Source organism: Andrena cerasifolii, chromosome 2 (genome assembly GCF_050908995.1).
Source record: "Andrena cerasifolii isolate SP2316 chromosome 2, iyAndCera1_principal, whole genome shotgun sequence".
Taxonomy (NCBI): domain Eukaryota; kingdom Metazoa; phylum Arthropoda; class Insecta; order Hymenoptera; family Andrenidae; genus Andrena; species Andrena cerasifolii.
In genome coordinates this window covers 18354794-18489470 of record NC_135119.1, presented here as the reverse complement: position 1 = coordinate 18489470, position 134677 = coordinate 18354794, and the positions used below count along the sequence as shown (strand labels likewise).

At 35.9% G+C, this 134677-nt stretch overlaps 21 protein-coding genes and 1 long non-coding RNA gene across 48 annotated transcripts in view; 11 read left to right on the top strand and 11 right to left on the bottom strand.

The window, feature by feature from the left end:
* Unc-45 (unc-45 myosin chaperone) overlaps nucleotides 1–3391 on the top strand; it is a 4359-nt gene extending 968 nt beyond the window's left edge. For both annotated transcript variants that reach the window (XM_076830395.1, XM_076830396.1), the window contains exons 2-5: nucleotides 1–17; nucleotides 114–443; nucleotides 518–958; nucleotides 1069–3391. The exon at nucleotides 1–17 is cut by the window's left edge and continues 423 nt beyond it. In XM_076830395.1, the coding sequence (XP_076686510.1) occupies nucleotides 1–17; nucleotides 114–443; nucleotides 518–958; nucleotides 1069–2694 (2414 nt within the window). In that variant the 3' untranslated portion in view covers nucleotides 2695–3391. The remainder of the gene's footprint in view (nucleotides 18–113; nucleotides 444–517; nucleotides 959–1068) is intronic.
* On the bottom strand, nucleotides 3058–5332 carry LOC143378581 (cell division cycle 7-related protein kinase). 3 transcript variants are annotated; one of them, XM_076830398.1, is made up of 8 exons: nucleotides 5070–5331; nucleotides 4772–4979; nucleotides 4598–4691; nucleotides 4377–4519; nucleotides 4181–4295; nucleotides 3603–3933; nucleotides 3376–3491; nucleotides 3058–3266 (listed from the first exon to the last, which is right to left on the bottom strand). In XM_076830398.1, exons 1-8 carry the CDS (start codon nucleotides 5107–5109, stop codon nucleotides 3144–3146), a joined length of 1170 nt encoding a protein of 389 aa, XP_076686513.1. In that variant the 5' UTR covers nucleotides 5110–5331; the 3' UTR covers nucleotides 3058–3143. The 3 variants fall into 3 exon arrangements, with proteins under 3 accessions (XP_076686513.1, XP_076686512.1, XP_076686514.1); XM_076830397.1 differs by having other exon boundaries at nucleotides 4772–4985; nucleotides 5070–5328; XM_076830399.1 differs by lacking the exon at nucleotides 3376–3491 and having other exon boundaries at nucleotides 4772–4985; nucleotides 5070–5332.
* Nucleotides 5333–6133: 801 nt separating this feature from the next.
* Nucleotides 6134–7582, top strand: LOC143366187 (mitochondrial import inner membrane translocase subunit Tim22). 3 transcript variants are annotated; one of them, XM_076807031.1, is made up of 5 exons: nucleotides 6134–6261; nucleotides 6463–6830; nucleotides 6904–7088; nucleotides 7172–7244; nucleotides 7311–7582. In XM_076807031.1, exons 2-5 carry the CDS (start codon nucleotides 6587–6589, stop codon nucleotides 7394–7396), a joined length of 588 nt encoding a protein of 195 aa, XP_076663146.1. In that variant the 5' UTR covers nucleotides 6134–6261; nucleotides 6463–6586; the 3' UTR covers nucleotides 7397–7582. The 3 variants fall into 3 exon arrangements, with proteins under 3 accessions (XP_076663146.1, XP_076663144.1, XP_076663145.1); XM_076807029.1 differs by having other exon boundaries at nucleotides 6340–6830; XM_076807030.1 differs by having other exon boundaries at nucleotides 6146–6339.
* A 1869-nt stretch (nucleotides 7583–9451) lies between these two features.
* Nucleotides 9452–12332, bottom strand: Septin1 (Septin 1). Of its 2 annotated transcripts, XR_013084685.1 has the most exons (7): nucleotides 11945–12332; nucleotides 11600–11792; nucleotides 10638–10896; nucleotides 10190–10555; nucleotides 10010–10114; nucleotides 9749–9937; nucleotides 9452–9579 (listed from the first exon to the last, which is right to left on the bottom strand). XR_013084685.1 is itself a non-coding variant. In XM_076807026.1 (6 exons), exons 1-6 carry the CDS (start codon nucleotides 11966–11968, stop codon nucleotides 9805–9807), a joined length of 1080 nt encoding a protein of 359 aa, XP_076663141.1. In that variant the 5' UTR covers nucleotides 11969–12332; the 3' UTR covers nucleotides 9457–9804. The 2 variants fall into 2 exon arrangements, 1 of the variants encoding a protein (XP_076663141.1); XM_076807026.1 differs by having other exon boundaries at nucleotides 9457–9937.
* Nucleotides 12333–12769: 437 nt separating this feature from the next.
* Eif4h1 (eukaryotic translation initiation factor 4H1) lies at nucleotides 12770–15912 on the bottom strand. 2 transcript variants are annotated; one of them, XM_076807028.1, is made up of 5 exons: nucleotides 15606–15912; nucleotides 14777–14946; nucleotides 14439–14680; nucleotides 14058–14285; nucleotides 12770–13975 (listed from the first exon to the last, which is right to left on the bottom strand). In XM_076807028.1, exons 1-5 carry the CDS (start codon nucleotides 15639–15641, stop codon nucleotides 13833–13835), a joined length of 819 nt encoding a protein of 272 aa, XP_076663143.1. In that variant the 5' UTR covers nucleotides 15642–15912; the 3' UTR covers nucleotides 12770–13832. The 2 variants fall into 2 exon arrangements, with proteins under 2 accessions (XP_076663143.1, XP_076663142.1); XM_076807027.1 differs by having other exon boundaries at nucleotides 14058–14288; nucleotides 15606–15910.
* A 248-nt stretch (nucleotides 15913–16160) lies between these two features.
* Mybbp1a (MYB binding protein 1a) lies at nucleotides 16161–20877 on the top strand. Its single transcript, XM_076807024.1, has 10 exons — nucleotides 16161–16380; nucleotides 16493–16690; nucleotides 16765–17163; nucleotides 17242–17828; nucleotides 17918–18030; nucleotides 18125–18648; nucleotides 18716–19366; nucleotides 19442–19690; nucleotides 19785–20212; nucleotides 20290–20877. The coding sequence occupies exons 1-10, from the start codon at nucleotides 16204–16206 to the stop codon at nucleotides 20708–20710; spliced, it is 3747 nt and encodes a 1248-aa protein (XP_076663139.1). The 5' UTR covers nucleotides 16161–16203; the 3' UTR covers nucleotides 20711–20877.
* Nucleotides 20878–21023: 146 nt separating this feature from the next.
* Nucleotides 21024–24918, top strand: Noc1 (Nucleolar complex protein 1). Its single transcript, XM_076807025.1, has 5 exons — nucleotides 21024–21176; nucleotides 21981–23093; nucleotides 23164–23779; nucleotides 23871–24284; nucleotides 24361–24918. Exons 2-5 carry the CDS (start codon nucleotides 21981–21983, stop codon nucleotides 24888–24890), a joined length of 2673 nt encoding a protein of 890 aa, XP_076663140.1. The 5' UTR covers nucleotides 21024–21176; the 3' UTR covers nucleotides 24891–24918.
* A 267-nt stretch (nucleotides 24919–25185) lies between these two features.
* On the bottom strand, nucleotides 25186–27197 carry LOC143366188 (chromobox protein homolog 5). Its single transcript, XM_076807033.1, has 4 exons — nucleotides 27050–27197; nucleotides 26535–26646; nucleotides 26227–26461; nucleotides 25186–26167 (listed from the first exon to the last, which is right to left on the bottom strand). The coding sequence occupies exons 2-4, from the start codon at nucleotides 26628–26630 to the stop codon at nucleotides 25941–25943; spliced, it is 558 nt and encodes a 185-aa protein (XP_076663148.1). The 5' UTR covers nucleotides 26631–26646; nucleotides 27050–27197; the 3' UTR covers nucleotides 25186–25940.
* A 1018-nt stretch (nucleotides 27198–28215) lies between these two features.
* Nucleotides 28216–35036, top strand: LOC143366259 (uncharacterized). 3 transcript variants are annotated; one of them, XM_076807166.1, is made up of 10 exons: nucleotides 28216–28372; nucleotides 30028–30134; nucleotides 30298–30517; nucleotides 30741–31040; nucleotides 31444–31640; nucleotides 31888–32043; nucleotides 32632–32920; nucleotides 32988–33116; nucleotides 33190–33433; nucleotides 34978–35036. In XM_076807166.1, exons 2-10 carry the CDS (start codon nucleotides 30064–30066, stop codon nucleotides 35019–35021), a joined length of 1650 nt encoding a protein of 549 aa, XP_076663281.1. In that variant the 5' UTR covers nucleotides 28216–28372; nucleotides 30028–30063; the 3' UTR covers nucleotides 35022–35036. The 3 variants fall into 3 exon arrangements, with proteins under 3 accessions (XP_076663281.1, XP_076663282.1, XP_076663280.1); XM_076807167.1 differs by lacking the exon at nucleotides 34978–35036 and adding an exon at nucleotides 33545–34916; XM_076807165.1 differs by lacking the exon at nucleotides 34978–35036 and having other exon boundaries at nucleotides 33190–34916.
* Nucleotides 29536–30300, bottom strand: LOC143366263 (uncharacterized). Its single transcript, XR_013084709.1, has 2 exons — nucleotides 29829–30300; nucleotides 29536–29646 (listed from the first exon to the last, which is right to left on the bottom strand). It is a non-coding gene; the product is annotated as an uncharacterized LOC143366263 (long non-coding RNA).
* Nucleotides 35037–37260: 2224 nt separating the features above from the next.
* LOC143366262 (UPF0047 protein YjbQ) lies at nucleotides 37261–43245 on the bottom strand. 4 transcript variants are annotated; one of them, XM_076807174.1, is made up of 4 exons: nucleotides 42920–43245; nucleotides 42463–42838; nucleotides 40515–40651; nucleotides 37261–39486 (listed from the first exon to the last, which is right to left on the bottom strand). In XM_076807174.1, exons 2-4 carry the CDS (start codon nucleotides 42620–42622, stop codon nucleotides 39271–39273), a joined length of 513 nt encoding a protein of 170 aa, XP_076663289.1. In that variant the 5' UTR covers nucleotides 42623–42838; nucleotides 42920–43245; the 3' UTR covers nucleotides 37261–39270. The 4 variants fall into 4 exon arrangements, with proteins under 4 accessions (XP_076663289.1, XP_076663288.1, XP_076663287.1 ...); XM_076807173.1 differs by having other exon boundaries at nucleotides 42924–43245; XM_076807172.1 differs by having other exon boundaries at nucleotides 42938–43245.
* A 444-nt stretch (nucleotides 43246–43689) lies between these two features.
* Nucleotides 43690–47507, bottom strand: Rabggta (Rab geranylgeranyltransferase subunit alpha). 3 transcript variants are annotated; one of them, XM_076807168.1, is made up of 8 exons: nucleotides 47389–47507; nucleotides 47153–47308; nucleotides 46813–46923; nucleotides 46552–46670; nucleotides 46173–46360; nucleotides 45897–46088; nucleotides 45190–45765; nucleotides 43690–44216 (listed from the first exon to the last, which is right to left on the bottom strand). In XM_076807168.1, the coding sequence occupies exons 2-8, from the start codon at nucleotides 47153–47155 to the stop codon at nucleotides 43777–43779; spliced, it is 1629 nt and encodes a 542-aa protein (XP_076663283.1). In that variant the 5' UTR covers nucleotides 47156–47308; nucleotides 47389–47507; the 3' UTR covers nucleotides 43690–43776. The 3 variants fall into 3 exon arrangements, with proteins under 3 accessions (XP_076663283.1, XP_076663284.1, XP_076663285.1); XM_076807169.1 differs by having other exon boundaries at nucleotides 47153–47311; nucleotides 47455–47503; XM_076807170.1 differs by having other exon boundaries at nucleotides 47153–47311; nucleotides 47377–47450.
* A 1246-nt stretch (nucleotides 47508–48753) lies between these two features.
* On the top strand, nucleotides 48754–54587 carry LOC143378646 (uncharacterized). Of its 5 annotated transcripts, none has more exons than XM_076830526.1 (8): nucleotides 48754–48892; nucleotides 51022–51358; nucleotides 51721–51902; nucleotides 53573–53683; nucleotides 53758–53854; nucleotides 54016–54063; nucleotides 54131–54341; nucleotides 54413–54587. In XM_076830526.1, the coding sequence occupies exons 2-8, from the start codon at nucleotides 51024–51026 to the stop codon at nucleotides 54500–54502; spliced, it is 1074 nt and encodes a 357-aa protein (XP_076686641.1). In that variant the 5' UTR covers nucleotides 48754–48892; nucleotides 51022–51023; the 3' UTR covers nucleotides 54503–54587. The 5 variants fall into 5 exon arrangements, with proteins under 5 accessions (XP_076686641.1, XP_076686643.1, XP_076686640.1 ...); XM_076830525.1 differs by lacking the exon at nucleotides 48754–48892 and adding an exon at nucleotides 49780–50905; XM_076830528.1 differs by lacking the exon at nucleotides 48754–48892 and having other exon boundaries at nucleotides 49779–51358; nucleotides 54131–54345.
* Nucleotides 54588–55950: 1363 nt separating this feature from the next.
* LOC143378630 (uncharacterized) lies at nucleotides 55951–61416 on the top strand. Of its 2 annotated transcripts, XM_076830493.1 has the most exons (7): nucleotides 55951–56169; nucleotides 56266–56354; nucleotides 56488–56541; nucleotides 56759–57028; nucleotides 57104–57908; nucleotides 57991–58199; nucleotides 58320–61416. In XM_076830493.1, exons 2-7 carry the CDS (start codon nucleotides 56280–56282, stop codon nucleotides 58395–58397), a joined length of 1491 nt encoding a protein of 496 aa, XP_076686608.1. In that variant the 5' UTR covers nucleotides 55951–56169; nucleotides 56266–56279; the 3' UTR covers nucleotides 58398–61416. The 2 variants fall into 2 exon arrangements, with proteins under 2 accessions (XP_076686608.1, XP_076686607.1); XM_076830492.1 differs by lacking the exon at nucleotides 55951–56169 and having other exon boundaries at nucleotides 56176–56354.
* Nucleotides 61417–61978: 562 nt separating this feature from the next.
* Nucleotides 61979–63167, bottom strand: LOC143378809 (mitochondrial import inner membrane translocase subunit Tim13). Its single transcript, XM_076830794.1, has 3 exons — nucleotides 62886–63167; nucleotides 62733–62801; nucleotides 61979–62116 (listed from the first exon to the last, which is right to left on the bottom strand). The coding sequence occupies exons 1-3, from the start codon at nucleotides 62985–62987 to the stop codon at nucleotides 62018–62020; spliced, it is 270 nt and encodes an 89-aa protein (XP_076686909.1). The 5' UTR covers nucleotides 62988–63167; the 3' UTR covers nucleotides 61979–62017.
* Nucleotides 63168–63184: 17 nt separating this feature from the next.
* Nucleotides 63185–69559, top strand: LOC143378432 (uncharacterized). The gene is made up of 5 exons (XM_076830137.1): nucleotides 63185–63489; nucleotides 64499–64619; nucleotides 64735–65067; nucleotides 66763–68042; nucleotides 69101–69559. Exons 2-5 carry the CDS (start codon nucleotides 64499–64501, stop codon nucleotides 69557–69559), a joined length of 2193 nt encoding a protein of 730 aa, XP_076686252.1. The 5' UTR covers nucleotides 63185–63489.
* Nucleotides 69560–70261: 702 nt separating this feature from the next.
* LOC143379023 (venom acid phosphatase Acph-1) lies at nucleotides 70262–75923 on the bottom strand. Its single transcript, XM_076831310.1, has 6 exons — nucleotides 75737–75923; nucleotides 75434–75550; nucleotides 73201–73414; nucleotides 72880–73088; nucleotides 70951–71292; nucleotides 70262–70625 (listed from the first exon to the last, which is right to left on the bottom strand). The coding sequence occupies exons 1-6, from the start codon at nucleotides 75821–75823 to the stop codon at nucleotides 70359–70361; spliced, it is 1236 nt and encodes a 411-aa protein (XP_076687425.1). The 5' UTR covers nucleotides 75824–75923; the 3' UTR covers nucleotides 70262–70358.
* Nucleotides 75924–76231: 308 nt separating this feature from the next.
* Nucleotides 76232–96760, top strand: Acph-1 (venom acid phosphatase). 4 transcript variants are annotated; one of them, XM_076831315.1, is made up of 7 exons: nucleotides 76232–76390; nucleotides 90573–90699; nucleotides 90924–91034; nucleotides 92323–92588; nucleotides 93654–93937; nucleotides 94806–95014; nucleotides 95930–96760. In XM_076831315.1, the coding sequence occupies exons 2-7, from the start codon at nucleotides 90589–90591 to the stop codon at nucleotides 96170–96172; spliced, it is 1224 nt and encodes a 407-aa protein (XP_076687430.1). In that variant the 5' UTR covers nucleotides 76232–76390; nucleotides 90573–90588; the 3' UTR covers nucleotides 96173–96760. The 4 variants fall into 4 exon arrangements, with proteins under 4 accessions (XP_076687430.1, XP_076687426.1, XP_076687429.1 ...); XM_076831311.1 differs by lacking the exon at nucleotides 76232–76390 and adding an exon at nucleotides 76413–76567; XM_076831314.1 differs by lacking the exon at nucleotides 76232–76390 and adding an exon at nucleotides 82706–82869.
* A 1298-nt stretch (nucleotides 96761–98058) lies between these two features.
* Nucleotides 98059–102977, top strand: LOC143379027 (venom acid phosphatase Acph-1). Of its 2 annotated transcripts, none has more exons than XM_076831321.1 (7): nucleotides 98059–98199; nucleotides 100358–100553; nucleotides 101514–101689; nucleotides 101777–102023; nucleotides 102160–102286; nucleotides 102430–102632; nucleotides 102704–102977. In XM_076831321.1, exons 2-7 carry the CDS (start codon nucleotides 100362–100364, stop codon nucleotides 102854–102856), a joined length of 1098 nt encoding a protein of 365 aa, XP_076687436.1. In that variant the 5' UTR covers nucleotides 98059–98199; nucleotides 100358–100361; the 3' UTR covers nucleotides 102857–102977. The 2 variants fall into 2 exon arrangements, with proteins under 2 accessions (XP_076687436.1, XP_076687437.1); XM_076831322.1 differs by lacking the exon at nucleotides 98059–98199 and adding an exon at nucleotides 99074–99359.
* A 947-nt stretch (nucleotides 102978–103924) lies between these two features.
* On the bottom strand, nucleotides 103925–108239 carry LOC143379026 (venom acid phosphatase Acph-1). Of its 3 annotated transcripts, none has more exons than XM_076831320.1 (7): nucleotides 108060–108239; nucleotides 107269–107321; nucleotides 105962–106066; nucleotides 105624–105889; nucleotides 105247–105403; nucleotides 104813–105142; nucleotides 103925–104436 (listed from the first exon to the last, which is right to left on the bottom strand). In XM_076831320.1, exons 1-7 carry the CDS (start codon nucleotides 108061–108063, stop codon nucleotides 104242–104244), a joined length of 1110 nt encoding a protein of 369 aa, XP_076687435.1. In that variant the 5' UTR covers nucleotides 108064–108239; the 3' UTR covers nucleotides 103925–104241. The 3 variants fall into 3 exon arrangements, with proteins under 3 accessions (XP_076687435.1, XP_076687433.1, XP_076687434.1); XM_076831318.1 differs by lacking the exon at nucleotides 108060–108239 and adding an exon at nucleotides 107781–107926; XM_076831319.1 differs by lacking the exon at nucleotides 108060–108239 and having other exon boundaries at nucleotides 107269–107451.
* Nucleotides 108240–110173: 1934 nt separating this feature from the next.
* On the top strand, nucleotides 110174–113024 carry Cpsf73 (cleavage and polyadenylation specificity factor 73). The gene has a single exon (XM_076807660.1). It carries the CDS (start codon nucleotides 110756–110758, stop codon nucleotides 112814–112816), a length of 2061 nt encoding a protein of 686 aa, XP_076663775.1. The 5' UTR covers nucleotides 110174–110755; the 3' UTR covers nucleotides 112817–113024.
* Nucleotides 112907–122509, bottom strand: Dnapol-theta (DNA polymerase theta). 2 transcript variants are annotated; one of them, XM_076807657.1, is made up of 21 exons: nucleotides 121326–122509; nucleotides 120774–121004; nucleotides 120442–120695; nucleotides 120184–120316; nucleotides 119903–120104; nucleotides 119628–119823; nucleotides 119394–119563; nucleotides 119060–119327; nucleotides 118652–118982; nucleotides 118431–118572; nucleotides 118109–118352; nucleotides 117878–118019; nucleotides 115776–117801; nucleotides 115503–115711; nucleotides 115203–115404; nucleotides 114939–115120; nucleotides 114746–114865; nucleotides 114293–114628; nucleotides 113957–114221; nucleotides 113647–113873; nucleotides 112907–113566 (listed from the first exon to the last, which is right to left on the bottom strand). In XM_076807657.1, the coding sequence occupies exons 1-21, from the start codon at nucleotides 121959–121961 to the stop codon at nucleotides 113429–113431; spliced, it is 6654 nt and encodes a 2217-aa protein (XP_076663772.1). In that variant the 5' UTR covers nucleotides 121962–122509; the 3' UTR covers nucleotides 112907–113428. The 2 variants fall into 2 exon arrangements, with proteins under 2 accessions (XP_076663772.1, XP_076663773.1); XM_076807658.1 differs by lacking the exons at nucleotides 120774–121004; nucleotides 121326–122509 and having other exon boundaries at nucleotides 119903–120063; nucleotides 120442–120581.
* Between the last annotated feature and the right edge of the window lie 12168 nt (nucleotides 122510–134677).

Genomic DNA, 134677 nt, shown 5'->3' with positions numbered 1-134677 from the left:
CGCGCGTCAGTGCGAAGGTTTGTAGTTACATAATATTGTAGGATCAATTATTAGGCATTCGCTAAACCATGACAGTATAAATTAAAGCTTATTACAATATTCTTCTTCGAAAGGTAACACAAATGATGGACATAGCTTTTGATATGACGAGAGACAGCGAACAGCGACAAACAGCAATGAACAATTTGCTTGTCCTTGCTCGGGAAAGAGCGGGAGCGGAGCTAATGTTTAAGGAGGGAGTCGTCAACAAGATAACGAAAAGCCTAAAACTCGAGAAAAATGAAGAGATCATAACAATTGGAATTCGAATCATGGCGGAATTATGTACAGATAATATAAGTCGGACTGAAAGTATCCTGAAAGATATCGGCGTACCTTGGTGTCTAGAAATGATCAACAGTAAGATCTCGGAAAGAGTGAATGCTGGCCAATATTACCTGCAGGTTGGTAAACTTCACAAGTATGGATAATTATGGTTCTGTTGAAACATGTATCTAAATGTAAAATTATGTTTCAGACTATACTTAACGCTTACAGTGGGATGGATAACAAACCCGATACAAAACCGAATAAAGAATTATGTGACAAATATAACAAGGAGATTGATACGATCTTGTCTTGTTTACTATACAGCGTAACAAGTAGAACAATCTCAGGGTTGTGTAGAGATGCAATTATAGAACTCATTATACGCAATATTCACTACACAGCATTAAGCTGGGCAGAACGATTGGTGGACCTTCGTGGTTTACAGCGTCTTATGGAAGTAGCGAGTGAACTCGAAGAATACAAGTATGAATCTGCAATGGACATAACAGCGTCTACCAGGACCGTGACCAGTGTATGCTTGGCGAGAATTTATGAAAATATGTATTACGATGCAGCAAAAGAAAAGTTCAGAAGCGCTATAGATGAATTCATCAACGACAAATTACTCACACCCGACACTGAGTCTACGGTAAGCGGCATATCTTATTTACATTCCATGGGAATGTTTTTTTAAGAACTGTAGTTCTCTCTCTGTAGGTCTGTAGACCTCTGTCATATTTATTTCACGTTTTCAAACAGGTCCGCGTTGTGGTTGCAATAACAACTTTGTTGCTCGGTCCATTGGACGTTGGGAACACAATAATTGCTAAGCAGGGTATTTTGGAAATGATACTTGTTATGGCAAGCACAGATGATGTGTTGCAACAGAAGGTCGCTTGCGAGTGTATCGTTGCTGCCGCATCCAAAAAGGACAAAGCTACTGCTATTATAAATCAAGGCGTGAATATATTGAAAAAATTGTATAACTCTAAGGACGATTCTATTAAAGTGCGCGCTTTGGTAGGATTATGTAAATTGGGTAGCTCGGGCGGTACGGATGCAACGATAAGGCCGTTTGCCGATGGGGCAACGAAGAAATTAGCCGAAGCATGCAGAAGGTTCCTGATCAATCCTAAAAAACAGAAGGACATGAGAAGATGGGCAGTAGAAGGACTATCTTATCTCACGTTTGATGCTGAAGTGAAAGAGAAATTAATCGAAGACAACGAGGCGATCCAAGCGATGATAGAACTTGCTAGAACTGGAGACCAATCTGCGGTCTATGGCGTTGTCACGACGCTAGTGAATTTGTGTAATGCCTACGACAAGCAGGAAATTATACCGGAAATGTTAGAGTTGGCCAAGTTTGCGAAGCATCATATACCCGAAGAACACGAGCTCGATGATATAGACTTTGTGAACAAGAGACTAATCTCGCTGGCTAAAGCTGGAGTTACGACTGCGCTGGTCAGCCTTTCCAAAACGGACAGCCAGAACAGCAAAGAACTGATAGCGCGCGTTTTCAATGCGATCTGCAGTCAACAAGATGTGAGGGGGATCATTGTTCAGCAAGGTGCAGCAAAGGCACTTCTGCCATTGGCCTTAGACGGAACGGACAAAGGAAAGAAGCAAGCATCGCAAGCTCTGGCACGTTTAGGAATTACGATCAATCCAGAAGTTGCGTTCCCTGGGCAAAGGATAATGGAAGTAGTCCGGCCATTCGTAAATCTTCTGAAGCCTGAGTGTTCCGCGTTTGAGAACTTCGAGGCCTTGATGGCTTTATGCAACCTGGCCGGTGTTAACGATAGCGTTAGGAAACGAATTCTGAAGGAAGGAGGCTTCCAAAAGGTTGAAGCATACATGTACGAAGATCACGATATGCTCAAACGTGCGGCCACTCAAGTTATAAATAACTTAATGATGTGCGAGGATACCATAAAGTATTACGAGTCTGAGAATGACAGAGTTAAATACCTAGTAATTCTTTGCGAAGATGAAGACATAGATACCAGCATGGCAGCAGCAGGTGCTTTAGCGATGTTGACATCGGTCAGCAAAGCAGCATGCATCAAAATATTTGACTCGAAGGATTGGCTGGAATCGTTACGTTTCTTGCTAGCTAATCCAAATCCTGCTTTACAACATAGAGGAGTTACAATTGTTTCGAACATGGTGCGAAGCACAAAAGACGTCGCAACCAGATTAATTGAAACCGATGTAATGGAGATTCTAATGGCTTTAACCAAGAGCGATACAGTGGATAATCAAAGGATAAAGGAATTAGCGGCTGGCGCGTTAGAAGCCGCGGCAGAATGGAAGCTTATTAGAAGTTCCGACGAAGGGCAAACATCACGAAATACTGATAATTTGGACAATGTTGAATAAATGTGTAATTTCTGCTTAAATTGGTTATGATTTTATAAAACATGAAATATATACGTAAGGCTGATTATATTTCAGAATATCATAAAGTGCCTAAAAAAGTGTTCAGCTTCGTCTTTTGCACCAATTAGTGCAAGGAAGAGTGTAGATATCGAAGTATCTTTTTTCCTTGTCTTTAGGCATAACCGAACCATAGAAGTGTTGCATTTATTAACAATATCATATCATATATTATTGTTATTTAACAAAATAAAATTATTTATTTTATATAAATACTTGCGTATTATATGTTTGCATATGTGCATATGTATATGTACAAATCACAAGATATGCGGTATTTTCATTATAATAAAACTAAATGTAATATTAATTTTCATTACCTTTCGATACATATATTTTTTCCCATAAGAGTCTGTCAAAAATAATCAACAATTACAGGAGTCAGAAATACGTTATAATTTAAAAAATGGATGGTTTAAGGCTTGGTCCGCTGTGAAACGTGTTTTGTGGTCTAAATCCAATAGTCTTAGTAAAAGATGATAGGCTTCTTTTGGAAATTGAGTGTCCGACGATACCTTAAAATATTTTACAAATATTCCTTATAAATTCTGCTATGAAAGAGATCTTTTAAAACGATATTTCAGTGTTCGATCATGTTTGTAAATAAATGATAAATTAAAATACCTGCTCGTATACGCTATGATCTTTACTATTTAAACCCTTATTTCTCTTTTGCAACTTCTGACATAAAGACACAATGTCGACCCCGGGTATATCTTCATTAAAGATAATTTTTTTCCCTGAATTGGCAAAGAAAACGTTGGAGAAATGATAAATAAATCGAACGCAAATTGGAGAAAATAAAATGTTTCCCGATAGAAATGAAACGAAGCGAAACATATTCTTAATACCTAATTTCTGTGCGCACTGCTGCATTTTAGCCGACCCAAATATAGTCGTTATTTCTGCTAAAGCTGTACAATCATCTGGAGAATGAAAAAATGGTTGGGTACCACTGAGGATGCATAGCATCATTACTCCACTCGCCCAAACATCAATCGCCGGTGTTTGCGAAGGATGTTTTAATAAAACCTCGGGTGCGCGAAATCCAGGCGTGCCAGCTCTCGGAGCCGTCTGCTCTGGCCTCAAAGTACACAACGAACAGACTTTTGGTTTGGCGAAACAATAACATTTCTCTCCTGTAACTTTCTTTCTTGAAATAAGAGACTGATTTAAACTATTCTGGAAAAATATTTGAAGAGAATGATGGTAAGATACGATGCTTCTCGAAAATAAAGCTATAGTCTGATTTTCGAGAGTTGAGACTTGAGGCGAGTCCCTCGGACGGAGCGTGCACGCCGCTTGCAATCCATAGCGTACCATTGGTTCCTAAGGAGGAACCATACTGCGTCCGAGGGACCCGCCTCAGGTCTCAACTCTCGAAAATCCAAGTATAGCACTGTTTGCTTTTATAATTATAAATGTTTACTTCGTCTGATCTCTTCCGTTTGAAAGATTGCATCTCGGAAGTAATCGGTTTAGGGTTGTTAAACTTCTCTTTAGCTACATATTCCTGTGCTAAACCAAAGTCCACTAACACATATCTGCAACAAAAGAATGAAATGATATATTGGGTATTAATTTCATAAGACAATCTCGTATTGAAGTAATTTATACACGTTCACCTTTTATTGCACCTATCATATAAGAAATTACTAGGCTTAACATCTCTATGTATAATGTTAAATTGATGAACCCTTCGCAACGCGGTCAATAATGCTATCATGTAATCCTTTGTTTCTTGAACAGTCATGTCTTGTACGTAGTCCTATTTAAAGAAAATTATTAACTCGCAGCTTCCATATGAGATTCTATAAAATTAACTGAAATCTCAACAATAAGATACCGCAAATCTGTCGTGTCTCATGTATGGCATTACAAATACCACTGTTTCAAAACTTCTTAAGCACAACTCCAATCCGACCACGTAATCCTGTCCACTGTAAAGAAGTTCATTTACCATACTTTAGTATACAAGCGCATAAATATCCTTACGCATACGAAAATGATGAAGTATTACCCTATCTGTTGCATACATTGCAATTCACGTTCAATCTTTTCAGGATGACGAGTGGGAACCAAATGCTTTAGCGCAAACTTCTTAGATCCATCGGAAGCTTTTAACGTAGCCAGGAACACGGAGCTGAACGTTCCTTCGCCTACCTTTCCATGTATGTAGAATAAATCTTTCAACAATGGAATCGTATTTTTAAGGGCAACAACGTTATCTGTTTCTGAAAGTATAGATACCCTGTTACTTCCCTTTTATTAGATCGCAAACGCTTTCTGTGATTAAAATGAAATAACAAATCTTTCACCATCCTCGTTAACCTCTTCCACTCGAGTTTTCTTCTCCATAATTTTGATTTATCATATAACACGGACGATCGTAGAATCACGATGCTATTTTGTCAATTATTTTATTCATGAAAATAGTAACTATAGTCTTTAACATTGCAATAAAGTAACTGTCACGTGCATGATAACCTGTCAGAGCCATCGGACGTTGGCGCCATTAAAAAAAACTCAAACTATACATCTGTTTACAGTTTGTGGATAATATTCATACTTGAGGAGTACACACAGACGAAGTATCATACGCGGCCCAAAATATCATTCTAACTACACAATTACACGGCGAACAGTGGCCCACTTCACACGGCTGGCGTCTGCTTCACGAACACTTCTACGAATACTTTTTTTTATTGCTTTCACCTATGTATGTACATATATATGTATGTATTGTTGCGCGATTCCGTGGGGAATTTTAAATGAGACGGCGGGTCCGTGCCCGTGAAGCACTGACGCACTCAGCACACGAGTTTGCGCGGGAATTTCGATGGTGGGAGAAAATAGAATGGAAACACTTCTGAATAAACTCTATGTTTCGATTTTAATTAATAGCTCGACGTTGACTGTTCTGTTAACAAGCCCGATCTGCCGTTTCTACAAAGTCGCTCCTCGCTTGCGCCCTCTGAGTACCCTACTCCTCTGACTCGGGGGCATCGTTCAAAATTCCTCCTCAGGTCCTTTCGTCCAATCAAAACGATGACATCCTTCAAGTTTCGTCAGTGGGTTGTCCTGTAGCCGTCTCTCCGTCCTTGGCCCTTCCTTCGCGCTTCTCTCCACTCTCGGCTGGTGGTTGAGGCACACTTTCCGATTACATAGTTTACATAGGCTACTTACATTACATATACATCTAACATCTAACACAACGCGCTCTACGTGTTTATGAGTCCTGGCAATAAACCCTTCCTCGTCCTCCGTTTCGATCTCTTCTACAATAAATATTTCCGCTACAAAGGATTTTGAATTACGCTCTCACATCAAAACTTGATATCTCTATGACCTATAGCTAACTTCACATAACACACAGTTCACACAGCGGAGATCGCAACAGTATGCATGGATGACGATACTGTGAATCGTGCACTTTGATTTGAAAGAAGAAATTCTATTTGGATTTTTTTTCCAAAATGGGACATTGTTATTTGTATTTACGTAAAGATGGTGCGTAATATTGAGAGCACTGAATTTAGTTCTTAACAGATTTTAATTCATCGCTTGAATAGAAATCTTCTACCATAGGTTAGAGCGAAGAATATTCTGACACAACAAATTAATATACTTCCATTCGTTAATTTAATTTCCTTTTTATTTCTTATACGAACACATTTGGGAGAGAATATTTGTTCAAGTATTGGTTTGTAGATTAATTTGCACGAGATTAATGTGCAAATATGTTCTGCTACTAAGTCTGAGGAACCTCAAGACATTTTGTACGCATTGATGCGACGCAGTCTCCTTTAAAAATTTGGAATACACATAAATAAACATGTTTAACATCGATCCACCTAAACCACCACCGCCGAAAGAGAAAGGAGAAAAAAGGTTTTTTACGAATGACGGCGATTGGGACAAACTAGCCGTTTATCTTGTCTGTACCCAGCAAAGGTTTAGAGACAATATTATAATTCCACGGACCGTAGGTCCTGTACAAATTAAAACCAATGATGAGAAACGTATAGAAAGGGTGATGGAAAGTTGTGTCTTCAAAAGTATCTGCAGTTGTTGTATAGGTATGCTTTTATTGCGACGTATGAAATTATTATTGTTTGTATTGGCATAATTAAAAGGAAATTATACTTTTAGGATATCTTCTGGGAGGCGTAATAGGCTGGTTCACGGCTAGCGTAAACCCGAGCTTAACTAGTATCGAGAAGCAACAAACTGTCCGTGAAATGCTTAGAGAAATGGGAACTACAGCATCAAGTTATGGAAAGAACTTTGCTGTAGTCGGTTGCGTATTTACAGCGATTGAATGTACAATAGAATCGGTAATATTCCCATAGAGTATGAAACTGTATTTTCATTCGCAATCGTACATATATCCTAACGTTATTCTATGATTTCATTTTAGTACAGAGGTAAAAATGATTGGAAGAATAGCGCATATGCTGGTGGCTTCACAGGTGGAATCATAGGACTGAGAGGTACTAATGCTAACATATATTAACTTATATACCTGCCTCTGGGCGTAATATATTCTCGTATTTCAGCTGGCGTGAAGGCAGGTTTATTCGGGGCCGCTGGCTTTGCAGCATTTTCAACAGCTATAGAATACTATATGAGTCATAGATTTTAGACACTCTCACAAATTGTAGTTGATATATTTGTATAAAAAAGGTATAAAACGCACTCTGCGTGTATGGATACAATACACAGAGAAGTGCGATGTTCCTTAGTACAAAAATGCATACAAATAAGTACAGTAATTAAGAAGTAAAATAAAGATCGTTGTGGGACAACGATATCCATTTCACTTGTATAACTTGAATGCCTTCTTACAAACTCTCATTTCTTTCTATATAATATATTTGGATTACCTAAATCTTTCATGGCATATATTTGTAAGGTGAATTAATTCGCTAATATTAATTAATATTAAGTAAAAGTAAAATACATACTGCTTTAAAATAAATCGTAATACTTTACATATTGCAAACACGTAAGCAAGTTCAAAGCTGCAGCTTCTATTCGACACTGTCCTATCACAGTAAAAAATAAATTTTTCAGTTTCCAGATATACTGATCGGTTACTGACAGTTTGGTACTAAAACAGTCTTAATGTCTTTTCACTCGTTTAAAAAAATATACCATGGAACATTAGAAGATATGACTTGCAAACCGTGCGACTTCCCAGTTTGTCTGTCCGTTTTGTAAAATATGAAATATTAGTAAAATATTACTATCTATATGTATCTACACAAATTGTATAGATAATTCCTTCCAATTACTTAGATTATTCTCAAATCATTTATCCATAACTCTGTATCATTCCTTATTAGATTCTCTAATGGTTTCTGATATGAGATTCAGCATACAATATTTAAAAGATTATGCATATTCTGTTAAATGTACTGTATACCCTCTACGCGACTATTACGTAACTGCATGATAATTTACCAAATCTGAATTGTACTGTATCTGTGGTGAGATATTAAATGTTTATAACGATATGTTACATAAATTTCCGTTTATAAAATGGATTATATTATTTTTGATCTTTGCGTTTGAATAATGCGATGTGTAAATTGCTCTATTAAAAAGGAATAAGGTGAATGTCCCAATTTCTGCTCATTTAAGAGATTACTCGTCATAAAGAAGGTGTACAAAATTCGCAGAGTAATTGATTAATTCTTTAATAATAAATCAACCAATTCAAAAACTATTTAAGGAAGATATTTCAAGATGTTTAACTATTAGTAATTTGTGATTAAATATAATGCTTCAAATGTCCGTATTTCTGCTCACGAAAAATAGTGATGTACGTATTTCTACTCACCAATTTCTGTTCACATAATACGTTGCCTTTTCAGGGTAAAATAAGTTACATCTTTTATGGAGATGTTTTATAACAGGGTTGACTATCTGGTGGCTCGCGAGCCCCCGGGGGCACCTCCGCCTTGCTGCCACGCTGAACAGCCCCCTCCATACCTCCCAGACTCTGACGATCGCAGTCAAAAAGAGAAGGAAAGAAGGAGGATTCGACTGCGATCTTCAGAGTCTGGGAGGTATGGAGGGGGCCGGTTCAGCGTGGCAGCAAGGCGGAGGTGCCCCCGGTAGCTCGCGAGCCACCAGTTAGTCAACCCTGTTTTATAACACAACAGTAAAGCATAAAACAATGATAAACAAAAAATAAAATGCCTTCGAATAGAAATAGAGGTTACAGCATATACTGAATTGTGCAGTTGTTACTAAAATTTTGGTGAGTAGAAATGCGGACATGACGGTGATTCACTTGACCTTAAACCTAATCACCTGTTTTCTACTTAAATAAATTGAAAATAGTAAAAAATCTACATCCAGGGCACAGTACGGTATCTGTTTTTGTTAATAAATAGGAACTTTTACTGCAAAAACTATTTTCTGCCCAATTATCGAATACCAATAGTCATCCTGTTCCTTAGCACAACCAGCTCGAACACGGTCGAAAAATCATGAGACTCTCATTTTAAAAGTTTTTCGTTGCTTATGTTGCACTTTGATTAGCCCCAAGCTCGTGCAACACTCGCGTAAATGTTCAAATAATTTAGAATTACTTTGTTGCAACCATAGTACAAACGTAACGTTTATAATAATAAGGAGAATACGAAATGAGCAGAAATGGGGACATGAGCAGAAATTGGGACATTCACCTTATGCAAGGCACTTATCGTACATTTCCGTAGTGTATGATTATAGATGAATATTGTTTGTCGAACTCTACAATATCATATGTATAGTTTCCTGTACTTGTGATTTGTCACCTTTGACTCTTTTAAGACACTAGAATATGAATGGTTTTAGTTATGACTTGGTATTTAAAAAAAAAAATACTGAATAAAAAAACGTATCGCTGGCGAATACGTTCGTAAAAAATACTTAGAAAGTATGAACTCGTGTTAAAATCGTGTCCCGAGTAGTGCAGCATTTATTTAATATACTTTTTTGGCACCTGCAATGGCGAAGAATTGTTCCCTCTTCACACATTTGTGCGTAAGGCGTACGTGATTAAGGTTGCTGCTGTTGCATTTGCGCCTGCATTACTGCCAGAAGTTCTTGTATGCGTCGTAATTCTGCTTCTTTCTCTTGCAAAATACGATCCTTTTCCGACACAGAGTTGGCTTTCTCAGATTCCACGATACTGTGGGCAGAAAGATTCGATGAACCGATAAATGCGGCCTTAGCATTTCGGAAACGAGAACTTCATACTCACGTTTGCCTGCGAGGCGGTACCGGAGCTCCTTTCGCTAATCTTTCACTGCGGTAATTTTCATAATGTACCTCCTGCGTCACTTCCTGTAAATCCTGCATGTGCGTACTACAAATGTACAGACGCAATTAGTAACAAACACTTCGATTTCGTGTGTAAGTTTTACGAATAAATATTACATACATTAACATCGTCCTCAGTTTTATAAAATCACAATGATCGGGGTTTTCAACTTCTACCACACCCCATGGGTACAATCGTCCGCGTACTTTTCGTCCTTTCACTTCCAGCAACGTGTTCGCTCCGCACACTGCAAACGGGACAGCCTCTTTTAACTGTCTAACCTGCTCTTTATAATCTTCATCCTCGTCGCTATCGCAGTCTGGCAAAGGATAGATCTTTATACCACTGCCCTCGATTTCCTCCATGACTCTTTTTTTTAAGCGCAGCACTTCCTTCTTCGTAAGTACATCAGCTTTTGCAATTACTGGCACAATGTTCACTTTATTGTGAAGCTGTTTCATAAATTCTATATCCAACGGTTTTAATCTAGCAAAAATGAAGGTGATACGTTACATTCGACGCCGTCGTTATCAGTTAATAGATTAAAGCTGTAATTAATGTATCTTACCCGTGACCAAATGGGGAAATAAAATAAAAGCAGCAGTGTATTCTATTATCTACTATGTTCCTCCTATTCAAGCCACTTTCGTCGCGCAAAAATCTTTCAAACTGATCGTCTATATATTGAATAATAGCCCTAAAACTGTCCGTGTTATCAATCGCATCTCCGTAACCAGGGGTATCGACAACGGTCAGCCTAAGTTTCACACCTCTTTCCTCGATCTCGACAGTTGAAGCATCGAGCTTAACGGTTTGATTAGTTTTTTCTATTCAAAGAATAATAATACATTTTTTACAGTACACAAAGGATATAAACGTATGTAAATATACAGTCTATACACAATAGATAAATAAATCATCTTTTTTTGTATTGAACTAGCAACGATATCCCGTCATATATAAATATTCAAATGATAGGATAAGGGAAGCAACGTACAACAAAATGTACAAGTACATATACAGGGTAAACTTGCCAGAATATTTGGAAGAGAGAGGAGTAAGAGGAAACCAGAGTCTTATGGCAAGAGCAAGGTGCGGAAATATGGAAGAGGGGAATAAGTAATGGATGAAAGAGGAGGATAGAAGGTGTAAGGTATGCGAAAGAGATATAGAGTCGTTAAAGCATCTGGTGGAGGACTGTAGGTGTGGAATGAATAAATATAAGTGTGGAAAAAATACTTCAGGAGAGAAGGGTTGAGGAGGTAGTGGAATGGCTAAGGGGTATAGAAAGAAGGAGGAAAGAAAAATGGAATGGTAGGAGAGGGAATAGTTTAGTAGAAAAGTAGATAGTATGGGAGAGAGGGTGCGTTAATTACATAGGGTAATAATCAAGAGTGTGAATGAGTGTGAGAGGTGGGTAGTTGTAAGGTTAGGAATTTAATTGTAAACCAAATCACATTTCTACACCGCAAGGTTGAAATTAAATAAATATATATATATATATAAATATTCAAATGAAATTGACCATACCTATAGCGTCAGGAATTACACGCTCTGGATATAAATCAGTGAGAAACAGACTATTCACTAGTGTGGATTTTCCAAGACCTGACTCGCCGACGACCATCAGCGTGAATTCGAATCCTTTTTTCACCGACTTCCTATGTACCTGATTAGGTAAATTTGCAAATCCCACGTAACCAGGGGTCTCGAGGCTAGCGAACTGTTACAAAGAAAATGCATATGTACCGAATTAGTAATCTTGGAGGAATATAAACAGATACAGTTGTTAATGAGTAATACGCCTCTTTCGTGTAACATAAAAATATTTTAAATTATCATAGGTCGTTCGCGCTTCAACTTAATAATATTTACCGTCTTCACGCTTTCGCTAGACATTTTTCCGTGATAATACTGTCTAACGGGAAGAAAGAAGTTTTCGATTGCGGGACGTGTTGAATATTATCGTGAACAAGCCGAAACCGAATTTCAGGCTAACAGGCGCCGTATTGTGACAGACCGCGACATCACAACCATACCGGAGGCATACGTGTACGACGAAGGAAACGAAGAAAGGTTATTTTCGCGCGAAATCTTCTAATTTTAGTAAATATCACTTTCCCGTTACTGACATGTACTGAATAATAAGCGAGAGCATAATTAGCAAATCAGAGGTATCTGCCACTGATTCATTACACGGCGAAAGAAAGATGCAGAAAGATGTTACGCCGACTGTACAGGAAATGTTACTCCGTGTGTGGAGAGAGAAGGGGAACAATCCTCAATTGGGGGAGATTTAGGCGTGGCAACTAAAATACTTTTGATATTCCGCAGGAGTTTCGATTGTTATCTTCACCTTCTTTTCATACCTTTTTATTTTTGAAGTTACTACGAAATCCCTATTTATAACTATTTACAGAATATGTATAACTAATTTTATTATCTATACATATTTTTCTATTATTTAAACTATAAGTAAAATTTAGAATAGAAATGTAACATTATACTACTGTATGAAAAATTCTCTGAATAAAACATTCAATACATTTAAGAGTAATTTACAATATATATATAGAGATTATATATATATATATTTATATATATATTTTTGAGTGTTACATGTAGTTGACAATTCAAATCACACGTAAGCTTGACGTATTATCCCCTTATAAAAATTCCTAATGATTATCATTACACGAATACGAGGCAAACGGCTACTTTATTCAGGAAATAATATCATATACAAGCATAGTCTTACATAATATTTGTCGTTATCTCGAGTTTTCTTTTATTATCTCATAACCATCGATACTTCCTTCAAACGATCGATATTTATTACTAGCATAGGTAATTAATTCGTTACACAATATTGTTGCATAACGGCGGCACGTTATCCTCATACCATTCTGTGATGTATAAATTTTTTCTCCAGTTGCTCGAATTTCTCTATTTCTCGTAATTGTCTGTTATTGCTATGTCACAAGCGCGTAAATAATTGTTTAATCCTTTCGTAATGAAACGGGACTCTAAATGTTAAACAATCATTCACGAGTCATTTTAACAAGTACATACAATGATTGGTATCCAAGTGAAACATAAAAAAGTTATTAAGGAAGGAAATGATAACGGGACAAGTGTTTTGTACTCTTTAAAACTGGGATCATTCTAGAGTACAATTGTAATATTCACCTTGCACGGGTTCAAATACACGCCGCGATGACAGTATATATTTTTAATAGTTTTGTACACATACCCCCAATATTGTTACAAATTGATTACAACACCCAACATGAAATTGACATGAATATTAAAAATGTACTTTCTGTATCGTCTCAACAATCATGATTTACATATACATACATATATATATATATATATATATTCACTCATTTATATATAATATTTATATATATATATATATATAAATGCCAACACTATCGGAGCATGCATTAAATAGAGAGGGCATTAGACAAGAAAATTTTATTCTTAGTTAAAAAATGCCAAATGTGTGGAACTGAAGAATCTCATTAAGTCACCTTTTGTCGTTATGTATTCGTGGGGAAGACTCCCCATTAGGGGTAAATAAAAATTATTGTAATTTCATTACATCTCTGTCGAGATTCACCCCACTGTATTTGAGGTAATTAAGGAATCTCGCATTGGTTTCCAAAATTGTTGTTCCTTGCGGGGAGGGATGGGGGGGGATGATGTTCCTTCTCCCGGAATTTATGGGATCCGGAACTATAATATTATGATAATGCTTTCACTTCTCATCAGTTTTAAGGTTCTCCTCTCGAGGTTTTGCACCACCGTATATTGAACTCGTTTTACTTGATTCAGCCATTGCGTTTACAGGAGCTTGAATTGTTCTTGGCGCTAGCACCAAACGTTTCCTTCCAGTTGTGTCTGTTCCAACAACAACGAAATAATTTATCCGTAACTTTTCAAATAATCGTTCTGAATAAAACATTCACGCGTATAAACAGACCTGGAGGTGTCTCTTTATTGAACACTTCCTCCTGAAATGGTTTTCGATCAGCGTAAGGTGGTCTCGACGGTGGTGGTGCGTTACGCATCCACTCTCGACTCCCACCCCCTGCCTCTTCATTAAGCTGATTATAACTGCCTCGATTACCACCTCTCACCTCCCATGTACTACCACCTCCCTGCTTGCCGCCCTGTTGATTTCTATCACTGAAGCCGCCGCCGCCTCCTCCTCCTGCACATTACCATCGCATTGATTTCAAATTTTTAGTATCTTATAAATAACTGAATAATTATAATTCATATTAACTTTGAACGTCGAGGTTAAATTATACGATCGCGTTATGCGAAGCATAACGCCTGCTTGAAAACATAGGTTCCCTACCGAAATCATCGCCGTATCCACCACGGCCACCACCGTCTCTCCCTCTGAAGCCTCCGCTGCCACCGCCAGCGCCACCACCACCACGACCTCTCCTGTCGAAACCACCTCCTCTATCGTTTCTCTTTCCTTCCGCTACATCTATTTTAATGAGACTTCTCTCTACTTGTATTGTTCCATCCATTTCCAATGCTGATAGCAAGTCCGCCAAATCCTCGAATTCCACGTAGCAAAAGCCCTTAAACCTACAAAAAGGAAAAATCGTTAACATGGTTGAAAAGTTTATAAATGATAATGTGTGCTATTGTATACCATGATAAGCGAGTTTCAATTGCACGTACCTATCAGTTTCTTTATCTTTGACCAATCTGATTTTTTTAACATTAAGATTTTGAAAGATTTTATCAACATCTCCTTGAACAACTCCATTTGGCAAATTTCCCACGTAAGCGATATAAGGTGCTTCAGTTGGTAATGGCTTCTTGCCACTATTGCGATATCCGCCTCCATACTCTCTGTACAAACATCAAAGTACATTTTATTAGAACGCACGAATAAATAATACGAGATGAAGAATTGCTTCTGTCCAAGTATATTCTACATAAGTAATCGTGCAGGTTTCAAACGGTATCATTTACACTTATCTAAACGAAGGGTATCAAGAATATTAAACAGTTCGGCATTAACATACAAATAGGGGTTAATAATTTCTCAATCAAACAATTCCCTATGCGGGTACGTTCGTACGTAAAATAAATAATTGCAACGAGGCCTAAAAATCCACGATTCTGACACTAGTGTGGACAACAATTTTCTACACATGAATTCTCGGAAAATAATACTGACTCGATTATAATTGCGCGCCCCGTGGAACAATGTTTTTAAGCAGACAGGTGGTATGCATTGCATAAAGTAATGCTTCCGAGAGTGGTGCCACGAGTAACGTGGCCCGATATTTGGCCGGCCAAAATAAAGCCGCGTGTCGGAGGCACCATATCTGCAAGGTGCTGCACTGCACTCTGATCGAAACTCACTTAACCTTAAAATCGTAAGATTGTCGAGGAAAAAGGGGGTTTCTTTGTCGATTCGGTGCACCGATTAAATACCATCGCTGCACTATTTTCGAAAACTTCAATGACTGCTGTACACGGGGGAAATTGCTGCCAATACTTGCCTTGGATCATCGTAACTACTTCGACCAGCCATATTGGATGCACGAAACTGACCGGGACCGCGCGGGTCGAGCGAGCCACTATGTTCAAGATGGCACTTTCCTAACCATGAAAGAATTTCAAATAACGAAACTGCGCGTAACTACACCGAACTACTAGATCCTATCAATGAATTTCGATTGCACTTAATGTTAGTCGAACGCTTCGGTGCTTCCAGCTCGAATGGCATAACAATTATTGCTGTCTTTTAATCATAAATCTTCGAACGCTTGCGTTACGACGACGCCCATTTGGGAACTAAGCTGCTAGTTTTGCGATCATATCGTATTAGTGTTACTAAAATATTTTGCTGACGTTAATTCGAAAATTGCGCACAAATTCGTATAGTTTCATAAAGAAAACGATTAACAATCAAATGTGAGATACAAAAATGCAGGCGGGCACTCCTGATTTCACATTCTATTCATTATTTGTTCCATTTAAATAATTATTACTAAATATTATTAATACGCTAGATCGTTCGTTTGTCTTAGTGCCATATTTTTAATCGGGGTGGCTCGTCGGATTAGCGTAGTTATTAGTTAAAACAAGGCAAGATGGCAGGCGAAGGCGTGCACATGGTAGAGGCTGTTTCAAATGACTTAAAAGCAATGGAAACGAACAAAATGGATTGTACGATTCTTGATCACTTTACAAAGCTTAGAAATGAAACGGAATCTCACAGGATAGACGGTGGAATCGCTCTGTTAAAGTGTTTGCTTCCACAGAGTTCGGTGAGTGTTTTATTTATAGATAACCTCAAAACTGATACATTTTTATAAAGCGCGAAGTATGTTAATAGCGTTTCTTTTATAAATGAACTATTCGGAAATGATAATGTTTTAGGAACAGGATGATAGTAAAGAATTCAAATATGCGATAAGGAGACTTGTTCGAAGTTTAGGCTCGTCGCAAACGTCTTCTAGGATAGGATTTTACACAACATTGACAGTTTTTTTAGTTATGTATCCTGAAATGCCAATAGAAAAGCTTCTGTCTGTAATGAACGACGAGTTACACCCAGTGAACAGTAATAGCAAGGGTGTAAGGGAACAAAATTTTATTTCACAATAGTGTGTAACGCCGCATGTGTATCTTAATTATTAATGTTATTCTAGGAAAAAGCTGACATTTATATGGGACGTATTTTACTGTACGGAGCATTAATAAGATCTAAAGTACTATCCAAAAGTATCGTTGAGAAACAGCAGCAAGTTATACAAGATCTTATCAATGCTGGTAAACAACGTAGTTATTTGTCATTTATTTCTTTTTCATTTCTTGTCGAATTCGTAAATCAAATCGACGCGAAAATTATAAAGAAATTGGTTTGGCCAATTGTTGAAAAAGAATTTGGCAAACCATGGTCGGAGCAAACCTTGGATACGTTTTACGCCCTGTTGGTAATAAGAGACAAATGTCCATCCCTTGTAAATCAGGAATTTTCGAGAAAGCATTTTGGTACAGACGAAGTTATCACCAAAGAATCTATGAAGAGTATAGTGAAGGTGCTACTGGTATGTTGGAAGTTCGTCCGAATAAAACATCGCGCGATGAAGTAAAAATTCTTTAACTTGTATATTATCAATGTTCAGGATTTGCCCAGAGTTGTATCGTGTCATCATCCAGTGTTTAAATTATTCTGCGAGAACTTAACGTCGCCTGAACTTATCACCGAGTTTTGGGCACATATAGATCAGAAATTTGCAAAGCCATCGAAAAATGATGAACTCTTGGCTGTAAAAATTCTCAAATTCATATTATCGAATGCTATAGATGAAGTTGTACTCCCGTCGTTTCTCTCTCCGAACTACATGCGATACATGTTAAGAAAGTTTTCTGGCAATAAAAGACGCGACAAAGATGAAGTACTTCTTGCGTTCAAAGAAGTCTTAAATCTGCTAGTATCGACTACGAGTAGCAATGATACAAAGGTGAAAACACAGATCGCTGTGTTAAAGAAATTAATATTATATCCAGGTGATTTAATGATAGAGAAGAAGACAGGTACAAAGGTAATTCAAATTGTCACAGGAAATTTGAGTTTAGAAGGTATTAAAAAGGTGTCGAAAATATACAGAGATATTATTGAAAATACCATGCCCAAGGAGAAACCGAACGCAAAGACAGAATCGTTCTGGACGAATGCTGAAAGGATCTATGCTGCTCACTTATTAACAAGGTACTCAATGCTTGAAAAAATGCACGCTTGCATTTCATCTTATGTATAACTGAGCATACTTTCTTAATCTGTTATTTATACTTTGCTAGATTAATGGGACATCCTACAACTTTTACGGATCACGAATGGAGATTAGAGCAATTGAAATTCTTATTTACTCATGGGCTATGTGAAATGTCAAACGTCGGAGTAGATTTAGCTCGTAAATATTATGTTCCCTCGTTTAAATTCGGTACATTTTATACGCTTATATATATTTACTTATTTTGCTAAATTGTATTTTCCTTTCCTCACAGCGCAATTTAAGGAAACATTTTATCATGCACTGGATCACAAGCTACCAAAGCTGACTGATCTACGAAATATATTGAGCGAATTAGTGCATTACTTAGATACTCATCTGAAAAATAGATCTTTGAAATTACGAAATTCATTAACCGACGAAGCCAAGACAGCTTGGGAAAGTGTGATATGTTTAATCGAAAAGTTGGAGAGCAATTCAAAGAAGGGAGAAGCTGTGCCAGTATTTCATACGATGAATTTACACATGGGCTTACAATTGTTCTCAGACCCACAGATGGCGGTTATGGCTATCAATGAGCTTCAAAGTTGTTACGAAAGGCTAGTAAAAAAATCTAAGAAATCTAAAGCAGGAATGAAGAAGAAAGATGAAGATGAACCGGAATGGGTGGAAGTAGTAGTGGATTTACTACTGTCTTTCTACTCTAAAAATAGTCATTTATTGCGGTCGTTGGTCGGATGTGTTTTTCCACATATATGCACGTATGTGACACCCACAGCTGTACATCACATTTTAGCAGTATGTAAATATTATCCTATTTATGTAGAATTAAGAAACATTGGAACTCCAGAGTTGTTGCTTGTAGGTGTTGGATATACGAAGTGGAAAAGGGCCACTTGTAACGAAAGACGAGCTTGACGAAGACTCGCCAGACACAGATTCAAACGCCGACAGCGAGGATGATAACGAGAGCGACAGTGAAGATAATGAAACAGTGAATGACGAGGTGGAGAGTTCAGACGTTAATGATTCTGATTCGAATGAAGAATCACCGAACGAAGACGAAGATGAAACAGTAACCGATCGATTACGAATGGCGGTGCGTCAAGCTTTAGGTGATGCTTCCATTCAAACTGATGACGACGACATAAATGTCGACGACATTGAGGAGCAGGAAGGGAAGCGCTTAGACGAATCATTAGCAGCTGCATTTAGAATTCTTCGGGAAAATCGCCAGACTCGATCAAAAAGGCAAGAGAAATCGGCGCAAGCTCTAACGCACTTTAGAATTCGAGTGATAGATTTATTAGAGACATACTTAGAATGTGGGCCGTCGATGGCAGTTGCCCTTGATATGGTGCTTCCTCTTTTCACGTTACTGCAATACTGCATAAAGGATCCTCATCAGAAACCTCTCCAAGATCGAGTTCGATCCTGTTTAAAAAAGCTGTCGGCAGTAAAGAAGTTCAAGGACACAGAGAACGTCGATGAAAATCTGTTGACAGTAATATTAAAGGTACTTATAAGTGATTCTAAAATACGCGTGATGTTTTATATTTAATGCATAACTCACCAATTTATACCGTTTAAGGCTTTAATAGAGAAAGGAGAACGAACCACGTCGGTTTATCACGAGATGTGTGATAAACTGGCAGAGTGTTGCACATTCCTTGTAAGGTGTGCACAACAAGCTAATGTATCTACCGATTCCGTAGTGGAAATTTATGGAGAAAGTTTAACTGCCTTTTTTAAGAGAAGGGACTGCGTACTGTCACCTTTGTTGTTCAAATACCTCTTTCAATTGCAGTGGGAGGGTAACTGGAAATTAGCTCCATTACTGGTACTCATTTTTAATTTCGTTATTTCTGTAAGAGAAAAATTCGACTCTCATATTAGGAATGCATTTTTAAATAATCGACATTCGTTTACTGTAGGTAGACTTCGCTTTCGATAATACTATAAGGTCTTTTCGTCGAGGCTATGCGCTGGAATTTTTAACCATCTTTTACAACAACGGCCGGTTGGTCCACTTAGATACACAGCATTCTGACATAAGGATGAAAATGGAAAAGAAGTTGTGTAAAAATACCATAAGTACTTTTCGAGAATTGCCGTGCAAAGACGAAAATGAGCAACCTGTTGCAAGCAACGGTAACCCGATAGGAAAAGAAGTTAAGCAAAGATACGTTGCCCTCCTCTTGACGTTATTACGAGGCGTTTATATCCATCACTTGCCACCGGCATGGAACTGGAAAGATGTTGGGAATGTACTAGTAACATATAAAACTCACGTATCGTTTGCGAAAGACACAAAAGTAGCATATAACAGATTAGCAGTACAAATTGGAATTCCTCCTAATATGTAAGTAGCAAATAATACAATTTTTAAAAGCACTTGAACATTATCACGTTGCGAAATTAAACTGTTGGCTTTCTTAGATCTACGAAAACGGTTAAAAACGAGCATAATAAAATAAACGGAGAAGCAATAGATGTGACGAACAATATAGAAGAAGCTGACGTTACGCAAGAAAATGGAGATACTCACAGTGATACAGATAGTTCTCCATCGAAGAAAAGTGAATTGAAGAAAAAGAAGAAAAGTAAGAGTAAACAAAAGGATAAGCAATTACTAAAAAAGGAGGCACGAATGTTACGGGAGAAAGCGATGTCGGAAGGTTTTGAAGCATTTAATTTCAGTTCTTTTGCTTTGAACGACCAGCAGAGTGAAACTGAACCACTCCAGAATGGAGACTCGCAAACTGAACAGACTAGTCTTAATTCTTCGCAGAAAAGAACGCTTAAACATGCATCAGACGGTGGGAAATCGAAAAAAAGAAAGAGTACGCAAATCGCCTGATACTTGTAACAAATTCATTGAATTTAACATGGTCATAAATGATTGTTATTTTTGTATATGCATTTCTAAAAATATGTATCAAAAAGTTTGTACAGCTTTTAAATATATACATAAAACTGTAACATCAGTTCCTAATGACATATATTAATAAATCAATTTTCCATATATTTTTGTATTTCAATTATATTATTCTATATATCTAATCCTAACTCTGATGTAAAACATTTTGGTTGAAGAACCATAGAGGGCGCGAATTTAACGAAAGTCAACAGCAGTGCGTCCTTTAACTCCTTTACCCGAGATTATCCGTAAATTTTATTTTTAATGTAAGAAAATATTAATGGTTCAATTTCAATAACAAATATATTGTTATTGTTAGAAAATCACAATTCTTTTCACGCTATTTTACATTGTATCGTAATTGAAAAATTGTAAATATATCCATGTTATTAAGGTTAACCACGAGGTAAGTAAATACACTTAAGTTACTCCAAGAATAAAGTGACCCGATATTTTCTGTTCCAATGCGGGACAAGCAAGTAAAAAAAAAGGGTTAACAGATCCGTGAGATCATTTCCGTAGTTTATTAAAGCATTTCCAATATATTAAAAATTGAAACGAAATTAAAAATATTTCTTTTTTCACAACAAAAAAAGTAGAGAAAACAGTAACTTTTTGCCACTGCGAAAATGTAAAAGGTTACCCCAGTCAGCCACATCCGTTTTGCAGATTTTGCTCAACACCTGAGTACAAATGTTTGTGACAGAAAGACTACAGATTTGATACAGGATTCGTTATATTCGATGATGAAAGCAGACTGACAGCAGAAAGCCAACAGATTGTACTGTCTTAACCTGCGAGCAGATTGGCGGCAGGGTCTGCTGATACAAATTAATGACAGAAATCGATCAGATTCTGTGCAACGCGATTTGGGGGCAGATAGTCAGCAGGACCTGCTCAGTATCTGCCGCAAATCTGCTGTCAGATCCTGACATCAGGATCTGACCACAGAACCATTGTTAAATGCGGACATAGTAGGCCCTGAATCTGACGCAGGATCAACTGGAATCTGTTGCTAATTTGCTGGCATATTGCGGTCAGTTTGTTTATTGGGTACATGTCCAATGTGGGATACTTTGCGGGACACGTTTTAATGGGGGACAAAGGGTTCAAATGTGGGACTGTCCTGCACAATGCGGGACGTCTGGTCACTTTATTCAAGAACAATTTATCAATAAGTATCTATATGGGAGTTAATATTTTTTCGAAGATGAGGAAAGGACCTAAAGAGAAGACCGCCGATGGTGGCAATTCGAAGTGGCACGAAGAGTATCCTAAAGGAGAAGAGCCATGTAAACATAGTAAATCTGAAGCAGAAGTATTAGCTTTAAAAGCTGAAGCCAAAAGATACTTAGATGCTGAAACTAAGGTTTATGAATTGAAAGAGTCAAAATCTCGTGATTCGGAGACAGCATGGTTGAAAACAGCATTGACACAGGGCACTACCTCGGATAAAGTAGCAGCTGCTATCGTATTAGCGCAAGACAGTCCTAAATATAATTTAGCCAAGCTTACAATGCTGATAAATCAAGTACGAATAGCGAAACACAATCAAAGCAATATGATAATAAAGTCTTTAAGCGATCTTTTTCTAATCGATCTGCTTCACCCCAATTTTATATTACTCAAATTCGAAGAGCAAGATTTAAATCAAATCAGCAAAGCTGATTCCGCGGACACGTTAGTTAAAACTGACGCGGCGAGGAGAAAATTAATGGCGCACTGGTATTTCGAAGACCAGTTGCGCGAGCTGTACGAACGTTTCGTTATGTCTTTGGCTACTATCGCGTCGGACACAGTGGATTCGAATCGTGAAGCAGCGATATCGGTAATGACAGATCTGTTAATAGGAAATGCTGAACAGGAACATAAACTATTAGAGTTGATTGTAAATAAAATAGGAGATCCGAGCACTAAAGTGGGATCGAAAGTTATATTTTGTTTGAACAAGTTATTGCACGAGCATCCGAACATGAAACTCGTGATACTGCGAGAGATCGAAAAGTTATTGTTTAGGAAAAATGTGGCACAACGCGCCCAGTACTACGCGATTTGTTTATTGACTCAGTTTCTTTTGAGCAAGGACGATGAAGATATTGCTTCTACCCTTATCGAAGTTTACTTTGCCTTTTTTAAAGCGTGTTTAAAAAAGGGAGAGCCTGATAGCAGAATGATGGCAGCGATTTTAACTGGTGTAAATAGAGCTTATCCATTTGCGAAACTGGATTCGAATATACTGAACGATCACATAGATTCTGTGTACAAAGTTGTACACATTGGATCTTTCAATGTTTCTTTAAATGCGCTCAACTTATTATACCAAGTGAGTAGCTAAACGTTGTACTGTTTGTTATAAATTATTTTTATGTTTTACCTTCGTCTTATTTGTATAGGTCACAGGAGAAGATGAGATTCAATCAAACAGATTCTATTCTACTTTTTATCGAAAGCTACTAGATCCACAAATTGGAGTCGTGAATAAACGTGCGCTCTTTCTTAATTTGTTGTTCAGAGTTCTTAAACGGGATAATAAAATACCACGTTTATACGCATTTATTAAGCGAAGCTTAGAAATTGCATTGTATTTTCCCGCAAATATGGCGTGCGCAACTTTATATGTAGTATCAAAGATTTTGCGCACGCATAAAGAGTTGAAGAACGTATTACTGAACCCTGAGACTTTTATTAAAATTGGAGACGATGAAGATCCTGAAACTATAGATAGCTCGTTGACCTCGGATAACATTGATGTAGGTGAGAAACTTAATGCGACTGTAGAAGACTCCATTGTATTGACAAATGTTACATCTGAGCCCAGTGTAAATGAGGAAATTAAGGCTGAAGCTAAAGAGGATACAATTCTTGTATCAAATGAACGAAAAGAATACAATCCGTTTTTCCGTAATCCCCTCTATGCGGGAGTAACTAAGGGTTTAAGTACGGAATTGATAACGTTATCTAAACACTATCATCCAAGTGTTGCATTATTTGCAAATACCATTCTCGAAGGTATATTGAATTATGCTATTATTACAGAAATTGAATTTGAATATTAAATATATTTTACAGCATGTAAAACCCACTGCTTTTGCTTGCACAGGGAAACCAATTGATTATACCGGGGATCCGTTAGAAGATTTATCCCTCATGCGTTTCCTGGATCGCTACGTTTTCAAAAACCCCAAAAAATTGGAGGATAAGAAGGTGCAGAAGAAGAATGATCCTTTGGCACAACGTGCAGGGTATACGCCTAAAGGTATTAGGTGCATTCCAGTAGACAGCGCTTCGTATCTTAACGAGAAAGAAGAACGTATCCCAGTCGATGAATTGTTCTTATACCGGTACTTGAAGAAGAGGAAAGATTTTAAGTATGACTCTAAGACAGAAGATGACGATGTAGAAAGTGTTAATAGCGAAGAGTTTGACGACATGTTAGACAGACTGACAGATGGTAAAGACTTTGAGGATTTAGATATTGCGGCTGATATTCAAGCTAGGAAAACGAAGAAGAAAGGTACGCCGACAGTTTTTTTCTTTCTTTTTAAACAAAGTAATTACTATTAATGTATGCCTTATTACACTTATTGCAGACACTGAGGAAGAAGACGAAGATCTAGAAGATGATAGTGTTAAGAGCGAAGGGAGCGACGATTTTGATGATGTCGACGGGTCAGAAGCAGAGTTAGATGAGAATGATGACATGGATGACGAATTGCAAGATTTGAGCGACGTTGACTTAGATTTTGATGACGATATGAGCGAAATAGAATTCAACGATAACAGTGATAACGAAGACGTGTTTGATGACATCAACCCAAACACGAAGAACAAACGGATGAAGGAGAAAGATCAAGGAAAGAGTAGAAAAAGTAAAAGTTCAAAGGGAATTGACAGTAACATATTTGTCTCGGCAGAAAAATTCGCAGAAATGCTTGAGCAACACGGTAGACAAAAAAGTAAACACGGTGGTACAGATATGTTTAGCACTGTAGATGGTGCCAGTTCTAAGCAAATAGATTGGGAAGTGAAGCGACATGATAAGCTTCGGGGCTCGTTAAATAGAAACAAGCGGAAAGGTTCCAAAGTTTTCAAGAGAAATGTAAAAAAGATTAAACGTTAATCGCACAATAAAAGATTTCTAAAGAAAATTGTGTACACGTATAAACGATTAAGGGCGTTTCATAAACTATAAAGAATGGAATTAGTTACTTTAATCGAAACTTCATATCAAGTAATAAACGGCACATACACTTATAATTACTTACATACTAACAGATCTGTTTCCTTTAAGTGTAACCATTACTGAAAGTGGTAAAAAAGTCTCGTCTTGATACTAAATCGTGTTGCTAAGAAACAATCCTTAATTACTACCAGCTGATTTTAACATTCTCAATTTATCAACTACACGAAATCAGTTTCATTAAAAAATTGTAGAAACAAATTTATTTGCTTCAACACATGTTATCTTACGTAAAGGCATTTTTACAATTATTAAAAAGATGTTTACAATTTGAAGATTATCAGTAGATGATTCTCGCTTATATTTTCGTACGTACTGTACATTGTCGTGTTCTATTTAAATAAAGTAGTAATCTGTTTTGCAATTTCTTTGGCAACTGGAGTAATTAGCATATTATTCATATTCAATTACTGAATGTCAAAAAGGTTTTCTGAGGTCGCCAATTGCAAAATACATGAATAACAAAATTAGCAGAAACACTATATTAAGGATACGTTACATTCCAAGTATAGATACTGCTTACTTAGAAAACACATGTTGAGAACTATATTTGTACCTGATTTCCGGATTCTCTTATTTTTAAAAAATTAGCGGTGGACATTGAAGTTATTAGAAACACTTTGCATTAATCCTCATATATAGAAAAGAAAACAAGTAACAGTTGCAAAAGAAGTTGTAAGTGCACATTATTATGAAAGTACATTATAAGAGTACATTCTTCTTTTGCTAACGACACACTTAAGTAATAGGACTGCCTATTTCTTCAAATACAGTTTGCCATTTGTTGTAAAAAAGAACATTTATGACCACGTTATCATTACCAGTGCAATGATCGATAAATCTTCAAATCTTCCACTTTGTGCACGCTAGATTTTGTTATATGCGACAAATTCGAAAGCGTGCTGTGTATGTATACCGGAAGGCTGGACGCTACTCTGGATCAGCTTTCGATGAACTTTCATCATCATGGGTAGGACTATGCCACGTCAATCGTTCTTCATAGAACTTTATCACGATCTGTGGACATTTCTCATTAGCGATTCGAGCAGGCACTAGGTCCGCGTCGTCTGTTCCCTTCCATTTCATCAAAAACATCAGCTCCCCGCTGGAGTCCGTTGCGCCGATAATCCGTTCTGGTTCTAGATTTCTGTCGAAGCCTGGATAAAATAGAAGCACGTTACGCACAATCGAATTAAGCTTACGCGACGGTAGTTACCTTCGAGTTTCTTTTCTTCGGTCGATTTTTTCTTGGCTTGGGTAGGGGTTGGCGTACTTGAACTCTTTCGCTTCTTTTGTTCTTTATCTTCGTGTCGTTTACCAGTTGCGGCGGCTTCCTTCTTCTTACGCTGTTCTTCGAACTGTGCGATTAAATCTGGACAATCGAGATTCTCTTCTGGTTCCCAGGTATTTTCATCGTTAGAATATCCTTTCCACTTCAGGAAATATTCGACCTAAATAGGATACATTATTGAATAGAGGGTCAACGAAAACTGTTGCTCGAATTATAACGCATAATTTGTATACCTTTCCTTTATTCACTCTCCTATCCAACACTTTCTCGACACTGAATTCTTCCTCTCCTTCGGCGTCAGCAGGCGACGGTTCCTTGCCTTTGCTCATCTTAGTTTAAATAATACTGCAAGCACGTCTCACGTTGTAACAAAGAACGTAATGATAAAATATACACAGAGAATGCAAAAAAAAATTCATTTGAAATATAGAAAGAATTGGCTGCTGATTGAAATAACTGGTCGAGCTAAAGTAGCACGCTTGAAGAAGAAGAGATTCGCCAAATGGAGAGTTACTGTAATGTAAGATAATTGCACACTAAATGATTCTACGCATTTGAAGTTTCGAAGATGTAAAGAGAAACGAACACGATGCAAAATGGCGGTACGCCAGCCGGGAAGCAGTTAAAAACTTTATTCGTTGGATTTGCATGGAGGTTCGATAGGAAACGATAACAATTTATACTAAGGTTCATTATCACCACATTTGCGAATATCTCGTTATGATTGACTTATAATTGCGGTACTTACTTAGACGACAGCTATACAATATCACGCGACGACGCATACAAGAACGACGCGGCGGGCTTTCTGGCGCTTTGGCGTCTCCAGGCGTCTCATTACCGTATTGCCGCGAAAAATAGCAAGCTGGCCAACATAAGACAGACAAGACTGTGTCAAAGAGGAGATTGTTGCGAGTTGCGATTCTCGCTCTAGCGGCGTTTAGCGCAAGCTCTTAAAGTGCGAAGTTCGAACTTTAAAAAGTTAAGGATGAAGTTTATTACATTTGAAATTAGTCTTCGCCTCCTTCCTTATCGCTCGAAAACAATGTATTAATTTTAGAAAGAGGAACGAACGTACAAAGAAGCCTGTTTCTTCGCCTCGCAATTCATCTCGGATGTTGTAAAAGCACGGACGTGTTATAATAAAGCTCAACTTTTGATCAATCTTTAAATATCTTTGTTCGTTTCTTAATAGTTCTGGTTAATATTCAATAATTCGTTACAAATTGTCTTGTTCAATCAACTTCGCACGATTCGCGAGCAGAATCCTTTTGGGTTCCATGGACACCGGACCACATTCAAATTCCCTCAAACAGTCAGAATTCCCAACGGCCCCGCAACAAGATATAATAAGAGGCGTCACTCGACAAGGACAGACATAAACTAGGGAAATCACTAGACAACCAATTTAAATGCCCATTCGGCAATGATCGGTAAACCACGGTAAACTTCGGCAATAATCAGCAAATTGCGGTAAGGTACATTTAGTCGATTTGAATATCCCGCTCGAATAAACAACCAATTTAATTGCCAAGGTCAAGTAAGGACTTCAAAGGTTCCGCCCGGAGTGACGCCTCTTATTATATCTCCTCTTTGCCATGTCCATGAAATACTGTAGAATATTAACGATGAAAAAAGGCCAACCATGGTAAGTTATCCCAAAATCGAATCTCGAACGGTCACAATCCTTTGAGCCCAATGTGCAGAGAGCTTATGAGCTTACATTGCATATTTATCAAATTTAAATTGAACTAAATATTTTGTAGAATATAATTGAAATCTATTTAACAAATAAATATAATGTCATCTTATTAAAAGAAGCCAAAATTTAAGCGCTCTGTAAATGTTCATTCATACGCCATTACGGTCATGCATCATATTTAGTACCAAAAATGACCACTTCGTGTCGCCACATAATAGGACATACTTTCAGTTCGGTTTTTTAAAAATCCAAATGTGGATTTAGCTGTTGATACGGGAATCAGTTCTTCGCTGTACGAATAAGGATAAGGGTCGTTATAAGAGCATCTTCCGTTTTCACACAAAGAAATAGAATACGATTATTATTTGTGTAAGTAGAATTAGTACTATATATTTTCAAAATTGATTCTGTAGTACTTCTTTTCATTAACATCATACTTCCTCTTCTTTATTGCCTCCCTGTAATGCCATTATTCTCGAAGATTCGTATACTGTTAACAGACATCGGTTTTTTCACTCATTTTTTTTAATGTATTTGGAGAATTGTATGCTATTGAGTTAATGTTTGACCTCTATAGTTTACTGTTTATTGTTATTACTTGCAATTGAATTTTAGCAGTTATAAATCTGATGCTGCTGATACAGATTGTTAAAATATGAAAAGAAGTGTACTGTTTTCAATTGTTAAGTTTTGATTTTTTATTTTAAAATGGTGGTTGATGTGTATTATTAGTAATTATAATGACACAAAATGATATAACTGCATTAAATACATTCCTCTTCTCAAATGAATATCACTTTTAATATTTATAAACATTTAGCTACCTGCAGGATTTTCACAATTGTTAGAGCTGTAAATAATTAATCTTATCTAATTATAGTGTTATTAAAGAATAAAGATAGCAAAATAAGTACATATTTCTAAAAAATTCCATTACAATAACTATACGTAAATGAAGCATTATTTACTTATTTGTTGCTGCAAGTAGAGCAAATAGAACGAAGTTTAATATTTATTTAATATGAATGTGACCTAAATAATTATATGCCTATTTAAATTATAAATTTCTTCAATACCATTTACTAGAATACTGTAATTTGAAACTAATTGCTAATGCAAATTGAGTATTAAGTTCAACTTTTAGTTACAAATTCAATTAATCATAGTCTGGATAGTAATTAAAATAACAATTGATAAGTTTCCTGTGCTCTATTTAAGCAACCCAAAATGTGGATTTTACTTGGAATGCCAGCAGTGATGTACTCAAGTTTGTTTATACGATACAAAAAAAGAATGCGTTGCACTCGAAACAGATGGTTTAAAATGGACCATATGGCTCCATCAAATGGTACTTGGTGTGCATCTGTAGATCTATAAATAGCTAAAATTTGAACTCTCTTTGTGACGTACGGCAGTGAAAAGCCGAGTATGTTCAGTATTTTTATTTGAAAATGAAAACTGATGTTGAGATTACCGTTGCATATTTTATTTAATTTAACGCTGTAAGAAAAATAGATAATAGAAAATCAACATACAATATCTTCTGTGATTGATTTAAACTCTTACTCGCACGTATAAAGAAATGAGGAAACTTCACGTCGTTCTCCCTCTGCCTCTTCTCCATCTGCTTCCTTCCTCTTCCCCTTCGTACGCACACACGCAAAATTCGAAATGAAAAACATTGTAATATTGTTATTATTATATATCCAGCCGTGTTGATTATTTTGAATTATATTTACGCTTCCATTAATATGTAATTATTCAAATACAATGTCTGTGTTCATTGATTATAAAGGCTGTAATTTATTCACAAAGACGGTCTTACCCATCAAAGAGTCATCAGTAATGACCTCTTTGCTTCTTATCTCAGTAACAGCATATTCAATTAATTAATCAAACAAGGCATTTGACTCATTTATAGAGACACAGCATCTACATTGATAGTTTCAACGGTGATGTAGTTCTGCTACAACTGATAGTTACATCAGTGCTGTGGGATAAAATTAATGTCTCCCCTATTTCAGATATTTCTCCCTGCAATTAGCGAGTATAACTAAAAAATGAAGTGTATCTTGATACTGGTTTTACATTTACTTTGTGTCACAAATCTTGGTAGTGCTAGAGAGATTACGTAAGTTTTATATTCACCATTTCATTCTTACAACTTGAATACCAATGATATAAACCAGATTTTTAATTGAAAATATTTCATAAAACTGTATTGCACGATTATTATATTTATACTCCTGGATTTTTATTTGATATCTTTATTACAAGAAAAAATTCCTTCTTAGACACGAAGATATTAAAGATGCAATGTTAAGTTTGGTGCATATGATGCGTGAAAATACCGATAAATTAGAGAGGCACGAGGCACGAGAGCGCCAATTGGGAGAACAGCTGAAAAAGTCACTGGCGCTGTTGACGAAACGCGTATTACCAATTGACGAGATAAAATTTAAGTTGACAAAACTTGACGAAAGAGTCACTGGAGTTGAGCAATTAATTTCCCAGGTATTTTATTAATTAATAGAGTATTTCAACAAGCAGAACAGTGGAGAATGATTTGAAGCATGCAAGTACAATTTCTTATGTAAACGAAAATTATATAATTACACGTTAACAGATTTATAATGATCTTTCAATCTCAAATTTCATTTTTCAATGTTCAGAGGAGTCCGATTTTCATACATATATACCGTTATAATACTTCATAGAAAGTTCTTATTTCGTTTAGAGAGACGAGCGAGAAAGAATACAAATGCAAAAGACTGTCGATACTTTGGAAGATTTGGAAAGCCGTTTGGAGGGATGGCTTACAGATATCGAAAACAAAGTTTCCGAAGTAAACAATCGACCAGACGTTCTGTCACCCCTTGCTGAGAACGTCTCTCTTATTTTCTCAAAATTGAATGACACAGAATTACTGTTGATGGACAGAATTTCGAAAGCAGAGGCAGCGTTGAAAACAGAAGCGATCAAATTAAAGGAAACCACAACTGTTCAATCAGGGACGATACAAGCATTATTAGCAGAGGTAAGAAACTTATACATTAGGGCAGAGCGATACTAAATAGGCGAAAATTGTAAAAAAAATGAGGAAAGATATTCATGTTTGCAGGTTCCTTTTTCTCTTAAAAATGTAAAAATTCACAATGTGAATCTTATTTTGGAAAAATATTCATGTTTGCAGGTTCCTTTTTCTCTTAAAAATGTAAAAATTCACAATGTGAATCTTATTTTTTACATTTTTAAGAGAAAAAGGAACCTGCAAACATGAATATTTTTTTTACAGTTGTGTTCGATTAATCAAAAGACAACTATCCTGCACCCAGGCCAACTGAAAATTCAAATTTAAATTTTCACCTATTTCGTATCGCTCCGCCCTATTATACATACATCATATGTTAAGAAACATGTTGAAACTGAATGTTCCGTAGATCCAGGATATTGGTTCAAGAATTAGCGACCTTGAGATTTCATTGGAAAAAGTCAGGGAACAATCACAGAATATTAAAAAGATATTAAACGAGCCTCAATTTAATTTTGCTTCTAATATGGAACATTACGTAGAAGCCCTGCATCCCATTCAGAAACTATTAGAAGATACTTCTGATCAGATTAAAAATTTACCAAGGTATGTTGATATTATTTTTATTAAAGTTTACATAAATTAAACGAACATGTAATACCTATTATAAGTAATAAATATTACAGAAACAGAAAGCTCTTTAAAGAGTAAAATGTAATACTTATTACTTAAAGGTTCTTCATTTTTACTACCATTGTTATAAGAGATGATTCTTTTATAAAGTATGGAATGAAAATTCAGACATTAATTATTTGAAAACAAAATGTGGATATACATTAAATTTTATTATTAGGATTAGCGAGTTGCAAACCCTACATAATGAGACCCAAACACGCTTACAAGAAGCTAAACATAACTTAAAGGATATTGTTACCAAAGGAATCAATGATATTGATGATAAATTGATGGAGGCTAAAAATGATACGAAAGAGACAATAGGAGCTCTTAGGTAATATTACTATACATTTGAGTATTCTTGACAACAAATAATATTTCAAATTCAAGTTGTTCCTAAAATTAAAATTAGTCTATAATATTTCTATCCATAAAAAACTTAAAAAAAATAAAAAAATTACGTTAAGTACACGAAAAAGCCGAAGACGAAAGCATCGGGAAATTCACGAATTCTGCGGTCTTTAAGCGTTTATAGCTCAGAGCAACGTTAACCGATTTTCATGAAATTTTAGGCATGAATACAACTTACTTCAATCTGGAAACGGGTTTTTTGAATTTTCATTACAGGCTCACAAAAAAAGTTTAAAAAAAGGACTTTTACTATTTCATTTGCTATACCGACCAATTGATTTTTTTTCAAAACGGCGAAACACGTCACTTAGCAAGCTAATCCTTCTACCTTCTAAAAAAAAAACTTTCTTTCGTCCGCTACTGTACGATAGAATGTAATATTTATTAAACAATTATTTGTTTTATAGCTACATTTCTAAAATATTAAACACTTTGAAAGCAACGGATGCATTGTTAAAAAAATGAAAAGAATTAATGTCACTACCTTATCGAGTATTTTACGAAATTTTAGAATGGATTTGGCAAATAATGCTGAGCATGTAAATCAAGAATTACATCATCTTGAAAAGGGTCAATCTGTAATGGTCTCCATGGCTGATCACGTTTTGGATACTAAAAAAAGAGTAGAATACGGAGTGCACCAAATTCTTTTGGAAGTAGGGGATTTGGTGAAAGCGCAAGGCGTAAATATCAATAATACTCTTAATCAAAGATTCGATGGTATATCGAATGATATTATGGACAATCAGAACGGTGCTCTGGCAAACTTGACCACTAAAATGGAACAAGAAATGAATCAGGTAGCAATCAAATGTGAATTCTCTTTATAAAATCAATCTTCTCCAAAAATCTCTTGTTTCGTGACAGGTGTGGCGACAAATAAATGTTATGTATCAGCAAATGACAGAAAGTGCGAAAGCATTGGATAAGTTACACAAGCAGAATGAGGAATATGTTAATGGTACAACTTCCACTATGGGTGGAATGGAAACTAAGGTACGTAAGGATTGAATGCGAATTGGGGAACGCAGCGCATTCGACATAGTACAATAAATATTTATGTATGCAGGTGAGCGAAATAACGAAACGCATGACAGAAGTGGACGAAAACTTGAATTATCTTTTGGGCCGGCTCTCGCTGGTGACACACGAATTTAATCAGATTAAAACAGGATTAGGCACTGCATTAGATAATATTAAAGCCTCGTTTAAAGAAGTTCAAGACAAAGCAAACGATTTAAGAACTCCGGGACCACATCCGATACCCGAAAATTATCAAGAATTCAACGAGCCTAATAATAATAAAGCAAATGGTAAGACTTTACCAAAACTTGTTAATCACATTTTAAATCCACAAATCAACTGAATGTATACTTCTGTATATTATTTTGTAAAACTAATCTACTTTTAATTGGAATTTGTAGGCAAAACTTTAATGTAATACGAGAATACTCTGACATTATGTTATCCATACTTTAGCGACCATAACATACGGAGATAACATAACTTTTTTATATCGATTATTATTTCTTAATCTTTGTCTCTCTATTATTTTGCTGTATTGTTGTCTAATGATAAATAATTTCGTCACAAATTACCTTTAGTCCAAAGTATAGCGACGCTTTAAACGCTGTTTAAAAAGAATATTTGTTTTAGCTGTGAAAATAAAATAAAGCAATGACTACTGTACACTAGTACATAAACGTACACTAACAGTCACCACAGTACATATAACTATAATATAAACTTTTCTTCAAAGTATTTTATTTTAATTACTCGTTTAAGGATAAAGAACATATGCAATTACAGAAATATCGAATGAACCGATCTTCATCGACATATTGATTACATCACAATATTTTAATATCATCGTATACACATATGTTTTAAACTGCGTTTAATATATTGATCCAGAATTGCTCTCTTCGTCTACAGAAAAATTCAAATAAGTCCCACGGAAGCTATAATAAAAGTGTTACTAGAAATGTCAGTTATTAAAATGTAATAAGTTTGGATGAATATATCTCCATACTAAAGAATGTTGAAATTAGCTATATTAAACTCTGATTGGAAGCGAGAATATGAAAGGAAGCGTGTAGAATATTAAATTGTAAGTCTACGATACTATTATTCTCAAAGCAATGTCAATATATATTTTCATACATAGTAATGATTATAATATCTGTTACGGATAAAATGCTTTATATATAAAAAATGTATAGCTTATTACAATATTATACTGACGCATTGTGCAAATTTTTACAACACGATCTCGTTAATCGTAACGAGGACGTATGTATTGGTTCGATATAATATAATGCGATTACAGCGTTTCCATGTCTAAATTACATATTAATGGCTGCCACTTGATATACGATATGAAAGTATGTAATTCATATTCCAAGACCAATATTATCTCATATAAAGTAGAGTAACAATTTAAATACATAAGTGCAATATTTTAATAAGTTGCATATAAGTACATAAAGATTTATTGTTATTATCGTATCTATAAAAAGCTAATGAGATTAAAAGAACATAATTTTTAAGATGGTATTCTAAGGCAACTGTTATTAGAGACCACTTTTACAGAGACTTTTAAAGAATAACTGTTTTTATAAATATATATTCAAACATGAAGAGTTACATTGATGTAATAGTAATAATGCTAATAAGATTTTTCAACTTTGTAACAACAATGTTGTTAAGTAACATCTGTTTCATATTTGCCAAATCGACGCTATTACCTATGCTAGTTCAAATGAATCAATAAAGTATATATATTAATAAAACGTATATTTGAGATTATAATTCAATTAGCATGTAATGGCACATAATCTAATAATCTGTTTTTAAGCTTCTTCGCCTAAGGTAAATTTTTCAAGAGGCAGAAGTTCATAGTTTTGAAGAGATTTGGCTAACTGAAGGAACCTATGCACCAAAGAAAAGTAATTATATATACATACTCATCCATTCTGATTATAAATGTTTTAGAGATAAAACAAACAGTAATGTAAAAAAAACTTGGCGTGGGTTTTGATGTACATCAAAGATAGACCTAGTGAAATAAGTAGTAGCAGTTACATTTGCAAAGAAATAATTAAAAAGACATTAACTATCTTCGTATACAAAACTTTAGAATCTGCGAAAGTACTAATTCATTTAACCGGGATTTTCACTTAATTTAAAAATTTATATATATATATTAACCCTGTTTCATTATTTGCAGTTAAATAAATAATTTACTTTTCCATTGCTCGTATCTTAGTGCATCTACAGTATTCCATGTATGTAATTTAAAATCCTAATTTTTTTATAATAAATGTGGAAACATAATTTTGTGTATGCTCCTATCACTTCAACTTATATATGTATATGTATACATGCATTAGTTATATGTATATATTTAAGAGAAATAATTACCATGTTATTTCTTCATTTTACAGATAAATATTATATGCATGTACTTGGCTCATCTTTTTCTTAAACTTGATGTTTATATTTATATCCCAAATATTAAATTACCTTATATAGACAGAGAAGGTTCAAAATTTCTATCTATATATCATGCGAAAATATAATGTATGCATATTAAATTAACAAAATTGTTATAAAGAAAATTTCAAATAATACTAAAATTAAATTTTGGAACGTTGTTCTTCGGAAAATTATTTTATGCAGCCATATAAATATATATAAGTATATTTTTATGCATCCTACCTACTTTTGCTGTATCGTCAACTTTTTTGGTATACTCATAATTTACGTCTAAATCAACGATAATTTTTTAATTGATTGGTGTAGATAAAAATAAACTAATTTGCTTTCAACTTACTACTTTTTCATTTGTAGCTTCATTTACTGTTTTCAATATTGTGTAATATGTTGTTTTATCTAATGCGGAACTATATCAAATATAATTCTGGGATATTAATAAAATATTTTATAAACTAACAAATGTGTCGAATTTGATGTTATGCAAGTTGATAGTTTTATTTCTTTAATTACAAGTAAATAAGCTGGTATAAAAATTAAAAATATGTTAAATAGAGCAAACTTCAGTCATATGATAGAATACATAATCTTGTATTTTGTTCTTTTCATGTTGCGAAGTCCTTTTCAAGTAGCATAATTATCGGTCATATTAGTTCTTATTTCATAAAAACTATACTAATTTCTACAGTTTTAAGGATAATATACAATACTTGCAATTAAACTTCATTATGATATTCTCACTGTTTCTCGTCTAAACATAATTTAATATGTACATTTAGTAATTTTAAATTTAATTTATAATAGTACCCAATACACATCGTATGTATGATCCTAATGTATGCAATTTTTTTAAATTTATAATGATGTAGGTCCACTATATCCAGCTAAATAAAAACTAATAAAATTTTATACATTTAGAAAATTGTATAAGTATTCGATAAGTTAAACAATCAGAAAAACGTGTATGCGTTAAACGTGAATTATTTATCTGGGTACAAATATATTCTGCTCAGTAGCTGCATATTAAGATACAATTTATAGTTGTTCTCAAACATTAGATTAAACTTCCGCGTTCGTTACTTATAAAATAAATAATAAACTCTGTATTCTCTAAATAAATTATTAAATGGTATTAAAAGTAAAAAAAAATGCAATATTGTAGGAAATAGTTGCACAAAACTACTTTACACTTAAACGTTTCTTCTCAATATTTTCATTAAATCATTCACTGCACACAGGGTAAAGTATGGTTGATGATATTAGTAAGTGTAGCATTTGATTCTCATACAGATAGGAAAATATTAAAAAATCTTTGAACAACTTTGTAGATTGTACACACAATTATATTACATCAACGATTTTGACATTACTTGTTGAAATAATATAAGGAAACTTTTCTCAAAACATTCGGAAGCTATACGAAATTATAGTACTCTGCATATATAAATGAAAGATAACGTTATAAGTGTTACTTATAATTTATATGGTAGGTATCTTCTTATATAAGCTTAACTTTAATCAATTGCCAGTACGAAATATTAATTTCTTACAAGACACGTAATAAATATAAGATTTAAATTCTCTTTATTCTATAATTTCAGCTGATGGATGTTTATAAATTCGTCAAGTTTGTAAATTTTTCATAATAATAATAATAACGATTACACGATAATTATCGAACATGCATTTTACATAATCTGAGGGATTCCAATGTAAACGAAAAGAGAAATATTCATTAATCTCTTATTAATATTCGTTAGTAAATCTGGATTTTAAGAAGATGCACAATTTCATTACAAAAGAACTGGTCGATCTTTCAGCATCATTTAAAATAATGTACTATGATATTAATTTCGACGAAACAGTTTAATGAAATTTTATTGAAAACTCAAACATGTGTACTAATCACTTCGTAAATGTTAAAAGGGAATTAAAGATTTATGTACCTTTAATTTGTAAAATGTATTACCGGTCGCAGTAATTGCTTTGCAAATATGATAGTTTACAGATTACCTAATTTATAAAATGAACCTTGTATGCGAGATTATCAGAAAATTACTATTACTTACATATATTAATTACAGAATAAAGTATTAATTCTTTTTTTAAACCTGAATATTATTTATCATGTTCATCATCATCCTTATAAATTTTACGCGTTCAAGAACCTGCTTTATTGGGCACATCGAAGAAATTAGGATTACGTTGCACATAACTTTTTAGTTCTTAAATTTTTAACGTTACGTAGCAAAGTGTACCAATCTGGTCCATGATTCTTATTATGGACAAAAGAAATATAAAATTTTATTACAAATCTGTCACCTTGATTATTATAATTTTTGATAATGTTACATTTCTTGAGCTGTTAATGTTTATTAAGCTATATGAACTGCATCGGACACTTTATATCAAAGCAATATCCACTAATCATAATGGACGACCATTTATGCTACATATGAGAAAGATTAACAACTAACATAAACTGTTCGCTTAACAGCATGTATGCATGTATGTATGTATGTATGTATATTATATGTATATGTCAACAAGCTCCCATGATAAGCTTTGGTTAATTCAATAACATTATAAGTAATTTTACTTACAACTCTTTGCGGTGCTAGATCCCTAGATGACATTTCACACATTTCAGTTAGATGAATCGAGATTTCTAAATTACACATTTTTTTTGTTATATTGACAAATACCTAACGGTGTAATACAGTAATTATTCTAAATCATTATTTGCATAATTTCATGATTTCCTTAATTGCTCTACTTTCATACTGACTTGTCCACATGTCCAGACTATTATTACAATCTATGTAAATATCTCTAGTAGAAATGTATTAGCACAGCAAAGAAGTGTGAATTATACTCTATATACACCCCCAATGCATTGGAAACGTCATTAGAAATGCCTACCCTATTATGATAAGCAGTGAGTTAGAAAGTTGTAACATATTGCGCGTACTCAAGCTGAGATCTCCTTACATATCGTAAAAAATAATGCAAGTCCTCAACCGAGTATCTATTAATGCCATTTTCCTTGTTAATCATTTTTTTTACAAAATGTTTTCTTAAATAAAGCTATATAATTAAATTCGGAGTATTGGACGCATTATATCGGAATGCATTAATTTTATCTAAGAGCAATCAAGAGTGCTGGATACTTGCACTAATTAATTTTTATCCTTTACAATGTATATAATATACATTCGCCTTGGCAGCTTATAACTACTGAACAACATTACGTTTAATGAACCGTACCTCTTCACCGTCACTGTTAACTTAAATCGTAAATAAATACCTCTTTTACTGTTCAAGCATCGTGGAACGTAAATTTATTATTTATTTATATACCTGTTTGAAGTACAAATAAAAGTATCTCTTTCATATACAGATATGAGAATTTATTATAAATATTGTCAATAATTTTTATCGTATTAAAAATTATGCACAGATAAAAATCACTAAATCCCATAATACGAATGAATATACACGGCGTATATTTATGTGTATACTTTTAAAGTATCCATACACTCTTTTTAACTTATACTCTTAGAATCTTACTAAAGTTAAGCGGCTGCTAGCTTGAATAGATGGATGTAGATATGCCCAGATGACGTTTGCTACGCCTTTGGGGGTGCGAGTGGTCCTAGCTGCTAGTAGAAGCGATAGGGCTAACAGGACTCAAAGGACTACTTGCAGGATCCCTGAGGCAACCAGTCAATGTTATAGCTACTTTGCGACTTCCAGCATCGTTACGATGTTCGCACAGCCAAATCCCTTGCCATGCACCCAAAGTCAATTGGCCATCAGTAATTGGAATACTCAACGACGAGCCCAGAAAACATGCCTTTACATGTGCTGGCTATAAATAAGGCAATTATGAGAAGAAGTATACAGTTTTATAGCATACACGTACAGATTAAACAAACTTGTACTCTTATAGAACCATTTATTATGCGTGTTTGAAATGCACAGTGCATTCGAACTTTCGCTAACAGAAGTTTATTACTTAAAAGGAAACTGAAATTATATTTAGCTTTTAAAATCTGTTATAAAAATTCTTCATATACGATGTTAAGGGGTCATTCTGGTAATCACGCCGCAAAATTCGGCAACATTTAGGTTTTTTTTCTCTGTGAATACAATGAATAACAATGTCAAACTTTTTTTTTCATTTACTAATCTACTTATAATGTATACGAAACAATTGTTTAAATACACTTTTAATTGTGTTTTTACAATGTTATCTGGAGTTCAAAATCGCGCCTTTGAAAAGACGGCGGGAGTGATTTCAGCTCACAGACTCATCTAAAACAAAAAAAAACAAACTGATTCTTAATCATTATGAGTACCGCTATCGCAGGTGCCAGAATTAGCCACGTAAGTCAAAATTTAACAAAATTGCGCGCATTCAAACTTCAAGTTTCGAAATTTTCCATTCTTGAAGTTTGAATGCGCGCAATTTTGTTAAATTTTGACTTACGTGGCTAATTCTGGCACCTGCGATAGCGGTACTCATAATGATTAAGAATCAGCTTGGTTTTTTTGTTTCAGATGAGTCTGTGAGCCGAAATCACTCCCGCCGTCTTTTCAAAGGTGCGATTTTTAACTCCAGATAACATTGAAAAAGCACAATTAAAAGTGTATTTAAATAATTGTTCCGCATACATTATAAGTAGCTTAATAAATGAAAAAAAAATTGACATTGTTATTCATTGTATTCACTGAGAAAAAGAAGCCTGAATGTTGCGGCGTGATTACCAGAATGACCACTTAACATTAAATATTTTTTCACCTAGCAACTTTAAAGTTTACGAAAATCTCGCAAATATGTGTACATGCATTGCACGACCTAGTTTCAAAAACTACGCAAAGACCACGCAAACTTACCATATCGTCTGGCCCCTCGCAACTGTGTCTATAGGACAAACCTTCAGGAACTATTTTATTAAGCATCATTTCCACGTCATCTCTAACATCTGGATCCCAGTTTTCATTTAATGCTAAACTCGCGGACGTGTGAAGAACTGAAAATTACAGGAGGAATAATTTCTCGTATTTGAAAACAACTAAAAAATTTGTATTATCCCTATGTATATTTTACAAATTGTACAAATACAATTTTAGAAGTTCCACAGACATTGTGAATCTCTAAAATCTTTTAAAAATGTAAAGATTCTTATTAATTCCATTAAAATTAGTACTTAACGTTATTCGAATAGTGTGAAACAAAATGTTTTTCAGCCTGGCGTCGTTTAATATTACAGGGCACTTTTTATTTATTACACACGGTTAAACGTTACCAGTGCGTGTACACGTTGTTATAATGGCGAATCCTATTTTATGGGCTAAAACCATAGCAAAATTGGAGAATTTTTTTTTTAAGAAACTAGCAATTCGATTTACCTAAAAATTGGACCATGTTGTTATGCATCTTTGAAGAAGTTACAGTGATTTTTTCATTAATTTCTGATAATAAATATAGGAGTAAAGGTAGGTTCTCACTGCGTTTTGGCTCATTTTATTCTTCCTATGCTTTTCTTATGTATTTTGACAATTTAACTCACACTGCACCTCGCCTCGGCGCGACTCCAAACCGCAGTTTCTTCCTGAAGAATATTTTGGGGAAGAGAGGGGAGGCGAGCTGAGGCGGGGCCTAGTGTAAGTGGATGCAATGCCACTGCTTTTGGTGACTGCTAAAAGAGGAAGGAAGAGGTTCTCCGAGCAACTGGCCAAACACATGAACCGAGGCAAGCTCAGATAACTTCAGGTACAGAAAACCCGAGGCGAGACGAGCCTAGATGCGAGTGTGAAAAGAAGTTGCACCGAGGCGAGGCGTAGTGAGAGCCTACCTCTATGCATGATCATCACACTTCACAAAACTCATCATCCACTGTTGTGCATGATATTTATCTTCCAGGTAATCTGAAACAGAAAAATGAAACAGCGTTTTACTTTACACATATGCAGCTTCAGTTTGATGAACCAGAATACCGATAAGTAGTATATACTTCTTTTGTTACATAGGAAAATTGGCGCAGAATTGGATAGCGAAAATTAAATGTTCAGACCGTTCAGTTTGAAAACTCACCACTCTCCTCAATAAATTTTTTTATTTTATTCTGGTTCACCAAACTGAAGCTACATATGTATAAAGTAGAACGCTGTTTCATTTTTCTGTTTCGGATTACCTGGAAGATAAATATCATGCACACCAGCGGACGATGAATTTTATGCGGCATGTTGGTACATCACGCATAACTCCTATATTTATTATTAAAAATTAATGAAAAAAGTCTGCAGCTTCTTGAAAGATGCATAAATGCATGGTCCAAATTTCAGATGAATCGAATAGCTAGTTTGTTGACAAAAAAATCCCAAGTTTTGCTCTTTTTAGCCCAAGAAATAGGATTCCCCCCTTGATCGCTTCCATCAAACACTGAAATACATTTCCAGCTCTTTCTTAACAAGAATTTAAATTAGTGAAATCTCCAAGTTTGGTTATTGACCAAGAAGGGGTCAGTGTTTTGATAGATTTGAGCAGGATTAAATTCATGTACACACGCACGCATTAATGCATATTATACCTATAAGTGTGTATGCACAAACAGGTCTACTATAAACTATAAACCAAGCTATAACTTGCTATAAAACATAGGTTATATACAGTAAATGTTCCTCTTGCTTCAAATATAACAAGCAATCCACATAATTGATTGAACCGAAAAGCGAATATAAGAAAGTTTTATATACATATTAATATCGAAAGTTTAATGGAATTCTCTAAGAACAGTGATATCTGTAATGCAGTCGTTTCTTGTCACAAGAATTCACTTACTTTGTATGTGACAAATTCCGACCGCGAATTCTCGGAGTTCCGGGATTCTTCTTAATATCTCTTCGGTAACGTGATGAATACCTCGACGCTGCGGCCTTAGGTTAATTTTCGTTTGAAACCAGGCAGAACCAATTTGAAATTTTTTATTTGACGAGGCCATGGTACGACACGCTGCAGAGATTACACGTTTAACGTTGGACTTTGAACGAGAATATTTCGCTTAGCGAAGATGCGACGGAATCTACTTCGTGGCGAAAATCACGAGAACACGGTCCGCTCCATTGGATATGGTATGCGTCTACTATCTTCGCCACTCGCCGGTTACAAGATATATGGATTTAACCACATCTTTTTAAGGATTGTCTAATTGCATCCGCTGTATTCCGTATTCATAAAAAGGTTATGAGAAATAATGATTGACTTAACGTGCACATACGTATCGCATTTATATACATACATACATGTGTACGCTCACCTTCGTCCACACAACAATATTCACTATTAGTATCAGGCATCAGGTACGCATACTAATAGTGAAGGAGTAAGATGATAAGATTATTTGGGAATAAATCATCGTATACATGTATCACTAAACGGGCCAGATCTTTCGATGCACGTCCCACTTAGCAGAATTTTAACAATAACGTGCTATATCGCTCGGCCATACCGAATGCCAGGGAATAAATAAATCGGATGGTAATCCAAACAATAATGTTACCCGGCGTGTTCGGTAACGGTGCGCTTTCTCCTAGGACCATTCTATTTTTTATTGATTTATTTTTACACTGGCGGCAACATTGAAAATTGTTAAAGTGAGGAAAAATGTGTTTGGTGATAATATTGACAATTACTAATTCTTGTACCAATACTTCCCTACTAATATACAAAATTATAGGGAAAATGGGGATAGTAAAGGGATGCTAATGAGCCATGGTTCAATAACACAATATGTTAAGAAAACAGAAGAAATATGGCAAAAATGAAAAATGATTAGCTATTAGACACTACAAAATTACAGGGGGTGGCCAAATTATTATACTCAAAACATTTTCGTCAATTTTTGGGATCGTTTCAAAATGGATTTATTGCGAGTAAAAAAGAAATCTTAAATTGGCAACTAAAGGTTCTGAAAGGAAACTTTCTTAGCTCTCCAAATCGTAATAGCAGATAGGTCTGAATGAAATTGTTGTATAATAGAGTATGTAAAAAATACAAGACACATAAGTATTTTTATGCTTCTTATACCCAATCACTGTGTTTATTTTATTAAATGTTTATAGCAATATATTCGAGCTAATGTTTATATCACAACCATTATTCTATATACAATTCTAGACCTGGATTAATTTTCATAAGATCGTTCTGCCATTCTGGGTCATCACAAACAGGATTTTCTCTCAAATCAAGTGATTTTAATTTTAATTTTTTCAGTAAGTCTGACACATCCTCTAGACTCTTAAGTTTATTATTTCTTAGTGATAACACTTCAAGACTTTGTAGCACAGGGAACTTTTTCAGACTTTCCAATTGATTACTTGAGAGCGATAACTTCTTACAGTTCTGTAGAAAAGATAATTGATGCAAGGAATTTGATAGAAGGTTCGCACCAAGGTTTACTTCTTCAAAGAAACCAAGATATTCGTTACATAGCGTTGTTAGGTCTAATCCTGAAAGATCAATTTCTAATTTCACATCCTGTTCTCCTTCCATATCCCACAATTCATGTAATCTGTATTCTATTATGTATTTACTCCCTGGAAGAATATCTTCATTTTATTTGATTATCGCACTATTTGAAATACGCTTTCTTTAAATTAATAATATTAATAATAATAAAAATTGTAATTACAATAGACACAGTGAACGTTTAGTAGAATTAAAAATGTAAATTGTAATGAGATACAATTACAGATCTAAATTGAAAGTAAAGCCCTGTTTAAGAAAATATGGAACACGAAGTATTTTGAAATGAATAATGAAATTTTACAGAGAAATATTGATAAATAGAAATGCTAGGGACATTTCAATAACTTATTTAAGTGAACCTATACATATATGTAGACTAGCTTTACTACTCGGCTTCCCTCGAAGTTTAAATTCTGATTTTATAAAAAAAATTTGTTTAGTTTTTTTTGTGAAAATAGTCACATTCATCTGGATTAGTCAGGCATAATGAGTTGAGGCACATTTCGTGATCCCAGAGTTTATCGTTCGAAAGTTTCTAGGCGACAGACAAACACACAAATATATAGAAGCTTTCTGCTTTATATATTAAGATTTTATCACACATAATATAGTGAATTCAACTATGTTAGATGTCCTGTAATTGCAGTGGAATATTTGCAAAGAAAGTAAAGTCCCACAATTTCTCAGTGTTGCAATACTTTATTATTTCGTCCTTCGTTTTGAGAGGCAGGACCTGTTCTCAGAGCTAGTATATGTTGTCTTCTACATGCACTAAAGAACATAGTTTACTTTCCAATATTCCACCAAAATTATAAACGTATATTATAGTTGATTTCGTCTTATTATGCTCTCGTTCTGTCTCTGTTAAAAAGGTGTGTGTCACGATGTTCATTGCAAAATCTATTAAGATCCCTATTTCTTTTCTCAATTCCAAATAACCACAATTATAGATTGAAATAAGTCACTGTGTATAATATTGTGATAAGAAATTATGTAATACCATTAGATATTATTGTATCCTACTTAGTTAAGTGTACTTACGTAAATCCTTATAATAATTAGACCGCAGAGGATCGGTATTTAGAAGAATATTTAGGCTTGCTAAAATATCATCTTTAAACGTCATAAAATCAATTTTTCGCATTAAATGCACAGGAGTAAGAAGAGCCCATTTATTATCAGGTTCCATCTCTGCAAGCTGCTTATAATTTGATAGTTGTTCTAGCAGTTGATTTTTGTTGGAACAGGACTTAGACTGCTTCTTTTTATGTATCCACTTTTGATTAAAATAGTATAAAGGATAACACTTCCCTTCGATATTAACTTTGACCTCTTTTACTTCTTTTAACGGCTTATCAAACTTTCCAAACCACAGTTTGGAATATTTCAATTTTTGCCAAGACCTCCATTCGGTACTTTCATTCTCATTGTTTATGTGCAAGGATATTCCGTCTGCCGATACACTTTGATTGATAAGAAGAGTTACGTTATTGTCCGTCAATAAAGCTTGAGAAAGAGCGGGAGAAAACTCGTGGCTACCTAATAGCCATCTTTGGTAAAACCAGGCACTAGAGTCACTGGGATCTGTGAATGTGGCATTCATTACCAGCTCCAATTCTAAAAGAAGAGAAAACAGTCATCTCCTACTATCGCGTGTATATTTCTTCTACTTTATGCAATAATTAATGCATGTATACAATTACATGCGCACAGACGTTTACGTAATAATTAATATGCAAATATTTTACCATCTTTCTTCTTGTCATCAATGCTCTGTTCGTTGCAACTGCGAAACATTTTTGACAAAAGTTGACTCCTGTAATGCCAGGAAGAGTAATTTGAGAAATTATTTAAAATCTTTGAGGTAGAAAAATTAAATTCTTCTTCGGGAGAAATTCCAGCTTTTTGTACAACATATTCTCTATGGTTCCAGCAATGAACTAAAATAAAAAGAAAAAAAATATTCGCACCTAACTACATTTTAGATAATGAAATTAAGAAACCCGATACTATTAACGACTTACAATTTCTTTCATCGAAATTCAAGTATTTAGTGCACAGCATTAATTCTTTTTTCCAATCTGGTTCCTTCAGACGATTCATAATCCATATTCTTTGGTACCACGCATAGTATGATTTAGGATTCTTTTTCAGACAGTTTTCGGTAAGTGTAAATTCATTTTGATGGGATGCTTTCAGAAGGTCTTCGTTCCTGTTTTGTAAAGTTTAATATTAAAGTATGTATACTGTATATTCGTACTTAAATATAGGATAAATGTGTTTGTAATATTTTAGTTAACAGAGAGTGGTTTTCCTTAAACACATATTAAATCTAAGAAAGTGATTTAATATTAACGGTAAGGTATTATCACTTATTATTTAAAATTATCATTATATGACTACCAGTCGTTATTCACAAATGCCTCTCTGCGAATATTCCATAGTGTGTAATTATCTGGATTCTCTATTAGCAAGCGCTCAGTAACCATCATTAACTCGCTATCGTAAACTTTATCTAGCCTCTGTAACATTTAAAAGAAAACATATTTCCTATTCCTGGTTTAAAGTTCTTTCTTGTCTACATTTTAGCATTTATTATTTTGAGTTAGTGATACTAAGAGATTGAACGGAGATATGTATCAAATGGAATCAAATGGAAATTACTTTCTGAAACACCAAACTTATGCCAGCTCTGTAATGTTTAAGTTTCTCAGCCCTTTCTTTCCTTTTCAGAGCTTCTTGTTCCGCGCTGGTCCGAACCTTTACTCTGCCGTGCTAAAAATCATATTTCATTAATTTTCTACTTGTAACACAATATATATATATATATATATATATATATTTAGATTAAATGAAATGCTAGAACATAAATACTACATGTAATAATAATAATAATAATTAGTATAGTAAAAGAGAAACTAATTTAAATGGCTAATTTCTAACCTTTGTCGTTACAATGTAAAATTGTATTCGAAATTGTAAATAAACTATGATTATTAATTACCATTGTGAGAGTTCTTCTAATGTCCCAAGTTGAGGAGCTTTAATATTTATCTTATTGCATTTTAAGATTATGCTTGCCCTTTAAAGTATTTTGTCAGTCTGCTTAAGTCAAGTGTTTTATCAGTCTGACTAATAAATTCATCTTACAATTCAGAGTCTACTGTAAATAACAAAAACATTTAGACAAATATCTCATATATTGTGCTTGAATAAATTTTATCGTACAATTTCTTTAACTGCTTATTCTTTGTAAAATCAAGTAATAAGTGCTGTAATCAATTGGTGTGCTACAATCCACAATACCTATATGAAATGTGATAAAATGTGATATCAATGCAAAACACAGCACACACCACACATCATATGGCTATGAATACATATATATATATATATATATATATATATATTGCTACATATGATGTGTGTACAACGTGCTCAAACGATTGTGGCTGATCACCGTGTATATCAGTGGGTCGCTAGCGTTCGATAGTGAATAACTTCACTTGGTCTGTGCTTTTTTGTCGCGAACATTTCTACAGTATTTCGTGAACATGGTTTAGCCTAAACCGTTTAGGGAATTCAGCTCTATCCCACGCCCAGATAGCACACGTGGTCTATAAGCTGTCTTTAAGGCGTCTTCAGACGTCTTGAAAGTCTGAAAGACGTCTTAAAGACGGCTTATAGAAGACGTGTGCTATCTGGGATACGACTAAAAGCTCTACTACTACAATTACATAAATGCATGTGTATATGGATTTCTTATCACGACGCCTCTCGCGACGGCCAGAGGAACCACACAGAAATCGGCATACAAAATCGCTGGGGTAAAGGTGCTGAGTCGGAACACCTGTCTATGCCTAATAGCACATTCGGCATCCTGCACTAATGCGCATTGAATGCGAACTCTTTCGTTTCCAATTGGGTAAAATTCGCACTCATTGTCAGTGCGCACTAGTGCAGGTTGCCGAATGAGCTATGAGCGTGCCTCGACCCCCAGCCGAGAGTGGAAGGAAGCGCGAAGGAAGGGCCAAGGACGGAGAGACGGCTAGAGGACAACCCACTGACGAACTCGTGAGCTGAGTGCTTCAGCGTTACACGGGCACGGATCCGCCGTTTAATTTAAAATTTCCCACGGAATCGTGCAACAGGAGTCATGAACGAGCCCACATTATTCGTCATCGAACGACTAATAGTAAATACATTTGTGTTTACTATTAGATGGCTGTTTTGATATACGTATTTTTAGGCAACTCATAAACCTGTTTCACGACGCAATCACAAACACATAAGCAGCCATTTAAAACTATTACTATGTGACGTCACGAACCTTTTCGACCAATCAAAATCCTTTCTTCGCAATACGGAACATTTCAAACATCAATTTTTAATCTCATGTTTTAATACTTAACGATTTATAATAATTAAAAATTGTATTGTACATTTATGGTGTATATTCAGGTTATAAATAATAAACCATGCAATCCTTTTTAAGTGCAAATTCCTTATTGTAATTTTGGCGGTATAATGGTAATCTCGGATAGGCTGCGCCATGTTGCCGAAAATCGTGATTGATCAGGATTGTACTGGATTACCACCAATTGCGTGTGTTGCGTAGGTCTCGCACTGTCTCGAACACTCCGAGCTGAACCGTCGCAGTGCACAGGTGCAACGCAGAACAAGGAATTCAAAGTGATTGTACCACGTGTTGTAATAATATCTTCTAAACACCAAGAAGAGATATGTAATTATGAACAATTATTATTTCAAATTATCTCCTTCGCGGAAATCAGTATATATAATACATGTCTTGCATGCTGCAGACGAGCGAGTTTTGTGGCGTGGGCATTTCTGTCGTGTAAGACTAATAAAATAATAAAACGCAGGAGATTAATGTTTAAAATGTTAAATTCCTCCGATAAAGTATAACGATGAATCGTCGTCGACAAGATATTGTTAAAACTTCTCCCATTTGCCGTATTTTGGCTCCTTATTGGTACTCTTTCCAAAAAGATGGAACGAAAATCATAGAAATTGAAATTTTCATAATTGGATGTTACTAAATATATCTCTCGACCCAGTACCGGCCGTCCAATCATATAAACGAAATATTTTGGGTCGTGTCTCTTGTCGTCCGAGACCTGTTCCTTTATAATGTATTTCTATACGTTTTTCAGTCGGGCATCGCATGTTGTAAGCCGTATGTTGATAAATATTGAAGTCGTAATCAGTGACGGATTTAAGGAAAATGGCACAGGTGGCAAACGTTATGAGAGGCAAATTTTTTACTTGAATAAATATTTCGAATAACGAATAAAGGTTAAAAAAATTATTCGTCATGTGTTTTATAAAGATTACCCGGATTAACTTTATTCGTCGAGCGTTTCAACTTCAGCGTCGAAGAAAGTTTTTAACTTGAACTTCATCTTTAACTTTATTCAACGTCGAATAATTTTGTGACGTGCGTCCGAGCCGCATGGCGAACCATAGCCGTCATGGCGAAAGAGTAAGTTTTTTTCATATCGCGCTTAATTTTCAAGAAAATCGACTTTGAAGTTCTTGACGTCCAGTCGCGTACAGGAGAGCTTTAGCTTAATGAAAATCGCGGGCGATTTGGGCGTAAGTGGAGAATTAGCCCAATATATACTATTCATTCTATCCCTGAAGTAGTTGATTCAATAATACATATTGTTAGTCATTGAGCTACTACGGCTAGCCAACCTACGAAATATTAATATTACGTTAATATTGTTAAAAAAGATATATATTTTTTATAAAATTTATGTAACTTTCTCACTGCCCAAATATTTGTGGAATGTTAAATTTCGACATTAGTTTAGTGCTTATTACGCAAAAAACTGTGTGGTTTGAATAATGAAAATTTATGTTCCTACTAACTACAATAATTGTTGTAATGTATTAAGAAACAATCAATTTCAATAATATTATTATAAACAAATATTTTGAACAATAATCTCTCACACACCATGGTGTCCTGATATATTGATGCGAGTCACTGTATGTCGTGTTTTACCTTATTAGTACTATTTTCAACAAGATATAATGATAATTATGAAGATTTAAATTTTCGTCATTGAACGATTGATACCTACTTAAGTATGTACACACTGCTTTGTAACATACGCGCCAGTCACAGAGTCTCCGGTCGGCCCGATCCTCGGTGTCTCGAACGCGCGCTAGAAAATTATTTGACGTCGGATAAACCACCGATTAGAGATACAAATAAAGATGAACATCTTTTTTCGACGCTGAACATCAAACGCTCGACAAATAAGAATGTATCTTTATATTCGACGATTAAATTCTCAACGAATAAATCCTTGGTGGAAGGGGAAGCACCTACAGGAGTGGTGATAATGGTACGTGAACCGACGCCAGCGCCAAGCCAGCCAAGTGGCGCCAACGCGAAGCCAACCACGGCCAACCAGGGTCGCCGGGAAATATGTTGGCGACGCTGGTTGGCCGTGGCGTCGGTTTGCTCCCACCGTGGCGTCTCGCGCACGCATTACCACCACTCCTGTAGGTGTTCCCCCTCCGCGAAACATCCGGCTCTGCAAAATGTTGTCCGGGGACCGTGGCTGCAATTGGCTGCACATTGCTGCATTTGGGGAAGTGAGCGCGTGTGCTAGGCGTTTCCTTCTTAAAGTTTACGAATAATACTCATATGTTTAATTCTTATACTTTTATTTACTGGTTATTCTGTTCATTGCTCGTCATTTTTCTGCGTGATAACGAGGTAATTTCTTTTACATCAATTCGGTATAAAGTACAAACCTATTTAAATTTTGCGTTTGGCTAATCAAGTAAGAAATTCTTTGATACGTAATATAATCTATCTCTACTACGTTGTAGGAATGAAACGGCATACATCGAGGAATTCACATCATGATGAAAGACCTAAGCCCTCGCGTAATGAAGATAGTGACGCATTTCTTCGTGCAAGAACTGAAGAAGAGAGGAGACGGCGTAGACGCGAATGGATGATCGAACAAGAAAAAATGGACAGTCATAATAGACTGAAAAGAAAAATGATTATGGATTATGAGATACAACGCGCTCGTAATATGAGCTTAGTATTTTCCGAAGGAAGATGCAACAGACCTTGTAGGAGTAGAAGTGAATCTCCACCTAGTCGATATAGAAGAACTTCTGTGCATCATACACCTGAAGATACTGTACTTTCTAAAAAGTAAGTATAAACTGTCTTTAATTATTAACTGTTGAAGTAGACGCAGTGTCCCATTCTGGAGGATATCATAGACAAAGAACAATTTTAACATTTCATCGTCGGGTCGTGGAATTTCCTGTCTTATCTTCGGACGAATATATTTAAATTAAATATGTTTTTGGCTATATCCAGAAAAGTACACTGATAAAGTGTTAACTTGTATTTGTAAAAAATATCGAATTTAGTTGATATTTAACTTCCAGTTAGTGAACCCTGCTATAAAAAAATATGCTTCAAGAAGCAATCAAAATATTAAATTATAGTAAGTCTCAAGTGTAAATCTATGAAATCATATGTACAAATAATATTACTCTGGACTTTAGATTTGAAACATCAAGTGGTACAACGCCCTTATTTAAAGGATCTGAAGGTCCAAAAATTAGTTCAACAGAACTTCGCAAAATCAAAGTAGATATTCATAGAAACATGCCTGGAAGAGTATCTACCAATGAACTCAAGCGGGATATACCCAACAAGGAAGATGTGGTGCTTAAAAGAAGAGCGGGTAACGTCTTGCTTTTTTACCGTAACTTCCTGAGAATTTTCACTCATTTAGCGAACGACTACCACAAAGGAAAATAAGCTCAACGTGGAAGATGATTCTGGGATTTTCTAGAAGTTTCGATCAACAAATTCAAGTTTGAGAACATTGTATGCTTTCTAATGTAAAAGTGTCTCTTCTCTGTGAGATATTACTCTCCACTATTTAGAATCCATTTAGTTTCTGTTTAAATGTATAATCGAAGTTTAGATAAATATTTCCACATTTTCACTTTACCAAGTGCTTAAATTACTAACATGTTTTTGATTCGCCCAGGATATAGCAAATTTGGAATACAACGTTGGATCACTGTATCGATCGCATAATGTGCAATATGTAAGCACAATTTTTTTCTACTTTGTTTTAAGATTGCTATGCTTAACGTATCTCTTGCTTGTTGCTTTATGTACAGTATTTTTTTTTCTTACGAGCTTGCACAAAGAATTATGCTTCAGCTATATTAACTGCTATAATGAATATAATAAGAATGAGCTTATAATATATTTTGGTAAAAATTAATTTCTCCTCCAAAAACGTAGTTCAAACACGTTTTGTGCATTCTCCTTGTGTCCTGGTTTTGGGAATGTGTGCATGTCCAAATAAGTGTCTTTTTTTAAATGCTTTATTTACTAAAAGCAGACCAACTGGAAGATTTTCGCATCTTGGAAGATGTTTTAAATCTTGATATTTAACAACTGAAGAGGCATAGTGAAACATTAAACATTATGCTCCAACACTGGAAGAAATGAAATCAGAAATTAAATCTTAGAATTTTTCAAAATTGTTGCATAGTGTGGTATTTCTTATTCTTATTCATCTTTTATTTTATTGCATTAAATAAATATTTTCTCTTTAAAGTATGAGTACTCGTAGATTTAATTTAGTTGGTTTGAAAAGTATGCGTTTCAAAGCATTGTGTATAGAGTGAATATTACGAAAACTTGAAATTGCGATTCAGTGAAGTGGATGATTACTTAATCGTCCTGGAAAATATGAACCATCCCGGAAGATTTTATTGTGGAATCATGAGTCCTCTACACACAAATTAAACTATTTTATTTGAATTATATTAAAAGGCGTTATCGATATGTTCATATTTTTGTAATGAATTCGTAATAGACAATGAGTAACATTCCAAGGATTTAGCTACATTCTTTTGAAAAATTATTGAATGCGATTTGTATACGCTATGTGAAAAGGAAAAGAAAATATTACATTATAAATTAAAATTTATCAGTTGCTACAGAATATTTAGAGTTAGAGTTTTATTAAAATAATGTCATCAAAATAATTACAATTATAAAAAATAAGTTTCTCTTGATATATCTGGCACTCAAGAAAGTTGTAAGCCTTTTTAGTTATGTAAAATACTCTTTATTTTTGAGGAAGAAAAATAAATTTATATATACTTTTAATATATAAAATCATATAAATTAACAACAATTTATTTAAATAATTTGAAATTGACAATACGGAATGACTTGGCTTACAATTGTTCAGAGCGAGTCAGTTTATCTGAATATCGGGGTTGATACCTTCCATATCTGTCACAGCTGGTAGTATTGCTTAAATGTTTTCCTGATTTTTACATAGATTGCTTTTCTTATTAATAAATTTACTAAACTTAACTGCAGGAGAGGGATCCAAACCAATATTTGATAGAGAAGAAATAAAGAGAGGAATAAGCGAAACAGAAGAAGTTGCGGAATATCGTACTGTCGTAACTGTGAATTTGGAAAATTCAGGTGTGTTTATTATTTCAAACTGCCAAGATTTATTACAACTTCTGTTTTACAAACATGAACGCTTTAATTTGTAGAAAACAAGTTGAAAATGTTGAAAAGGCATTCGGCGTCCTTGAGTCCTACAAGAACCCGATATCACAGTCCTAGGCGCACGTGGTCCCGTCACCCCAGGTTCGTGCCTGGATTTTACTCAGAGTATTGCAATATAAACATAAGTTAGACATAAGTGTAAATCATTGTACAAAGAACTTGCTGCTTTAAATGTGTTAATGTAGAATCTGAAATTGTTTAGGGAATTATTTTTTTTTACTAATTTGTTTACCCTCTTTCAGGTATGACGATTCTAAGCATGAAGATGAAGGAAATTACAGAAGTGATAGGTAAAAGCTATTATTACACTTTCATGTATCTGCGTTCATTACATTTCTTCCAATTGTATTTCACCAGAGTATTACATTATTTATATAGGGAGAAAGCTCATAGTAGAGAGCAAAAAGATGGTGAAAGATTTTACCGAGACCACCATCGAGAGCGGCGCAGAAATTATTCCCGAGACAGGAGGCAAACACCTAGATTCAGAGAAAGAGATGGGCCTAGAGAACAACGGGTTCCTGGAGAGCATTATATTGGACCAATTCCTGTTCCTATTTATTACGGAGTAGGTACTGTATTTACATAAAAATGCGATAATTTAGCGATGATCTAAAACTCATTCATTTCTTTGCTCAGAATTTTCAACCGAGACTATTAATGGTTCATCCGTGGGGCCCAATTCGAGGACCTCTTGGATGTAATATACGTCCTATGATGAGACAATAATATACAATAACCACTCTTGCACAATTCTGTCCGTATGCTTTCTGTCATTATCTTACTGGAAATAAAAATTTTACAATAATCCCAATTAGGTAGTACTTTCTTTTAAATTGTTTTTTTTTTAAATATTTAAAAATGTATGTTTATCTAAACTGCCTTATATAAAAACGAGATTTCCAGTACCGGTTGCAACCATATACCTCCTCCACAACAACGGAACCACCGCAGCACTTTACAGTACGATGTACATTTTTAGTATTTAATTCTGAGTTAGGTTTTCTCCAGAAAACGACCTCCATCCGAACCAAATATATGTTTAATATATTTTTAATACATTTCATATTAAACAAAATATATATTTTATATTCCCCAATTAAAGTCATGTCAAATGTCTTGTAAATCTGACTACTTAACGAAGCTAGTTTTAAATTATGCAAATCAATTTTTCACGTAATTTCCTTCATTATGGTCCGAATTGTATCGTTTTGGGGGCCAATTTCTCCGGGAAAACATAAGGAATCGCTTGACATCACTTTTGCAAAGATCTGATTACAAATGCAAAATTCGAGATTCGTCACTGCTTAGTGCGCAGCATTGTAAGTATGGTTCCGCTGGTCTCGAGCATCGAAGGCCCCGAAACTCAGCGAGGCAATTCGCATTCCAGATATTCTACACTGCATTCCACTTTAGAGTGGACTCGTTCCGCGCAGGATATACTGTTGATTGGTAGGAAAATGGCGGGCAAAGTGCTACGACCAATCGCGTGTGTCAGATCCGTGGGAGCTGCGCAGATCGGTTGTAAATCAGTAGGGGCATGGGTCGTCTCTTATATGGAATGGAGTGTATAGGTAGTTACACGGAAAAAGATCTGCACCGTTGGGAACGGTGCTTGAAAAGTGCGCACCGTAAATATCGGTGCTGAGCCCGTTCACAATGGTATTCATACTATAGTATATATGTACACTAGGCGCCAAAATCGGTTTACCTTCGGAAATTTGGCAACGTTGCATGTCACTGGGCATAACTCAGCGGTTCTAGTGACATGCAACGTTGCCAAATTTCCGAAGGAAAGCCGTTTTGACGCCTGGTGTACAGCATGATGTAAGGACATAAGGTGTGCTCGCTGAGCGGCTCATTTTCGTATTTTATTGCGCATTCCCAATTTCCACCATATTAAAATATGTATGTATATGATTGCATATGCAAGTGTACGGACGCATATCGAAATGTTGACGAATTCATTCTATCCTATTGGTTGACAATCCAATATGAAGGATCTTGGGACGAGCACATTATTGGCTAATTTGAAAAGGGTGCGCAAGAGCACACCTTATATCCTTATACATCATGGTGTACAGAATGCCGAATTCGCTATTAGCTTACGTTTACGTCACACAAATTCCCATAAGATGTCAGGTCTATTCTATATCTCGTCTATGGTAATACCGATGCATTTGTAACACATTCGCAACAAAGAATTAAATTCAATGTCTTACTTTACGTTTTGTATCCTACAGAATATACTGTCTAATGAGCTCCATTTTCATTTTATTCACGCCTCCGTATAACTAAGAGAAAGATATTGGTGTACTTTTACCGGAAAAAAAGAACCCACTTTTTCAAAATTGCCGAAATTCAAACTCCCTAGACAAGGAAAAAATAATCTCTAGGTAAACATCTGTGAAAAGAAGGCACGCGATGGAAAGCGTAAATATTTACATTTCTTGAGTGTTTGCGGGTGTAATTTTTATTTATAATCATGATAGACGGAAACATTTCCATGGAGGAGGACACAGAATTACGGGATTTGGTGGTGCAAACCCTCGAGAATAATGGTGTTCTTGCTAAAGTGCGGGTATGCTAAAAATGTGCCCTAAGAAACACGTCTTTTTCTTTAGGTTATGCAAATTCTGTCAAAGAACTTTCTCTCGCGGAATGTTCTTGTTTTCACTGTGATACTTCTCTGAAACTCTTTTGTAATGTTGTAGGCGGAACTCAGGGCAAGTGTGTTTTTAGCTCTAGAAGAACAAGAATCAGTAATGGTATGTCAACATTTTGTTCAAAATATACCACTGCAAAGGCATTAGTTGTAATACTACTTTAAGAATAATTATTTCGCCACCTCATCTGATTTCGAATGATCTATATTATGTCCCTCTTGATACCATACAACATTTTCTGGCGCGTCGACCAATAGCAGACATGTTTTAGATGAACAGAATTATGGTTCCACTCTGCATAATTTAATTAACATTTCAGAATCCAGAACCACTCCTCAATAAAACTGTAAAGCAGTACCTGGCTAATTCAGAAGGAAAATTATTGTTTTCCTTGGTTAGGGAGTTCCTAGAATATTTTGGTCTCGATTATACAATATCTGTGTATGATCCAGAGACGTACTTTGGAAAAGAATATAACTATGTTGGAAGAAATAAATTATGCGAAGAGTTGGGCATCGAATCCAATGAACCATTGCTTGGAGAAATTTTAAAAAACAGCATGAACAGTGCCTTTAATAACACGCGAAAGGTATCTATATTAAACGTAAAATACTACAATATTATTATTGAACATTAGAATTACAAAGGACATCTATTGTTACAGAACGAAACTAATGAAAGCAGGCTTAATAAAACAGACGAAACTGTAACAAACATTGCTAACGCAACATTTGAAATTTCCATTCCAAAAGTATTACATAACGAAACCGCGTCGTTGTCAAACGATAACGACAGTTCGGATAAATTGGAGAGTGTTTCGCAGGAAAGCTCGAAACATCCAATAAACATGACAATAACGGATAAGGAAAATAAAGGAATGTCTCTCGACGATATTTCAATAGATGGGTCGAATTGTGAACAGCGAAATGATTCTCTCAGGAAAAGTACAACTTCTGAAAGCACAGGGAAAAACGACGGAATTGATAGCAAAGGGAACAATAATATGCATTTTGATACACTCTCTACAAGTCCAAATGGCACAACTACCGTGATGAATCATATGACAAAGGAGACTGAAATAGATACACCCATCCAAACAAATTTACTAAATAAAACCGAGCCTTTAATTAAGTTTGACGAGTCTATAGTTACTGAAGCGCAAACGGATCAAAACGAAGATATAAGTAAGCAGAATAATATAAATAGTTTGGAATTACAAATAGCGAATAACGTACAAAATAAAAAAGCAGTTACTACTGGAAACAGTTTTGGAAAAACTGTATACTTTGAAGAAATTATTGTCGACGGAAAAAGAGAAAATATCAATGCTATACATAATACTGAATCTTTTTTACAAGATCTGCCATCTCTAGATAAAAAATCTCATTCTATACTTAGTGATCTCCCGCCATTAAATGGTAAAAAGACTAATATTAACGACCTGAAAGAACTGATGGATATTGGACTTGGTACGTCGATACGCATCCCTATAATTACGATTTATCTCCTGTATACGCACGTTACGATATGTATATACCAATATATTCTCAGGTACCGACGGTATTGATAATTACGAAGAAGACTTCGTTTCGTCTGCATCTGGAAGCAATTACGATCAAAGTCCCTCTAAGGAACCTGATAAATTAGATAGCCCGATAAAACTGCAAGCAAAGAAGCAAGATAAAACTCAGAGTGCTCATAGCGAAGATATAAGCGAAGAGATTGAAGAAATCGATGATATATTGAGCAGTAATTCATGTGTAAGTAAACCCAGCATAAATCGAAGGACTTCTCTTTTAGCATACTCCAGTAACTGACATGCTTCTATTTTCTTTTTTTTTTTACCTATTTCGAATATTGCATGTGTAATTCTTTTTTAGCTTGAAGATATAAATATGGATAAAAATATATCAAATTTTGCAACGGGTATTACAGCGAATTGCGCGAAAGAACTATAATCGTAAATCACGTTACTACATCTTACTTTCTGCAAGAATCTTAAAATGTTACTTCTTTTATTATATTGATATCTGATATCCCACGCCAGGGTGTCAAGTATGTCAATACGAACTGACATGGACTCACAAACGTGCAGAATTATTTTGGTTTCTGACATGGCACTGCCATTTATGGCTCAATACTTATATATAAGTTTCTCTGCAAAGAACGTAGAAGGGAAATGTCTGAATGTGTATCCATAAGTGTTATACTTTTAGTACTTCGTATAAATTTCGCGACAGAAACTAACATATTTTTATATATATATGGTAACCAATATCTTTAGCAACATTTAGAAACCACAGCTTTTAAACGAACGTTCTGTATTTAATACTATATTGCTCGTAATACGAAACCTAGCAAGTTTTAACTTCCTACAAAAAAAAGTTATACAAATTTTATTGAAACGAACCAAATATTAAAGAACAAAACCGGACTGCCATTGTCCCTCGTTATTATCGCAATAAGATGTTAAATTCTATTTTTTGCGAATCTAAGTACTGAAAATTAGTAACCCTTTGAAAGTTCCAACATAGGCTTGCGCGAAACAAGCGTCGTAAAGATATTCAGGATTTTATAATAATTCGATAAGAAACAGTTGCTGTTGAAAGATTACATCGACGTCAGAATTAGATCTAAATCAAAGTAAGCAAGCATGTTTTCATTTGAGAGATTGTGATACATTGTTAATTGAATTAATATTTTAATACTAATAACTTTTGATTGCGAGGATTTTCAGACAAACTGCCTTCTACGTTGTTCTGTAAATATGTCTAGTATTATTAATCTTAACGCCATTTATATCTCAATGTTAAAATACCTTAAAGAATGGAAAGTAATTGGTTACATTAATGGTTGTTGGATACTTAGTTATATCTTTCAAAAAATTTTGTAATAGTTTTGTTGTGTTTACTAGAATGATTCCTCTGTCTGATTTTATGACCGAACGTCATTACTTACCTCATTTATCTAAAGTTACTGGTATAGTATCGATAGCAATATTGATGAATCATCCGTCTAAAAGTGGATTGCCTAAAAGATACACGAAATTATTTCTTTTTAAAGGATAATGGTGCTAAACGTATAAAACTAAAAGTTATTTATAAAAGTTCAGTGGAAAGTTAGGTGCTCGTATGTTTTCTTGCATCCGCGACTCGTAATATTTTAATGACTAATAAAAGCTTTAGAGTAAGTAATAGAAATTTTTGGGCAATCCAATATCTTGATAAACATATTGGTATAAATGTACTACGCCCCGAATAAGATGCAATAACTAAGTACAATTCACGGTGGATCAACAGGATGCTCGACAAATCAAAATCTGATTGTAAAAAAATGTACAGCCTGCTTCCCTCATAAAAATTTTCAGTAGCACACGAATACTGTAACGTCATCAATAGTAAATATTGTAATTGATTCAAACAAAGAGATTTCACAGTCTAGTAACGTGTCTTACAATTCCAGTTGCGCAGCATCGGCCCTAATTATAAAATGACTACGATTGTAATTCGAAAAACTTCGTGCATCGGGCAATTGGAGAATCATTGATTATAATTTTACTATAACAGCGTTGTTTATAGTACAATAAGGCTGTATTTACTCAGTATTGTTGAAACGTATTATCGTACTTTACATTTTCTTAATCTTTATCTTTTTTACGGTAGTTACACAAACAAAGAAATACAAAAGTAATTTTGATATTTTTTCAAATGTAAACATTAAAAGCTATTTGCCTATTTAGGATTTGTACCTCAAAGGATAAACGCTTCGCTGGGTTTATATTTATTATTATAGACCGGAAAAAATTGAAGTTCCGCAAGACTTGCTTCTACTGTATTAAAGGTATATGCGTACCGATGGAATCGCTTAGTTTGAATCAACTTTTATCACTATGTATATATTAAAGCAGGTGTGTTCCTGACCAATCAACGTGGTTACATTTTAAAATCGACACGACATATAATTTTATAAAAAACGATTTCAGGACAACACTGAACATTCCTATATTCTATAGAATGTAAAACATAGATACATTCCATTGTTATTAAGATTATTGCACTTCTGTTGTATTGTTAGCATTAGTGGAAAAAAAATTTACGCAATAAGTATTTTTCACCATAGCATATAAGAAAGAGAGAGAGTAATTTAAGAAATGTTTCACAACTATTACAGTATATCGACAGATTTTATTTTACATTCTCACGAAAGTAGAAAGTGTTTCTGTAAACATTTATATATTGCAGGGTACACGGACATTTTTTATATTTATGTGGTTTCAGTTAATCCTAAGCTAATCGATATATAGTTAATTACCCCTACATGTATCGCAATACATGCGAAAGTTTATTATATATCTTCATTTCTAAGAAATTCGTAGAATGTACGTATATAGTACATTTAAAGCATGGAAATCTTCATCTTATATGCCAAACGTGTAAGTGAATGCAGTACAAAACTGGCTTGGGACTATATTTTTCAGACAAAAACGATTGGTAATCTTCTTTTTTTGATATGTACCTTTGAAGCAGTTTTTTCCTTTTACTAGCAAAAGATTATTACGAATGACTAGCGACATTGATCCGTTATGTTACGAGAATATCTGGATTAATCTGTACATACAATGATGGTATTCGATGCGCTAGAAGCAAGTTAATCATAGATTTTGCAAACATTGGTACGAAATAGGTGTAATTATTGTTATTTGCTAATTTATGATGTGAAATCAAACAAATGAAGTATTAATGAACTACTCACAATATTTTTTCATACAGTCCTAGAGAATTACTTTTGTAACCACGTTGAAGTATTGGTAGCTATATTGTGCCTTTTAGTGTGTACGAATAATAAACAATGCAAATACATACTATGGAATTGTGGGATTTACAAAACACCTAAGTTACTTATTTATGATTTTGAAGTATGATGTAATGATATTCATGTATATGTTATTTATTTTATAAAGATTTTTCTCTTTTGCAAGTGTTTGCGAATTCTTTCCATCACCTTGTAACCAATCCCTATTAGGAACTCTAGATACTTTAAAAATATATCATACATTCAATGCCATCTTCATTTTCTTCTCAACGACACAACTTATCGCGAACGATTTAAATACACGAAGATGAAAAATAATGTCCCTAGAGTAATATTGCTAAAAGAATACTGTAAATTAAGAAACGAGTATTACGGATAAAACACGAATAAATTTAAGACAACCTGAATTTATTATATTGCTTTAATGTTTTACAAATGCATACAGCGATGCAATATTCGTGCATCTGTATATTCGAATTTAAAATAATTTATTAATTGTGTATAAGAATTACAAACGTAAAAATCTATTTTATAACGGAAATTAATTAAAATTATTACTGATATATACAAAATTATTTAATATTTATAAATGACATACCTACAGAGAGGATTGCTTTAGTTTCATAACAATCCCAAGTGAAATGTATCGTGCAATTACAATCGTGTCTTTTAATGTAGTTTGGAAAATAGTCGATGCGCAACTTTCACTGTTCAGTAAACTACAAAATATACAACAAGGAAACAATTTATTCAAAAATTTGTACTTTTACATTCTGTGACGTTCCCTTTGCAGTCGTTCACTATATGCTTTTGATACTAGATTAAATGCATCCATATATCGGTCCATACACATTGCTACACATTTCTGTAAATAAATCAAAGTCATTTAGAAAATGTTTCACATTAATAACAATAAAAATACGCAGCATTGTAACAGTATTTTAATCAGGCATGTAGGATACAAATTTATTCTGCAAATCTCTTAAAATTCTGGAATGAAGTCTAACAAGAATTACAATGAAATATCATATTTAGTATCTTTACTTTATTCCTGCGTGTGCTTACAAGTATTTGTAATATATATATATATTTAATACATCTTTATGAACATTCAAAGCGATAACTTTAAGCATAATAAACGGCAATCTACAATTTATCTTACACAAAAAATAAATACACTTCTTTCAAAAATGTCTTCTTTATTCATACTGTTTAGAATATTTTTTGACATTCTTAGTCTTCTTAAATTATCTTTGAATGAACGATACACGCGTCGATCGAATGCCACTGAAGGTAACGGGCTTTAACTTTCGATAAAAGTTAGCTTAAAAGATGAAGTACGAGCTACATATGTAAGACGTCGTACACATAAAAGGGGCATGCTATGGAACTATAAAATAGTCAACTTATCTAATTACTTCTTTTTTTCGTAAATCATTTAAGTATTCGCGAGGTTATAGTTCGCAAATAGTAGAGGTTACCTGTTCGGAACTATCCAGCGTGGTACCCGGCTTGTTTATACATTTTTTGAAGCACTTCTCTGTCATTTTCTGAAAATACCAGATCAAACCCGGTCCGTTCATTCATCCTAGCTTCGTAAAATGTAAGAGATGTATGGACTTGTGTAACCGTACCGTAAGTAATTCTTGCGCGTTCGCGACGGCAATTTGTTGCTTGATTTGGTCCATCAGCTCATCCCTCTGGGAACTAGTCAAAGAACCAGAAGGCGAATCCATATTTACAGGCAATTATGTTAACTCTTTTTCTATGTGGTAAAGCTAAAATCAAAATTCACTTTGCACGGCTAGTGTTCCTGAACCACCATGTCTTTACCCGGTGGGTTGGTTCAGTAAGCCGGAAGCACGTGAAGTTGCTCTTTAAAATCCCATTTACAACGGCTCGTCGAAAACTGCCTAGGAATTACGTAATCCTTAAGGGAGTTTCTCAACCGATATGTTGCACGCACTGACACTGTTGGCAAACAGATATATTCAAATTCGTATTCAAGCATTTGATAATTAAACGCGTATTGTTCTTTTCAGCCGCGCTTTTGTATGATTTTATGTTGTTTTCTAATCGTATGGATATTCGAATACACTTTCCTTGAATGTCATATTCTATTTTAAGTATTGTGCAGATTTATGCGACCGTGGGGCTTTGTAAATTGCATATATAGGCTGCAACTCTATATTCGTTTGAATTTCATCGTTCACGATCGCAGCTGTAGTATATTTTAAGGTAAAATCTATTTCTGTTCTTTTTTCTATTGTAAAATGAAGACTGCAAGAATGAAATGTAAAGAAAGTTCGAATTATATATGAAAATGGTGTGTAGGGGAGAGTGGAGGAATGACGGAGAATTATAGTCTAAACTCGTGGGTCGGCAGGTTCCTTCTTAAATGACACGGAGAATACATATTCCCGTGAAAGAAGTTAAAGGCAGCAAATGGATATTCAATCCCACGAGCAACCCTATTCGATCAAACAAGAAAAAAAAAATGTGTCAGACCCAAAGCGTGGAAGAAAAATCAGTGTTTATTAAAGATCAAGAAATCTTTAAGCAACCGTCCGGATTTGCCCCGCTAGCTACGGGTAACTGCGGACAGAAGGCGTTTTGTTTTTCTTTTAAAAGATGATTTGTTTATGAAAGTATTTATAATTCTTTGTCGTGTCTTTGTAGATAATTAACCAAAGTTCAATTCTCTATAAAGTAAATCTGATTAGAGCCAATACTTGTGTTTCGATTTAACTTTTCAATTTTCAATTTTTAATTTACATAAATTACATCAAATTTTTAATCTCCAAAAAAATGTAATATAATTTTAATTAATTTTCAATTAAAATTTACATAAATTATATGAAATCTTTAATCTTCCAATTAAATTTTAATATAATCCATCGAATTACTTAATTTCCACCACTCTCCTTTGCACAATAAAATCATACATGCAGGGCCGTTCCTGGCGGGGGTGCAAAGGTGCCCCCGCACCTGGGCGGCCAGATATAAGGGCGGTCGCAGGCCGTTTATTACATGTAAAATTTTCATTAATAAGAATAATAATCGAAACTCTTTTGCATGATAACTGTTTAAAATTATGTATGTATAGATATAAAAGTAAACACTGTATATTAAATTCTTAATTATAGAATATTGAACTAATAGGGGCGGCAATTTGGTTTTACACCTGAGCTTCCAAAACCCAGGAACGGCCCTGGATACATGGATATATAATAGCGCTGTTTTCTAGATGAACACGAGTACTATGAAGAATGAAGAAATGAAAATACATATTGAAAGTCGAAAGAAGGCGTTACAGGAACTGCAACAAATATATATGAAACATTCGTACCGCCTCACATCAAATTTAGGTTGCGTAAGAATTATTAAAAAGAAAATAGACGTTTAATACAATTAAGAATGAAAATTTTCGTATAACAAACTGTACTTTATTAGTCGTTATTTTTATATTGTATAATTGTGCAGATAGTTCCACATGCAATTTACCAAAAGCAAAAGGAGGATCGTATTCGCCCGTTGAAGAGGATCTTTTGATGGAGCTGGATAAAACGAGATTAAAGAAATTCGACGAGAATAGTAACAGGGATTGCTATCGATGCAGGCATTTCTTAAATATACCGCAAAATCTTTCTAGAGCCTGCGAAAGAGCGTCAGATTGTACGGAAAAAATCGAGGATGATTTAAGCTTCGTGCAGGCTGTAGTTTGGCTGAAATCAGCGACGACGTCCATGAAAGATATCTCCGTGGAACAATTCCATTTGGCGTTTCATAAACAATGGAATAACAGTCGAGACAAAAGTAATACAGTTTGATAGAATTTTTAAAATTGGAAATTAACAAATAAGTTTTTTCATTATTTAAAAAAAATTGGGGGACATAGATTAAATTAGGAGAAAACTTATTTTTTACTTTTCAGGGCATTTTTTTTTTAAGTAGATTTTAATCTTTTTATTTTTTACTTTTTAGTAATTTAAATTATATAACTACATTTATTTAAAAAAAATATAGGTAGGCCTACAAAAAGAGCTGTTCGTAAAAAAACCGTTTGCTAGAAACGGAAGATTCCAAAAATAAGCGACTTGATAATAATAACGAAACAGATTTCTTATTTTTGGTGTAACTTCAAAACTACCCAACCGATTTCGACAATTCTTTCTCCGTGACCTAAGTTGATTGAAGCTAAACTAAATGCGATAAATTTCACGAAAATCGGTCCAGTAGTTACGGAGAAATTCACGGAAAAACAAAATACAAAACTGACATACATACATATACATACACGTCGAACGTAGAATTTCTTTCTTTTTGAAGTCGGTTAAAAAAATGGCACCCTTATACAGCAATAGTAGAAAAATAGAATATACAAGGTGGCAGTATTTGCAGTTTTTGGAAACACTTGTCGCGATGCATTTCAAGCAAAACATTATCCTTATTGATAATTTTGATGATGTATCGAAAAAGAATTTGCGAGAAAATTTTTTCCTACTTAGAGTTTTTGACTATGCGAGTCTGTTTTTACAATACCGTAATATCAAGGCAGATTTAATAAATATTAGCAGTAGATAGCGTCGACAATGAACTCTCTCCAGTGAAGATAAGCAAGCAAGATCACTCTGACGCAAAGTGTATGAACGCATACTGATAAAATGCAGGAGCAGTCGCGTAGGTCCGTAGTTCTTATTGACGTCAGCGATAAACCCATTGAAAAGCACGCAAAAAGTATGAGAGATGCGAACGTCATCGTCGAGGGGTTAAGCATTCCACGCTGCCTTTTCGCACCGAGTCATGAATATTTCCGGTTTAATTGCATTTGCCTCTTCCTAGAAGGAAATCATTCCGGCTAAATATGTTTCATTCGAAAGGGAATCCCTAGCAGTGGGATTAAATCTTCCTCCTCGACCAGTAGTTGCAAAAGTTCTTCACATTTATGGGATTCATCTTATACGAGGCATTGAGAACAAAAACCAACTAGCCCACATTGGAAAAAAATTAATTTGTACTATTTTATATGATCGTTGCTACTAATTCAATTTCGCAAAAAACGCGGGTAGGTATGTCCGTTTTTGTTCTGAATGCCTGTTCGCAACTATTGGTCGAGGAAGAAGATTTAATCCCACTCTTAGGGATTCCCTTTCAAATGAGACATATTTAGCCAGAATAATTTTCTTCTAGGAAGTGGCAAATATGATTAAATCGGAAATATTTATGTCTCAGTGCGAAAAGACAGCATGGAATAATCCATACGGATTAAATCATTGAATCTCGACGCACTGTTTCCCTTCGTATTCATACAAAACTCTCGATTGTAGTCTAACGAAAATTAATAGGTACCTACCTCATTACACTCGATTCACCCCCTCCCGTGCGGGACGCCTCGAGTCGTATCTCTTAACCGTACTCGCTGAACGCCTCTAGGCGTTTCCCGCACCCACCGCGAGCATCCACCATGCGCCCGCAAAATTAAGTTTGTAAAAATCCTTGCGTTTCCTACAGGGAAGGATTCTGAATGCTGCCGCGGAGACTCAGCTAGCGAGGTTCAAGAACCAGATCACGAAACTTCGATTAATCCATTAGAGACAAACGAAGGGAATTTAATTTCTTGGGAGAAGGAAGATTTCACTCAGAATACTAGTTGCTCGTCCATTGTTATTCCCGAAACTCCTGTAAGATATATCGGCAATTCAACGGCACCCAGCGGAACATTAAACATTTGCGTAATCCCAGACTCAGACAGGGGGAGTCTATCCAGCTCGGATATTTTTAACGATTCCTTGGAGGGCGAGGATATCGTTCAGGACGAAAACTCAAAGCCACTGCCCGAAGGGAACGGTTCCCTCTCCGAAAGATCGGTAGAACTGATTTCATTACCTTGGAGGTCTGTATCTGCCATCTTAGGGGATGATTTGTCGGACACCACCGTGTTCAATGGAGATCGTTCACCCAACGACGAAGGTGAGCGGGCTTCGGGGTCGGATACACGGATCACTACAGAGCGCACGCAACTGCCTGATTCCAATTCTCTTAATAAGAATCCCACTGCCACCCAAAAAGACAGCGCGTACAGTACGTACCCATTAAGCGCGGAGGATTATATCTACGAGAACGAGGATATCGGAATTCTGACGATTCAGACAGTAGACGATATTACCCCTTATCAGAGGGAGAATAGCGCCAGTAGCACGGATGACTCCGTGTTTCCTGGTATAGACGCGGCTGTGAAAGACTGGATTTCTGGTAGAGACGAGCAGGCATGCTTGTCCCCGTTCAAATCGTTTTCGGACAGAGGTAGCGACGAGGGTGCTTGCTCGATGAAGACGAAACACAGTACTTGCCAGGGTGCCTGTCGGCGAAGTGACTACTCGCAGGGAATTGATTATTTGACTCCGGATAGAAATCGCGAGGGCATTTCTGGGAAGAAGAGGAAATTGGGATGTTTAGATGAAGCAGATTGTACGATTGTTGGGAACAAGGGAGAAGAGAGAAGAGTCTCCTCCGAGTTGTTGAGATTCACGATGGATGCCCTAAGTGTGGACGACATCGCTTTTCGATCGGTTAAAGTGATTTTGTCGGTTTTCCGAGATGAGGGGATGGCTAGGCAGTACATGAGAAAGAGGTGGTGGAGAGGTACTTTAGAGGCGCAGGCTCTAAACGCGATACTAGATTTCTGCGAGGTCTTTGAGGCGGAGAATAGAACTAACGCGTGCACGCAGGAAATTCTGCAGGCAGTCACGGACACGCTGGACAAATGTATGGGAAACACTGAGTTGAGGAAGGTAAATTTTCTGCGACGTGTGATTTCGTTAATTTCTTTCAGGGATTTTTGCTGTGGACGTAATGAAATGTTTTTATTCCTCGGCAGATGTGTCGCTGTTGCCCCTAGCAGAACTAGCACAAAGTATTTTTCTTCTCTAATTTTTTTCTAATTTTATAGCCCGTATAGGACAAAGAAAAATCGCGAAAGACGACACTTAATGTTCAAATTGCAGCCACTTTAAGAATTTTTAAATTTCAATCCAAATCTGCCAGCAACGATAGTCATGCACGAATTATTTAAGAATCTTCTTGGTCTTTTTATTTCGGATGAACAGACTGGACCAGAATCATGGCAACAAATCGAGCAATTTGTTTTCGAGGTGGTCGGCTTTCATGCGGCATTTGCATTTCATATTTTCAACTAAAAATGATTTTGTTCATAGTTTAAGATATAATAGAAGTACAGTAAAAAGTTCAGCATAAAAATCTTTTATTAAGTCCATAGAAAAAATCTTGAAAATAGTTGAAAAAATCGCAAGACATGGGTACCTCCTTAAGGGGTACACCCGTTTGAGCGCTCGGAAAATGTGTACAATTTGTAGGTATTTTTTACTAGTTAACGGTTTGACGAAGATTTTCCGTTTTTGTACTATCTTTATATAGTATTATGAACTGCTTATAGAAAAAGTTACAGTTAAAAAACTATTGTTTCTCGGAAGTTATGAAAAACAATAGTTTTTCAACTGAAACTTTTTTTTTTAAGTAGTTCATAATACAATGTAAACATAATACAAAAACGGAAAATCTTCATCGAGCCGTTGATTTGTAAAAAAATCCACAAAATGTACACATTTCCCGAGCGTTTAAGCGGCTATACCCAATTCTAACGCCAATCAATCAATAATGTCAATTTTGACATTGGCCCTTTTTGAACGCTTCCACAGAATTTAAGGGATTATTTTATTGCACGAATTAAGTAATTGCAATCAATTAATTACCTTGATTTTCGCAAGAAAATTGACCTGACAATTAGAAAATTAGGTGTGGCTTTTCACTGAATATTTCATTTTTTTTTTAGATGACGATATCGACCCATCAAGTGTTTATTGCTTTAGAACTCTGCACTTCTATGCCAGTCTGCATCGAAGTAATAAATTATTTGACTGCAAAATTGAAGTCCCAGGGAGGTGTTTTAATCTCGCTGGTGAAATCGAAGAAAGCTGATATGCGTAATATAATAAACCAATTGCATATTACGTTTCATGCGTTAAGTCTCTGTTTACAAAAGTACCGGCTAGTCTTCCCTCACAAGGGGGATAATCAATTCGAAGAAGAAATAATACCACCGGTCACGGGTTTATGGAAGAAACAATTGAATTTCGAAGGTGTGATAGTGGAAGATAGCGTACGAGCAAGGGAGCAACGATGGTTAATGATTTTAGTCGATTTCACAGTAATTGCTACCAAAGATTTTCCTCAGTTTGCGGAGAAGTCACATAGATTAGACAGTATACTCACATGTAAACAACTAACGTAATTTTTAATCGCAGTATCATGTAATGGATTATTCATTTATCATGTCTGAAACTTCATTTTCCGTAACAAATTTGTGTACCATAAATAAAAGCTACGCGATATTTTGCATAATGTTAATTCTTGGTCTAACGTACATAAATTTCATATAAATTACTAAAATATGTTGACGATTCTTTGCTCACATAATATCGACTATGATAATACGACGAATATTAACTAAAATTGCTGTCAAAAGTGTCGAGACCAAGTACAGTATTTCCTCGTTAGCTGCTCGCTGGTCGGGACCGGCGTTGAGCCCTTATCGTGAACAGAGCCCTAATTCCGAGTGTTCGTTTCTCGCTTCTTTCTGGCCGAAGGGGGGAGCGAGATGGAACACTGCGTGCGCGGCGAGCGTGCGCGATGGCCGCGAGCGCTTACCGTGAGCACGAAAACAAGGACAGAGTGTCAGGCGCCCGAAAGACGGAGCGAGACAAAACATCAACGCGTCTGTCTCGTGCTGTCCTCGCTCGCTTTCAGTGCCTCTCGCTCGTTCTCGTTCCATCTCGCTCTCCCCTCCGCCGGACAAGAGTGAGACAGAAGTGGTGGGGATAGCGGAAAGCCCGTAACGCGTACACCAAATCGAGCCCTTAACGAGGAACTACTGTATTACTGAAAATTATTCAGTAACAAACTATAGCAAACGTACAAACATATTCTGCCATAATTGTATAAATTACTATAAATTATCGCTTTATATTACTATTCTTAAAAGATCCTTTTACATTATTCATCTACTTACATGTGTATTAAATCGTGTAAGACTATTGATTTACAGACAAAATGCTTAGCAATAAAAAGCCGATTGTGACACTTTTCAGTTTATGAGACTCAGATCCACTGTAAATAGTGTTGTCTAACAGTATTGTCTCCTCGGAAAGATCAATGCGTCTCCAGTTACATAATAATTCCGCACTTTGTGGCAGTAGATGGAAAACGGAATCCAAGAATGTTTCCAATGGACAGATTTCTGTACAGTTGGGTATTATCAAAGGAATGGTATCACCTTCCACTCCCGTATAGTAATTTATCTGCAATTGAAAAATGATATAGCGTAATTCACGACAATAGTATTTTCTCAAATATTTGAACATTTACGGGTGATTTCAGGGCAAATCGATTCTTTTCTTTAATTTAGTACCAGGGAGTTTGATGAAACTAAAATATAGCACGGTCCATATAAAATTAGGGGTAGTTTACTAAAATTTACTAAAAGTTACTAAAATCGACAAAAATTTGGAATATTTTTCGATATTCCGCATTTCTTGCAACCGTTCGTTTGGTTTTCAGAAAATTTGCAATTTTTTTTAAAAGCTGAGGCGTGCATATTGGGATGGCTTAAAAAGAAACGGATACCTTCATGCCGTGGCTTTGCGTTTCATTGTCGAAATACATTTCAAAAATCAGCGAAGCCGCCTCGTTCGGAATATGCGGCGACCACAGATCGAGGTTCTTCAACACAGCAACAATATTTCTCTCGTTACCGCTGTATATCATGAGCTTCCGCTCTTCAGGCACGCTTCCTCGAATGTGATCCAACGAGTTCACCAGGATTTCTTTCAAAAATGTTCCCCCGTTCAGCTGCCTCTGAAGAGGAGTTTCCGAGAGGAGATCGTATTCCAACAGCGTTGCATTGTACATTCCTCCGTGGGGGAAAATCTCCTCGGCCCAATTTGGGAGCGATTGATTCAGATCAGCCTGCGACGACATTCATTCTCACGTGAATCGTTAATACGAATTTCATAGAATAAACAATTCTTACATTTCACTAGATTATCTGCTCAGAACTGTTCCTAAACAATTATATTCAATTCCATCAAGGGCGGATTCAGAGGGGGGTGAAAGGAGCGATCGCCCCCCCCCAAAAGTAATAAAATAGAAAAATATTATGACACTGTGTACTATTCTGTATAAATAATTAATGTGAATGTAATTATTTAGGATATAGTATCAGATAGAGATATTAAAATATAAATTACAAGCAAATTTTAAATCTTGTAAAATAAGATTGAAAAATGTACTTATGTACTTTCATATATTTCGCCCCCTCCAAGAAGGGCTTCTGAATCCGCCACTGAATTCCATAATTAATTTCAATCAAGCAAACTACAGAGGGTGAGTCATAAGTCCTTGCCCACTGTGCATCATTCTATTTCTTTTTTTAATCGTACAATTTGCAGAAAGGTGGCTTAAGACCACAGAACAAAATGCCACCCATTTCGAGAACCAGAATCAGTCATATAAATTCTTGCAAATGAAATAAATTTTCCGCATAAATGTGGAAACAGGAACCCCCCTTAGAATAAGAGGGAGCCCGGACTTAAGGGGTTGCATCCACCTAGAGGTCCGGAAAGAGCATACAAGTTCAGGAATTTTTTTGGGGAAAAGTATAAGTGAAAATCATACGCAATGTTTTTCTACTAAAAGATACATCTTTTAGCTATATTATTCTAAATTTTCGTGAGATAGTATTATTAACTAAAGGAGATATCGGTTTGGATATGAGTCGTGTTTTTTTTAAGCATTAACTGGTGGACGTTCCCTAGGCTAAACGATGCATCTGAAAGCAAAAATTCAAATAGATTTTAAAAATAAATACCTTTCAGGAGTACCTGACCTTCTCCTATTTTTAAATTTTGCTTGCAATTTTGCAATAATGGAAATACTTGCAAAGCCTTTTTGAAAGAAAAAAAATTCCACGAAATTCAATATTTCGACTTCAAACGGTCGCCCTTTTTTACAAAAATACAGTATTAAAATTCGGAGAACGTCAGGTAGTTATTTATAAGTAAGTTATTTATTTTTAAAATCTATTAGAATTTTTGCTTTCAGATGGATCGTTTGGCCCAGGGAATGTCCACCAGTTAATGTTCAAAAAAAACACACGTCTCATATCCAAGCCGATATCTCCTTTAGTTAATAATAATATCTCATGAAAATTTTAAATAATATAGTTAAAAGATGTATCTTATAGTAGAAAAACATTATGTATGATTTTCACTTGTACTTTTCCCAAAAAAAATTCCTGAACCTGTATGCTTTCTCCGGACCTCTAGGTGGATGTAACCCCTTAAGAGACCAGTGAGAGTTGGTGTCAGCCGTGGTGGCAAACGCGACTGATCAGCACGCGGACGGCTCGGGTTCGATTCCCGGCGCCCCGTGGATCTCTTTTTCCTCCGCGGCTTCCGAAACACGTAGGAATTAGTTCACCTAATTCCTACCTAAATTAGGTAAGAACTCATGAGACTCATCTTCCGTACTAGGTAGGTACAGCGAACCTCTTACTGTTGTTTCGAGAACTGCATACAGGAGGGCCACTTCCGATGGCCGCCTTATCTCCATCCCAGCATAACGGGACACGTAATCGAATAAGGGTGAATGATACAGCATGGTTTCTCGGACTTCGTTCGTACTTAATACTTTCCTCTTCTCCGAAATGAAACCCGGGCAATGCAACCCGAGTAATAAGGTGTCTTCTTTCGCGGGTACGTAATCTGCATGCGGGGGAGGGTATATCAAATAGAGCGAGATGGTTTATCGATTATATTATTAAGTAATCGTGGTTTCTTTTGGCATTTTTTTGTTGTCTCTTTTCTGTTTGCTGACCTGTCGGTATTGGCTGCCAGTTCATATCGCTGTTCCATATTTGATCCTCCACCGGAGGCCAGAGACCCGCGTTCACTAATTGGCCCGATATCATCGACAGTGGATATTCGGCTGTCCGCATTTTCACTATCTGCGGCTTGTAAACGTCCCCCAAAAATGTTCCGTACGTCTCGCGTAAATGCACCCCCAGATTGTACATGTTAAGCCTGCCAGCCTGTTAAATGACAATTATATTTATCTATATCATTGTTTATTAATCCATTTGTAATTATTCATGAACCTTACAAAAGCTCATTTAATATCAATTTTTATTTCCACTTTTTAAAAATTAATTTTAACTTTCCTGGAGAATGGTCAGAATTATTGACCGAAACGTTGGAAACTGTTAAAGAAATGTTTCAAAATTGCAATTAGTTTTTGTTTAAATATTCGAAGGGCCGAACCAGTGCGCCGAAACAACGCTCTTTTAATTGGAATTAATAACAATGTTATGAATAATGTTGATACTTTCTTAAAAAAAATTTTAAAAGAACGTTAGTTTTTAGGCCTCTTTAGGCTTATGTTCTCCCTTAAATACTTTCGAAACTGAAAATTCGAGGCGATATGTATGGAAGGTGTACTAATTGCAATTAATAAAAGAAGCAATTAATAAAAAACTGGGAATGTCCATTTTTAGTGATTCTGCGATATATAGCATATTTTGTTGGTAGCAACTAGGACTACAGAACTGTCGAATCACAAAGGGTTATTAAGTTCAAATACCCCCGTAGGACAACGTTAAAGATTCGGTATACTGTTTAAAAACAAGAAATATCCACCCTGCACTTGAACAAAATACGGAATGTCCCGACTTTTTACCTAAGCTTCTGCCCTCAAGGTAAAACAAGAAATTATACAGGGTGTCCGCGGGAGGACTGAACAGCTGGATATCTCCTAAAGTACTGGAGATAAAAAAATAAAAAAAATATGGCGTTGCATGGTTCGAGGGGGGCAATTTATTAGCGCGGACGAATTTTTTTTTCGATTATTATTTTAAAAGATACGATGGTCAAGTTCGGTTTTTCAAATGGAACTATTTTTTTTTGAAGAGGTGAGTTGATAGTGCGTTCCAAGACAAATTTAATACGCATTAATGTATATACTTGATTTCCACTGGTTTTTCAGATATCGCGCTTGCAAATTTACTGTTTTTCACTAGAAGAAAACCCGCTGAAATAGCAAGGACCGGGGACGGTCTTGGTAGCGTCACGGGTGGCCTTGTCTGTTGAAACAGATACCTACCTACAAATGTTAATGGTTCAAAACGTCATAACATTGACTCAATTTTCAACTTCGATAGTTTTTTATTTCGCACTTGCTTCTACGTTCGGATGGCCGGTTCCTTTGGGAGGGATGCAAATCCGATTGGTCCTAATAAAATCTGCTCCCTATAGTTTAGAAATTTGGCTTAGAAACCATCACACCTCCTCCCCTAACCAATCGAGCTTGCATCCCTCCCAAAAGAACCGGCCATCCGAGCGTAGAAGCAAGTGCGAAATAAAAGACAATTGAAGTTGAAAATTGTGTCTGAACGAGGAAATTGAGTAAATGTTATGACGTTTTCAACCATTAACATTAGTAGGTAGCATTTCTGATGGAAAAGAATTATCCAGCCTTTGGGCCTGCCATTCCTAACCCAGACCTTAGGCAGGTAGGTATCTGTTTCAACAGGCAAGGCCACCCGTGACGCCAGCAATGCCGTCCCCGGTCCTTGCTATTTCAGCGGGTTTTCTTCCAGTGAAAATCAGTAAATTTGCAAGCGCGATATCTGAAAAAACCAGTGGAAATCAAGTATATACATTAATGCGTATTAAATTTGTCTTGGAACGCACTATCAACTCACCTCTTAAAAAAAAATAGTTCCATTTAAAAAACCGAACTTGACCATCGCATCTTTTAAAATAATAATCGAAAAAAAAATTCGTCTGCGCTAATAAATTGGCCCCCTCGAACCATGCAACGCCATATTTTTAAAAATTTTTTATCTCCAATACATCAGGAGATATCCAGCTGTTCATTTTTCCCGCGGACACTCTGCATAAGAAAATTAAATTCACTGAATTTAAAACTTAATTTTCTCGACGAAGCTGATTTGTGACATTCTCTGTCCCTCCCTTTGCCCTTCAACTTCCTTTCAATATCGAGTTCTTAATTGCGTACTCTCGTTAATTAAGAGACAACAGTGTAAACTTACATTGGGCATGTTGAACGAAGCAGACGTGAAGTGCTCGTACGTTAAGTTGCTTGGTATGCTTGTTTCGTTACTGTTTATCAAATCCAAAATCGGAGCGTAAGTTTTATGTGCGAATATCTGTAAAAGTTTATAAAAAATTTCTCACAGTTGCTCCTTTCGTTTCTACAATTTTTTTTTAACTTATTAAACAACAGAACCGTGAAAGAGTCTTCGATGGGATCGAAGCAGCCTTGACAATCTCGAAAAGTCACGAGAAAACGAACAAATTAAAAATTCATATTACTCAATGTTTCTAATCCTTACGACTTGTAATAACTGCAGTTCTGGAGCACACTCGACGGGAATTGTTAGCACATAGAAGAAGCTCAACGCGCGTACGACCCCTCTCATTTTCAGTTCCGCAGAGCGAGACTTTTTTCGTTTTTATTTTACTGCGCGACAGCAAAAACTTCTTGGAAACAGTCGGATCTTGCTTGATATTTTATTAGCCAGTAATTTCACCAGATTGTTCGCGCGTAAGGGTGAAATTGGTCTCGCCGTAAAGAACTTCTGTCGATCGACGGATCGGTGAGATGTTCATTAAAAATTAATTCACTTCCCTTGTTTAACGCCAGACCATGCTTTACTTCCGCGATGGCGCGATTACTGAAACGCCTTGCGACTTCGAGCACACACTTGTCTGCCTATAATTATAATTATTATTTTCACGGTGGCGTCGCTCTTTCTTTTCTGTTCACGGTACCTTTCAGCGCTGCTCTGCCGGAACGAAAGGTGTGTAATACAATAACGAAGGCGACAGTTGTTCTAACTCGCCAGGTAGCTGCATAACAGTGCGCGGCTTCTCTGTTTGACGTTAACAATCAGATAAAGAATTTCTGGCCTGCCTCTAAGCGTTCGTGCATCAGTTGTGTTTAATTTAATCGCCAGCCTTCGCGTGAAATCGCCGAGTTATCAAAGGTAGGCATCTTACATGCTTTGTATAATCCTAGCAATCAGTTCTCTTCCAGCGGGTCGCCGCAATCTCAAGATCACGGATCTTATAAAATGTTGCTGAAATCGGCTGGTGTTCTGATTGTTTGAGCTGGCGACACTCTACGGGGGCAGCGCGACCTTAGGGGAGTCATCGTGCTCAAAGTAAGATGTTGCACCAGTCAGTTGCCTCTTTTCTCTGCGAAAGCTTTAACACTGTGCACTATTGTAAAGACAGCTCAACAGCTTTATTGCTTGGAGTTTCAGAGTTTCATTGATCTCAATTCCGACTATACGACTCCAAGTTCGTGCTGAAACGTTGAGTTAGGGGTAAGGAGATTGCAAAATTGTGCTATCGTTAAAAGGATTTTTTTTCAGAAGGGGCTACTCAGTATATTTTCTTTCAAATATTAAAAAAAATATATTTTAGTCACACTTTTTTAATATGAGAAAAATCTTGAGTCCAAATATTACATACGCGTACAAAAAGTGTGAGATAAATATTCAGAATTGTAAAATAAATATTCTAGAAATCTAAAATTAATATCTAAATAATGGAAAGTAAATATTTGGAAAAAAATATTTATGGACCGAATCTGTTTTTAATATTGGATGTATGTGTATTTAATATTTTGTGCCACTATATAGGATAGATTTCGAGTAAGTTATCTCCTTAATCTGTTATTGTTTCATGCAAATTCTGCAGCATAGATAGTGCTTTGCAATTCTTGTGGTTTTTACGATTTAAACTGTCCCTATTACAATTTCATTAAAGCAGCTTCGACTTATTAATTATTTAAATACCATACGAGTTTAGGTCCAGTAATAATAAAAGGTGTTTGAATTAATACTGGGTATAGGAGCAAAAGACAGTTAATTGTGCAACGTGTGCGTGTAATTATATTAAATGTTAAAGAAAAGTGAAGAAATAAGTTTAACGCGAATAATGATGGAAACATTACTTACGCGTAATGCCGGAAAGTCTAAGATTCTGCTTTACTCTGTACACTGCAGAGAGTGAAATAACGATTTACAGCTGACAAAGCATGTAGTGTATTTTAATTCAAGTAAAAAGTGCTGAGCCAACATACATCGAATAACCAACCCAGCCAGTTACACTGAAAGAGACGTCGCCCACTTACCCACTTCTTAACTTCAATGTATTTATCAACATACTTTGTTAATTTCGCTCGTCCATCTGCCCGAATAATTTACTCGATTCCAAGTTACAAACGCTTATGTATGAAAGGCCGAAATTTTACAATCTGGTGAAATTATAATTACGTAAAGGCAGAAGTGAGGTATCAAGGTAAGTCAAGTCATATCTGAACAAACATAACTGCGCGTAGTGAATAACGCACGTGTATTGCTATAATCGTTTTTGTGTTTACACGGCTGGTAAACATTTGCAACCTGTAAATCTTTCAGAATCACGCAGTCCCATCAACAAATTTGTTTATAGCCATAAATAATCTGGCTGACTGTTATCAATAGCTCCGGTTGAAAGTCCCGTGCTTGAAAGGCATACAAACTGCATTAAACTCATCGCCTCACTTTTTCTTCTGATAAGTGATAGAAACTCGTAACAATTGTTGATAATTTCGAGTTGTACCGCAATCATAAACCGAGTTTTATTACAATCATCTTTTTATTTCGGTTCATAAATTCAGTTAAATTCGTTAATTCGTACAACGCAACAGGCATAATTTAAAGGTCGCAGTGTTTTGCGGATTTATTACGCTTATAAACTTTTCAAAGTATGATAAATAGATGGGATTCATCATCGGCCATGGAAGCCCACCTGTCGAATATTTTATTGCGATTGATATTATTGTCGTCGTGCTTGGTAAATGTTAATAAAGTAGGAGCAACGTTCTGTCAGAAGTATCTTATACCTGGCGAAAGTAGATAATAGGAATGCTTGTGTGCTAAACGAGATAAATCGTACCGTGCTTACTTAATCATTCGTGGAATCGATGGGGAATATCGTAGTAATCTAATCGTACTACGACTTCAAATATAATAATGTTAAATCTACAATAGGTTTCTCGGAATGGCGCAGAGAAAATAATTATCTTATTGGTGAAAAAGTTAACAATTTGTTTCATATCGTATAATTTGATTTATATCAATCTTATCGTTATTTATTATTCTATCCTCTGCAAGTTTAATATTCTATAGTCTACGCAAGCACTACTATTTTCAGAACTACATAAAGCTTGCATGCTTACAAAGGGAGAGTAAAATTACGCCCCCGCATGTGCTTCAAGTGTGTTTAGTGTCATACGAGTGAAATATTTTTAAATCAAGTCGTTTCGAATATTTGTAGGCGACTTCTGTTGCTTTATTAAATGCAAACCTATGTGTCTTTGCGGTAGAATTTTATTATACCACAGGAAAGTGTTTTTAGCTCGAATACAAGAAAATATAATTTTACAAAACAGGCTGAGTGGAAGTTGCCATAGTTTCTCAGGTTTCAGTGGTTGTTCGTAGAACGGACAAAATTGTTGACGAACACTTGCGTCACATTTTCGTAAACAAAGTATCAGCGATCTTGCATTACTTATCCTGAATCGTTTAACGTGTTCAGATCTACTGTAGTACTTGAAGTGCTTGAAGTCTATGAGTGAACTTTAGTTTTGAAATGACAGCCAGAAAGGCAGTTTGCGAAGTTAAGGGGAGGTTCGGGTCTAGAGCCCCAAAAAATAGGTGATCTTTAGGAATTAATTAAAGGAAAACTACTATATATAATTTAATGGGACTTGCTGCATTGTATTAAGGATGTCTTAAATTATAGAAATATATTTTTTGTTTTATAATTAATCATAGGAGACGGCACTGGGGAGTCGTTAAAGTCAAGGCGTCAAGAAATTGATCCAAATCGGTGGGCGATGTATCTCCAAAAGTTATTATCCAAAAAGTTATTACAGATATTTACATGTAAATTATTCAAACTTTTATAGTGGCTATGGGGTTTTAGTGGGTAAAAATCCCACACTACCCTGATGCTCCCGGGTGATTCCCCTCTGGAGGAGTCGGGGTGCCTTTTGAAGATTTCTCCAAGTTAAAAAAAAATTTAATAGTAATTTTTTTTATAAATTTTTTTTTTAACTTGGAGAAATCTTCAAAAGGCACCCCGACTCCTCCAGAGGGGAATCACCCGGGGGCATCAGGGTAGTGTGGGATTTTTACCCACTAAAACCCCATAGCCACTATAAAAGTTTGAATAATTTACATATAAATATCTCTATTATTAAGGCCCATTGGCTGAAACGCTCGGACACCTATTTACTTATTTTTTACATAGTTCCATCGTGCCAAGGCTCATCAAAATCGATGTCTATCACATGATGTCCTCCCCTTGTTAGTTTCTTTTATTTCATCGTATTCTCCAATTTTGATTTTCATTATTCGTTCAAATCTATCGAGTTCGAGGTACGTAACTTCCACTATTATTAAATAATAAGAAGCACTTCAGCACTTTCAAGATATCATACATTCGGCATGACTTTTTTTCTATTCATAAATTTCGCATAAAGACTTTATCGATAAGAGATAAAAGTAAGATCTCGCGTCTACCTTTTCCAACAGGTAGTTCCGAATAGCACGCAGCCTGCTGGTAGTCAGGCGAAGGAATGTTAATGCCCACTATTACCGCAATTTTCTTTCAACAGTAGAAACAGCACGAACGTCTGGCGTGGCAATACGTGACGCGAATGATAATTGTCCACCTGATCGCTTTCTTTATCAAGAGCCTGTTTCTTTTTTCTAGTCCATTTCTAGGCATATCAGCTGAACACACGCTGACAGCAGAATCGTAGGAGCTTATCATTCATTCTACAAATTTAAGGCTCGTACTCGCGTGATAATGCCACCCAGCCACGTGTTGAGCATGCACTGGACGCTTCGTTAGAATAACAGACACATTAACATTCTTCACATATCCGTGCATCGAGGTGAACGTATCTGCGTTATCTTCTCAAAGATTTGACGTCAAGCGAAATTTCCCGACGGTTCGCTTCGATGAAAGATAAAAGGCACTCTTCCCTGCTCTCACCGATGCACCTCCACTTTCAACAAATGCTGATAAAATAATCCTTAATCATAGAAAGCGTGGACAGTCATTCTCTTCGCTTCTTTGTACTGTCTGTCATCCTTACAATAGATTATTCGCGAATCGTTATATGAGTAGTTACGTACCGTCAGGTGTGCGATGATTTATTTAAATACAATCGAGGTTTTCTATCGTCTATCGAAGTGTTGAAATTTGAGTTATCGTTCGGAATAAAAGGTATATGATTTATAAGAGCCTGTGTCGATGAAAATAGAATGGAAGTTTATAGGGGAGAGATGGGTGAAACGGTAAATTATTGTTTCTCTTAAGGAGGGAGGCCTAGGGTAAATGTCCCAATTACTGCCAGCGTCCCTATTACTGCCACTTCATTTATTTTACTTAATAAACACGCAACGCATAAAGAATGGTGTAAAAAAGAATTTATCATAAAATTGGGACTCTTCTTCTTATTATTATAGTGCATTCTTTATACGTCTATTCTTTATACCTTACGCTTTTTTGTTTTAAATAAATAAAGTGGCAGTAATAGGGACACTGACAGTAAATGGGTCATCTACCCTACCTAGAAATTTTCGAAAAAACGATTTGTCAATTTTTATATTTTATTGAAGTACAACATCTTGAAAATATTCCCTGAAAGGGTCAAGTTAACCCAGACCAAAATTCATAAAGTTATACGCGTGTAAGTGGGTAGGTGTTCCTCGGTGCAGCGCTCAGACCCAAAACTTTAAACGCGTTTCCCTCAAAATCATGTTTTCAAAGACGATGAAGCGCATAACTAAAAAATTAATGAACCGATTTACTCGAGGCTTTGCAGGCTCTTTTTAGGGTTAAAAATCTAAGCGCTATCAAGAGCGCTTCCTTTTTTTTTGCCTAGATTTTTTTACACTCGAAAAACGAGCGATTCTTTGCCAAATATCGATGAGTCAACTTTGCACAGCCGCCAGTTTGTCTCAAAATAATTTTTCCAAAATCGGGCCCGATAGCGCCTAGATAATTTCATATATTATTTAAAAAATTTGAAATTTTCAATTTTGGATGATCCTGCACCGAGTCTAAAAAAGAAGGACATCTCGGGCATCGTCTATAACTCACATAGCTTTCGATACTTTTTACCACGAAAAATACTGCAATATCCGTAAGATGTACTCTTGCCAATGGACTAATGTTTAATAATAAAAGTTTATCGGTTTTTCTGGAAAAAATTCCCAAAGAAGCATGTAGTTTTGATCGTTCTAGGTAGGCCTTCGCAACAGTTTGTTATCAAACATAGACCTGTTCCCACGTTATTCTTTGATTAACAGGATTGGAAAAATTTCCGGTGTCGAAGTTTAAATACTGTGTTGGCGTTTCGACCATTTCTTTTAATTTGTATTTAGAGAATTTATAACGGCAAGTACAGCATTGGATTCTATAGTCCTTACACTGTATTTTGACGTTTTACCCGATTCTTTTTCTCACGTTGAAGTGTAAATATTAAATGTTTACTACTTAAATTACCTCGTGTGGGGCAAAACGGGACACCTATTATTATGGGGAAACTCTTATTACGTATTTATTCTTTTTTGCAATATAATAATTTTTTTTTGCAGTTTTATATTATATATTTGGGTGTCTTCAATAATTTTCATTTTATCTTATAATATTTTTTATATTTTACGTATAATAGTTGTATCCCGAACATATATTTATAGTTTGTTACATTAATTAATACTCTTTAAATCATCGAAATAAAAATTTGGTACTTTTACATGGTTTTTTATATAGGTGTTCCGTTTTACCTCGCCACTTGAGCGAAGCGAATATTTCACTACCCCCGGAGAATCTTATTTTCCTTCGTTGCCAACCATTTTTTTTTTAAAAATCTATGATTTCCTTATAGTTTAAAATCTAGTTCTAGTAAGGTATACTCCGTTAAGCCTCCTACTTAGCGAAGTGCCGTGTATTTATTTCGTTCGAATTTTTTCTTATCACGCGCCAAATTAGGTGCTCCGTTTTGCCCCACTTTCTCCTACCCAACTACAGTTTTCGCTTAGGCTTGTTGTGAATGACTTTACAGATGTGTCACAAATTGCTTGTCAAATAATTGTGGAGATAATATTTCGTTACGGTCGATACGCAGATATGTTATCAACAAAAGAGGCACATTTATATGCTGAGAACGATTCTGTTAAAGCCGATAAAGGAACCATTCTTATATTTTGTGCGCGACGTTTGAAACAAAGTCATATGTCAAGCGGGTTTTCGGGCGGTCATGTGTAATAAACGCAAGAAATGTATAAATGAAAGTCAGTGCACTATTTTAACTTAAATCGCGCAATAACATTAGCTTCAAATTGTGTTTTTTTTCCCCGGTGCTACATTTTAATTTGCAATTGGAGCAGCATTTTAGGTGAGACATTTATTTTTGTAAAAATATGTTAACTGCTTTAAGACGTCAAAGTAATTCGAACGTGATAACATACTTAAATGAAAGAGAGATGAATGTTTAGCTGCACAAGATTAGAAAATGAAATTGAAACATCGAATAAAAGAAATTCGGTTACATGCCTTATTTTTATTCGATAAATATAAACGTTGAATGTTTACATTTCCTCGGTGAAATACTGAGATTTTTCTTGTCGCACTGGCGAGGAAGTAGCTTGTAAATAACAATTTTAAATATGTCGTATTTTACAAAAGTCTTTCACGATATTACTGACTTCTTTTCAATATAATTATCTCCCGTTCGTAATTTACTACCTCTGGTTACAAATGATAATGGCTGCAAATAAATTGATCAATTTTCATGTAATAATAACACTTCGCTGCGGAAAATTTCCAAGAATTAATCAATGCTAATGTCGCGTAGAGAGCGAAGAATGTGCATAGAGGAGGTGTGGCGTAATACGAGGTTCCTTGTACGAGCAAACGAAAATTGAGAATGTGAAATAAATATCCTTTGCATAAGACATGTTTTTCAAGAAAACTAAAGATCTGCGAAGTTCTAATGCGCTTGATTCTATCTGGTTGACTTATCGGATCTGACTACAAACTACTACGTTTATAAAGACGCTGTCAATGTGAATCTTGATAATGCATTTATTAATGACCCTAGTAACATACATTAATTTACAAATTGTCAAAATTGTCGCTGTCTACTAAATCTTGCTCGGAGAATTAAATTAATGCTAATACGTAGAAACTCCCTGTTGTTCGAAGTACTGTACTAATCCGTCTTCCAATTGAGAAGGATTTATATGGAAGCACTTAGAAGGATCACGTTTAATAAAATTAATGGTAAAAATATTCAAGTTTGAAATAGTTTTACATCGCGTGTTCTGCGTACAGAAACGTGGCTTGCAGAGGAATAAAATTACTTCTGTAATAGTATTTAATATTGTAAATATAATTAAACATACAGTTTAATATTAAATTAAAATTCCTGCCATTTCTGAATTTATCTGAAACACGAACTGCTGCCAAATAACCATTATTTTTCTGATAATAGACGAGACCCAATAGTCTTACAATTTAGCAACAATTAATATTTATATTTGCAAACACTTTCCTTTTGATTTTGACGAGCACTACCACGCTTACAGTTTGCGCCATGAATTTGCACACATTTTATACATATATCACTGGATCCTAGACTCCTGATCATAGTCTTTTCCAGGGATTGTAACCGAAACCCTAAGCCGGTTCGGTTCTCAGTACCGTCGACTAACCCGCATAACCGGGTAACCCGAGGCATCCAAGCACAGACTTACCCGGTTAACCCGCTCTCACAGCGGGTTACAGTAATACAGTAGAGGGCGTAGTTTTTCCCTAATTTCGTGAAATCGAGCTGTACTTATGAATTTTTATCTCAAAAACTGTACATCGCATTAGGTTCATCCTTTTTTTATTTTAATGTAGAAGGTTTTACCTATTTGAATAATATTTTTTTGAAATTGTAAAATTATTTATGTACCGTCAAATTATAAACAAATTTTTATTTCGCAAATTTCTCCTCGAGGGTGACATGTCAAATATGAAAAAATGACAATATTCTTTGAATTTCGTATATAATAATTGTGTTAAAAAATATTATTTCTATTATAAATAGACAAATTACCTTTCGTTACAGGCCATTCATCCACCATACTGGTGCGATTTGACCAAGAAACGATTTGCGTGTAATGTCGTGGGTATAACTCAAGAAAATTCGTCACATTCTTCTTCGAGGGATTAAAAATTAGGCCGAGAAACAAAACCCTGCAAGTGATTGACGTTATTGCATGCAACCCGGTTCTTGTTAAAATTGCAGTTGCATCGCAGCGATGGATGAGCGCGGAGCGACCGTAGTCGGATTTTGGACATAGAATGTCGTATGCCACTTGTAACCCGCTGTGAGCGGGTTAACCGGCTCACTGTACTCTTTGGGAGCCGTTCCTTCAGGGTAACTACGTGTTACAGTAACCTTCCCTCGGTTAACCGGATTCGGGTTAAGATTAAGCGGCGGTTACAATCCCTGGTCTTTTCCAAAATGCACTGAAAAGTATGAAAACTCCATTCGAATATCTTCGCGATAACAAGTTGCGAAGAGTCAATACCTGAAACAATTAGACTTGAAATTTGTTTAAAGCTTATTTCTATTGTTGAAGATAGTTGAAGTGGAAAAACTTTGCGGAGATTTGCGCTCCTCTTCGCCTCGGTCCAAACAATATAGAGTACGCAGGTGCACCAAGACTGTCGGCTTAAGAATTGCAAACTACACGATACAATTAATGTCGTAACACCTACGTCATTCTCTTCCTCTCTGACGGCAATTTCTTTCGCACGACGCGTTTATTGCAGCGCGGTGCTTGTATAGATTCGTCGAATGGCTTCGAATATCCTCGATGGAAACCGCGAAGCCGAAAACGCGTCACCCGTCTGAAAACCAACGATTAGATTGCAGAATAATTCCTTGTCCGCGTATCGAGTGCCAATCACTCCGGGGCCGTTAATATATTTGTTGGCCGTAATCCATTACTCTTGCAGCTTACGCAACCGCGAGCTTATGTCCGTTAAATTCTGATCATCGAATAATCTTTCGTAAGGTGGACGTCGCAAACATAGAGCAGCACATTTCACGGTTGAATGTTTTAATTAATGGTGCGGCTGTAATTACTCGATTTTATTCGAGACGAAGCTTATAAAGAACCTCGCATGACTCGACCGCCTCTAAACCAAGTGGGATATTGGATAAGTTTGCAATGGGCATCTTCTAGGCGAAATCGAGGCTGGGCTCTTTGTTTCTCGTATCTTTAAAATCTACGCTGCGGATAATCGAGCAACTTGAAGTATTGAAAATGTTACGACAAGTAAAGGAACGTTTAACTCCTTCGACGCGACATTTTTCTATGCGGATTTTATTATATTTTCTTGCAGAAATCGATCGTACTAAGTGGCGGATAGGTACTGATCAAATTTCAAAGTTGTACGTCAATTTGAAAAATTGGGACTTAGGGCCCAGCAGTTTTTTTTTTATTGGGACATATGCGAGCCGGAAAAGTTACACAGGGTTAAACATTTCCGATCTTCTGTGGGTATGTTATGTAATGTATTTTTATTATATATAGATATATTATACATACATACTGTGAACGTGTTTATAACATTATTACACCTTAGGGTGGGGCTAAAAGTCACGTTTTTCATACAAGCCTATCTAAAATTTAGTAACAACAATCTAGAGCTGTCTGGTGTTATTTTATATAAACTATAACTATTATTCTTTACGATCACGACGTTCGTTTGTTGATACTGTTATTTTCTGTTGAGTTGTTCCAGCAAATGTTTGCCAATGCAAAATGGACTTGTTGCCCCACGCACGGGGCAAAAAGTCCCTAATGTCTTTTCGCGTAATATTAAACTAAATAAGTAATAAACTCTTTTCAAATCAACAAATATTTATTAAACCAATTCTTTTTGGTATTCAATATTGAAACACAAAATAAAAATATAAGTCACAGGCTTAGTTTGAACTAAAAACTAAAAAAAATCGCTCAACTAAAAAAAAAACACTATTTAAAAACTTTGGCATCATTTCTTTAAACTTATTATGAAAACTGGCCATCTTATTATGAAAACAAATAATAAAATATATGTTTTCAGTCTGAGGGACTTTTTTCCCGAATGGTACAAGTACCTCTATAGTTTCTGCGATACATACGTTAGAAAATATTATCATTCAGCAATAAACAATATCATGCACACATTACTAAAGGAACATACATACAATCTTAACGTACTTGGCTGATACGCTTTTAAACTGTGCTTTACTTCGTATAAAACAATAAAGACGACGTGTTTCTTTTGGTTTTCGATATATAAAATAAAGAAGGCCTCGTGTAACTCGCACGAACGTCCAGGAGCGACTGGCGACTCTTTGGTCACCCCCGTTTCTTCTCGCCTTTTACATAGTACACTGCGAAACTCAATACATTGTTTAGGAATAGAGATTTTGAATTCGGGACTTTTTACCCGCCGGACTTTTAGTCACCCTACCCTACCGCTAGTTACAAAGAAACAAGAACAAAGTATGAAAATACCTAATGGGACATATGCGTCCCGGAAACGCATAGGCACTTCTCTATATGCTCAATAAGATAAGTAAAAACGTAATAATATAAAAACTTTTAAGCAAAACAGTTATATCGTACTACAAACTGAAAGGGCCGATAAGAAATTTCAGAAAAAATTTTCATTCACGCGTGTGTAAAACGCGAGAAATGTTTTGTCCCTGCCAAAATGTAGCTTATCCAGCACGTTAGTACATTGCTTATTCTCATTATTCCCAATCGAAGACAGTAGTGTATAGTCAGATTAACTAAAAAAGAATAAAACAACGCGCATATGTGGCACGAATTGTTCCACAGATGATCGCAAACATTCACTGGGACATACATACGTGTCCCAAGAGGGACGAAAAGGTATGATGTTTGATATTAATTATTTAGCGGCCAGTGTGTTAATATTTATTGCTTCAATGACAGTAAATAAAGTATACAGAATTTGTAACTTATGGGAGTAAATGGCTACTTGTACACATTGGGGTGGTTGCGCCGTTGCAAGTGCATTGAAATGCTTTTCAGTGGGTTTTTCTAGATATAGGGTAAAGGACCCAATTACTGACACCTGTAACCAATTACTGTCACCTTAAGTTATTTTACTTAAAATAACGAGCAAATAAACGTTGCAAAGTCATACACAAAAAGAATTATGTAATTCAACCTATAATCTATACTATAGATTATATACTATAGTTTACTTATTCGTTATTTTAAGTGAAATAGCTTAAGGTGACAGTAATTGGTTAGGTATCAGTAATTGGGTCCTTTACCCTATGTAGTTTTCAATGCAGAGCAGCATTTTGATTGTGCTGTGATATTTGAAAGATTTTTATCACTCAGTTGTGTTAAATAGTTTACTGCTCTTTAAGAAATTATTATACTTATTATACTTATTTGCACGTCGTGCAATAAATATTTAAATTATTTATTGTCTGCAATTTAGAGTTTGGGCATCTAAAAACTTGTGAGTTAAAAGTTGCAACAGCACCGATGTAGGCAAGAAAGTTAAGTTCGCTTCGAGTAAATGAGTCATTATAGAACTAATTAGCACTTTGCAATCTATAAGTACCTGCGTATTGATGGCTTAATGCACAAATATGTCCTCTTTTAGCGTTTCAAGCCTTACATAAGATTCAGGGGCATACAAAGAACAAAGATATTTTATTTTACGAAGTGGATATAACTGTGATTTTCACACGGCTTAAAGAAACACTGAGGAAATATTTGTTGTATATAAAAAATCAAATTTCACAAAAAGTGGACGTACAACGATATATTCTTATTTGGCAATATTGTGCAAATTATAGGTACGCAGCTGAAGCACACTTACTGTCCAAATAAAACATTAATATTTAAACACTCTGAATTTACCGCTGTCAGAAATAAGCTTACATGTCGTAGTTAATCGATTGCGAAAATAAAAATAACTGAAGTTTTTAATATTTAATAAACGTATTATTATTAAAATATTTCTTCGCGCAAGTGAATTTATTTATTATTACATTTAAGCAGACGATTAATTTTTAGTATTACATTGTTAACCACCTCTTTTTTCGATCAACTTTGACATACCTGGGTGGCTCACACCCAGAACAATTTTTGAACGACTAGCAATCTTATCTGAAGAATCCAATCGTTACGAAAAAAAAAATCATGGGTCAATTTTAAGGTCTGTAGAATGTATTCCAATAGTTTTTTAATTGATATTTCATCACAGTTTTTGTAAAAAAAAATATAGATTACCATGTGTCAAGAAAACACGAAGAAAATCTTCAAAAAATTGTAACTTTTACAAATTCCAATATTAGAAGCTAAAAATCTACAGAGTTACTGTTCAAATATAATATTTTCAGAGAAAAAATAGTTTGTATACCCAGAGTGCCGACGAAGGGTTAAGCGTAACATGCGATTCAATATAGAAAAATGGGACAAGTTTTGACATAACTTTTTCGAGAAAATCATTTTTGCAAATCTGCATCACAGAGATTAAAAGATTTTCAATAGAAAATTATAATTTATATATATATGAATCTTCTTTAAAAAAGAAAAATGAATGCCTTTAAAATCTCGAAAACTGTGAATTTGAAGGAAGAACAATGACTCTTATCGTACCGCGTGTTTCTTAGAATCGGTAAAACACTTGGTTCTTCGACCTGTTTTTCATATAATCTCAAACCGAGGCGTCATTTGTCATTACCGGTGTAATATATACTTAGTTGCTTCACCTTGTGGGCATGACGGGTACTTAGAGGAAAAGGAAAATGTAAAACTGACCTAATTGGAAATTTCGTCGCACCAACTACTTCCATATCGGTAGTAACGGTTATAAGTGCAGAATATCCACATGTTTTTTTTTTATACAAATAACGTCACTTAACGCGTCGAGGACTTGGAAACCCTTATACTGTTTTCCTTCTTGTTTCCTGTGTAATTAGATGACGAAAGTTTACGCGCAATCTGTGGTCCTACAATGGGGATGCCCAATTCGTGTTCTTCAGTGTGTCCCGATCACATCGAAATCCACTACTGAGAAACCGTTCCAGGGAATGACGTTTTTGTTTGACGTGTTGCTATCCTTTAAAATGGTTCGCTCGTGGACAATATAGCCAGTGTTTCACTCGATCTTCCAACTGACACTTCAGTATTATTTATTACTCTCTATAGTAGTGGCGCTGGAGATAATTCATTAACAATAAGTAGTACAAACGTGAGTAAACCGTGCGTTCTTGTCTATTAATACGGAGGAAAGAAGGCAAAGGAAATAGATTAATGTGGTGGGAATAAAATATGAATAATGGAGTACCATTTCAATATTTTTCCAATTTGTATGTATTTTAAAATTAACAGTTTGACAATTTACAGATAATTCTAGATTATATTGCGACAATTTCAGTGTTATGTCAGTAGCGTACTTCTTGTTATTAAATGTTTTTCTTTAATACATCTCTCGGGGTATTAATACTATTCTGTATTGCTTTCTGTAATTTCACTCGTATATTCAAGGTGTCAAACATTTTTATAAATTATCGAAATAATAATTAAATACATGTTCCTATGCTAGCGAAATTATTATAAAATGCTGTTATAAAATATATTAACATAATACGTAGTTCGTTAAGTTCTTTTATTAATGAATGGTATGAAACATTTCTCTGATCAATTCATCGTATCTAGATACGATAACATATCTACATTAATCAACAATTAATCTGCAATTTTAACTCACGACACGGTTCTACTTGCCAAGCAGATAAAATAAGCTAGTGAATAAATTTAAGCGATAACAGGTAGATAATAAAATCATCGGTTAATTAAGATCGATAATCCATTCCGCGAGCAAATTGAAGAGCAAGTAGAAAACAAATTTATTAAAAGTGTTCACTAAAGTTCATACGGAAAATTATACATATCGTGCAAAAATTAGAATCCTTTTTTTTTATTTACGCGAACCACAAGGGGTAACGAAGTTTACGATAAATAGGACTAATCGGATTAAATGTTTCTGTCGTTTCAGATTAAATATTTACAACATGATTTCATCCGGTGGCCACAGGAGTGTGTTGCCAATATGTGCAATCGCTGGTTTAGCAGCAATAATTTGTGTCACAACCGTTGGAGCAGAACTACGACAGGTGAACGTGGTAAGAACTGTAGTTGCTTAATTTTAGCGCGGTTTCTGGTCGCGAGCCGGTTACATTCGGTAGAGCGAAACTGCTGTATTGTCATTTAAAACCCGCCAAAAGTCGTCCGGGGCAATAATTAATTCTTCCGTATAAAATTTTCGAAAAATGTCAATCGACGCAATGCGAAACTAGTTATGGAAATCCTTTATTAATGTCTGCGGATATCATTTGTAATTCCGCAGCTATTCAGGCATGGCGACAGGACACCGGATGACAGCAAAGACGAAAAGTACCCAAATGACCCGTACCTCAATTCCGCGTTTTATCCAATGGGACGAGGCCAGCTGACTAACGTAAGTAGCCTCATTATCGTTACTTGCAAAATTTACGTTATACTATCTGAAAAGTGGTTACTAAACCATGTTAAATATTCAACTATTCCTTAAGAAATTTCGCTACCCGGAGCAAAAGGAAATAGCTGTGTATATATTACTCCAGCTCTTTCGAAAAATCATATTCGAAGAATATTTTTCGGCACACTCAAATGATCGTTTGATTTATGAACTATTGTTATATTATTTAGAAAATATTCTGAAATTAAAACAGAGTAGAATGCAATTGTCATAGACAAATCAGAGTTTAAGGGTAACGATTAATTATATTAAATTGATCAGTTAAGGGGTGTTCCTGGTGTGACGGCTGAGCGAAAACTTAATTCTTCGGGAATTAAAAAAAGAAACAGTATTACACCTATGATTTTGCATATTTGTAGCTTCATGCTGTCAGTTTTTAAGACTACACAAAAAAAATTGTGTAAGTAAAGATATCCATTTATAGCGGAATAGGAGCATCGTGAAGAGAACAATATCCTTTTGGATACTAGCCCTGACGGCAAAAGAACCAAAAATCCCGACCCACTTCAAATATATCAGACATACTCAGTAGACGCTACTTTATCGTTCCACCTAGAACTTTGAAAGATATTTGCCAAATTGAATTGCTACAGTCAACGAAACCATAATTTTCTTTCGCTAAGATTGATGCAATTTTTTTAAAGACGTTTCCATTTCTTCGTAGATAGCCAGGCATCTACGGATTACCAATCTTTTTGAATTTTGTGTCTGAGAATAACTGCAATTGCTGATATCAGGTCCGGGATCCGGAAGAATATTGTTCTATTCACGATGCTCCTATTCCGCCATAAATGGATATTTTCACTTACAATTTTTTTTCTAGTCTTAAAAGGCGATAGAATAAAGCTACGAACGTGCACTTACTTGTTTCTTTCTTTAATTAATTCCCGAAAATTAAGCTCTCTTCAGCCGTCACACTAGGACAGTGGTGGATTCAGGAGCCTTTCTCGGAGGGGGCGAAATATGTCAAACTACCTAAGTACATTTTTGAACCTTCCTTTACAAGATTTAAAATTCGCTTGTAATTTATATTTTAATATCTCTGTCTAATACTATAACCTATATAATTAAATTCACATTATTTATTTATACCGAATAGTATACAGTGTCATAATATTTTTCTATTTTATTACTCTTGGGGGGGGGGGGGCGATCGTTCCTATCGCCCCTCTCTGGATCCGCCCTTGCACTAGGAAGATAGTGGATAGAATGTTTTTTACATTTTCAGCAAGGTAAAAGGCGAGAATACACGCTGGGAAATGTTCTGAGAGAGAGGTATTCGAGATTCGTGGGGACCACGTATACGCCTCAGTCCGTCTGGGGTGTTAGTTCGGATTACGACAGAACCAAAATGTCGTTGCAACTGGTCCTGGCAGGACTCTTCCCGCCGAACAAGGAACAGAAATGGAATTCGCAATTAAATTGGCAACCGATCCCTACGCAATATTTGCGTGCCTACGAGGACAATATCTTTCGTGCAGACGAGTGCCCTTTGTAAGTCCCAAATTGGTGTCGCGCACAAATGAACGGTTTCGTTCAAACGATAGGTATTTCAAAATTAAACATAGGTACCGCTTTCAAATATACAAAATTGGATTAAATGCTGAAATACCACAGTCAATGCAGTCGTTACACATTCAATTACAATTGAGCGTTTTTTAACGAAACATTTACACACCCTGTTCTTGATCTACGCCTTTTGAGATGCAACCATTTCTTTCACTTGAAAATGTTTCATCTTCCTCAAGGGGGTTGCGCCTTGTTGGGCCGAGAAATAGGTAATTCTTTGTGAATTATTTGTACAAAAACGGCGCGACTAATTAATTTGAGGTTTGCCAGGCTGGTTTATTCTATCTTGAGCTATTGTTCTGAATTTTTGTGTGGCACTGACAAAAAGGAGATGGCAGATACAGAGGGCTGACTGAGAGGGTTGAACAAAACTCGGGTGGTCCTGGCGTTGACGGAAAGTACTGTAAGGGTTATCGGAAAGACAAAAAGGAAAAGAGATTCTTAATCTATATGAACGTGGCTATCTGTGGTAGTAGATTTATTGCCGTACCTGTTGCCGTTCCTTTTTTATTTAAAGAAGTTTTCCCGATTTTGGGGCAAAACCTTTCTCAGATTCAAATCAAGGCGTTTCATCTTCTTCAAAAGCCTGCCATTTTAACATTTTTCTATTTCCCTTAATGCATCTACTACCACCCATAGCCACATTCATATAGTTTAAGAATCTCTTTTCCTTTTTGTGTTTCGGATAAACCTTACAGTACTTTCCGTCACCGCCAGGACCACCCGAGTTTCGTTCGAAACTCTCAGTCAGCCCTCTGTATCTGCCATCTTTTTTCTTTCAGTGCAACAGAAAAATTCGGAACAATAGTTCCAGATACAATAAAACAGCCTGCCAAACCTCAGATTAATTTGTCGAACCGTTTCTGTACAAAAAATTCACAAAGAATTACCTATTTTTCGGCCCAACGAGACGCAATCCCTCTTTAAGGAATGTTTTAGAAAACCTCGAGTTTCAGCGCGAGACTTTAAGTGGAATCATTTTGTTTGCAGATACTTGGCTGAATACGACAGGGTGCTGCAGTCACCCCAGGGTCAGAAAGAACTGTCTAAATACAGCAATTTCATGCAGCAGTTGACAGAATGGACTGGGAAAAACATATCTACACCATGGGACATGTTCTACGTGTATCACACGCTAATGGCGGAATACTCCCTTGGCCTTACTTTGCCAGACTGGGCGTACAAGGTGTTTCCCCGTGGTGAACTGTGGAACGCAACTGTATTCGCATACGACATTGCTACTTCCACTCCTTTACTGAGGCGACTTTACGCAGGTAAAATGGATTTATACATTTTCAACTTGCTAATTATTATTCTTAGGCCCTGGCCTCATGATGATTCCACCCTGATCTTACAGTTTTCTTAACTTTACGTTATGAAATCACAGATTTTCAGTTCTTAGCAGGGGTCGAGTGAAACTGTTGAAATTGACAATTAATTATGAAGTAACTGTAATTTTATGACTATTCTTTATTCTGTCTGCTCTGTTTCGAGGGAACTGTTGTAAAATGCAGCTTATTAACTGAAACTTTTATTCCATACATTTTTATGTAAATAAGAAACTTTTATTTTCTGGCAAATAGTGAGGTGGGAGACACGGGGGTAGTAATAACTTACGCGTCTTAATAAAACTCAACAAAGACTATGGTTTATTTAAGGATGTAACACCAAAAACTTCTTTAGAGTAAAAAATGTTGAGCAAAAAAGTCGATACAATCTTAGTTGACGGTGCAATCAGTCAGTGTGTCAGGCAAGTACAAGGACAAATCTCCTGATTTTGATTCCGTTAATAAAGCTGATTGACCTTCTACAGTTGTGGGTGTTCCAAAACACCAGGTCCGATTTAAAAAAATTATGTTGACCTTCAAAACTCCTAAGCAATAAGCATATCCGTCTCAGAAAAAGTTCTGTCGATTACGTCATGGAGCCCTCGGAACCAAACAACTTTCGCCTCAAACTTTGGACTCACCCTGTAGTATTAAATTGCCATTTAAAGTTCCCTATCCAACACGACAGTTTCACTAATTTTCTAATCTGGTTATTACACTTTTGACGAGTTGGTTATTACGATTTTGACCCCATAGTTCCGTTCGCGTTGCAATTGTAGATTTATTAACCCCTGTCTCTGATCCATTGTTTCAGGACCATATATCCGACGCGTAACAAGATCGATGCTGGATTTTATAACTGGGACACAGGTCGACGAAAAGAGAATATATCTGTACAGTGGCCACGAAACCAACATTGCCGCCGTTTTACACGGTTTTAAGGTATACTATCCCCATGTCCCTGAGTATTCCAGTGCTGTGCTACTGGAGCTGCACGAAGTACATAACGAGTATTACGTGAAGGTACGTAAAAATTGATAAGCTTTTCATAGCAATTCAAAGTAATATTGTTACATCTTTGATCCCGCAAATCAAAATTTTAATTAAACTATTTGAATAATAAAATATAATTAAATTTAAAAATATATAATTTAAAGGAACTTGATGAATTAACAAAACAAAATAATTAAATGTAACTCCTGTATTCAATTTCAACCATAAATTTGAATCTCCGTGACAAATATATATCTATATTTGTATAAAGAATAAAAGAAACCTGGAAAAGCATAAAAGAATGTACTCAAATTAGTAATCTCATTATTAATAAAATTTCTCCAACTAAATTTAAAGAAACCGGTGAAGCCATATTTGAAGAACATAAATAACATCATAACATTGATACAGAAGGCATAAAAATTAATATACTATTATTTTCATTACAAAAAACATTAAACAAATAAAATAAACCAGAAGAAATCGTAACAATATAAGATTCTAATGATCCTAAAAATTGATAAAATCGACGAGCTGTTTTCCTATCGTTCTTTGAATTATTGATTACTAGAGACTTGATTTACCTATGCTATTCTATTACGTTGCACTCTTACGCTGCAATTCTGCGCGGATATTGGCCATGTAGTCAAGGCTAAGCCTAGGACTTAATAATAATCTTTATGCTCATGATTTTTCGAATGGTTGACCATTAAAAGCTCGACGCGGAAGCTATTAGAGTAGGCCTGATTGCTTTCAGCTTATAGGAGCGGTACAGATCACCCGAGGATTAACGTTGAAAGTCGATTTAATTTCTAGATAGAGGATGCTTGAAAGTTGACACCAATGTGTTCAGAGTATCGACTGTGGGAACCGTTTCAGCTTGATTAAATATTAATTTTCAGCTTTTGTTTACTTCGTTCGCTCATGACGCAATGATTCTTACAGCTGCTCAACTACTTGGGTATTCCATCGAGGACAGTCGAACTTCAAATACCTGGTTGCGACGTGCTTTGCCCCTTAGATAAGTACTTGCAATTGACAGAGGACGTGATGCCGTTCAAAGAGGAGCTGGTTTGTGATAAGGGTGTCACGAATTCGTACAGCGACGTAAAATCAGCTGAGGAAATAGACTTGTCGAGATACAATTTGGTTAGGACAGCGAAAGCTGCTAAACAGTACACCAACTAAAAGCTTTGACGACAGAAAATGAATTGCACTCGTTCGAACCGAAGAAAACGCAGGGGTAACTATCGCAATAAGTATTCCAATCGACTCTCGGTTTTAAATTAAATCAGTGACATTCGGCCATGCAGTTTTTAATGAAATATCGACAATGCAGATACGAGCGAATGTAATTCATACTTCGGTATTTATTTATAAACTTGTATGTATAAAAATATATACACAAATGTATAAAGTAAATCGAATGATTTGTATTATATAATTATTTATTCTTGTGTTTGTGTCCTTTCATTGTGTCTTCAATGTGGAGAAGTGTACTTGTCATTATGGTTACTGTAATTTATTTAAATTTATACTAGCGTAAACAATAACTGGCTTGTACTTAATGTCTTAAGACACTCGATGCGTGATCTAAGATGTCTATTTCTTAAACACCGCCCAATGTATTGCGAGTGAAAAGCACGAAAGCCGTTTCTACGTAAGAAAATAGAGAAATATGCTCGTGAAGTACCTACTGTAAATTTGTACACAGAATACCCAACATTTCGTTTTATAAATCTAGGAAATACATTTATTTATTCAAAAGGCTCGTAATACGTCGTAAGAAAAATTTGATTTGCACCTACCAACCGAACAGCTCAACTGAAATCTAACAATTAAGCCGACTGATATGAAATTAAAATGTCACTAGGGCATTGTATTCCACTCTTGCGATTGCGCAACGTAGCGGCGTCATTACTTCAATCTCGCGCAATTTTCCCTCGTCCATCAACGCGTCATTGTCTCGAAAAGACCCATGCATCAAGCATTCATGATGAGGGCTTCCTCCCACAGTAATCTCTTTAATTTCTGCTCTGACTAATCGACGAATCCATGTTCTTTTATTTCTCTGCCAACCTTCTGAATCTTACTGGCAGGTAGACTTTCCGAGTATTTCTTATCCACGAAATACCTTTACCTGTTCAATAGTTACCAACGCTAGTTTCCACAAAACTACTCCGACAACGCTGCTGCGATGAATCATTCAACCAGGAAATATTCTATCATAAATTCATAAGGTTTATGAACTTTTTCCGGAACGATGACTTATGCTCCCCTATAAATTTATGCATAAAGCGATCGGAAGAACGGCGCAAGAGTGCAGACTGCAGGTGATCATTGTGAGTCGCGTACCAAAGTGTGTGGAAAAATTAGTGTAAATTAGTGTAGCGGGTTATTTAGCAAGCTGTCGTTAAAAGGTAGGTATGCTTGCTGCTACGACCTATTATTTCCCTACACATTTGGCTTTGTAAGGTGAATGACCCAATTCCTGCTCACGTCCCCGTTTCTACTAATTTCGTATTTTCTTATTATCAAATGCGTTACGTTTGTACTATAGTTGCAGCAAAATAATTCTAAACTGTTTAAACATCTAAGCGAGTGTGGCACGAGCTTGGGGCAATGCATACATCTCTATTTCTCATGAGCAGAAATACGGGCATTTAGAGGATTATATATTTAATTACAAATTACTAATAGTTAAACATCTTGAAATATCTTTCTTTTTTTTAAATAAGTACAAACATTAATTTTCTATTTTAATTATATTTTTTTTTGTGAAAATTCGAAAACCGGTTTAACCGGATTTTGGAGAATAGTGGAGTTCGAAAACCGGTTTTTTCAAAAGTCGGTGTTCATATAAATCTTAGTATTGAACAGCACTTGCTTTTGGCTCACACATTATAGCCTCTATACCATAGAAACTCGAAAAAAAGATAACAGCATTATACACTTGTTTATGACTTCTCGGACATCGATGTTTATGACGAACGGTCCTGCCTCGCATATGGAACACGTAGCACGTGCCATACCGCAGCTTGTAGAAAGGTGACTGATAGGGGAAAAAAATGTCAACCACAAAGTAACCGTACGATAACATGTCATTGTATTATAATTTCTTTGGAAAATAAGGGGACAAAACTGTAGAGAACGTGTAGCACGAAAATCGTTCTTTATTATTCGCTAAACGGTAGTGTCGTGCTCCACGTATAGTAGTAAGTAGAAAATGTCACGTAGCTGTTCTTCCAAAAGTACATTATTACGTTGCAACGGGAAGAAAGACAAGAGCATGCTTATTATTAGATTGATACAGTATAAAAATAAGTAATACGTGATTATCTTATCTGCATACCCTCTATCGCGAACAACATTATCTTCAAATCTGGACTGGTCAGAGGGATTCAGTAAATTGGTCTCTGAGATCATCACCTTCAAATATACATTTGTAGGCTCTTATCTACGTAGAAGTGCGAAACGTTTGCAATTTAATTATAAACACTTATTCAAGCGATGCCAGAGATTAACACTGGGCTTGTCTAGATTTGGGGAAGTTTAAACGTGATTCATTAGATTTTGATTAATAAAACAACGGTCATACGTTTCATTCATGTTCCACGGTTTCTTTATGTCTGTTCAGTGAAACGTATTTTTCATTCGTTTCTACGTTTCGGAAGAATGCCTTGAAACATATGTTTCCTGATGTAATTGTTGTAATGGTAATTAAATTTTTTGTAAGCTGAATGTCCCAATTTCTGCTCATGTCCCCATTTCTGATCATTTCGTATTTTTCTTATTATTATATGCGTTACGTTTGTACTATAGTTGCAAGAAAATAATTCTAAACTATTTAAACATTTACGCGAGTGTTGCACGAGCTTGTTAGAGCATTATATATTTAATTAGAAATTACTAATATTTAACAATCTTGAAATATCTTTCTTAAAGAGTTTTTGAATTGGTTGATTTATTATTAAAGAATTAATCAATTACTCTGCGAATTTTGAGCACAAACAAATTTTTTACACCTTCTTTATGACGAGTTGTCTCTTAAATGAGCAGAAATTGGGACATTCACATTAGTTTTTTAAATCTATTTCGAGGTCACCTTTCGCGCACGTGTTTTTATTCGAATGCTACATGATTGATGTCGTGCATTTAATTTCATTCCATGAATGTATATAAGGGAAATAGATTTGGTGAGTCAACGCGTTAATGGCTTTCCAAAAAACAAGGTCACAGGAGAGTGAAAACTATTTAAACGATTCGGAAATGCTTCTTTCGAGCATTTGATTTGAATGAAGTATAACGTGTTCGATACCTTGGCTCTTGGCATTTTGCAAACTTGAACTCTCCAGTGACCCTGAATCATCCACAGGTAACTGCAAATGTGTTGTTATATTTTCTTCCTTTCTTCGTGGTTTCTTCAAAAGTATATTCCCTTCTCTGTAAAAGTTTGGCCGGAAATTTTTCAGGTGCTCCTCAAGTGACTTTACGATGAGTTGCATAATTCGTTTCATTTATTAATTAAGGGAACTAGGCAGTCGAAAAATCGATTTTTTATTGCATTTACCGAAAGTACTATCTTTCCCGAATGAAATGCCGCTTGGTTTATATTAAAATTCGCAAAAGTGTTGATTTAGCAGCTAAAAAGTTCAAGCAGCAACCTGCAGCGTCGCTTTTTCCCAAAAGCTTTAAACGCGTCTTTCTCGAATCTTCTTTTTCTTTTGGCTTTCCCCTAGTTGCGAATGAACGGAGGTTGAGATCGACTTGAAAAAATTACAGGATGTATAAAACATGTGCCATTCCCCGCGCAACCTATGACACGGTCCTTAAAAATTCCTGATTTTCATAAAAAAAATTAAAAAGTCGCGGATTTTTAGTAACCCACAAATACAATTTTTTCTTGAAAATAATCGCCGTTTTTCGGCCGCCAATTTAAAAATTCTGTTTCAATTTTAGTTTTTATTGGTTGCGCGGGAAATTACGGATGTAACAAACAAGAACACCTTGAAATTTTATTACGTCACTTTTTGAGACTAATATTACAGTAAAACCACAGAAGAACGTTAAAATGTTTAGCCGTCAGCACCGTCGTTTTTAAAGCACGTGTATAAAAAAATTACGCCAAGTACATGAAAAAGTGGAGGGCGGAAAAGTGTATTATCAAATAAATCACAAAAAGTAGAAGATGGGCTAAAAGGATACACTTGGATTTGCTTTTTTTTTACAAATACATTAAAAAGAAAGTGTTTCTTTCACGGAACCCGACTGCCTAGTCCCCGTAAATTTGAACGAGGCTGAGGAACTATGAGCATACAGAAAAGTTGATAAATCTTTTTACTGTGCTATTACGTATGCTTGAATTATCTTCAGAAATATGAGGATTGCGTGGGCTTCAGTGGTCATCGTTTGCGTATTTTGCTTGCAACCATGTCTCTCTGAACTGAGGGTTGTACTGACAATATTTAGACATGGAAACAGGAATCCTACGAGGGGAGGATCATACTATCCTGACGACCCTTATGCTGGCATGGATTACGAACCGGAAGGACTAGGGGGTCTAACTAACGTACGTTACTCTTGATACAATGGTTATTATTAAAATCAGAGCGTTTAACGTGGTCCTGTTGTGGAAATATTCTGTATCAAATTCTACTGACTCATTTGCATAAAAATGTGAATATTCTACGTTCAAAAACAGGATACGCGAGTTAAATAATATTTATTTAGTACTATGAACTGAGTGAAAAATTGTTAGTAGACGTAATCTGAAAAATTAATCTCAGAGCACAATTATTAATAAAAAATTAATCTCGTGCACTTTTTCGTCATTTAGAATAATCTTAATATATAGAGCAGAGTTTTTTCTCACAAAGGAAGATGCCGAACCCGAAAATTCAAAAAATTCTGAAACTTTGTGAATATGTAGGAAATGTCCTCCTGATTACAACGCAATTTTTGTTTGCTGCCCAAATTTACTCGAAGGGGGTGAAATTAAACCCTGTAAATTCGGTTATTTTCCGATTTTCTGTTATAACTCGCAATCTGTAAGAGATAGAAAACAAGTTTCAAGACAAAAGTTACTTCTTTTAATTAATCTACCATTTGGTAAAAAAATTATTTTACAGTTCACGAGTTATAACACAAAGTTGGAAAATATTCGGATTTTCAGGGGTCAAATATACCCCTTTAGAGCGAATTTGGGCAGCAAACAAAGATTGGGTTGTAATCAGGAGGAAATTCCCAACATATTCACTAAGTTTCAGAATTTTTTGAATTTCCGGGTTCGGGATCTTCCCTTGTCAGTAAATAGAACATATAATGAAATAAATACTTTTGGTATTTAATAAGCTACTCTCATTTAATACAAAATAAATTAAAAAGAATTTTTATAATTTGCTATTTCGTTATATGTTGCATTAACTGAGAATAAAATCTTCAAATTGTACAGCTTGATTTTTCGGCCGATCAAAGTAGAATGACCCTTTAAAAAGATTGGTGCAATGTTAAAAATATTTTATTCGCATAGGCTGGCAAAAGATTATCATATAAGCTCGGCCAATTCTTTCGAGAAAGATACGATGAATTCCTGGGCCCAGCTTATTCAAAGGAAACCATCTGGTTTCGCGCTGACAACGTGGATAGAGTGGTGATGACTGGACAGCTGGTAGCGGCTGGAATGTATCCACCATACGGAGCACAAAAGTGAATCTTCAATCGTTACTAAAAAAAACTGTTTGAATGCCAGAAGAGAAGTAACGTGGATGAAAACGAAGCGATTCAATTTTACAGATGGAACCCTGACTTAAAATGGCAACCTATACCGGTATGGGCACCCCCAATGTCCACTGATTACCTCTATAACCGCATATTGTGTAAAAATTTTCAAAAGTGGAGAAACGACGTGGAGAGAACTGACCCGGATGTGATCAAGCACGAAAAAGAGAATAAAGACGTCTATGAATATTTATCCCAACATACAGGGGGTAATGTCACGCAACGCGCCACGTTCAGTTTGCATCAGCTATTGTCCGCGCAGGTGAAGAATATTGTCACAAATTTAGCGTGGATAGTTTATAGTTTTTTAAGGAAGTGATTACGCTTAACGTTTTTTATCATACGAGATAAGTAGATGTAGACATTACTTATTTTAAAGTTTTGTTTTAATATTTTAGAGAGATATTGGTTTGAAATTGCCCAAATGGACAAAATCAGTTTTCCCAAATGGAAAATTGGCTGACCTCGCAGCGTACGATATTCTTATACGAACTCGCACTCTAAAATTAAAACAGCTATTTGGTGGTGAGGCTCTTTATTTACTTGCCAGCTTTCGGGCCGTTATTATTTATTAGGAAATTGTTTTGAAAGTACTGCTGCTACACTAGTCGTACTATTTTTGAAAATATTGTACATATTTATTTTTACCTAATTATTCTGTTTGATAGGGGTATGGATTCGTGAATGGCTAAAGACCGTTGACAATTGTTTAAATAAAAATGATACACGGAAAGCATTTATGTATGCTGCTCACGAATTAACTATTGCTCCCGTACTTGTAGCATTGGACAATTATGATAATCAAATTCCTTCCTACTGTGCCACTCTCATGTTTGAATTACACGAAGACAACAATGATTATTATGTACAGGTAATAACTTAATTAATTCATCCCTTGCCATCCACAGCTACTTTTACTTTACTATTTTCCATTCTCTGCAGGTTCTATACAAAACTGAGGACGATATTCGAATCCTTAAAATACCTGGTTGTAACGATAAAATGTGCCCGCTGGACACTTTCAGAAACTTCGTAGCACCATTGATAGCGGAAGATCCGGTAGCGTTGTGTGGAAATTCGGACGATAGCAAATGAGCAGTAAAACATCAAATTAACTATTGAAACGGGAATACGTAGCGCGTGATTGCATTAGTTATGTATTAAAATGTGATTTAATAAGCGCTACAACACGCCATTAATAATCTTTGTCTGCTTTATATATATATATGTGTGTAAAAGAGTATTTACTTAAGGGGAGGTTCCGGTGTAAAAGTCGATTTTTTTTTATTTCATTTTTCGAATGTTCAATCTTTGAGGAATACGCGTATAAAAGGATTTGTTGAAATTCGTAAAATTCCCGAAGTTATAGGCATTTGAGTAGCGGCAAATGCATGGGTAACACCCGGCCACTCGGCACTCACGTAAAAGTTAAACGCGTTTTTCTCGAAACAGTGTTTTCAAACGGTGGGACCTGTATCTCCAAAATTTATTATCGATTCGACTGATTTTTTTTTTACTTTAAAGAATATACTTCTGGCTAGGAGGGAAACCAGAAAAAAATACAAAAATTGAAAATTTATAATTTTCGAAGGCGTTGAAAGGACGAAAAATATAGGGGGAAAGTGATTTCAAACTTCAAGTGTCGTTATTTTCCAAAAATATCATTTTTTAAATTTTTTTCTGCCCCCCCCCCCTAGCCAGAAGTATATTTTTTAAAATAAAAAAAAATTTCAGTCGAATCGGATAATAACTTTTGGAGATACAGGTCCCACCGATTTTGATCAATTTTTTGACGCCTTGACTTTAACGACTCCCCAGTGCCGTCTGTAATGATTAATTATAAAACAAAAAATATTTAATTTAAATTTTTTAACCTGAAATTTTTAACTCCGACGGCCTGAAGTGTACAGAACGTTATTAGTCGGAATTTTTATTTCGGTTATATCGTTCACTCCTGCAACAGGGTTAAGAATTGCGTTTCATTTCTGTTCCGGAAAAATATTTCGTTCTTTTCGATTATCGTTTTCGTTTCTGTTCCGTTCCGGGTCCCTGGATGTAATACACGTAACTGACGACAGGAGTTACCTTTACTGTTCCTCGGAGAAACGGTAACACTGGTATTGTGTTTACTGGTCTTTTGGTAGGTGTGTCTGGGAGAAAATCTTGTCAAATATAAAAAGACTGTATTGAGAGTTCACAACGAAGCTTTTCATCTACCATTCGTTCAGTTTACAAGTGTTCACATACTCCTATGAATAAAATATTTGTACAAACAAATGCAATAACAAATTCGGTCAACATTAACTTCACATTTTTTTGCGTAATATAATTGCGACTATAGAAATATTTTTAATCTTCTAATTTTCACATTTTCCTGTCATACTTCTCCTAAATAGCTTATTTCGCTTTAATTCCGGTATTATTACCGAAGACATGATTACTCATTTAAAAAAATAGAGTGCGCCAAAGTTCTGAAAGATTTAATCGAAGCTCAACTTTTCATCGTATAGATTTTGCAAATCTTCTTTCGATACATAATCCCACATATGATTACATTCCTCTTCCGATGGAATTACGCCTTCCACCATTTTTACATATTTATCTATCGGACAGATCTCGTCATCGTTGAGCTTATAAGGAATCAATTCTTCCGTGATTCCAGTCCACTGAAGCATCTGGTAATAAATGAATAATTGTATACTAAATGAGAACAATTAATGCTTATCAGTCATTAGAGTGAATTAAAATTAATAATAATGAAATCAAATTTTTCTAAATCATAATCTATTAGAAATCAGAAACTTAAACAATTCCAAGATTAAAACCACAAGGGTAGTAATTCTATTACAGTGGCGCACTCAGGATTTAATCTTGGGGGAGCCGAGTTGAACGGATAAAAATATTTTTAATCCAAATTCAATAAAATTCAGTTTTCTTTTCTTCTTACAACGCCCCTTCTTTTGGGGGTGCCAGGGCCCCTTGGACCCACCCCCAACCCTCCTGGGGGCGCCGCTGTTCTATTGCGATATACTATTATTTATTAATAATTACCCTGACGAACTGCTTGCCACTTTCGTCGCTCAATTTTTCTAATATAATCGCACACCCATAAGGTGGCAATACTGGCTCGGTGAGGTTGTGCGCTCTCACGTATGCCGCGATATTTACTTCGTGCCCACTATACAAATAAATCTTTCGTTTCCTGTCATTTTCCTCGTGTCGCTTAATGTTATCAATGAACCTCTTGACGATCGTGCCACCGTTCAGTCGTCTCAGCGCCGCTGTGGAAGAACGAATTTTATATTCGAGGTCCACAACTTCTTGCATCTTTTTATACACTTCGTCCGTGCACCATTCCGGACTCGTGAGGTTCATGCTTCTCTGTAAAATTCTCTTAATAAGCGCAACGCGGAGAAAGCCACCGTGCAAATGTAGATTTGCCATAAATTTTGCAATATTATTGTTAAAAGCCTAGCTGAATATACCTGAGCTACCACCGCATTATACATTTCGTACACTTGATTCGTTCTAGTTACATTTAAACCAGTCTTCTCGGTAAGATAATTAAACAGGTCTTTGTAGGTTGAGATTTTTTTCAGAGTTTCTTCCGAATTTTTCGCTGCCTCTAAAGCTGCTGTATACCTGTAAAACGAATCAGCCTCGTCGATTTAATGCATTCTACTTTACAAGCATCACGAATCATTCTGTCTCTCTCTGTCGAAACGATCTTCCTTATTATTGTCACTTGCATCGTGGCTGTTTGTTTTCGTGCTGTCGCCATCGTTACATGTAATTGCCTTGAATGGCACAGACATAAAAATGAATTACAGCTGAGAGTGGAAATACGCAGTTTGCCACTTACACTGGAGAGAAATCTGGTTTCATTAGAATGTCTATTTTCTCCGGCATATAGTGAGTCGGTATAGGCATCCATGGTATACTCTCGTTCCATAATTGCGTGGGTGACGGGTGATAAAGTCCAGCCAGGACCAGCTGAAGGGACATTTTTGTTCGATCCATGTCCGAGCTGACCGCGTACACGTCCCTGGGATGATAAGTATCTCCTAAGAAGTCACCATAGCGTTCTCTTAGCATTTGGCCGATACGATACTCTCTCATCTTCCCTTGCTGAAAACGATCGCCAGCCAATGTTGATACATCTGCTGTTCACGCGCGTCTTATTCATATTTTCGTACTTACGTTCGTCATCTGTCCAAGACCCCACGGCTCGTATGTCGATAAATCGTGTGTATCTTTCGGCCACAGCTCCTTTTCACGGGGCGTTCGTTCTCCATGTCTGAGCAGCTGGTAAAATTCGAAAGATTTCATAAGAAGAAATATAAAAATTTCACGTCAAATACATTGTACCGCAGTAGAGGGGCTTGGGATGTTCCGGTCTAGAGCACATAAAAATAGGCGATCTTTAGGAATTAATTACAGGGAAACTATCACAGATAATTTGATGGGACTTTTTGCATTGTATTAAGAATGTCTTAAATTATAGAAATATATTTTTTTCTGTAATTAATCGGTGCAAATGGCAGTGGGGAGTCGTTAAACTGGAGGGGTAAAAAAATTCATACAAAACGCTGGGACTTGTAGCACTTAAACCATTGGTCTGAAATAGGAAACGATGCCAGATTATTAGTTAAGTGTATGATGTTTAATGGAATAAATTTTGTAAGAGTTATTAGGATTCCTAAATTTATGTATCTTATGGATTTTCTTATTGAATTGAATCAGAAATTGAATGGGAATATGGCTACTTTAATTATGATTCTTATGATAATTATGACATTGGGACTGATTGACGGGTAGATGATAATGCCCAGAAATATAATTGTTCTTCTACTGAAGGAAATAATGAAATAGATGATTCTGGAGTTGTAATTTTTTTATATGATTGTTATTCTAATAAATGATATGGTTGTGATTTCTAAGGGCATGAAATTACTTAGTGCACAGAGCTTTACAAATTACAAAAATTACATTTTTTAACAAAATAACGACACTTGAAATTCGAAGTCACTTTTTCCTTATTTTCTTCGTCTTTTCAGCGGCTTTAAAAAGTACAAATTTTCAGGAAAAAAATCCTCCACTGCAAAGAAGTACCTATATTTTTCGAAATAAAAAACGTTTCAGAATCGGATGATAACTTTTCGAGATATTTGCCCCACCGATTTGAAGAACACTGTTTCCAGAAAACCGCGTACTTAACTCCAGGAATTTTTCAAATTTAAGAAAATCCTTAAACAAATGAAATAAGAAAAATCGATTTTTCGCCCTTTTCAGACCGGAACCACCCCTTAAATCCTCGGGAACGGTCTTCAAAATTGTTCTATATTCTCGATTTGCATTGTGTTTTAATTAAAAAAAAAAAGAACAAGAATGAAAATTAAACAATTACGTTTTGGAGCAAGTGCCGGTCAAGGAAATTTGATTGCCTATTGCAAAGCAAAATGACGAACAAATTGATTGTTGATTTAAAAATTAAATGGTGTACTCACCACCTGCACCAGCTCCACTCGGTATTCCGTTTTCGCTATTTGAAGAAGGGAACCTAGTACAAGGATGAGAATCGTTAAAGCTAATTTCCCGCGAGCCATGTTCGAAAAGCTGGAAGCCAGAAACTACACTTGAAACGTTTGACTGTACGATCGTATCTGTCGGCTACTCTGAAGTGAAGCAATACCAAACGGTTACTTGTGACCTTTATCATTTCAGTTCCACGTGGGCTGAGCTGGTGAAACTTACGTTTGTCCGCTCTGTACAATAACGGAATAAGAATGATGAATGAAACTACTGTGCTCGATATCTGTCGCAACTTATCGAGACACTGTGCGAACAACCGCGTACATATTAACGAAGTACCAATTAAGCAGAACGAAGGTAAATAGAATTGTGGATGAAAACTAGTTACGGTCAAACAATATGTGACGCTTTTGGTTTATATCGCTTTCCAAGTGATTGCGCAAGAAATAGACGCATGCGTGAATAAAAGTATTCTTCTTAGTGTTACGTGAAATGTTTCGTATGTTCGAATAAATTCGCGCGGGAACAAAGTTGCACAACATCTTTAATTAAACACGGTATATGTTTACAGGCGCTCTACGTATATCCACTTAAAGTCGGCAGCACCACCTAGGCCTTGTGTTCAAGACTCGGAAATATATGTAATTATATAATCGAGTGCACGAGACAAGCGAAACAAATGTAACCGTAGATTATAATGAAAATAATAAAAAAAAAAATGGTCTGCGACGAATACATGGCACGATACAGTTGAGTTTTTACGTACTCATATCGTGCGTGAACTTTGTTCCTGGAGGCACACTGAGATATCGCCGTAAGACAGATATAGTGAAAACCGCTTGGCAATTATTGTAGGATCTGGTTGACGCTAGCAGTGTTCTACTATGCCACTAATATAATCCATGCCGCACTACGTAAGCAACGCCCGAACGAAGGAAAAAGTTCCTGTGGAAGGTTGCGGCCGCTTGCGTTAAACTTTGAACGCTAAAAATTCTATAATTTAATCAGCGCGTTACGAAGGATGTAAAAATAATTTGTTACGTAAACCAGTGTGTATGAATTTCGATCTTAAAGATTAGGCTAATCATTCACGCGACGATTGGCATCGATTTAATTTATGAGCGAAGTATGATTTCGTGGCGAATCCGAAGGCATTTCACGGATTTCAGTTTCACGTGTTAGAAATCTTCTGTTTCTTACAATTGTACGTAGTACATAGATTTTTCATTTCAATTGCACTCTTTTGCAAACGTTCAAGCGGTTTTTAAGTTCCCAATATACCACAGCGAATTCAGAATATATAGAGGGTTATTTAAACTATATGATTTATGAAGTCTGTACAAAGATTTGTTTATAATTTGTTGAATACAAAGTATTTTATATATCTGTACTTTGGCGCGCTTTTTTCGAATTAAACCAGTCACGTCGTTCACTGTCGCCCTCTTCTGGCCGTGCTGTGAATCACGTCAGTTCAAGTATCGCGTTTAAGTCGTATAGGTTACATGTATTTACTAATTTTTGCGTTGCAAAGAAAGGAGAAAAATTTTTCTTTGTGTTGATAAGTTTCAGTTTCGGTTAAATAGACGTACAAATGTATATAGTAGTTAATTATCGTTTCAATAAGATTAGCATCAACATTCTAATCTACACCGGGCAGTCACGGGTGTGCCTATCGCGAACAATCTTCAAAAGCGTTTCATAAATAAACAGTTAAAAATATTCTAAAACAAAATGTGTAACAATCCTCAATTGTATTTGTGCTAGAGTCAAACTTTTCTTTATTTTCGTCAGGCAGAGATATTATATAGGTATCTTTTGAATTTTATTTATGTCGATTTTCCAACATTTTCTATTAATTATTCTTATCATATAATCGCAGTAGTCTTAAAAAAACTGCATTTATTCTTGAGAATAAAATTCCATAAGCATTAGTAGTTTTGAATCTTAGCGCGCTTTGTATAGAAGGAATGAAAATTCTGCGCAGGCGCCCCCTGCTGGCGATACAGCATAACTTTAGTAGAAATTCAAATAGTGCGCGTTACTTGCAATTAGTGTTACGAATGAAACACAATACAATTGAGTCTTTTTGTACAATTAAGTATTACTTAATTGTATCGTTTCGCAATTGTGGATTACAACCTGGATATCAAGACCATGGACTTTTATCCCGAAATGTTGTGGAAGCTTGCTCCCGGCGCGGCGATTGTCAAGGTAGGTGATTCATAGGCTAAGTTTCTCTTCAAATAGTATTAATCTTCGTAAAATGTATTACTTAATAAAAGCAATAAGTAATGCCATATTTTATTATAATTTTATAATATTATTTCGAATCCTTGGTATATTCAATTCACTATCAACTTATTTATTCAGATTAATTTCAGTAAAGAAAAAGTTGAACAAATATCTATATGCAAGGTGTTCCTATACAAGTTAATCTTAAAGATTAATTATAATATGCTAAATTCGTATTAGGTAATTTCTACGATGTGTGTTCTACGTGTATTATTAGTATTTAATTATTATTTTTTTATTTGATTTTTATTTTCAAAATGGCAATATTTTCCAAAAAATATTATATTTAAAAGTATAAAATTATGTGGACGATCGAATTTAATCGATAATCTACGAATTATATAAATTATAAAAAAACCGAGATAGCACACAGCATCTTAAAGATATAGACATCTGAAAAGATGCCTGAAAAAAGATATCTTAAAGATGCCTAAAAAATCTTTATGCAGACATCTTAAAGATATCTTTAACATGTCCCAAAGATATCTTAAAGATGTCCATAAGATATCTAAAGATATCTTTGTTACAATTCAGGACTTTCAGATATTCAGTCGCAAAACAAACGTAAAATTGACATCTTTGAGATGTCCTGTGCTGCCTGGGAAATTAATTTGATACTTTCGAAGTAAACGAAAAAAGGCGGAAATAGTATACACGTTTGTGTATAAAGTTTTTATATAGGTATTTAAACATGTTATGCTGTATGCGTACCTTGGGGAAATGTAAGAACTGTTCTGTTGGTTCTTCTTCAAACACGCGGTAGTGTAAATAGGTTCCGTTCAAAAAGTCGCGCTTTACTGTTAACAATTTAAACATTAACGTGACTCTACTTGTTTACGAAGCACGAGTAAAAAGGATATTACAAATCAGAATTGTATAATTCCAATACACAATCTTTCTCACACATTAATTACTAAATCAGTAAAATAATTTTCTAACCTGCATTCCGGTATTACCCATAAACAAACGCACAGCAAAGACATATCTTCTTTGAATCGCAACGATAAGATTCATACAATATTCATAAACAAGAATAAAGATATGCATTGTTTCTCATATAACCTTGCAAACTTATACACGGAAACATAATTCGCGAGCGTGAGAAATATGAGATTGGGAACATAATTTGTTAGTGTTACATTATCGCAGGATAAGCATTAATCTACAAAAATGTCCTCAAAAAGAAAACCAGACACACAAGTGCCAGCCGAAGAGAGCGACTTGTTATCGATTAGGCCACTTGGCGCCGGCCAGGAAGTGGGAAGATCATGTATTATGCTGGAGTTTAAGGGAAAGAAAATTATGTTGGACTGTGGCATTCATCCAGGTTTATCTGGAATGGATGCGCTACCTTTCGTAGACTTAGTAGAAGCAGATGAAATTGATCTGCTTTTAATCTCTCACTTTCATTTGGACCATTGCGGGGCTTTGCCTTGGTTTCTACAAAAGACCAGCTTTAAAGGACGATGCTTCATGACTCACGCCACCAAAGCCATCTATCGTTGGCTGCTATCCGACTACATCAAAGTAAGCAATATTGCCACGGAACAAATGTTATATACCGAATCGGATCTTGAAACAAGTATGGATAAAATAGAAACGATTAACTTCCACGAGGAGAAGGATGTATTTGGAATAAAGTTCTGGGCCTACAATGCTGGGCACGTATTGGGCGCCGCTATGTTTATGATAGAAATAGCGGGCGTTAAAATCTTATATACCGGAGATTTCAGTCGACAAGAAGATAGACACTTAATGGCCGCTGAAATTCCAAACATTCACCCAGATGTTTTAATCACTGAATCTACTTATGGCACGCACATCCACGAAAAGAGAGAAGATCGCGAAGGAAGATTTACCAACCTGGTTCATGAGATCGTTAACAGAGGTGGAAGGTGCTTAATACCCGTGTTCGCTTTGGGTAGAGCACAAGAGCTGCTCCTCATTTTAGACGAATACTGGAGCCAGCATCCCGAACTCCATGAAATTCCTATATACTACGCTTCTTCTTTGGCAAAGAAGTGTATGGCTGTCTACCAGACTTACGTGAATGCGATGAATGACAAAATCAGAAGGCAAATAGCAATTAACAATCCTTTTGTATTTAAGCACATTTCTAACTTAAAAGGCATCGATCATTTCGAAGATATTGGGCCATGCGTGGTGATGGCTTCACCCGGTATGATGCAGAGTGGTCTCTCCAGGGAATTGTTCGAGTCCTGGTGTACGGATGCGAAGAACGGAGTTATAATAGCTGGTTATTGCGTAGAAGGAACATTGGCGAAGACTATCCTATCGGAACCCGAAGAGATTACAACCATGTCTGGGCAAAAGTTACCGCTGAAAATGTCCGTTGACTATATATCATTTTCGGCGCATACGGATTATCAGCAGACTTCAGAATTTATACGTATTTTAAAGCCTCCGCATGTTGTCCTCGTGCATGGAGAACAAAATGAGATGGGTAGATTGAAAGCTGCTCTACAGCGAGAATACGAAGATGACCCTAGCACGACAATGGAAATACATAATCCTAGGAATACAGTCGCCGTGGAGTTGTACTTCAGAGGCGAAAAGACGGCCAAGGTGATGGGCACATTAGCGATGGAAACACCGAAACCCGGGCAAACATTATCTGGAGTTTTAGTCAAGAGAAACTTCAACTATCACATGCTAGCGCCTTGCGACTTATCCAAATATACAGATATGAGTATGAGTCAAGTTGTTCAGCGGCAAAGCGTGTATTTCTCAGCATCGCTACCGGTACTAAAGCATCTTCTAATTCAGATCGCTGGAAATCTGGAAGTCATCGACGATAAGAAATTACGCGTTTTTAAGAACGTTGATGTTACAATCGAGGGGAAAATTGTTACTATGGAGTGGGTCGCGACACCTGTAAACGATATGTACGCAGATTCCGTTCTGACTGCAATATTGCAGGCTGAGATGATGGACCAGCCGCCGAAAGTATTACCGGCGCCTACAAAGATGGATAGGATGCATTTTAAGGAGTGTCTGATAGAGATGCTTCAGGAAATGTTTGGCGAGGATTCTGTTCCTAAAATTTTCAAAGGGGAGAAACTGTACGTGACGGTCGATGGAAAGAAGGCGCACATAGATTTATTGAATTTAGAAGTAACTAGTAAAGAAGATGAAACTTTCCAGCAAATAGTACAAACGGCGGTAACGAAACTACATCAATCACTGGCACCACCCTGTGATACCATTTGAAGAATATTTTTACATTTGTATTTAGTAACACATTCGCTTATAGGATTATTATTACATACATTGGTATAAGAATGTTGGATAACAGATATTTCTATTTATTGTACAATTTAATAGTATTACACAATTGATTTTATTCGTACACTTTCGTAAATAGAATAATTATATTGATAAATGGAAATGTAAAAAAATAAATTCCTACTTAAATATCTATCGTACAGTTAAGCTTTCTGTTTCTACCTGTATTAATACGGTAAAATTTCACGTAACAATCATCAATAATTAAAAGGAGTTTCAACATAAAAAATATTTTTATACTTAAAGTACATACCTAAGATGATTTTCTTTGATTCTGCGATGTATAATCATTACATTAGATTATTTATACGATTTAAACGTGTAATTCATTATTTTCGATCGTAATATAAAATAGTATAGTAACAAAGTGGTGTAAATATGTACAATTCATATCATTATAAATGTATGCAAAAGCGCATAAAATTACGAATTCAATAAATAACATTTTAAATAGTAAAAATTTGAAACACGATTAATTGAAAAACTATGCGCGTGTATAAGTAGTTACCGTTAGTGGAAACACTAAATAGATTAGCATTAAAAATTAAATTCAGAAAGATCCCCCCATGCAGGTCCAACTTTGAGCTTTACGGGTAATGGCACTGCAAGTTGGCACACATGCTCCATTGATTCTTTTACTATTATTGCGAATTGCCGTAGGTCGTTTATATTTACCTAAAATAGCGGAATTTATATATTGAAACAAAATTTGGATTACTTCTATTACAATGAGAAGCTTGAGAATTCCCACCCACCTCGTACAATAGTTCATCATGAAGCTGTAATACTAAATAGCCGCCCCTTTGTAGCGCATCTCTGCTATTGCTCCTTAATTGACGCATAGGATGAACAGTGGGCATAACGATCGCTGAAGTAGGAAATTCGAATCGTATCCTTTCTTCGATATTTACCATTGCTTTTTTGGCAATATCTGCTGCAGAGCCTTGAACTTTTGTGTTCACTGCTTGACGTTCTGCTTGTGCTATGAATACAAACATTACAGTAATTCATCCATAGATATTTGGAAAAACTCTTGTACATATAGATTATAATAATAAAACTTACATTTTTCTGCTGTAATTGTACTGGCCAATCCAGGAAGCATTCTACGTCTTTCTAAAAGCGTTGTTACATATCCATTCGTACGAGCTTTTTCTAACACACTACTCAACCATTTAGATATACCTGGATATGCATTCATAAAAGAGCCTAAAAATTCTTGGGCTTCAATCTCGTTTACAGACAAAGTTTCGGCTAGTGTCTTTACCCCCATACCATAGATCATTCCATAGCACAATTGCTTTGTACGTTGACGCATTTTATCATCCACCTATCAACGAAACCATACTAGAATAATTAAAATTTACTTTGAGTAATATACATTTTATATGTTTCACATACCTGATCTTCAGACACGTGATTCCAATTTGCTGCAATGTTTCTGAATATATCACCTGGCTTTCGCATAATGTCGCACAATGTTGCATCTTTAGAAAAATGAGCTAATATTCTCAATTCAAGTTGACAGTAGTCTGCTGACAATATAATATTGCCTACCCCAGCTACAAACGCCATTCGTACACTTATCACGAAGCTGTTGTCTTCAGAATTAAAGTCCTTTGGTACATTTTGCAAATTCGGTTCGTGCATCGAGACTCTGCCAGTTAATGTGTGTGTAACACAGTTACCGTGAACACGGGAACTGTGCTGAGCCAGACTCAATATTGGATAAATAATCTAGAGTACAAAATTAAATTCAATTTTGATGCCTTAGTCTACTTCAGTTTAGTGTATTTTTGAAATACTTAGGAAAGTTATTTTTAACGTTTCAATTCCCCCCTTTAATGTACGTACTTTCGATTGGGTTCCATTTAATTTACGCCATGATATAACAAGATTAGATATTGGGTGATCAGACTGCCCCAATACAGCTTTATTAACGCTAACTTTTTTCCCTTTAGATAAACCTAGAACCTATGCAATCCAAAAATTGTCAATTAGATTAAAATAATTATGAATAAAAACATTTAAAAACTGTATTACAAACCTCGGCAACTTCTTTGGACGAGGAGAAATTGAATTTTTTCCCAGATAATGCATATGCTCGTTCTTCTAACGATCTCATTTCTTCGCGAATAACTGAAGACAAGTCTTGTAATGACTTGAAAGATACCCCTAGACCAGTTAATTCCATGCTAGCTAGTAAAGTCACCGTTTTCATTTCAATATCTGAAGAGTGATTTAAGATTTCATTAAAATAAATGTGAAAATAGTTGATTAAAATTACATACCAATAACTGTAACATATTACCTTTAAATGTGTACAGTAATGTTGGACTTAATTGTGTTAATTTATCTAACAGAGTGTCCGTTATGTACCATGTAAGTACAGCTTCTGCAGATGCTCTGAATTCTCCTGGTATTGTGCTTTCGATGTTCAATCCAGGTCCCGTGTCATAACACGTGCCTATCCGTTTCGTTATGAAGCATCCTTGTGGAAAATAGTCTTTTACCTATTCATAATTGAAACAATTCTTTAAATTGCAAAATTTATTTCCCCTGTAAATATTGAAAGTTCTGAATAAAACTGGGAAATGTACATTTTCATTACCATTTCGTTAAAATTTTTTTCATAAACGTTGCCATCGTGTAACCACCTTGCTACGGTTGGATCTAAGAACTTGCAGCTCGCAGAAATACCACAGCACTTGTATAAGGTTTTAAATATTTCTTTAGTTGCGAAACATTTCACAGACAGGACTGTGTTAGCAAGTACTTCTTTCAATAGCTTCATTTGCTCCCTGCCTGGAATTTTTAAATCTGAAAAGATATCGTTTTAGTAGTTCTTGAGAAGCAATGATGATATTAGTAGGATTTCAAATACCTTGATCATTAGAGAAAGTAATATAATAAGCAATATTGCTTTCCCAAGAAATAGCAGCCCCACATAATTTTTTATCAGCATAAACATATTTTTCTAGTTTCTTGGATCTCTTTTTCCTTTCACTATTGGTGGAGCCAACAATTTTGGAGCCGATATTATTCACGTCGTTAGTATACATTTCGCAATTTAGAGCTAGCGCAATATATCGCTTTTGCATTACTTCGCGCTTGAATAAATTAAATGTTCCTCTATCACTTCCAACTTTTACAATATTTAACGTATTCCAATTAGTGGTTTCACTTATGTTGCTCATAGTGTTGGTCTGTAGGCACGTTTCAGAATCCTTTTGTACTTTTTTTAAACTAATTTTAGACTTTTGCAAGAGTTTCTCGGACTTTATGGGTGTACCCTCATCCGAATTTGAGATTACACTGTCTGTACTACAGTCTTTAGAAGTTAGTACATTTCTTGGAAGTATTTCTTTCAATTTTGGTTTAAATTTATATTTTTTTATATGTATCGTTTCGGAAACAGGACTCGTATAATTTGCCGCACCATCCAGTACGCGATTGGGAACTGTTTGGGTGCACATCTTTCGCTTCTTTTCAGAATCTAATCTGCTTCGTATTCTGATACTTGCGGCAGGCGAATCCATATTTTGCGAAGCAATAATAATGTCATCTGAATCAGATTTGTTTGAATCAAATGACGCTCGACGATTGCTGAAAGCTATTACATTCGTCACGGGTGATTTTTCAGTACATCTATCTTTAAATTTATGCTTCTGCGATATTTTTCGCAAATTATCAGAAGTATTCACTGATTTTTCGAACACTGCGGGCAACTTTCTTCTCATCTCTGGTGTTGAGTTACTTGTTCCAGGGCTTTCTACGATTTCTCCCATATTTGTGTTCTTTACATTTCTAATACTGCGTTTAACTGGTACTTCTCCATTTTCTTCTTTAGTATTTTTATCACAAATTTGATTTAACTTTTCTGTTATTTTCTTTGATTCATTCCAAGAATCTTCTTTCCACGACAGTATGCTGCGTTTCGCCTGTGAATTTGTGAAATTTAAAGGAGTCTTGTTTATATGTTTATCTTTTATATTTTTCTCTGTCTGTGCTTCTGTATTAATGTTTTTAGTGGCCTGAAGTTTTGTTTTCTCTTTATTCTCTGTTGCCGATTTATTTTGAGATAATATAGTCTCCTCGAATTCAGAGAAATGCAAAGAATCAATGTTTTGCTCAAGGACATTTAAAATTTGAGTATCGAGATTTAAAGTGTCATCAAATAAACTGGGGCTTCCCGAAACTCTTGGTTTCGTATCATTTTCAAAACTGGCTTGTGTTATCGCATTTACGCAAATCGATGATGCAGTATTTATTTCATTCGAGGTTCTGCTTTTCTTAGTGGGAATGTTACTTGCTTTTTCAACATCCTGCACGTCATCCATAGAATGTTTCATAGTAAAATTGTGAGTTTGATTTTTTTTGCTGTCTTTGAAACTGAGTAAAGATTCACTGTCTCTTCTTTTTTGGGAGTCATGTGCCATTTTTGGACTACTTTCCTCGAAGAAGTCAAAGGACAATTTTTCAGTCGGGGAATTGTAAAGTTTCGGAATAGTTAGTTGCAATAGCTGATCAGTAAGTTTTATATTGTCATTCTTACTTTCTTGAGCTACATTGCTAACCACATTAGTTTCGAGAGTTTTATTATTTTCTACAATATTTGTATTAACTTCAGACTTTTCCAATGACTTATGATTTAATGCCTCTTCTTCTTCATTAATGGAATTAGCACTTTTGGTATTAGTTGAACAAGTGTTTTGTACGGTAATATTTACGTGAACTTTGCTTTGGGAATTGTCGTATGCAGAAACTTCAACGTTTGTTAAGGCATTTGTATGTTTCGAACTTAGCAATGTATCTTGTTGCGCTTGTGAAGGCCTTGCGTTGCAAGATTCATTTGTAGTAACAGATTGCTCATTTTGCTTCCACGACATGTCTTGCAATCTCAGTTCGTTCTGTGATTAAAAAACAAGCTTATACAATTTCGAAATAAGTAAAGAACAATTACTGTTACCGATAATAACCCAGTACCTGGACTAACACTCTAGCTTCGTGTACCAACTGGGCAGCAGCTTCATGTGGCGTTAAACCATCTTTTCCAGTAACGAACACTGTCCTTATTTTATTTCGTTTCACAGCTTCCGATTCATGTTCGCCATCTTGTTCCTTTTCGCTGAAATATATTTAAAATAAAAGGTTGTATAAACTACTATTAGGAGTGTTGCATATTATTGAAATGCGTCTATAATAATGAAGACGTACCTTTCAAAAGGAAGTGCTTTGTAAAGTGCTCGCTCGACATCAAGTTCATTAGCGATAGCTAACTCTGCCACAGATGTGATTCCTTGCTTGTAAAGACTTCTTGCTCGCAGCCCATTTAACATTGGAAGACGTAGCAAATCCAATAATTCTCTACATACGCCAAACTGTAAACGGGTCTGGAATTGGGAAACTAACAATTCCATGCAGTCCCAACCCAGTTGTTTACAAAATTGGGTGACCATTCCTACAGGTACATTTGAAATGCAGTAACGAACTGTATAATTCCTTTCTTATAAGAACTACAATCGCTAGGAAACATTACCAGCAAATGTAGAAGCAGACTGTTGTAAGCTTTGAAGAACTCCACGGCAGCAACCATATGTTTTACAAACTTTATTGAGAGGAACTTCGCGTACTAAGTCGTGTAAAGCTAGCGCAGTATAGAATCTTCTATGTATACTAAGCTGAAGAAAAAACATTTCATTTATTTAGTGCATACAGTTTGTAAATGTTTGAATCATTAAATATGTATTTAAGATTTACTATTTTTCCTGGGCGTACAACGCCCTTAATAGCCGATGTTAAGAATCGTTCTTCTACACCAACTAGTTGGCCAACTCTTCGTTCGCTTTCTGAAATCGTTTTCCACAATTCTAGAAAGGTCATCCAATCTATGTTTCCAATTTGGCTTCCAGAACTAACAGGTGTTACTAAATATATAACGTGCAATTCTGTGTCCAACACGAAACACCGCCTTGCTTTTTGAAGTTCCTCGAGCAAGAACAAACCGTCCCTGGGTGGTATAGAAGCAGCCAAGCACGCTTTTCCGAAAGCCGTAGCTACCCATCTGTGCCCTTCTTCTGTCTTTTGCGATCTAGATAATGTTATAATACTCATATAAATGCAGAAGTATTAACACAGTATTAACACTTAACAAGTATTATTACATACAGTAGGAATTCATTGTTTATTAAAAATTTGATTGCTTCGTTCGAAGGGTTTTTTGGATTGTGCTCGTCACTTAAATGTATTAAAGTACATTTAGTGTACAATTCGAGGTCCGATGGAGTATATACAACTTCGCTAGCTATAGCTTCCAGAAACGCTCGAATTAAAGGTCCCGAGTCTTCGAGGCAAGACTCAATCGGTTCTAACGAAGCTGATAGTAATATTTCAGCTGCTTTTTGCTCGTTTGATTTGCACATGAGTATACTCTCACCTATGGAAATAACTTTGCATTCAAACGTATCAAACTAAATTATCTTTTCTTCTCATTTCAACTCACCTGCTGTATCCTTTCCCATTCTACCTGCGCGCCCTATCATTTGTCTGTAAGTAAGACAATCCAATATTTTACCACCAAACATTGGAGATCTGACAATTACCCTTCTTGCTGGTAAATTCACTCCGCTACTTAAAGTTGAAGTTGCGACAAGGACTCTCAAAGATCCTGATCTAAAATAATGAATATTCAATCGTAGTCTCTCTGAGGGCTCACAGTGGAAACAAAAATAAGTACCGGAAAGATCCTTCTATAATATCCCGTTCATCCATGGTAAGACCAGCGTGATGAAAAGCGGTTCCAAATGAAACAGTGTTTTTTAACACACTATCCAAACCAATCGGGCTGCGTTTTAATTGCTCCAATGTTTCCGCGATTAATGTAGAATCTAATTGTTGCCTTAAGGTCTTACCGAGTGTTGTATCTTCTCGGCCTAAACGTAAGGATACTTGCGTTGAATTATACGTAACATTTTTCTACGTAAACTTCGTTAGTTGTGTTATCAAACAAACCTAGTTTGAAAAATGCAGCTGCTATTTGTTCAGCTAATTTTTCACACCAATTTTTCGTTGGGCAAAAGATCAACACACTGTGTCCATCGGATATTGTTTCAATGCACAGATGAAGGATATCATCTGAATTCATACTTAACTCTGGCATTGATATTAGACTCCTGATAAGACACAATTTATTATCATAAATATTTTTACCGATCTAAAATCAAAAAGCAGCTTTTTCGTCGATCTCGATTGTAAATCATATAAATCTTGCATGTTTATATATCGTGGAGTACCTTGCACTGTTCATTTAAAGGCACTGGCCTAAACTCTGTCTTATACAGTTCAGCGTCCAACCACTCAGCTAGGAGAGATAAATTTGGAAGCGTAGCAGACATACCAATTAGTTGTATATTAACATTTTCGTCTCTGTTATGGAACAAGATAATGTCTACATTTACAACAACATGCGATTATACACACGTTCTATGTAATTAGCGTAACGACAAGTTAATGATAAATGAAATAAGTAATGGTGAATGACTTTCGATTACCTAAGAGTCATGTACTTCAATTTAGTTAAAAGTAACTCGAGAAGATATCCTCGATTTGGATCGCCGACAAGATGCAATTCATCGATCACCACAGCTCCCAAATTGATTAACTCATTTTCTTCCATTAAACGATTTACTAAAGAATTGGCTTTCTCAATCGTTGCTATCGCAATGTGAGTAACTGCGAACCCTCCGCGGGGTGCAATACCACCCATAAATCCTTCGACTCTAATGCCACTATCCGATAACAGATCCTACCAAGTTGCACATATAAATTCACAGCATAGAAAAGTTCATAAATTTAAATGCTCGTCAGTGAAATCGAATCTCACCTGAAAGTAATACATTTTCTCTCTCACAACAGACACAAATGGTAGAATGAAGATGACTTTTTTTTGTCTTTCTAATACTGTTTTTATCATGAGAATCTCTGCCACTAACGTTTTCCCTGCTGATGTTGGAGCAGAGTATACAAGATTGCGTTTCTCCTCCATGACTTTATGATTCGACAAGCATTCTACTTGCCAGGCAAACATGTCTTTTATCCCCCTTGCTTCATACTTCTGTAACGTATAATTATTGTTTCTCAGTGCAACAACTTATATTAGGAACGCTTGAAAGTCGTTTCAATCTTCTTGAAATATATGGGCTATGTCAGGGTTTCTCGAACTATGTTACGGGGACCACCAGTGTTCCGCTGAACCTGAATAGGTGTTCCGTGACAATTTCGAAAAGTTTTATACACCGCAACACATTTAAAGATCTTCTACTAAGAATTACCCAACCTAAAAACTAAGCTAAGTGTTCCATTAAAATTTCCAGGTTTGCGAAGTGTTCCATTGTAGAAGAAGTTTGGGAAACCCAGGGCTATATAAATATATTACCTGAAGAATATTTGGTGGCAAATTCCAAGAAGCTAATTTGCAATGGTCTTGAGTACCAATAGTAGAAATAGAAGGAGATATCTTTGAAGATTTCTCAGCATTGCTCAATGCAACACTGCTGTTAGACAATTTTAGGCGAGTTGTATCGCTTGTTATATTGGTCGTAGCATTACTTTTGATATTACTGTCATCAGTGTGCGAGACTGATAATTCAGGTTTATTACACGAAAGATCGGTATTTGTATAATTGACATTTTCTTTTTCTTTCTGAGATAAACCACAGTTCCTCTTTAAGGAAGCAATGCTTCTGGTCTTTGATTTACTTGATATATTAGTTTTGCTCGTAACAATTGACTTTATAATAGTATTTTTCCTAAGTTCCCTGAGTTCTGATTTATCCTGGTTTGAACTAGCTTTCGTATTCATTGAACTATGCGATACATTGTCTTGTTTTGACAGTGCGTGTTTATCAATATCATTTGACTTATCTGCTAACTTTGCAAGAAATTGGCTATCTTTAAAATACTTTCCTATATCGCTGCTATTAGAAACAATATCCATATTTTTAATCTCTGCCTGCATACAGGCGGATAAAGTCTCATCCCCGAAGGATGGCATTTTGTTAAGAGATTGCATTTTGTTAGTTCTATTTTATTTGAATAGACCAGTATTTTGAAACTATTCAAGATATGGCACGAGAGAATTGTATAAATCATTGTTCACTTCATCGCAATCGAAACTTTTATGTGATACATATTCATGATTTTAGAGTACAATAAATATTTCTCTATAATTCTTGATCTCAATTTATTTCATTTGAACAATTATAGTAAAACCATATTTACAAATCGAATAATTAAATATACATGATCAAAATTCATTATTTGAATATCAGTGAAGTAATTGTATAAATATAAATTCCATTTATGTACAAAGTTAATAATTCACTTTTGGAGTAAGTGCCAAGTGCTCCATTTTTTTTACTGAATTAAGCGTGTATAATAAACAGCTTGTATAATGTATAAGAACAAGCGAACAATTCAGTTTTCATCCTCATAGTATTTTTTTCATTGTACAAATTCGAAGTGTCAGTTATCATTATTGTCAAACATAAAATTTAAAAATCACGTGGTTAACGTCTAACTTCGCGTGATAACCATGATAGCGTTCTTCCAGAGGGGTGCACTTTCCATATATTTCTGTTGGCAAAATCAGCATCTTCTGGTGGATTGTGCTCCTAACTAAATCATAAAAAGCGGCAAAATTGAAACCTCGAATTATGGTATTGGTTATAAGGGATCATATCGGACCCGCACGCGCCGATTTTAATGGGGCTTTTGTAAGTAGTTCCCACAAAATTTTCTGAGATATATTTTAGTGAGATGAGTGTCCACAAGTGTCCTTGATTAACTAAATATAAAAAAATTAATGAAATAACTTTTGCCCCCATGGGGCCACAATTCAATTTTCCTTGTACAAACTACTAGCACTGTACAAATGTTTATTACGCGGTTTATATAATATTTACAATCGAAATTCATGGAAATAAGTACAAATTGTACATATAAGTACTATTAGTAAATGGAATTATGCAACGCGTTTCTTGAAATTAGTCGTAACATTCAGACCGTTTTAGAATATAAATGTTTTCGATAACATTTAATTTTAATTCCTACCACTTGTAGCATTGTAATCTTATTTTAGACTGAATCGATAACGTTGGGTGTGACATGAAAATGGTAAGGGTTCTCGCGAACTATCACAGACGAGGTATAGGATAGACCTATCAACCAATGCATTTTTCTGTCACCGGTTTGGGGGGTCCTAGCACAGACGAGGTATAGGATAGACTTATCACCTTATGGATGTTGGTGTCGCTACTCAAACTGTATTGCCGACTCATAATTTGAGGTCTGAAAGTAGTGGCATCTGCTCATGAACAGCGTCCAACTCAGCAACTACTCTGAAATGGGCTGAAATGCTCAAAGGTGTGTGCTTACTTGTATACGTGTGACTTGTTTAGAGAGAGAGTTTGACATAAGAGGGTAGGCTTTTGTTACGCTATGCTTTGGCTCGGTTTGTCAACGACTCACGCGGATTTCTCCCCGAAAATCCATTTCGTGGATCAAGACACTATGGCGCTCAGAAATGGTATTTCCTCAAAGCCCGTGCTAGCTATAAATTGCAAGATGGCATTGTTTATTAGCACTTTGCGTACCCTTGCGAACCCATTCACGTATCGTGCGCCGAAAAGTATTAAAAATTCACGCTGTTACTGATATTCCCACAAGTTTCTAATGCATTGTTTAATCATTCCAGTGAAGTAATAAAATTTGGATTCCGTTTGCCCCTAATATTAGTTTACCGCCAACACTGAAATTTACAGTAAAATCTAATTTTAAAAGTCTCGCAGAAAGTTGCATGATGCATGAGTGTCTTGTGGTGCATGGATGCAACTGTAAATCGAGTTACTTTTGAAACCCGTATTGTGAAATAAAAGTTTGTCTAGCCCTGAGAAATTCATCGGTTCAGTGAAGTGTGTGCATGGCATAGTGCATATTATCTCGTGATTTCTCAATGCGCGCACCAATTTCATCGATTACTGGACCATGTGGGAGGCCTTTTAATTTAACAGGATTCCATTCAGATATACCCGTTACTTAGAAGACTTTTTCAGAAACTGAAGGATATTTAAAAACAGAAAATGATTCTGTAATCGTGTGCCTCTACGTGTTAGTGATGTGAACGCGAATTCCCATAAGGCGATAGGTCTATCGCTCTATTCTATACTTCGTCGATGTTAGTAACTAAGGCAGAAACAAGTATGTCACTCATATTTTTCCAAATATTCCTGTAAATATTCATTTACACCAAGTTCGACTAAACTGTATTTATACATTATAAATAATACTATGTGATATGTATAAGCATTAACATTAATGTATCAAAGGATTAAATATGCAGAATAAAAGAGAATTCATTCGGCGTAGAAAATCATTTGCAAATTCAAGGCCAAATGTTACTAATCGCTTGATATCTCGAGTTCTATCGATCATAGTTAATAATAATTTATACTGGGCGGTTAGTGTAAATGTTGTTAATATTATTTGTCAAAGCAATAGCCACTGGAGTGGATATTTTAGCGGAAAATCCATTTTTGCCGAAGAATTCGTTGGATTTCGCTATTGTTATTAACCGTCGACCTTGTTTTGATCGGGGGACATCGTTCCTCGAAGTCTATCTAAGGAGCTCACGGAGCTCCATGTATTCAGTCGTCGTCGATCCTCCGAGCCTGCAGGATCTCCGGGGACCCTGGAGCTCCCGAGCCACGTGGACCATTCGGACCTACTGGACTTCCTGGACTTGTTGGGGACCTTCCTCCACCCCCTGGAACTCCCGAGTCCCCTTGGTCCGTTCGGACCTACTGGCCTAGCTGGACTTGCTGGGGGCCTGGTCAGAGTTTCAAACCTGGTTCTTCCTCCAGCCCCTCGCCCCCCCCCCCCCTGGCCTGGGTTAGCTTATTCGGTTGGTGCCGAAGAAATTTCAGGGTTCGTTAAGCCATTTACAATGTGATTGTTCTACCAACGTCAAAACTGATTTCCCTCCCTTTGTAACTGATTTCTTTAATTGTTTTCATCATCTATCCGATTACATGCATTCCTTCGAGGATTTTTGCACGAGTCGTTCAATTTCGTGTATTTTTTCGATGGGTTTACATGATTTATTTTATTTGATGCATTTCTTCGATGGTTTTGCAAGGTTTATTCTACTTCATGCATTTCTTCGATGGTTTGGCATGATTTATTTCATTTCATGGATTTCTTCGATGGCATTGTATGACTTTTATCACTCTATACTTCTTCGTGTATCTCTACGATGGTTTTGCATGCTCGTGCGTGCTCTGCTATTAATCGAAATTATCTCGATCGCCACCAACTCATTAAGTCTTTTCTTAGTTTCCTTCCAGGCTGACCACACCATTGCTAACATAGCGTAGTTGACTGTTTCAGCTTTTCGAATCATTTGTAAATCGCGGGTTTCGAATGAGCTAATTTTACACTTCTTGAATTCTAATTCCTACCACACGTGGCGTTACAATCTGTTTCGAGGCTTCACCGGTAACGTTGCATGCGACACAAAAATGGTAAGGGGGTTCTAAGACCCCCCGAATCGGTGACAGAAAAATGCATTGGTTGATAGGTTGATCCTATACCTCGTCTGTGATACGAAAGTCCATACGTTGAAAGATCTATTCTGTACCTAGTCTGTGATAATATCCTTGGAATTAAGAAACTGTGCCACCTGTTGGTGAGTGTTTGAACGTATTTCGAATCATGCCATAATGGGTAATGCGACACATAAATAAAGTAAAAAAAGTACAATTTTATACTTAAAGTTCCAAATGTAAAAAATATTATAAACGATCAGTTGTGTTGTATTTTTCAACATATATATATATTCTTCTTTTTATAAAGATATTTTTAACAAAGATTGATTTACAAGCACATAGATCTAAATTCACAATTTTGGAATCTAAAATATATATATATAATATTGTAATATAAAATTAAAGAACATTCTATTATTAAATTACAACGCTAATATTATAATATTTATGAATGAGAATGCAAACGAATAATAAAAAGGTCCATGTGGAGGAGCGTAATTAATATGTAGAAATATGTTCCACTATAGTCGTCCTCTTTAATTATGAAAAAGCATCGCTATTTTCACCGGAGTAAGACGATTTCTAAAGTGAGTAGGAAAAGGAAGAACATTTGCATCGAACGATACGATCGTCACAATTAAAAAATATTTCCAGATGATCAATGACACTTCTAATTCTACAGTCAATTCTAATTTCACAGTCGAGTAGGAATATGGAAATGAGATGCCCGTTCGTCTTTTACACTTGACAAATTTTCTAACAGGAAATATGAGATATCAAATACTCAATCGGAAATTGACATCGAGGCGCGTTGATCGATCGGGCATTTATCAAAATCAACGCTTGCGATTCTATCGCGTACCTTAACACTGCGGCACGTGAATCTTCCGCATAACTGAATCCTTCCAGGCGGCTCTTCACCGATTTCCCGGCGCGAAGCGTTTCCCTGGGAGCGTGATAGGCAGGCAATAATGAAATAGTCGGTCAATTAAGTTGTAACTGACAGTCGTTTACATTTTATAAACGGAGAGCTGCCACGTACACAGGTATAATTATATCAGGTGTAATGTCGTGAAATATTTTTTTCCAACATCCTGTTTCCTTGATCAGCTTTTAACTGTCAAATGAAAGCAAATAAGTGCCATGGAAATAGGCATCGTTTCTTTAATCAGGCAATCTTGTTATGAGACGGCCAGTTGAAGTATTATATAGTGGTATTTGAAATCGTAATGCTTGGAAATACCATTATTTTTATGATTAAAAACAAATCGTATTCATGCAAGTGCACCTGTGTATGTAATAAAAAGGGAAATATTTTCAAGACTGTAGCCATTTACTGCCAACTATTTTCCCACATAGTGTCACATAAATTTTATAAATACAGGCATCACAGTTGTTCGACGTGACATTAGGAACAGGGTGGATAAATTTTTGAGAGTGAAAGGACACCATTTTGAAAACTTAATACTCACAGTAATTTCGAAATGATAAAATATTCGATTCAATATACATATTTCGCCTTCGCAGTTAGTACCTAGCCTTTCTAGATCAATGTTATTAAAATCGAAGAAAGCTAGTTAAAAGTACAAATATTTATGTACATTTCATTTTAAAAAAATCTAAGGATGCCCCTCTTCTACCACTCGAGGACCTATATCTATAGCGTGTGTATGATCGATTATTCCAAACCATAATTAAATCCCCAAACCATAAAAACGCATCAAAGATTCATAAATTCATTCAATAGTTGTCACATTAGGAGATGAGAAAATTATGTGTTGCTGTACACATAGGTATATATTATATTATGCTTGGAGTCCTACACTATACAGAGGTTAGGCCTAACAACAGCTCTAGCTAGGCCTCGCCTTTTCACCGTCCTATGTATTAAATCAGTGAAATAAAGACGGAAAATAAAAAAATAAAAAAATATACACCAACATATAAAATATTACTCGAATAACACAGCAAAAAGGCAATCCTTTCCACCCTACTGAAAATATTTATTGCATCACTCAAATATTTAGCGTGTATTCACTTCCACTTTATTTGTTATTAGTATTCGCAAAGTATTTTTGTGCGACTGTTAACTAGGTAGTTAAGCATACAGTGCCGAATATCTAGGTTGAAATAAGTTACATACCAACTACATTATCAATCACGAAGTTATAAAGATCGTTTCCTAGGATGCGGATTTAGGGGTGCAGCAATAAATATTCCCCGGACTGTATAAATCAAAGTTCCCTAAAAGAAAAACTGTTGAAGATATTCCTCGTCCTCTTCTCCTCGAAACTCCATCGTCAAGTTCCCAGCCCGTGCCAATGATCTCCCTGCGGACGCTCCTGGTCCCGCGTGTCCGTCGAACGGGGCGAACAGCGACGAGGGTTTAATTCGATGTTCAAACCCATCGTTCAAGCACGCTCGGTATCGCAGCGGGATCGTCCCGCGCGGAGTGTGAACGGGGCCTAAACGAGTCGGGCGGGCGGACAGGCGGGCAGACAGGCAGACAGACAGAAGCTGGAGCACCTGTCTTGTCCCTCCACTCTTCTGTTACGGCAAAAGGGGGGCCCCGGCACTTGGGTACCCCGTGCCGTGGTTCAGTACCTCGTGCACGCTCACGCTGATAAGACCTTATTCTAATCACACGTCACCTGGCGTCGATAGTCGTGCGCGGACCTTTTGCGCGATCTCACGCTTCATCTGGCACCGCTTCGTCCACCCCGCTCCGTACACCGGAGAAGAGTAACCGCCTCGTCCTTCTCCCGCGTGCTACGAACCGACGTGGCTGGTGGCACTTTCATGCGGCGTATCGATCACGCCGCCGATCCACGGGAATTCCTCTCTCGATCAGGGCACACCAGTTCCCCGTCCCTTCCACGCGCCTCGCTCGATCGCACCCATACGTAATAGCCCCGGTTCGATTAGGTCCGGCGCGATCGTTCCAGCAGTCGCGCGCGCCCAATATCGCCCGATCGGCCGATGGGCACGCATGGAATGCGCGTAATGAACAGGGGACATGCGCGCGCCTCCCGCGGTTCCCCGTCTGATTCGATGCCACGGGATCGAGGTATGCTTCCCTCGTCGGCGGGCTTTCCTTATTCCCAACTTCCGGCCAAGGAACGCCGCTCCCGCTGCTACGGATCGAGAATTGCTCGGTTCGCTTAGTTCGCGTCCGATCTTCCAGTGCTAACGTCGCGCGCCCGATCGGCCACGTGGTCCCACGCGTGCCGCGGGGGACATTAAAGCAGCGGTAAGCGGGTCGGTGTGGCTAATAGCTTTCTTGCTACCGCGGGGTAAACGTAACGACGGTCAGAAACCGCGCGTAATGACCGCGGGGGAAGGTCGTCGTACCCGTTCCGAAGGTCAGACATCGAGGCACCGAGGAAATTAGGCGAACCGCTGGACCAGGGGGTTTATCGTTTTCTCCTTCGCTGGAGGAACGGGCAAGTTCACCTGTACCGTGAAAACGAACCTGCTCCCGGCGTCTAGCCGGAATCCAGGCGTTACGTAAAGGTGGCAAAGAATGAACGTGTTTCTGGCTGGGTGACGGATTTTCATGAATCCGATAAGCACCACGTGTCGAACGGTGGTTGACATTGGGGACGAGGCACTCTTGGTGGTTTAACGAAGCTCGGCACCGCGGTTCCCCGAATCACTATGGGAAACGGCGTGCCCCCCTAGTGAAAGCGGCATCTCCGTTCAGTGTCTGTGAAACCGTGAAGCAGCGTAACCACGTGCGTGACATCTATTACCCGCGACAGGTGTATCGTAAAATTTGCTGCTCCTTTTGTTCCAACGAGTAAAACGACGCAATTACTCGACACGCGAGTGTGGGTTTCGTAGAAAACCTTGTGGTGGTAGCCTGTAGCAGTTCCGTTACGTCCCCTGTCGTGTGCTGTTTTCTTGGATTAAAGGAAACATCCACATGAAATTGGTGAGTGACGAAAGTTTCGCCGGTTACGCGCTCTGTTATTGGCATTGAATTTCGGACGATCCCTTTGGACTGGAACTTCTTCTTGGAATTATGTTATGGCGACTAGAAATTAGGGATTGCAAACCGGTAAATCGGTTTGAAGCTTTTTTCACTGGTAACGTAGTAGATATCGACGGAATTATGCGCTACATATATGCGCTACATTGCTATACATCAAATTTTTACCGGTAATTCGCCAAATTTCTCGCGATCTACCGGTAAATCTCGAAAAATACATAATTTACCGGTAAATATCGAGAAATACGTAATTTATCGAATTCCCGGTAAAAATTTGGCGAATTACCGGTAGAAATTGTATGTATAGCAATGTAGCGCATATACATAGCGCATAATTCCGTCGACATCTACTACGTTATCAGTGAAAAAAAACTTCAAACCGATTTACCGATTTACCGGTTTGCAATCCCTTCTAGAAATGTATACGTGATAGAACGCATAATCTGCGGCTTTGACGCAAATTGAAGTACCTACAGATTTTTTTTCACTTCATACCTATTTCAATTTTTTATTGATGAAAGCGGAGAATAGTGATTATTAATATCAAGCACCGTGCTTCATATTAATTTTGATTAATGATTAATTTAATAACTGCATGATAATTAATTTTAATATTAAATTTGCTATTAGTTTTGATATTAATATGGCGCCCTTTATTTTGTAATATTACACTCCTCAAATGTTAAATAATTTTGAGTCTTTGAAGTTTGAAAAATAATACTTCTCCTCTTCAGTGAACTATTTTAAATAATAGAACAGTTAGACGAATATTTTTTTTGCTGGGGGGAGGTGTTGCAAGAAATTTGCTTAGAGAAAATAAAAATCTATGCACAAAGTTTTCATTTTTACAGCGTTTAGCAACTCTCAGCAGCCATGCTTTTTTTGTCGTATCAACGATATATGTATTACAGAATATATTAGCAAGCATATCAGAGTGCACGACATTATTGCAGTTGACTTGCTTCGCCTTGGCACACTTTTTAGCGTTTCGTTTCTTACAGTAAAAAAAGTAATGCGATTGCAAGGTAATTTGAATGCATCCACTGTGCAAGATGGCGCTTTAAGAAATAAGTACTTTATGCAAATCTACGTTTCCGTTTAACATGTGTCCTGACTGTCGTATATTCGGTTCAGTGTAATGTCGTATAATACGTCTTGGAATTCTTTTGGTAAACGTTCGAGGGACAAATGAAAGTGAAATGTTCGAGCGATTATTTGAGTACAACGTTAATTTTAATAAATCTTCTACAGACTGAAATAAAATTTCATACAGTTTCCTTGATAAATAGATATAGGTACTTTTGTGGGTATAGTAAAATTCGAAAAAGAACTTTTAATAGCGCGAGGGTGTGACTAAATATAGGGTGTTTTAGAACAATAAGTACAAATCTGCCCGAGATACATCCGCAGCAGTCGGAATTTTCTCGAGAATTCGCGAATCCACATTTTCTACCATTTTCCTTATTTGAAGGATAAGGGAGGAAACAGAGAATGTCACAAAACAGCTTTATCGAGCAAATTAATTTTTAATACTTTAGTCCATCAGTAAAGAAACAAGGTTCAATGAATGTATCTGCATTCTTCATAACGCGAAGCTTTTACCCTAATTAAGCATCAGAAAGAGTAAGTAAGAGAATAATAACTGTTTTACATTATTTTAATATTTTTCCAAGTTTGAAGTAGTTCACTTTTTTACTTACTAATAGTTTACTTTAGGTTTAAAGTCTTAAAAAGCTTGAGAAAGTTTGACTGGTAAAAGAATCACAACAGTATATTGCAGATCTTCCCTTAAACTATACAATATTCATAAAAATAATTCCAGTCGCGCGTTTCACCTCATATTTCTTACAATAAAACCTTAAGAGACGGTTAATTCCAGTGGCGCGTTTCACCTCGTATTTCTTACAATAAAACCCTAAGAGACGGTGAAATGATTTCAAAATAAGGTCCTTTAAATTGCAAATAGAAAATGACACCGCAGATACGAATAATATCCCTCGCGGGGAACGTGTAACGGTAGAAAGGAACGTCTAAAGTTCAAGTTAGCTGTTCCTCCTCTGTGCAAGGGTGTCTTTAAGCCTCCGCGAAAAAGAATGTGCGAAACTGTATCCTGGCAGCCCTCTAGGCGGCGTAACGTGCACTTGTTAAATGTTAACGAGACGAGCGGCTAAACTCGTACAACGGCATAATCATAGAATTCCCAGCACAATTTGCTTCCAAACAAAACATTCCAGTGGCGTCCTCACCCACACACCGCCACCCTCGGAGATATAACGACCGCGATCTTCCCTTAGGAATTTTCGATCGCAATCGCCGTGGGAACGACTCATTATCCCTTGCCACTGGCACTATTAATTAGTAACTAATTATATCGCTGAAGAATGCCCTCGCTGGGCGCGCAGATGCCCTGCCAATTTCATCGGGCAACGATCAAACCCTAGATCGAGAAGTTTAACGAACTCGCAAGGACGTTTCGGTGGATCTAAGAAGCTTCCTTGTGAAAGTCAATTGTCTCGCCGCGGAGTGTGTAATGACTTCATTGTCTTGCACTACGACTTGCGCTGAGGGGTCATTTAACTCGTGCATACTCGCGCTGCGTGCTGTATAATTGGGTAAAATCTCTTTCTGCAGGAACACGTAGATTCTCCTAGCGTGTAAGGCTTTAGGGGTTTTGTTGTCGTTTGAAATTTTAACTACGCGTTACTTGTGTAATGTCTTCAGGTGAAATCAGCAGGTGTGAAAAAGAAATTCGAAAGTGTAGGGGTTCGTTTGTTATGTACAGTGGCGGATTTAAGAAAAAAGGCCCAGGTGGCAAACGTTTTGAGGGGCCCAGTTTTTCGGGAAAATGAGGAGATATTTTACTAAAAGGGGGTAAGTGTACAGAAAAGTATAGAAAAAAATATAGTGTTTGAATAAAATCATATTTTTTTTTAAGGATGGGGCCCTGGGGGGGAGGGGCTTTTGGGCAGGGACCCAGGTGGCAACTGCTCATCGGCAACCCTGTTAAATCCGCTACTGGTTATGTATATACAGTGGCGGCATGTAATGTAATAGTAGTAGTAATACGCCACTAAAGGATACTCGCATACTACCTACTTGATTTTTTATAATAGACGTTCGCACGTATATTATGCCTCTTAGTAGGTACTCCTTGGGCATTTTTGCTTCGAGATATGTAAAATACTGAGAGCAGGAAACTAACTTTTCCGTATGTTTATTGTATCCAGTTTCGGTAGCGCTACTTTATTAAAAATTCTCATTGAAAACGTTGTGAAATTTTTAAGGAGACTTTCATAATTCTCAGCTTTAATCGCACGAGTAAAAGGTGTTTTACATTAAGAACCTGTTTCGTGTATAAGTTGTATAATATTGCATTTAACGTCATTGCTAATTTCTTTTTGATAACGATCATTTACAAGTGTTGGTGTTGCAGCATAAACCATCCAAGGGCCGTTGCAAGGGTACGCAGCAGTGGCTGCATGCACTTGCTACATCATTAGTAACCATCGGTGTAATTATATTTCTACCTCGTGGCTAATGGTTTCCTTGTGTATAACGTGGCATAAAACCATAAAAATGAGCGTGTCGCGGTTGCATCAGGGAACTATTACACCCCTTGGAGTGCTTACTCCGCAAGCGCGACTCATTTCCAAGGGTAATGAAGCGGGAAATTGACTTTCCTATAAGCTAATTGCTGTAAGCTACGAAATGTAACAGACTTTCTCTTTCAGACGATACTTTAATTTCCATCTTAGTGTTCGACTGTAAAACATAATTTTTTTGTTATTTTATAGTAATCTTCGATGTTTGAATAATTTTTATTTTTTTAAAAACTTGTCAAGTTAAAAATTCTAGTACTGACTGTAAATGAGATTATAGATATTAATAGCTCGAAGATAAGTATGTAATTGAAGGGTAAGGGAATAAAACAGGGAATGTCACAAAGCAGTTCTATCGAGGAAATGAAGTTTTAATACTTTAGTCCATCAGTAAAGAAACAAGGTTCAATGAATTTAATTTGCTTCTTAAATAATTTCTTGTTTTACCTTGGCGACAGAAGCTTGTGCTTCGGTGAAGTAGTGTGGACATTCCGTACGTAGTTTGTTCCAGTGCAGAGTGGACATTTCCTGTTTGTAACTAGTATACTAAATCTTTAGTCATCTTGCGGGGTATTTACACTTTATAAGCCTTCGTGATTCGACAGCTCCGTAGTCCCAGTTGCCTGTCAATCGCAAAATCACGAAAAATGGACATTCCCTCTTTTTTCCTCCCTTACTCTTCAAAATTGTGATCGACGATAACGTAACATTTTATACGGAATTGTACTCCTGTCGGCAGAAAGCCGTATGGATTAGAGATGTATGCATTATAGCCGGATACTAAAGCGTTTGCACTGCTTTCATCAAGATCTAAAATTTAAAAGAAGAACCAAGTCAATCTGGCGACTTCAAAATGTTATTTAAATTCATTTAAAAATTCAACGCAACAGGTAGAATCGAAGCATTTTATAATCTAGAAATCCAGAATTCAAGTTCAACTTTTAGCGTACCGTTACTTTTTCGATTTGCTTTATTTGAATTTGTACAGTACCTAAATAGTGTTTTATAATTCTTCCTTTCTCAGCGTTTGAAAACAGACAAAAAGGTAAGGAAAATGTCCATCTATTTTCCTCTACAAATCTTTGTTACGTGATCTTTATTGTTAAATAGCTTGTGAACTATTATGTATCTACATAACTGTTCAAGCATGGGTGAAATCTTTTTCGGTTTCCTATCTGTCTGTGTCTTACTTTCCTAAGTTTTGTAGAAATCGGTGTGCTTTGTAAATGTAATCAAGGAACAAATATGGTACTACTTCTGTGCTGGAATATTAATTTCACGCTTCTCGAAGTGAAAGATTCACGTCGGCTCCGCTATATGCGTCGAGGTCCACTCGTTAGTAGGTGCACGCTAACGTACTGCAAATGTAAAAGTGAAAAATCCCTTTGGGATCGGCTGCGAGCCGCAGAGTTAGACAAGCGAAGATATATACCGTGTACGCATGTAATTCTTTGTTGGCGAGGCTGGTTCGGGTGCAATTCATTCGTCGTCTGCGTCCTCGAAGACAATAGTTACAGATGTGCAAAAGAACGAATAGTAAAAAGCATGGAAACAAGCATAAGAACGCCTCATTGTCTGAGACGGGGAGGCAATG

What these genes read in the sequence shown, in the direction of transcription:
- Septin1 (XM_076807026.1), bottom strand. Translation starts at nt 11,968, where the DNA reads ATGTCTAGCGAAAGCGTGAAGACG. An exon ending in TGTAATTCCTGACGCTATAG is followed by an intron (nt 10,897 to 11,599) that starts GTATGGTCAATT and finishes TTCTTTGAATAG; the next exon opens with AAAAAACTAATCAAACCGTT. An exon ending in GTACCGCCTCGCAGGCAAAC is followed by an intron (nt 9,938 to 10,009) that starts GTGAGTATGAAG and finishes TTCTGCCCACAG; the next exon opens with TATCGTGGAATCTGAGAAAG.
- Mybbp1a (XM_076807024.1), top strand. Translation starts at nt 16,204, where the DNA reads ATGGCAGGCGAAGGCGTGCACATGGTAGAGGCTGTTTCAAATGACTTA. An exon ending in GTTTGCTTCCACAGAGTTCG is followed by an intron (nt 16,381 to 16,492) that starts GTGAGTGTTTTA and finishes ATAATGTTTTAG; the next exon opens with GAACAGGATGATAGTAAAGA. An exon ending in TGAACAGTAATAGCAAGGGT is followed by an intron (nt 16,691 to 16,764) that starts GTAAGGGAACAA and finishes ATGTTATTCTAG; the next exon opens with GAAAAAGCTGACATTTATAT.
- Acph-1 (XM_076831315.1), top strand. Translation starts at nt 90,589, where the DNA reads ATGATTTCATCCGGTGGCCACAGGAGTGTGTTGCCAATATGTGCAATC. An exon ending in GACGAGGCCAGCTGACTAAC is followed by an intron (nt 91,035 to 92,322) that starts GTAAGTAGCCTC and finishes TTACATTTTCAG; the next exon opens with CAAGGTAAAAGGCGAGAATA. An exon ending in ATAACGAGTATTACGTGAAG is followed by an intron (nt 95,015 to 95,929) that starts GTACGTAAAAAT and finishes TGATTCTTACAG; the next exon opens with CTGCTCAACTACTTGGGTAT.
- Cpsf73 (XM_076807660.1), top strand. Translation starts at nt 110,756, where the DNA reads ATGTCCTCAAAAAGAAAACCAGACACACAAGTGCCAGCCGAAGAGAGC.
- Noc1 (XM_076807025.1), top strand. Translation starts at nt 21,981, where the DNA reads ATGAGGAAAGGACCTAAAGAGAAGACCGCCGATGGTGGCAATTCGAAG. An exon ending in TGCAAATACCATTCTCGAAG is followed by an intron (nt 23,780 to 23,870) that starts GTATATTGAATT and finishes TTGCTTGCACAG; the next exon opens with GGAAACCAATTGATTATACC. An exon ending in TAGGAAAACGAAGAAGAAAG is followed by an intron (nt 24,285 to 24,360) that starts GTACGCCGACAG and finishes CACTTATTGCAG; the next exon opens with ACACTGAGGAAGAAGACGAA.
- LOC143378809 (XM_076830794.1), bottom strand. Translation starts at nt 62,987, where the DNA reads ATGGATTCGCCTTCTGGTTCTTTGACTAGTTCCCAGAGGGATGAGCTG. An exon ending in ACGCGCAAGAATTACTTACG is followed by an intron (nt 62,802 to 62,885) that starts GTACGGTTACAC and finishes TGGTATTTTCAG; the next exon opens with AAAATGACAGAGAAGTGCTT. An exon ending in CGCTGGATAGTTCCGAACAG is followed by an intron (nt 62,117 to 62,732) that starts GTAACCTCTACT and finishes ATTTATTTACAG; the next exon opens with AAATGTGTAGCAATGTGTAT.
- LOC143366262 (XM_076807171.1), bottom strand. Translation starts at nt 42,622, where the DNA reads ATGGCCTCGTCAAATAAAAAATTTCAAATTGGTTCTGCCTGGTTTCAA. An exon ending in CGGAATTTGTCACATACAAA is followed by an intron (nt 40,652 to 42,462) that starts GTAAGTGAATTC and finishes TGTAATTTTCAG; the next exon opens with TTCTTCACACGTCCGCGAGT. An exon ending in GCGAGGGGCCAGACGATATG is followed by an intron (nt 39,487 to 40,514) that starts GTAAGTTTGCGT and finishes CCTTATTTATAG; the next exon opens with CCAGCACATGTAAAGGCATG.
- LOC143378646 (XM_076830526.1), top strand. Translation starts at nt 51,024, where the DNA reads ATGAAACGGCATACATCGAGGAATTCACATCATGATGAAAGACCTAAG. An exon ending in GGTGCTTAAAAGAAGAGCGG is followed by an intron (nt 51,903 to 53,572) that starts GTAACGTCTTGC and finishes ACTTAACTGCAG; the next exon opens with GAGAGGGATCCAAACCAATA. An exon ending in GGAAATTACAGAAGTGATAG is followed by an intron (nt 54,064 to 54,130) that starts GTAAAAGCTATT and finishes GTATTTCACCAG; the next exon opens with AGTATTACATTATTTATATA.
- LOC143378581 (XM_076830397.1), bottom strand. Translation starts at nt 5,109, where the DNA reads ATGGAGAAGAAAACTCGAGTGGAAGAGGTTAACGAGGATG. An exon ending in TGAGACACGACAGATTTGCG is followed by an intron (nt 4,520 to 4,597) that starts GTATCTTATTGT and finishes TTCTTTAAATAG; the next exon opens with GACTACGTACAAGACATGAC. An exon ending in ATCATAGCGTATACGAGCAG is followed by an intron (nt 3,267 to 3,375) that starts GTATTTTAATTT and finishes AAATATTTTAAG; the next exon opens with GTATCGTCGGACACTCAATT.
- Eif4h1 (XM_076807027.1), bottom strand. Translation starts at nt 15,641, where the DNA reads ATGGCTGGTCGAAGTAGTTACGATGATCCAAGGCAA. An exon ending in AAAGATAAAGAAACTGATAG is followed by an intron (nt 14,681 to 14,776) that starts GTACGTGCAATT and finishes TCCTTTTTGTAG; the next exon opens with GTTTAAGGGCTTTTGCTACG. An exon ending in TGGATACGGCGATGATTTCG is followed by an intron (nt 14,289 to 14,438) that starts GTAGGGAACCTA and finishes GGTAATGTGCAG; the next exon opens with GAGGAGGAGGCGGCGGCGGC.
- LOC143379027 (XM_076831321.1), top strand. Translation starts at nt 100,362, where the DNA reads ATGAGGATTGCGTGGGCTTCAGTGGTCATCGTTTGCGTATTTTGCTTG. An exon ending in CCACCATACGGAGCACAAAA is followed by an intron (nt 101,690 to 101,776) that starts GTGAATCTTCAA and finishes TCAATTTTACAG; the next exon opens with ATGGAACCCTGACTTAAAAT. An exon ending in ATCAGCTATTGTCCGCGCAG is followed by an intron (nt 102,024 to 102,159) that starts GTGAAGAATATT and finishes TTAATATTTTAG; the next exon opens with AGAGATATTGGTTTGAAATT.
- LOC143366187 (XM_076807031.1), top strand. Translation starts at nt 6,587, where the DNA reads ATGTTTAACATCGATCCACCTAAACCACCACCGCCGAAAGAGAAAGGA. An exon ending in TATCTGCAGTTGTTGTATAG is followed by an intron (nt 6,831 to 6,903) that starts GTATGCTTTTAT and finishes TTATACTTTTAG; the next exon opens with GATATCTTCTGGGAGGCGTA. An exon ending in TTGAATGTACAATAGAATCG is followed by an intron (nt 7,089 to 7,171) that starts GTAATATTCCCA and finishes ATTTCATTTTAG; the next exon opens with TACAGAGGTAAAAATGATTG.
- LOC143379026 (XM_076831318.1), bottom strand. Translation starts at nt 107,835, where the DNA reads ATGTTGTGCAACTTTGTTCCCGCGCGAATTTATTCGAACATACGAAAC. An exon ending in GAGTGGAGCTGGTGCAGGTG is followed by an intron (nt 106,067 to 107,268) that starts GTGAGTACACCA and finishes GAATTTTACCAG; the next exon opens with CTGCTCAGACATGGAGAACG. An exon ending in GTGGCAAGCAGTTCGTCAGG is followed by an intron (nt 104,437 to 104,812) that starts GTAATTATTAAT and finishes ATTTATTACCAG; the next exon opens with ATGCTTCAGTGGACTGGAAT.
- Rabggta (XM_076807168.1), bottom strand. An exon ending in GCATTTGTGAATAACGACTG is followed by an intron (nt 46,361 to 46,551) that starts GTAGTCATATAA and finishes TTTACAAAACAG; the next exon opens with GAACGAAGACCTTCTGAAAG. An exon ending in TGATGACAAGAAGAAAGATG is followed by an intron (nt 45,766 to 45,896) that starts GTAAAATATTTG and finishes CTCTTCTTTTAG; the next exon opens with AATTGGAGCTGGTAATGAAT.
- LOC143366188 (XM_076807033.1), bottom strand. Translation starts at nt 26,630, where the DNA reads ATGAGCAAAGGCAAGGAACCGTCGCCTGCTGACGCCGAAGGAGAGGAA. An exon ending in GGAGAGTGAATAAAGGAAAG is followed by an intron (nt 26,462 to 26,534) that starts GTATACAAATTA and finishes TATCCTATTTAG; the next exon opens with GTCGAATATTTCCTGAAGTG. An exon ending in CGAAGAAAAGAAACTCGAAG is followed by an intron (nt 26,168 to 26,226) that starts GTAACTACCGTC and finishes TATTTTATCCAG; the next exon opens with GCTTCGACAGAAATCTAGAA.
- LOC143378630 (XM_076830492.1), top strand. Translation starts at nt 56,259, where the DNA reads ATGATAGACGGAAACATTTCCATGGAGGAGGACACAGAATTACGGGAT. An exon ending in GTGTTCTTGCTAAAGTGCGG is followed by an intron (nt 56,355 to 56,487) that starts GTATGCTAAAAA and finishes GTAATGTTGTAG; the next exon opens with GCGGAACTCAGGGCAAGTGT. An exon ending in AAGAACAAGAATCAGTAATG is followed by an intron (nt 56,542 to 56,758) that starts GTATGTCAACAT and finishes TTAACATTTCAG; the next exon opens with AATCCAGAACCACTCCTCAA.
- LOC143366259 (XM_076807165.1), top strand. Translation starts at nt 30,064, where the DNA reads ATGAAGTGTATCTTGATACTGGTTTTACATTTACTTTGTGTCACAAAT. An exon ending in TACAAGCATTATTAGCAGAG is followed by an intron (nt 31,041 to 31,443) that starts GTAAGAAACTTA and finishes AATGTTCCGTAG; the next exon opens with ATCCAGGATATTGGTTCAAG. An exon ending in TGGGTGGAATGGAAACTAAG is followed by an intron (nt 33,117 to 33,189) that starts GTACGTAAGGAT and finishes TTATGTATGCAG; the next exon opens with GTGAGCGAAATAACGAAACG.
- LOC143378432 (XM_076830137.1), top strand. Translation starts at nt 64,499, where the DNA reads ATGAACACGAGTACTATGAAGAATGAAGAAATGAAAATACATATTGAA. An exon ending in CCGCCTCACATCAAATTTAG is followed by an intron (nt 64,620 to 64,734) that starts GTTGCGTAAGAA and finishes ATAATTGTGCAG; the next exon opens with ATAGTTCCACATGCAATTTA. An exon ending in GAATAACAGTCGAGACAAAA is followed by an intron (nt 65,068 to 66,762) that starts GTAATACAGTTT and finishes CGTTTCCTACAG; the next exon opens with GGAAGGATTCTGAATGCTGC.
- LOC143379023 (XM_076831310.1), bottom strand. Translation starts at nt 75,823, where the DNA reads ATGAGAGGGGTCGTACGCGCGTTGAGCTTCTTCTATGTGCTAACAATT. An exon ending in AACTGCAGTTATTACAAGTC is followed by an intron (nt 75,551 to 75,736) that starts GTAAGGATTAGA and finishes AAACTTTTACAG; the next exon opens with ATATTCGCACATAAAACTTA. An exon ending in CTGGCAGCCAATACCGACAG is followed by an intron (nt 73,089 to 73,200) that starts GTCAGCAAACAG and finishes CCCCGCATGCAG; the next exon opens with ATTACGTACCCGCGAAAGAA.
- Dnapol-theta (XM_076807657.1), bottom strand. Translation starts at nt 121,961, where the DNA reads ATGCAATCTCTTAACAAAATGCCATCCTTCGGGGATGAGACTTTATCC. An exon ending in TTGTACGCCCAGGAAAAATA is followed by an intron (nt 118,573 to 118,651) that starts GTAAATCTTAAA and finishes TTTTTTCTTCAG; the next exon opens with CTTAGTATACATAGAAGATT. An exon ending in CGTCCAAAGAAGTTGCCGAG is followed by an intron (nt 114,866 to 114,938) that starts GTTTGTAATACA and finishes TGGATTGCATAG; the next exon opens with GTTCTAGGTTTATCTAAAGG.